Raw genomic sequence first — 125,137 nt, 5'->3', positions numbered from 1 at the left:
ATCTCTCTGCAATTGTTTTGTCTGTAGTTGTTTTGTCTCTCTGTAGTTGTTTTGTCTGTAGTTGTTTTGTCTGTAGTTGTTTTGTCTCTCTGTAGTTGTTTTGTCTGTAGTTGTTTTGTCTGTAGTTGTTTTGTCTCTCTGTAGTTGTATTCCATCTCTCTGCAGTTGTTTTGTCTGTAGTTGTTTTGTCTCTCTGTAGTTGTTTTGTCTGTAGTTGTTTTGTCTGCAGTTGTTTTGCATCTCTCTGTAGTTGTTTTGCATCTCTCTGTAGTTGTTTTGTCTCATTGTAGTTGTTTTGTCTCTCTGTAGTTGTTTTGTCTCTCTGTAGTTGTTTTGCATCTCTCTGTAGTCGTTTTGTCTGTAGTTGTTTTGTCTCATTGCAGTTGTTTTGCATCTCTCTGTAGTTGTTTTGTCCGTAGTTGTTTTGCATCTTTCTGCAGTTGTTTTGTCTGTAGTTATTTTGCATCTCTCTGCAGTTGTTTTGTCTCATTGTACTTGTTTTGTCTCATTGTACTTGTTTTTTCTGTAGTTGATTTGTCTCTTTGTAGTTGTTTTGTCTGTAGTTGTTTTGTCTGTAGTTATTTGCATCCCTTTGTAGTTGTTTTGTCTCTGTAGTTGTTTAGTCTGTAGTTGTTTAGCATCTCTTTGTAGTTGTTTTGCATCTCTTTGTAGTTGTTTTGTCTCTTTGTAGTTGTTTTGCATCTCTTTGTAGTTGTTTTGGTCTTTTTTATAGTCTTTCCATGTCTTTTGTGCATGTAGCCTATTAAGATATTATCACTCCTGTATAATTCTACTGATAATAATTAGATAAGAACCTACCTTATTTAATATTATTTATAAATATATAGTAATATTTTGAATATCTCAGTATTTTTACATTGTGGTATTACTACTTTACTTCAAGGGATCTACCACTGCAGCTCCTGTCTTTCCACAGTGGATATACGCAGGTGAATGAACATATACCTGTATAACACATAGTCTATGGCATTAATGATAGATGTCACTTAAGCCACTTTAGCCTTATGCCAATTACGCCAAATTAGAATAAGAATCACCTTGTTCTAAATGTACATACACTAGGGATCTGACTGTGGTTCGTTACTCTCAATGGACACAGAATAGACAGACAACTAAAACAAGGACAGCGAGCCGGACAAACATTTGACTGCTATGTACGATAAAGCATAAGTATGTATATAAAAACCGCGTGTATAGACATACACATCACATGCATACACATGTATAAATATATATAAATTATGACCCATGTGATTCTGATGGAACACTTTCCACCATAGCAAATAAACACAGTAAACATGAGGAAACGCCTACATTCAGCCCTGTTGCAACTTCTCACTTCCTCCTGTTGCAGGCTGTAGTCAAGTGTTGGTTGGGACACTGTGCCTCCCCGTGGCCGGTCAGCAGTGGTGCAGGAGTACTCACTCCAAAATTCACTGACACAGCAAATGGATAGAAAGTACAAAAAAAGAAGATGAACAGCAGTGCTGCTTGAAAGTGGAGGAGATATATGGGGCGGTGGCAGTGGTGGAGTGTCCGCAGCTGCACTGACTTTATTCAGTCTCAATTAAACAACCTACAAGCTCTACATTTCAGGAAGTCTTTGCAATGAGGGTACAAGTCATATACTTATGCTTCAACAATGATGAATTTAATGCAGGATCTTCCATGAATTCCTGTTGCTCACCAACTTTTGCGTTTGGCCACAAATAAGAGGAAGCGACATGTACAGAAAGTTATTCTACTCCGTCCTTCTTCACAGGATTATAGATGAGAGGGGGCCATTCATTGACATTAGTGCTGGACCGCAAGGCAGGGTTCATTATGCCAGGGCGTGGGGGGGCCTGTGACATAGCAAGAGCAGGTGTACAGCTCGCTGGAGAGACATCTACATTGGACAGGACTTCCCAATTGTCATCACTCCTAAGTGTGACAGTGGGACCCTCACTGGAGCTGCAGAACTCCCAGATCAGCCCTGGGAGGGGGGTCATTGAGCAAGCCTTCGGAAGGATGAAGTGCAAGTGAAGGCGTCTTTTAGATCTGCAGAACAGCTGGGTCGATACTGTGGTCATGGTAACAATGTTTTTTTTTTGTGTAACAACTATTAACTGAGAAATCCTGTAGAGTCGCTAACAGCCGGACGTGGCTAAGACTGATTATCTTGGGGCAGTACGGTGAAGGCATTCAAATGTCTTTTTTAACCACTAATACTGCTGAAATAACATCAAACCTCTGCAGCAGCATGAGAAGAGTCCTTACACAGAAAACAAAGCAGCAATGGGCTCCTTCCTTTTGGATTGACTTTGGTAATCCACTTGAATGGACTTTACTATGAGAGGAGCTGGTACAGGGGCCAGTAGGTAAGTCTTTAAAACACTCTTTTAATAAACTCCGGGTTCACTAACTACGTTGTGAGTGCTTTGTTTTATGTGTAGGGACTCTTCTCATGCTGCTGCAGAGGTTTACTGTTATTTTGAGCAGGATTAGTGAAGTTTTAATGCCTTCACCGTACTGCCCCGAGCTAATCACTGTTAGCCATGTCCGGCTGTTAGCGACTCTACCTGATTTCTCTGTTAATAGCTCATTCATTCATCTTCATTCAGCTTCAACCGCTTGTCCCTGTCAGGGTCGTGGGGGGCTGGAGCCGATCCCAGCTGACATCGGGCATGAGGGGGGGTCCACCCTGGAGAGGACGCCAGTCTATCGCAGGGCACATAGAGACGAACAGAGACAGACAACTATTCACACCTACAGGGCAATTTTGGAGTCATCAATGAACCTAACACCTGCACGTCTTTGGACTGCGGGAGGTTCTCCGGGAGAACCCAGAGAAAACCCACGCAGACACAGCTCATACACGAGAAATCTGTCTCCATGGCTTATTTGATGTATGTAAGTGCCGAAAAAGACCATGGAATGATTTTACACCGGAATTACACTTTAAAGCATATTCCTTTCATACTTATAACTAGAGGTCACTTTCTAGAAGAAAAGAAACAAAGAAACAACTACAATTATTTTTTCTTTTTTTGTTTTATTGCAACAACAACAGTGCCAAAAAGTGCACAGTTTGCCCATTTACAATGACATCAGATAAAAATGTGAGAAATATAAAAACATCAAAGCAATCAAATTTGACACAATAATGCTTAAACCTGAGGAGAAAATACTCTTCCACACTAGAGCCTCGTCTGTAAAAGGCGAAAAAGAAAAGAAAGCATCCCTCACATATGGTACATTTTCACTTCTTTCCCCTGACTGCATGTTCCAGTATATTAGCAAAGGTCAGGAGGACTAACTAGTTCTGCACAACAAGGCCCAGCTAGCACGAGGTTACAGGTTTTAAAGTCACTCTAGGCAGAAGCAGAATAAAGGAAACTGATAGTTACCAGACTTTAAAGCACTTATAAACAGTATGTAACATTTAATAAGAAGTTCACGTCCATATTACCAGATAAACAGTGAGAAAAATTCATGTTTAATGACAGTTTTCATTAATGTGGTTAGGAAACTTATAGTGAATACAAACAACCAGAATTTCTTCATAGCCATCTCCCAACGGAAATGATTAACACTACTAACACTCCAATTATTAATGTTTCAACAATGGACAGCTTTGTTAGTGAATTTGATAGTTTCATAGAGTTCAGTGTTGGACATCACAAGCCCTTAATTTAAGACGTGCAGTATGTGCTTGGACATCAAGAGCGTGTTGTTTCACAGCTGCACAGCATTTGCCAAGTGGATCTTTACAGGGATCGATCCAAATGAGTGGGGCACATGATCGGTTTGAGCGGCCTTTGATTCAAACGCTTAAAAGCTGGAGAACCATGAAAAGCAAGCTCACACAGAGAAGGGAGAAACCTCTGTTAGTGGGAGATTTGATCATCCTTTATGCTGCATAATGTACATTTGATTTACAGGATACTAAAACAAGAGTCAGGGCTCAGCGCTAACTTTTAAAAGCGGTTGCCGAGCTGGCAACAAGGCATACATTTTTGGTTTCCGAACTGAAAATACGGTTGCCATTTTTAGTCAGCTTATATTTTGAGTAATCACAAGACTATGAAATTGTACGTCAGCCTTACAGTGGAAACGTTACAGAAATTTCCATTCAGGTTCATCAGTTGCAGTCAAACAACGTTACTCCACCATTGTCTCTGTAACAAATGCCTGTGTGCAGTGAGTAAAATGCACTTACACACTTGTCTGGTTCCAGTTCTGACTTTAACAGCAATATTTAAAATATATTTAGTTTTGGGTGCACATTTTGCTGTTTGTCCCCATTACTTATAAGTTAAAAAGGCCAAGAATTGGTTGCCAGTTTTGGAAAATGGTTGATAATGGCAACCAGGAAACTGTGACTGTCTAGCCCTGGTTTGAGGTGTCACCTACTTTACTATTAAGAAAGTCAATAAGCTACACTTAACTCCAGCTACACACATCAAAATAATGTTTTCATAAACCCAGATGCTTTTTAATAGAGAAAAAATAACTGACGATTTAATAGTTGAGAAATAAATACTTGCATTTTCTGTAAAGATCCCTATGTCTGGATTCAAACTCTGTTGCCAAATGTACAAAACACAACCTCATTTCAAATACCATATATTCCAAAACATCATTGTGTCAGGAAAGGTCATGTAATGATTTTCCAGTTTGGAAACAAACCAGTCACGTGTAAATCTGGAACTATGACATGATCACAGTGAACACCGATATAAATCACATATATATTTATAGAAAACACAGCTCTCGTCTCTACTAATCTTCTACAAAGTAGTCAATACCAGCAGTTCACGACGAGGCAGACGATGTGTATCTCAAAGCACTAAAACTGCACCAAACGGACACAGAGCACAGAAAAGCTGATCACGTACACCACTAGCAACTGTATCAACTCCAACGCACGTAGAGACATTCGGTGCAGGTACATTCACGTTGGGAACAACAGCGGTGTCTTTGAGGGGAGTGCTGACTTATGCTTCTATGAGTGCCGGCTTGAGGCGAAGAAGTGTGATTGGTCCCTAATGAACTTATCTTTAGTATGTAGTTATTATAAAGTCACGCAAATCTAAACTCATACTACTGTGTGGAAGAAATGTTTTAGTGAGCAAACACATTCACACAGAACCAGTGAAGTAAACATTCACCGTAGGCCTTTTATCATTCAGCCGAGGACTGACGGGCAGGTATGAAACAGATGCAGCGAGAAAGCAGAAAGGCACGGCAGCCGCTTCACTGACATGAAAGGGTGTGAGCAACGGCAGGAGCATGTAGGACAAAGCACTAAGACACCATTTTCAACACAGAGAGGCGTTAAGTCCAAGACAGGTTGGATCATACTCTGGGCCAGCAGTGGTAGATCAGTCTGGGTCACCGTACATCACTAGTCATTACTTGTATTTCATACATCATTTAAGTTTTTTTGAATAGTATTGATTCAGAAAACGTGGTTATAAAACTCTAATGGCTGAGGGGTGTCAGAGTGAGTGTAACAGTTAACCGGCTTTAAAAAAAAATAAGTCACTGGATGTCACAACTGAAGTCAAAAAGCAGCAAAATGTTAGGCTTCCATGGCAGAACAACACACACCACCCCCACCGCACAGGAAACAGTTCATCACAACAATCAGAAAGATGGTGTGAAGCAATCTTGTAACACAACTTCAAAAGCGTCAAGATATCAGACATAACATCATCTTCTTACAACATGTTGCATTAAAGGGTAAGGCTGGGGATGTTCTATAGTTCTCCTTTTGTCAACAGATCCCATTAGAAGACCTAAACCAACAACGGACTGTGATTCTCCTTTCAAGTATTGTGTGTATCCACAGCCTGATACCTCTGTTCTCTGACATGTTCCTTCACTAACATGAGCACACACACAGCAGTTCATTTTGACCCAATCCCACACACGCCGTCCTGCTGCTGTAACTACTCACTGGAGAACCAGATGTGTATTAATGCGCCGCTGAAAATAGTCCAAGAAATGCACTATTTCCTCCTGTTTGAGTTATGTTTACTGTGCCCAGCTCTTTGTTTTTTTAGGGAATTACTGAGCCTTTTATACTAATGAAAAACAATGTTTGTGAGCAGTTTTTAAAGATTTACTGTTCATCATCAATAGGAGGCAGTGGGCAATGGGCTGAGTCGACAGAATAAAACATTGTTGGCTTTTGTTTACAGGGAAAAAAATAGAACAACTCCAGCCTTGTCTCTTAAATGTTTTATATGGAACCACAAGAACACCTGGTGTTCGCACGTATTAAGAAAGAAAACATTCAAAAAGATTTTTGCTGTAACTTGACTCGCAAAAGGTCAAAGGCCAGTCATTTTGTGATCTGTTTGAGATGAAAGGGTATTCATAATAAAAAAGAAAAAGTAAGACAAAAGGTGGTATCCTTGGTCAGAAGTATTCACCTGTACACCTGCCATAACGTAATAATCATTATCTGTGCCTTAATAACCAGCAACCACTAAATACAAGACACCGATCCTGTCGCAGCACAAAGATGATTCCTATCACAATATGGGGTTTCAACATTTATGGTTAAAGAATTGAAATTAGGGTTTGAGGCTCCAATCACACTGTATATACTGAACGGACATCCCATAATCCTCCACTGAACATAAATCTGAAGTTTAGAGAAAGAAAGTAATCTGCTTTTTTTTTTAAAGATTATTTTTTTGGGCAGTTTTCCAAGCCTTTATTGTATAGGACAGAAAGGCAATGGGGTGAGAGAGAGAGAGGGGGAGACATGCAGCAAAGGGCCGCAGGTCGGAATCGAACCCCCGGCCGCTGCCTCGAAGACCTTCAGCCTATTTACGGCTGCCCCGTAATCTGCTTTTTAAACATCGCTAGGCTGCAGCTTCTCCACGACCAACGCACAGCTTCTGCAGTTGAGTCAGAACAGCAACAACCACATTATGATTAGAGTCATTAGGAGCCTCAGGGACTCTGTTTAAATGGAGTGCAGCACGTGACTATGTCCAGAGCGTGAACAACTCATTAATATTAGGATTTGTTCCATTCCCAGGTGCTAATTTGACTGCGAAGCATATTTATCTCTCAATCACCTCATTAACCTTTGGTGTAATGGCACTTAAGCAGTCAACACCTGTGCATTCCTGCCAACAGAAATCCAGACTGGAGCAGGCTTTGGACACGGAGGTCGTTGGATCAAGCACTATGGTGTGGAGCTGCAAAGATCAATCCATTCATTTAAATGAAATTAATTAAATTGGTCAAAAAAATCCTATTCTCTGACTCCAGCTTCTTAAATGTGAATATTTCCTGGTTTATTTGCTCCTCTGTGACAGTTTACTGATTATCTTTGAGTTGTGGACAAAGTAGACATCTGAGGACGCCATTCTTGGGCTTTGGGAGAAACACAGATCACCATTTTTATCATGTTTCTGTCGTTTTACATGTTTCTGTCGTTTTACATGCCAAACAACTAATCCAGAAAATCATCGACATAGTAGCAGACAATGAAAAGAATCGTTCGTTGGAACCCTACTACGCTGTCAAAGAAGTATTCACCTCCCATTGAACCTTTTACACAGGTCATGTTTTACAACAATGATTCACATCCGAGGTAACCGCATGTTTTGATAATGATCAACAGAAAATGACTACGATGCTTTAGTGAAAACTAACCCACCTTTCTACACTTAATTAAAATTTTGTAAACTTGGATATGATGTCCAATGTAAAATGTAACTGTAATGTGAGTTGTAACAACATAATTCCATCAGTACCACCACGTTTCTTTCCCAATACAAATACTGTACAGAAATACTGTTTGCATTCAACAATACTACTTTTCTTAATCAAAGTTAAAGGTTGAATATGTAGAATCTTTATTAAAAACTACATTAAAACATATATATGTAGTCTGAATTAATATTTTAAACAGGGTTGTCTGTTGTTGCTACAGAAACAAGAATCATTTAGAGTGTAGAGCTAGCTAATGGATTCCACAGCACTCACAGAAAGACTTCAGCTGAAGACTGGCTAACGTTAAATACTGTTGTAAATTCATTGATTAGTCCAAATGAGTGGTTCCCCTGTTTGATTCATTACTGACATGGAGCAGGCTGATCTCTGACACACTCTGCAACCAACCTGGCAACCCAACTGCTGGAATTATTTTTTGTTGTTGTGACTACGATCTTGAGACACTAGATGGCGCTGTTCTGCTCATTCTCCATATTCAACCTTTAAGCTTCAGGCAGTGAAACTAAACCTTAAAAACTAAGCCCTGATATTAAAAGCCTACAAGGAAATACGAGCTACGATCCACTGATTAGCTTCTAATTTGAAACATCTCTTGAGGACGTTTTCAGTTTTATTGAAAGTAGTTTTACACAAACCAGCGAAGCAATATCTGAATTGATGAGTGAGAATAGTATTTCTGTGTTAGTGCACTGATGGAAGCAGTGCGATGAAAATGCACATTATCCTGAAAACTGATCGAGAGAACGAGTAAGCATGGAGTGTTGAGTTGGACTAGCTTTCGTTAGTTCAACGCCAACATATGCACTTAGATCCTTCTCAAATGACTTTCCCTTCTTGGCTCATTTCTTTCATGTAAGAAAATAAATACTATTATTTCTGGCTATTTGGTGCTTGTTTTCGATAAGGCCCCAGACTGCTGCCCATTTAACAGTCACTGTTGCCTAAGTGAGTGAGTGAAAGAAGGAGGCATCGTGTCTAGGGATGGGAATCGAGAACTGGTAGAAAATTGGAATCATATTCCTCCGAGCGTATCGATTCCTTTATCAATGCATGGTATGTTTTTCTGATAGTTTTGCATTGCAAAACAACGGCGTTGGAACGGCCCGAAGCCTAACTTCATTTCATGGAGAAAGATAACAATGGTGCAGCTTGTAATGTCTGTAAAATGATCATTTCCAGGGTGGAACCACCAGTTTAACATCTTTCTAGACAACATGGGTTCAAATTCCAGCGATGACATGTATTTGATTCTCTATGCATGTAGCAGCACACAAGTGTCACTGCTTCCCAACTGAGCAACAAGTCTGTTACTGAGGGTAGATACATCCTGTTAGAAGAACATTAGCACCATGCAGGCAGGCTTAGCAGATTCTTTCTTTGACAAGAAAACCAACCGCAAACATGCTCTCATTTCATCCACACTGTGTTCAGACTATTTTTCCAGACAGAAAACTGATCAGGAAACTAGGGCTGCTCCCAAATAGTTGACCAAGCAGTGGTCGACCAGAAAATCATTATCCGACCAAAGTTCCATTAGTCCTTTGCTCGCAGAAAAAAAACAACATTTGGAACCGTGTCTTGGTCGACTAAGAAAATCCTTGGTCGGGGCAGCCCTACAGGAAACGATAAAGAATCGAAGCAAGATGGCACTGGTATCAATAAAATCTTGTCAATCCCCACCCCTAGACATGTCACACAGGAGAAAAGACTACTGTAAATAAGACAGAGATTTATGTCCCCACCACCAGAATGATCAGCTCCAGCCCTGGCCATGTCTGTAAAAACGGTTTGGCTACACCACTGAAAGACGGATTAGAAGTTGCACTGAAGCCTTTTCTAGTGCAGTGTCATTGTTCTGAATCAAAAGGTGAATATGGGAGAATGTCAACATGATTACTTTGGACTTTTCTTATGGAGCGAATGCAACATTTCCGCTGCTTTTGTGGCGGTGCTACGACAGTCATAACACACAACTAGAAGTCATCACTAAGCAGTAGGCAGTGAAGGAGTTTACAGCACAGTGACCACAGTGAACAATGCCACTGTAGACACTAGAGACTACACACACAAAAACAACACATTTGAACAGTAACACCCTGTTGAGAATCTCTAGTATCAGTAGCTTCACTGGTTGTGGAGGTCTTGCTCCTTGAAGGCAGAGCTATAGATATACAGAGTAAGGCAAACTTGGTTTCAGGTCAATCCTTCGGAGCCATATTCACACCAAGTGTTCCACGGACATTACATCCTCTCATTTAAAAACATAGAGTAATCGCCATGGAGCTTTTAGTGCTAACATTGAGCAGACAGTTCCCCAAGCTATGTATGTCTATGGCTCTGCTCCATGGCAGCTGGACAGAGATAGACATCTTCTGGGAACCAACCGGTCTCAAGCAGCTTCGGCGAGCCAGGTTGTGATCTAGAGAAAGGCTTGTTATGGTAGGGATATGGACTGAAACCGGACAGATACCGTCAGAGCAGACAACACAAGGCCAGAGGGACGAGTGCCACCAACAGGAAGTAGGTAACTCTGTAGAGGTGGAGTGGTGAGAAGGTCACCATGGCGATGGACAAGGGGAGAGGGAGGCAGGATGTCAGAGGCAGGAGTTTACTGAAAGAGGAGAAACAAAAGTTGGACACAGCAGAAAAGAACCCCCTCGACTCTGACAGGATCCTGAAGCTAATAGGGTGTGTGTGTGTGTGTGTGTGTGTGTGATGTGCTCTTACCTGTTGCTGAGTTTTAAAGTGTTGCAGTTAATAAGCAGCATGTACACAAGAATTAGAGGCACAGTGAGTGGCCAACAAGGGTCAGGATCCAGCTGGGTAGAATACCTGCAGAGGATCACAACACACGCAGACATAATTGATAAACGTAATATGCCACTTGCTAGGAGAGTGTTGTGTTTCAGCTCTGTGCCCTTTACCTTTGATCAGTAGCTGTAAAAGAAATTGTAGACATCAACAACTGCTTTTTGACTAACCAACATATCCATAATGTCATTTGGAGTAGTGGCAGTTCCAATTTAAGATACCTACAGTTCATTTCTCACCAGTCAGAAGGTTAAAGGCTAATTCTTGATATGAACGAGTCATTTCTTACTAGTGTTAAAATTTATTGTACATATCTGTAACTTTTATCATTAACTTCTAGTTAAATACTGTATACCTACAGTTCAATTTTGACATGTTAGAATTCCAAGTCAGCATATCCATAAAGTCATTTTGACAAATTCTAACTAGGCTTGTGTCCGTGTCCTCACGTGTCCTTGTTGTGGCCGCACTGAACCACTACATGCGGTTTTAATAATGAATGGACGTGTGTTCAAAATATGCGGGTTGTGGACTGTGTTAGTCTAAGTCTAAGTTATGCGTTACGTGTTAAGTTTGCGTGTGTTTAAACAGATGGGTGAACACATATTGTTAAACCGCACCAAACGTTTCCCTTGCATTTCATTCATTCTCTCAATTATATAATCTTGATAGAATTCTGTTTTGCTGCGGTGAAATATTAATTAAAAAACCTAAAAGTTTAAGGCTTGTGCATAATGTCTGTTGAGAAAATATGTAATTTGCTTGTTTGCTTTTTTTAAAAGTACGACTTCTTACCGCCGTATGAGCTGTTCTCTTCCGGCTGCTTCTAGGAAGCGCACCCCCGTCCTGGGTGAGCTGTATGGTTTAGCTGCGTACGAGAATGGCGCAGGTGCGTCCTTACTAACTCAATTATCTCTATTTAAGCTTGTACTGTGAATGTAGTAGCATATGTCCATTCATGTATATTAACTGCACGGCCTGGTGTATTAAAAATTGTTGGAGGTACCTTTTTAACTCTGTATGATGCGTATTTGCTGAGTATAATGGTATGTACCTATTTGGGGTTGTATATCTACCAGATATAAGGAAAGTGTTTTATTTGCACCTGGGAATCTCTTTAGGGAGAAGCAATACTATGCTTTCCTGTACTCAGCTATGTTATGATATTTTGCCAACTTTTGTTACCTGAAGCCTTGGTGGTAGTAGAAGTTCTTTTGTACGGCCTATGTATGAATAGTATTTTTTTATTTTTTTACACTTTCTCATTAGTCCTGCACCAGATGCCCAACTACGCCTGGTGGTGGAAAAATAAATTGCACCATATATCATCATAATATCATTATTGCCTCTTCAGCCTTTTATGCCAATCCTTAAGACCTTGACACACTTCCCCTTTAACAGATATCTACAACTCCAGTCGACTCAAGTCCAGGGTGATGTATTTCCATGATGCAGCCATTCACATGAGTATTGAATTAAGTAGGAAAAAAAGGTATCAAATGAAGCACAGTGGTTGTTCTGTGTTTTGAACATGTAGAAATAAGCATTTTCCGTAACATATTCATAGCACTAATTAGCATTGTTAAATCTAAGGTGGTAATTGGCATACTTTCAAATAAACCCAGCCTTCTCAGCTGTGTAAGTGCTTCATCTCTCACATTCCTCCATTTTAATACTGTACCTTAGGTTGCGGATCCAGTGGATGAGTGAGGGTGCAATGAGCATGACAGGCAGTGTGAAGAGCGCAGAAAGGCAGAGGTGGAGCTGTAAGTCATCCCTCACCTCCTGCAGAGCACACTCAGACAGCAGGGGGGCGCCATTACATTCTTTAGACTTGCTCAGCGATTCAGCATCGACTGTGCCGTTCTCAGATTCTTTGGGATTCCGGGGTACCTTGAAACATGGTGGAAAACTTGTTTCGACAAGAATCTAATTGTAATATTGTAATAGATTTTTAACCCCGGCTCTGTGCTCACATCACTAGCAACCACAAGACCATCAAAGTGATCATCTGGTGCTGGTGGTGTGATTGGAGCGATGCAACCTGGAAATCTTACCAGATTCAACATGTGACTCAAAGATCTTTCGGTCATCTGTAGCCGCAGTACCTGAACATGCGATGACAAACAAAGGTAGATGGTGAAGAGTATGGGATGTACAGAGTCTAGTTTGTATTTAAGCTGATTTTATTATTGATGCTCTTCTGAAAATGAGTGCGAAGGGCTTCATATGTATTACCATGTGCTTGGACTCACCCTGTAAAGGTGGAGCAGAAAGGCAGCAAAGATTGACAGCGCCCCACAGGATATCCCACCCATAACAGTCAGACACAGACTGGTGAGGAGCTGGGTCCGCAGTCGTACAGTGCCACAGTCTCTGGAGACAGATGGTCTGCAGAGAAAAGAAGGTCAAACTTTAAAGTTAAATATTGTATGAGACACAAGAATGGATGCGTCAATAGATATTCAGAGCGCCTAAGGACTATCCAGTTGTAGTTTCAACTCACATTCCTCTATGTTCAAATGTCCAACCGTACCTGTGTAGTGGCGCTAAAATCAGAGAGATGAGTCTCATAATGAGACGGAGCAGTGTGCTGCCCCAGTATGCCACAGCTGCCCCAAAGATGTAAAGTAGAGGGGACAGGAGGTGGGACCATTCTTCAGCTGGTACCACATCCTCATGAAATGTCACATCAGGGGTGGTTTGTGAGAGGGTATCCATTGGGGGGAGGTAAAGGATTGACCAGACCTCTTGAAACCAACTATAACTGAGGGGATGGAGAGAAAGGAGCATAAGCAAGAAAAAAAACCTCATGTGGGGTTTGCAAATATGCAGGTATTTTCATAAAATATTCCAAAACATCATCCAAAAGTAGGGTTCAAAGGCTGTGTGAGATGCGATTAAAGCTCTAACCTGGCTAGTACGAGGGCTTTGATATGGCCAAAACCTTCTATCCCATAAAGGGGATTTCATATCTCGATAACGATGCACAGTGGAGATCAAAATTAGAGAACAAAGTATTCATTCTTGATTTATTCTGAAATACTGTTATTTTTCATTATTCAGAATATGAAAGAAGATCCACTGTGGCTATACTACTGCTGTACTACTGCTGTACTAGTATGTTTTTTTAAATAACCAAGGCACAATCAATCAAGAATTAATACTTTGTTCTCTAAATGCTCTTTTTTTGGCAGTTTTTTTTTATCTTTTATTACATAGAACAGACAGGAAATAGGGTGTGTGAGAGAGAGGGGGAGACAAGCAGGAAAGGGCCGCAGGTCGGAGTCAAACCTGAGGCTGCTGCCTCGAGGACCTTCGGCCTCTTTACATGGGACGACAGCTCTAACCACTCAGCCACCGGCCGCCCAAGAATTAATACTTTGTTCTCTAATTTTTATCTCCACTGTATATCAGAATATAGCATGTTTTATGACATTCAGTAAATAAATAGTCCATAGGAAATAACCACATGTTAAAGCTTATTTGTGTATACTCCTGTGTGAATTAAACACTTCATAAATGAAAGGTACTGAGTATTTTCTGATTTAATTGAGAACTTCAGTGCAAAATTAATATAACATGCAAGGATTAGAACATAAAGTGTCGGCCGAATGACGTAAATATTGCCGTCCATTTGTGACAAAAGTTGTATGATAGACATTTTTATATTGCTTTCACTATATCTTCCATCTTTCTATTGCCTTCTTCCATATCACCCAGTTTATCTCATGTTTGCTTATGTAATCGCATTGAACTGTGTGACAATGTCAAGTTTGATTATAAAAGCGAAAGTGCAATTTTCAAATGATATTCCCTTAGCTAGTTTAGATAACATTTTCTGAGGTCGACTAAACATGTTTTTTTTTGTCAATTCTGATGACGTAATTGTTTATCACAAAATCTCAATATGATTCCACTGAAAGACGACAAAATATCATGTTGAATTATCCGTCCAGCCCATGACTTAACTAAATGATCACACTTTAGTTCAACATTAGACCTTTGAAGCCCACCTCAGTAACATGTGCAGGGTGTAAACGGGCAGGTTGACTTTATGAGGCTGCAGGCCTTTGCCCACCACTTGGCTCATGTCTGCAGTTCCCCTTGACTTCAGGATGGAGGACAGCTGTCCCCCACAGGCCAGGAGAAGGGTTACAGCTGTGTACACTGGCACCATGGGACCACAGAACCTCAGTATCTGTCAGTGGAGAGAGCAAATCAGACCTGGGGGCTTTCTCCTCTTTGAATCGCTGTTTGTTCATGAAGAAAAACACATGTAAGACTGTATCCATCCATCCATCCATCCATCCATCTTCAACCGCTTGTCCCTATCGGGGTCTTGGGGGGCTGGAGCCGATCCCAGCTGACATCGGGCGTGAGGCGGGGTACACCGTGGACAGGGTGCTAGTCTATCACAGGGCAAAGACTGTTTTCATTGAAGCCAAACAAACAGAAAAGAAAAGAAAGAGGAAGGTTGTACCTGTCCCAGCACCTTGGGTAACGAAGTCCTCACTGACACCTGCAGTAAAAATCACAAGGTAAACACCATTCATTTCACATCATGTTTTAAACTCCTTATTGATGATGAAATCCATGTTTGTTGGGTGAACATCCTGATGACAATTCATCCCAAGGAGCAGTACCTTATATTGGCAGTTGGGGGCAGTGTGGAGCTGAAGGAGGACACCTGAGGTGTTGTCTGGACGACTTGTGTGGAGCATCCCTGAGATCTCAGTCACTGATGGCACACTGGCAGACAGATCACATCAAGTCATGAAAGAAACAGTGCAACAGACATGTAAACCTGCCAGAACAAGGCCACGAACATAGCTGACCTGGCTGTGGTTAAAGAGTCCTCTCGAAACCATGGTACATTTATTCTGTACACGTTGGGCAGTCTATCTGCAGACAGACGTACGATGATCATTATTTATATTTAACATGTGCACGTGTCTGCCTGTGTATCACAAGACTAACTCACCTTTATGTCCTTTGCACTGGCTTGCCACGTTAATTCTGAAAGCCTGATAGACCTAAAGACACAGAGGTGTTTAACAGTTAGTGCCACAGTAGGAACTGAGATACTGAGTCCAGCTAATGAAATAATAAAAAAGCTACCTGGTCAAAGTGTTGCAGCTTGATGGTGTGAAGAAGTCCAGAGGAGTTGACTGAAACATCGCTGACAGTCAAACCTGGAAAACCAACAGTTAATAAAAAGGAATGCGTCTTCTCTCCTCAGTTTAAGAGAATCAGCATCAAGAGTAACACTACTCACCGAAGGACAGAACATGTGGCGCTGGGACTGACACAGTCTGAGATTCTTGTCTCTGCCACTCACACTCCACCGTGAACTGTGGACCAGAAACGTCATTTTTATAAATTAACATCCGGCTAAAATGGAAATCTGACAAGCGTTCATTCGTTGGACTTCACACTTGGCTGGCTGTGTATTGCTTAAGATATGCAGTGTCAAGATATATGGGACATATTTGTTAGTAGTGTGTTAGTGTATCAAGAGGTTGCTAGCCATAAGGTTGTTGTTGTTGTTGTTTCCCGTAGCGAAGGAATTTTGAGAACAGAGAACACGTAGAGAACGAATCGGGAGCAAGTGGACGGGTAAAGCCTGACATCCGGGGCCTCATTTATAAAACGGTGTGTAGGATTCATGTCAAAGATGGCGTAGGGACAAAACATAGGATGTGCGTGCACATAAAAATATTGGAAGACAAAACGGCCGTAGAGTAGCAACATGATGCGGACACAGTTAATGCAGCGTCAGAAGGTCGGAACGTGGTCGAAATCAAAAAGAGATGAATGAAAGCATTTTAGCCTCACTCTTGCTCTTATAACAACCTGAGTTCAGTCACCTGTTTAAGGCCTGGTACAAAAAAAACATTCTAGTCTGTATGTTTAGGTCATATCTCCATGACAACACTGAGGGGGGTGATTTTTTTGTACCAGCCTAGTTTTTATTTTGTTGGAGGTTACATTTTATGAATAATTAGGACTTTGGCCTCTTTAGTGACAGCTAGCTGCTGACCCTCACTTCTCCTCAGAGGCTAGTTGTCAGGATAAGCATCATTAGCATGCTAACTCCGTCATCTCAACCTGGACTGTGGTCCTTCATGTGGTGGTTTGTTATGCTAATTACTTGCAATACAGCCTGCTGTCTATGACACATACACTAGATGCTAATCTGTAGCAGCGGGAGGATTCGGACCGTGAGCATCTATGTGTCTATGAGCATGGTACTGTGTTGAATATCAGTTTAAATCATAGATCATAAATGCTGGCTGCCTGCACTTTACTCGCAGAACCGGTGTGTTTCCCACTAGAGACACAGGAAAAAATTAATCCCACTCCCTTCTTTATTTAGTAGCATGTTCTGTTAGTTTAGCTCCCGGACGGTGGTGCTAATGTTGCTAATTCAGTATACGTCAGGTATACGTCAGGTATACGTCAGCAAGACGGACATATCTCCCTCCCCCCAACATCACATCAATGCCCTTTTTTGGTAAAAGGAAATGAGGCGGAGTTAAAATTTGACAAAATGGTTAGTCCCAGAGGTGAGTACGATTGGATCAAGTTGAGAGAACGGGCCCAGACGGAGAGGCTACAATATTTTTTATACAGTCTATGGACAGAACAGAGAAGCATCTCATTGTCATTATCAATGTACCTGTTTGCCATTGAGGTTGGAGGCGGAAACAACCAGATGAGAAACTGAAGACAAGTCGCTGAGACTCAGAATCAGGACCTGAGGAGGATAACACAGTTGTGAGCAACCAACCGCAGCTCACACTGGACTGAAACATGGAAGGTGTCTCTTCAGTGGACAATTACCTTGTAGGGTGGCAGAAGCTCAGATCCCATGGACAGATCCACTGCACGAACACTGGATAATTCAAACAGCACAAATGAGTGACTGGAACACATACATTATCTTCTATAATGTGACCACCAGAGACAGCACATTTTCTCTGTGACAACAAATCGCAGAAATAACCAACGTGTTGATTGAGGATACAGGTGGCGGGGAAAGAGATGATAAGACTCTATTATCATATTCTTACCATGAAGAACCACTCTTGTGCACGCAGCCATACACCCAGCTAGTCATCTCCTGTTTATCAACAAGAATAAATCAGAACTGAACTTTAAAAAAAGGACTATTTATTTTGGTTTCTGCTTTGCTTGTAAATCCTAAACAGCAAAATGGTAGCCTGATAATCAGACTGAACTGCTGTTACATTTTACAATGAATCACTGAACAAATTTAAGATTTGAGTGGCAATTAAGAAGTCTAACACTGGGATAGTGACACAAGCCTGCAATGGTTGTCACTCAAACCCAAAGGGATGACAAGAAACTCACCAGATTGCTGCTCCTGCAGTAGAAATGGCTGTAGGCTTTCCTGCGACTCGACAGGGCAAACAGAAAGTATTTGACCTGACCGTCCTGTAGACAGAGAGCAACAGTGAACACTTTATGCCTGTATATATAAATATATATAATTAATACATGTTTTATTATACTGATACAAAGTCTGGTACCTTTGGTGTGCTGAAAGCCAGTCGAAGTGTGTTAACTTCACTCCATGCTTCAGGAACATCTGGAAAAGGCAAAGAAAAAAAGGGACACAGATGAGTGTTTCTATATTAGAGTCACTCGTCAAAACTTCAGTCATTCACTTTGCTTTATAGAGTTAATGAAAACAAAAATATACAATAGAAAAATATGAAACACGTATAGAGATATGGCTGTAAAAGCATATATAATACACAAAATAAGAGACTCCTTGCACAATGTCTCTGTCTATTATTCATGGTTAAGTGTTTCTCTCAAACCTAAGATGGAGATGGAGTTGTCTTGAGTTTCTTCTAACATCCTGACAGGGTGTCTGATGAAGTGATGGTTGAGTACAGCCATTTTCTTCTCTGGGTTGACTGTGAACTAATAGGAACACACTTGTTAGCTGGGAAACTTATTTATTGATGAGGATTTATACTTATAGCAGAAAGATGTTGTGCCACTAGAGACTAGTGGGAAGTATTACATCTCTGATAACATCCCAAGCTATTTCTTCACATAACATTTTTCATGGTGAATTTAAACATTTAAACATATTTAAAACATGTGTATTAAGGTTTGTTGTTGTTTACCTGTCTGGTTTCAGGATCGATGAGGTCGAAGAATGCCCTGACAGTAGCAAGAACAAGCTCTTTGCACCTGGAAGACAAAGACAAACACACTGCATATTAATAATGTGCATACTATTTAAACATAGCTCTAAAGAACGGCATAGTCTAGCAGAACATAATGCCAAAACGTTTTACCAAACGATGGACAGGTGGTCGGTGGACACCCAAGTCCTGGGAACGGCAGTTGCCTTGACAAAAGCAAGAAGACATTGAAAGAAAATGTCAAGAGCATTGCAGTATCAAACACAATCTACAGAGCCCTTTAGCACCAGGAACTTTTAGTACTGTCTTCCTCGGTGCTAACAAGGCAGAAAAAACTACCTCTGGAGCAGACATAAAGTTTGGACCTGGTTCCTTCAGTGGAAGCGCAGGTAAAGTTCCTCAGCTCTTAAAAAAATCCTGGAAAAGGGGCTCAATGACAAAGTCAAGTGTCACTTAACCAATTCAAAAACAATACTCACCACCAGTGACAACTTATTGGGGTCTCCTGGGGGACAAGGTAAGGATGTCAGGCCAGAGCGAACCTGGTAGTCACGGTAACCACCCCCAACAGACAGAACTGTGACGTTCCTCAGCCTTTTCGCCTGGTTCACCCACTTCTGTCTCACCGCAGCGTAGAAATCTACACCGAGCAGGGACAAAGACGTTTCATATTATAGCCATGATCTTAAGAAAAGTTCTCCTTATTTGCTGAGTCATTGTCACGTTCAGGAATAAGGCCCTGTTCAGATCTGGCGCTAACATGCGTGTTTGGTGATCAGATCACAAGGGACAGCTCTAATTACGTCAGCTCAGAAAGCTGGCAGCAGAAAGCGGCCCCACGTGCGTGTTGAGTGGCCACTTATGATCTCACTTCCCCAGTCTATATGCAAATAAATACAAAGTAACGACATGGCTAATAGCAGAAGTTGTAGCCCTACATATTACTGAATTAACCTAAATACATACGCTTACTTATTACAGCACGTAGTAGGGTCTTGAATTTAGGTCGTACGGTCTAAATTTTTTAGAGCAGGTTCAAAGGTTTTATCTCGCACAGAACATGAATTCTCGCTATAGCACAAGATCACGCAAGAAATCCATCTTGTCAGGCTCCAAGTAATGAGCTACTGGTACTTGAGGGGGGAGCGGGGGCTGACGGCGACACGAGCAGCTACCAAAACAATGATGGCGGCTTCTAAAGAGGTTAGCTTAGATGCTGCAATAGCATCAGTTTTATCACTGGAGAGCATTTCTTCATTGATAGAATAGAACGTCACTGAAGGGTTTTCTCAATGGAAAAAGTTTGCTCTCAACGGCACTGAAGGGTTTTCTCAATGGAAAAAGTTTGCTCTCTTCTCCTGAGTGACTTCAGGAGGGTTTGATAGAGATGATTCATCCAATCACCTGCTAGGTTTGCTTTGTAAGCGCCTGCCTTTTTTAAAAGAGTTTCAAATGAGGCCTTCTCAGATGGTTCTGTGTAACAAACCGTCTGAAGAGTCAGGTTAATAAAGATTAGTGTCAGTTGTCATATGTATGTAGATTATCCTACAAGCTTACGGATAGGGTAGTAATTGTAGAGTAAGCAGTTATCGTGTTTGCTTGGAATGAGGACTTGTGGGCACATCTCGGCGCATGTGTTGATACGTTTGCCTTACCCAGCAGGTACGGGTCCAGGGCCAGCACTGGAGCCAAGTGAGGGGAGGCCTGGGTAATAATCAGGCTGACCAGATTGGTGTTGAAGCGAGGCAAAGTGAACAGCGCCCGAGCCACCACTCCTCCCATAGAGTGACCAACAAGCACCACACTCTGAGGGGGAGTCTTCAGGTGCTGACAAGCAGAGAAAAAGAGCCGGTTAAAAACCAAACCCACTTATTGGGTTTAGAGTTATACATTTATCAGAAAGTATAACTAAAATAAAAGTAGGGCAGGTTGACAGACATGCATATTTAATGACACTGGAATAATAACTATTTAAGCTGCAGTTGGTAACTTTTATGAAAAATAATCTCTTGTAGTAGATCTTAATAACAATCCCATTCCTCTGCCTCCACCTGGTGCTCCTAAAGGTATCGTCAAGTTCCCACAGCACCAAGGAAAACAACCAATCAGAGCCGAGCATTATCTGATGCAGCGTCTCTGAAAACACTTTGTGAGAAATAGGCCAAACAGTAACAGAATCTTGACTCATATTTGATCGACGCCGTCTAGTTTCACAGTTTGATCAGAGTTCAGAGCAGTCACTGACACTGGATCAGAGACTCCTCGGCTCTGATTAGTTGTTTTCCTTTGGGTGCGAAGGAATCTTGCAGATGCCACGAGGACACAGAGGGCACCAGATGGAAGCAGAGAAACATGATTCACTGATTATCTGTCATGTACTACTGTCAGTATAAAGTGAGTAAAGAGTTGGAGCAAATGTATCAAACTATTTTCTCAATTAAAGTTACAGACTTAAAGGTTGAATATGAAGAATGAGCAGGACACCTCCATCTAGTGTCTCAAGATCGTAGTCCCGACAACAAATAAGAATTCCAGCAGTCAGGTCGCTAGGTTGTGTCAAGTGATCAGACTGCTCCATGTCAGTAATGAATCATACAGGGTAACCACTCATTAGGACTAATCAATGAATTTGAGAACAGTATTTAACGTTAGCCAGTCTTCAACTGAAGTCTTTCTGAGTGCTGTGGAATCCATTAGCTAGCTCTCAACTCAAAATGATTCCTTGTTTCCGTAGCCTAACAACTGACAACCCTGTTTAAAATATTAATTCAGACTACATATATATGTTTTATATAGATCCTTTAACTCCACTTTTTGTAATTCTGGCAGTTAAGGGATTTGACTTTTCTATTCTACTGTTAGTAGTTTTCCGTGTCAACATCTTTTCACTGTGAGATGAACTAAAGATGAATCACATGCCTTAAAGTTTAAATGTAGAGGGTGATGAAATGTGATAGGTTTGATATGCATCCCTCACACTGAAATATTACTCCACCAGCAGTATTCGTCATCTAGAGTAAGTAACCCTGCCTGATGGGCGGATGATATTTGAGGCCTGACCTTGTAGAGCCTCAGGATAGCCTTAATGCTCTCATGCAGGAAGTGTGTCTGCCTGAGCAAACTGCCGCCGTAAAGGGCCACCAGCTCCTCATTGAAGTCCACGGTGAACACGTTGAAATGGAGACCTCCCTCTATGTTCTCCGCCTTCCTCAAGGCCACAGAGCCCAGGGAGCGAGCTTCATGCAGAGAGGAAGACATGTGTTGGCATCAAATAGTGTGATTAGGCTGGGTGGTGTTACTGACATCATGTGGGTCCATGCTAGTACTAGCTAATCACTAACATATGCTCAGCTTTAATGCAACTGCCAATTGATATGCTGCAATAATTATTAATGCACAAATTATTTTTTCAAATATTTTTAATTATTGATGGGGGGGGGCTGTAATTCTTGCTGTGTTTATATGATACAATATTGATGCATATGGTGTAACATTATGGGATATGTTTTGCTGAAAAGATTTTGATTAGAGTTAGCGATGCACCGATCCGATACCTGAATCGGATATCAGCTCCGATATTGACAAATTAGCTTGATTGGATAATTGGATTGTATAATTCCAGCACAAAATCATCCCATGGTCTTTTTCGGCACTTACATACATCAAATAAGCCATGGAGACAGACAACTATTAACGGCAATATCCGGTAGAGTCGCTAACAGACTGATTAGCTCGGGGCAGAACAGTGAAGGCATTCAAATGTCTTTTTTAACAACTAATACTGCTCAAAATAACACCAAACCTCTGCAGCAGCATGAGAAGAACACAGAAAACAAAGCACCAACAATGTAGTTAGTGAACCCAGAATTTATTAAAAGAGTGTTTTAAAGACTTACCTACTGGCCCCTGTACCAGCTCCTCCCTCATCAACCGCACCATATTGGACACTATTTTCCATGCCCCCAGAGTAAATTGGAAGAGGCAACCGATTCCTAAATATATCATCAATGGGCTCCTTCCTTTTGTATTGCATTTGCTAATCGACTTGAATGGACTTCACTATGAGAGGAGCTGGTACAGGGGCCAGTAGGTAAGTCTTTTGAGCAGTTTTAGTGGTAAAAAAAGATGTTTATTGCCTTCACTGTGCTGCCCCGAGCTTATCAGCGTTAGCCACATTCAATAGTTGATAACTGTTTCCATGGCTTATTTGATGAATATAAGTGCCGAAAAAGACCATGGGATGATTTTGCGCAGGAATAACACTTTAAGCTTATCAAAATACATCGGCTTTAAGAGTCTAAATGTAAGACAAGAAATGATGAAGAACAGAGAGCATGGACCATCATCACTAACACCACAGTCACAACAGCCAAATGTGTTTGTATTCAAATGAATAAAGTGCGGGTGTTCTCCTCCTACACACAACTGATAGCATTAACAGGTGCCAGCTTTATCTCAGAAAGGATTTGTATTATTGAGATCATAATGAGTTATTAGTCAGAAAAAAGACAAAGACAGAATAATTTCCAATTACAATGAAATGATATACAGAGTATACTTTTTTTTTTTATTGTCAACTCATGGAAAGACCAAACCCAACAATGTGTTAGTCGCCAATACAACTCCTACCTGTACCACTAAGACCCAAGCACATATGTTTCTACTGAAGACAGATATCTTTAAAAATGCAAATACATAGTGTGTCTTAATGTCATGTTCTGAAACAACCCCTGTAGTTTTAACAAACGTTACATAAACAGGAGTCAACACTGCATTTCTTGAGGAGTATTTTCAGCTGTGGATTAAGACAAATTAGGTGCTTTAGTGAGTATTTACAGCAGCAAGAAGGTGTATGTGGGATTGAGTCAAAATAAACTATAGCGTGTGTGCGCGCGTGTGTTTTCATGGTAATGAAGAAATGGTTTGGTGTAAAGCTCTGGGTATACATATCCTTAAAATTATAAAAGAACCTTATTATAACCAAAAATATAAAACAAAAATACTGAAGTAGCAAAATATTAATACATATTCTAATGTTTACATGTGAACTTCAGCACAACAAAAAGACTTGATTTCTGTGACATGATTAAGCTCTAACATCCACTGTCTTAAAAAAAATGAAAGCTATGTGCAGACTTGTGAAGGACGATCCAGTGTGCTTGCCAGTCAGCTAGACAGAGACTAATAAACAAATAGCATGAAGCCACGCTCCTGTCCTCAAACAACCTCAGCACATCCACTTACTGAAATAACTCACCTCCTCCCTCTAAACGCCTTTGCTGAGCAAAACTGTAACGCAAAACTTTCACTTTTTTTTTTTTTCTCCCTTTGCTTAATCCTACGTGTATTTTGTACACGTACCTTGTTTGTAGCTGCCTGCATTTCCAGGCAGGAAGAGCACAGGGGCACCGGTGAGTTTGAGCGCTCGGGTCTCCTGGGCGTAAAGACCCTCTCCATATAGGTAGAGCCCATACGCTGGGTACAGTCTGACCACACGACGAGGCAGAGCCACACGCTGTGAACCCAACATGTACCCACACAGACACGGATTAGGAGGTGAGGTCCCACAGTCACATCAATATCAGACAGTTCATTAACCTTTTGGCACATTTGTAAACACATCACGGAACAGCCTCACTATAAAGACACCACTTATCTCCAGTTTACAATGCTGCCCTTTCATCCCTTCAGGAGATTCAACAATTTTAACCTCAAAGAACAAATGTTCACAACTGGCCTCCTGTGACTCCAACGACTGTCGTCAAGACTCAATAGAGCACTAACGAAGTCCAAACCAACTTCGCACCAACAACTGTCACTCTAACGACGGTCGTTGGCACTTGGAGCACAAAGGGTTCCAGTGACATCATCGGCCTTGTGAGAGGTTCAATACCTGGATCTCCACACCAGTTAGTTGGACCAGTCCCAGCCTGGTCAGATGCGTACATGAACTGATGAAGCCTCTTGGATGAGAGGTGAAACGTCTTCCTAGACAAATAACCAAGCCCAGTTGCTTTTGACTGAAATTGCTTTGGGGATAACAATGACCTGGACAAATGAGAATATTCACAGGCCTCACTATAAAGCAAAGCAGTGTGTACATCTACTCCATTTTGAGAATTGATAAATTGTTTAAATTAAATGTTTTTACAAGACAATAAAATAAACTTTTATGGTATGAATTCTCCGTAAGTATTTGTTCATGTTTTATAAAGGGTTTAAGGCTATAAAACAATGATAGCGATCATATCACATCCATACAGGGTTAGTAGTATAAAACTGTTAATAATATATATTATATATAGTAATAATATATATATATATATATATAAATATATATATATATATATATAAATATATATATATATATATATATATATATAAATATATACCTGTATATAAATAGTGGAGATAAAAATATGAGAACAAGTTATTAATACTTGATTTATTCTGAAATAATGTTTTTTTGACTCAGCTGTGGCTATAGAACTACTGTGCTAGCATGTTATTTAAACAACCACGGCACTTCAACAAAAACCTTTATTTCGTTGAAAAAAAACAGTGAGCAAAATTAGAGAACACTTCCAGATCCCTCCCAGTTATTGGTATTAATCAGGCACCTGGTGATGGTTTAATTAGGGCGCACTCACACTGTCCATCCGTACCGTGCCCTAGCACCTTTCACGGCTAAAGTCTAGTTTGTTTGACCAGTGTGAGTGCAACCGTGCCGCGCCTAGGTGTACGCTTGCCATCCACGGCACGTTTGAGAGCGTACAAGCATGAGCGTGCGCACGTGTACGAGCACGAGGCCTACGGCGGTTCTGACGTCATTTTATGTGCGCCTGTTCGGACATAGAAAAAAGAAGGACGGACCATGCGCGGACACTTAAAACAATGAAAGGGGAATGGTTCACGTTGGTGTGATGCGGAGGTGGAGTACGTACCCTCAAGCACAGGGCACGGTACGAATGGAGAGTGTGTGCGCCCTTAATTGTTGGACACACCCCATTTACCTGCAGCTCTCCTGGTTACTTTGTAAGATGGAAGCTGCTCTAAAGAGACTGAAACCCTGAGACAGCAGGTTGTCCAGATGAAGGCCAAAGGGTGTTGCTGGAGTTGGTCTCCAGTTCAGTGCTGAACAGGACAAGGATCTGTCTCTGCACACAGTGTCTCACAGTTTAAGCCTTTTTGGAGTGAAAGCCCACTCTGCAGTGACCAGACCTCTCATCAGCAGAAAGAATAAAAAGGCCAGACTTGCCTTTACTGAGGAGTATGTTGTGTGGACGGAGGAGAACTGGTCCAGAGTGACTTCAGTGATGAGAGGACGTTCGGTTTATTTGGGTCTGATGGAAACATGATGTTGGGCGTAGGACTGGGGAAAGTCTGAACCCAAAGTGTGTAAAGAAGTCAGTTCCATTTGAGGAGGAAGGGTCATGGTTTGGGGTTGTTTTTCTGCAGCAGGAGTTGGGCCTCCTGTACAGCTACATGGCAGGGTGAATGAAAATGTTAATGTGAACCTCCTCCACAGAGCTGGGTCTGTTCCACGTTCCTGCCTGTTATAGGGAAGGTTTTCGTTGCCACCGTACTCTACGGGGGAAATTGTTGGGTCTATGTAAATCTTAAATAAGTCATAGAGTGTGGTCTTTACCTACTCTGTAAAGTGTCCTGAGATAACCTTTGTTATGATTTGGCACTATAAATAAAAATTGAATTGAAATTGAATTGAAGTGAGGTCTATGCCCATGCAGTGCTCTGCTCCAGCTGTGCTCCACTTCCTGACAGATGAACACACTGGTGAGTACAGAGCAGAGGAGGGAGACCCAGCTTCAGCTCCCACCTGACCTGTAGCCTGTGTCTCTGCTCTGCTGAGAGGATTCAAGGATCAGCAGCTGATTTATGCTAACATTACATGGCTCATTTTGGCTAACTCAAATCCCCAACAAACACACACCTCACCAGACAGGTGTGTGTGTGGGTGTGTTTATAGAAACCTTTGAGGAAATACATGAGCGACACAGCCCTTGCTACACCTGACGTTACTTCTTTTAGCAGGATTCAGGAAATAGCTCCAAAACTCGACAGGGTTCATTTACGTTGTCCGTTCAGGTGGAAAAACACAATTATATCAGTGTTGTTGAAATGGACGAAGATACATAATTAGCCTTTGTAAGACACAACGCAACACATGGTGATGCTATGCTGCTAGCTAATTTGTGGGCAACGTGCTGTGTGAGGTGTTGAGTGAATATTGACCTGGCTACTCACCCGGTATTCTGGGTATTCAAACATATAGGTCATGCTGCATCTGTTCTCCTCGAAGCCAGTCAGCAACTCTCGCAGGCCGACTGCCAGAAGCCCCAGAGCAACACCGTAAACGACCGCAGCGGCGACTTTCATGGCTCCAATCGGACCCTGGCTTTCAAATATTACAGGTGTTCATGCTCCATCTTTGAATTCTCATTCTGTGATCTCCTGTCCGCGTGAGACACCTCTAGCTGTCATGCTCACCGGCTGAGCCCCACATATCAGGAACCTCACACTATACACACGGGAGTGATTGGCAGGGTTTTCGGCCAATGGGAGGAGAGAGCTTGTGAAAGTAGACCAATAGGAGAGCAGAACGCGAGTGACATAGTTACATATCAGGAATTGCTAAATTTAGCTGCTTAATTTGTTTTCTTTAACACTGTTTTTCCATTTTATTGCATGTTTTACTTTTCTTGAAGGGTTGTATTGGATTTTCAAGGTCCTTAACTTATCTTTATTATAGTTTCTGTGTTTTTACTATAGGTTTGCATTTTTTCAATTATTAGAAATACATTTTATTTTTAATTCCTCAAATACTAAAAATAAATAGGAGTGCAGGCAGGTCCAATGGTATGTGCGATCATATATATATACACTATTTTATGTCTATGTGTGCAATCATCGTGTCTAAGAAGAAAACGTAAACACATAACATGTAGAAAATACTACAGGAAATCAGAAAAAGACTTGGACTTGAGTCAGCTCAAGTCACTGTAACACTGTGGCTAGCCAATGTTAGCTTTAATTTGAATAGAAATTAGGAAAGCCTTTTTTGATTAATAACGTTGTGGTCAGGCCGTCAGTATTTCACTGTTTGACAGTGACAGGGAGGGGATGTTTTGTCTGGTGATTTGCAAATAACACTTCATTAAGCTTCATGAGCCACTTTCTTTATTTTCTGAGCCCACTAGATGGTGTTCTATGTTCAACAAAGGGTTCAAAGCATACTGAATTTACTATTCGTTGAAGGTTGAAGATGTAGAATCTTAGTCTGAATTAATATATATTTTTAAATTTCACGGGTTTGACAATGACTTTCTGTCATGTTCTGCCAATAGCGTTGGGCATCGCGGGTTGCCAGGGTTGTCTGTTGTTTGGTGCAGATACTGTAGGCTGGCACCTATCTGTATATTCATTCACACCACACCACTGCCTGACAGCTGTCTTTGTGCAAACCTCAGTCTCTCCATCTGCCTTCAGCTTCACTGTCACTGCTGTGGAAGCTGCTGCTCTGCTCACGCCCATCAGGCTCCAGAAACAAGGAATAATTTAGAGTGGAGAGCTAGTTAATGGATTCCACACCACTTACCACTCAGAAAGACTTCCAGTTGAAGACTGCGACTACGATCTTGAGACAGTAGATGGTAGTGTTCCGCTTATTCTCCATATTCACCTTTAAGCCTTTTTCTCACAATTGACTACTTGATGAACACACTAATCATTTCAGCCATAACCAGTATTGTCCAGCCCCAGATATAGTCTCACACTTGCACAGCTAAATTTAGCAACATAAAGTTTTTGTTGAAGTGCCTTGGTTATTTATAAACAAACATGCTATTACAGCAGTGATATAGACACAGCTGATATTCTATCACATTATGAACATAAACAATTTCAGAATTAATCAAGTATTAATCAATTCTCTAATTTGTATCGCCACTGTATGTATATATATACTCTTATATATACTTATATACTTTTTGAAAGTTGTATACTACTAACCCTGTATGGATGTGATATGATTGCTATTATTGTTTTATGGCCCTAAACCCTTTATAATACAACAAATACTTACAGAGAATGCATACCATAGTAAAAACATTTTATTTAATCGATTTATCATTCTCAAAATATTCTCACAATTGACTACTTGATGAATTCACTAATCATTCAGCCATAACCAGTATTGCCCAGCCCCAGATATAGCCTCACACTTGTACAGTACATGTACTGTAACAAAGGTCAACTATGCCAGAAATGTAACACCTTATCAATTCTCAACCAGAGTTGGCTGCAGGAATTTAGAATAATGCAGGTGAGTTTCAGCCAAGCAGGGAAGTGCTATCTGCCATCTGTGAAAAACAGCTTTATCTAGTGGGGTCAGAAAATAAATAAAATGTTTGTTGAGGACTCATTTGTCCATCACTTGCCTTTTTTGTCTGACTCAACATAACCTGCAACTGAACTTGCCAAATAAAAAAATGACTTGTGATTTGTTTGAGACTTGGACAAAATTACTTGAGTCACACGTCTATTTGAAATTAACGGCACATTCTTCATTTTTCAAATCTTTAATAAAACAATCAGGGGTCTGCTGCAGCTGCATCAAGCTGCCTTAATCATTACAAACACATACGGTGCATATATATATATATATATATATAGCATTTACTTCAGAGTCAGGTCACTGCAACAGGTTGTGTGGGGAAAAACGAAAGACAACTTTTTTGTGTGGGAACAAATCTGCCACATCGTATGACATTATATAATGTGTAACATCTTTATACCACACAGTTGGTGAGAATCAGACAACACTAGTCTTTTCAAAAGTCAGGTGCAGCAAGCCCCGTCCATATGATGTCACATTATAGGTAAAAAAAAGGCTACACATTATTTCTGATTCATCTGGACACATTCGTAAATGTACAAACTTTCCAAAACAAGAGTTCACAAACCTACTGTTGTCAAGCTCGGATCACTTTTTTTTCATGGTGGTAAACCAAAATAAACCGTGTTGTACTGCAGACAGTTCTGGGCAGCATCTCTGAGGATTGATGGGTTGGCTCGTGTCTTGTGTGTTTCTTCCGTCTTCCAGTTGGAAGATGCGTCCTCTTTTCCTCTGTGGTTTATCGTGATGATCTAGCTCTGGGTTTTTTTGACTCAATTTAATGAAAGCAAATACTGAGGGGGATTTCATGTCTTTTGATTGGTTTTCAAGTGGCTCAACTGCCTCGAATCAAAACCACCTTAATCCAAAAGCTTGGAGTGCTCTATCCTTGTGATGGTCCAGTCTGGAGACACTCCCTTAGTGAACTCCCTTTGGAATCTGTTAAAAAGATCAGAACCAACACACCAAGTCACAAAAAGATTATTGTAATTTTAGATGCTCAAGTCATTACACTCCTGACCAGAAAGACTCACTCGTAGTTTGCAGTTAGGAGTCTCTTAGTTTCTGCTCCTCCCTCTTCACCAATGGCCACCTGGAAGACACGGGTTCCCTCCATGGTGTCGTTAGGAAGACGTGCACTCGTCAGATACCAGAAACGCATCAGAATGCTGACAAATTTTCTCCCTGGGAAGAAAGTACTGACACTGATTAACTTATCAATAACTGGATCAAGTGTCTAAGGACAGAGGGTGTTGTACAGATTGTAAAGTCCCTTGAGCCACATTTATGATTTGTAATATTGGGCAATATAATTAAAATTGACTTGATTTAAATCAAATCAAGTGTTCTCCCAAATAATAAAGATACACAAGGTAAGGTATAAGGATACAAAACCATAGTAGACAACAGAACATTGTGCTAAAATCTAAAAAGCATAAGGCAGGCTTTATCAGGGCACCACCAGGGTTCTCCAAGTTAAAGGTTGAATATGTAGAATCTTTATTAAAAGCTATGATTTAAAAAAAAAAATACACCCACGGGGTACTGAATGAAAATATTACTTTTCCATGAGAAAATATATATTTAGCCTCAATTACTATTTTAAAAAATTTGACAGGTTTGACAATGACTTTCTGTCACATTCTGTTTTCATTGTAGCAGCCGATAACATTCGGTGTTGCGGGTTGCCAGGGTTGCCTGTTGTGGCTCAGCTACTGTAGGCTGGGTGAATCTGTTATTTGTCCCAGCAGCTGAGTGACCGGAGACGGGCAAAAACGAGATTCAGTAGAGGCCAAGCATTCACTCCATGGACTGAGAGAAAGGAGTTCAACATCATTAACAAACACGCCCATATGGCTACGTTTCTCCTTGATCTGTAAGCTAACTTTCGATTGACTTTTGATTCAAACAGGCTCAAACAGACTCTGGTCTCCTGTATGCTACTGGGTCGGGTCTGGCCAACCTGGCAACCCGAGTGCTTTTAATTATTTTTGTTGTTGTTGCGACTATGATCTTGAGACACTAGATGGCAGCGTTCTGCTCGTTCTCCAAATTCAACCTTTAAATTTAAGACTTTTAAGACCTTTAAATATCACTTAGAATGGCCATACTAGCAAAAGTATGGAAGACATAATGGAAGAAAATGTCATCTTATTGAGCTATCTGCATTGAGACAGTCTTTCCAGAGAGAATCCGGATTTTTCCTCCACCCCTAACTTTCGTAAAACATCCAAGTCACACCAAACAGAGCAAACTGTAACGTTAACCACAAAAACATTTTACACATTTGACAATTTCTGACGTGCAGGTATTTAAAAGATAGAGAAAAGGGGGGTCCACACACTTCAGAAGGGCTTAAAACATCACTGGTCGGTGATTACATAAATATAGGTTCATGAGGGCATTACCTGATGTGTGGCCGCGATTTCTCTGTCTGTCTGTGCAGCCCAGCAAATAGTATTTATTGTGTGGATATATGTGTGCTTTTGTAAACTTTTTTTTAATTTTAAGGCCTTATTTAAAAAAAATTAAAGACAATGCTTTAAAAAAAATGTTTCAAGACCACCCCCTCCAGGACCCTGTTTATTCTGTATTAGGTCCACTGGTTCATACTGAAGATGTAAATCTGTGAAAGAGCCTCAGTCATTATTCAAAAGAGCTGGGCACTGTCATTTTTAACAAAGGTCCATAAAAGAAGAGTCCATGGTGTATTTGTTGGGAACTATTTCTATACTTTATAATACTATATGGGAGTATTTTCCGCAGCAAGATAGTGTACAGAGTGTGTGTGTGCTTGTGTGTGAACATGTTACCTAGGGCAACAGTGTGGCTCACTGATGTGTTTTTAATGGCTTTGGATACATACAGCACTTTTGTAAAATAATCAGTTCATTGTTGCTTTAGGTCTTGTCATGGGATTTGTGATTTTGATGCTGACCATTATCATCATAGTAGATTCCCACGTCTCCAGCTGTCGTGTACATGATCTCATCAGGATTTGCAGAGAGGGCTTTCTTGTAGCTTGATGGCATTAAGTTGCACTTTTCCTCCAGCTTTGCAATCAACTGCAAAGACATGAAAATGAGATAAAGCTTAACTTGAGCACAGAGATTACACCCGTTATATTATCAGATGGGAAAATACTACATGCCTTTCCTAAAACATGTCCTGATTCTATTATGTTTGGCAGTAAAACCATTAATTGATTATTTAATCAATATACAAATGTATTAAATTCTGATTTGTATGATGAGTTCATCTTTAGTTGTTTAGTTAGTCTTTAAACCTCCCTACGACAGTCACAACAAGTCACATCAGTTTATGAGCCATTTCCTTATATTAATTTTTAGAAGAGGTAACATTCAAGTATTTCTCAAGAAGTGGAGAGTATTGTCGAGTCCTCACAACTACACTATATCCAATTGTCCTGGAACCACTGGCCCTGTCTAGAATTAGATACACTCCATGTTGCTATTAGGCAGTCTTCAATGACTTTCAGAGCGGGGACAAACTGATTTTAAATTGTGATTGTCCAGACCGCAAATCTCCTCACTGTCTGAGGTTTTCCGACCTGAAGTTGGTGTCTAATCCATGGTCTGGGCTGAAACTCAAAGGGGCTAAAGCCATTTCATTCATTCATTGCGTATGGATGGTTGTGTTTTTGTAGGTGTATCGGCCAATGTGGGCTGCTGCGTTCGCCGACAGTTTTTCCCAGCATCATTTACAGACAGGCGAGATGAAAATCTCACAGTATATAGTATATAGTTGGAATGTCTATTTTAGAGCTGATCATCACTTTGTATTTTGCTAAACCAGATCTTTATCTTTATCTGATCTTGTATTGCAGTCCCACAACAGGTGGAGCAGAGTTCCACCAGCAGCATCACGATTTATACATTTACTGTCATCTCTCATGCCCACTTCATAGTGATGGGCAAATTAAGCTTCATGAAGCATGTTCTTTATTTTCTGAGCCAACTACATGGTTTATGAAGCCTCATGATGCTTTATTAGCCCATCACTACCATTTTATGTAACTGTGGTGTTGTGAAATATAATGCACTGAGTATTTTAAATGGCCTTGGATAGTTTTCTGTACAACAAATACATTTAATTCATGCCAGGTCATGCCGTGGCCAATACACAGCCTGCTTGATAATGCTTGGACTGCTCGATGATGCGACTAATGTTCCACATGATCTCATGCACAAAGGAAATGGAGGCAGGACTCAGAACTGCAGATAAAAAATGTATACTGGTAAAACAGTCCCAAAAAATGTAATATTTGGACAACCACTTTGTTTTCCATTTATGACATTTAATTTACTGTTAAGTTGTATGAAGGTACTAACTGCAAACAGGACGCACAGAAAGATGATGCAGATTGTGTAAAGAAGTATGGGCGCAGGCAAATGTAGTACGGTAGTGGGGATCGGCAGTTTGAGAAATGAAGTGATTTGACAGAATGGATAGTACAAGTTTGGACTATCCGGGTTCCCATACTCACGTCTTTAGCCACGAGCCCCTCCAAAGCTTCAAACTGACACTTGGACAACAGTCTGGAAACATGGGAGAAGGCCTGCGAGAGTGGACACAGAGTCCTCAACAACAACAACAACAACAACACACTTTACACAGTGTTACTTTGGGTTTTAGGTCATTAACGCTAAATGAATGTTCTAGTTGTCAGGTGTGGTAGGTAGCTCAACGTCACAACACTCAACAGCCTACTTTATTTAGCTGTTTTCGCGGGTTTACACACCTGCTTCGCTCCCTCCGTGAACTCTTCAATGTTGAACTCTTTATCAAAATAAGCTCTAATTAGAAAGTAGTATATTCTTGTGCGGAACCAGATAAAAGGGTTCGGGATGCCCAAAACCACCACCTTCTGGTTCTTGCTGTGCCCGCCGCGGTCGGAGCTGTACGGGCGGACCGCCGCTGCCACGGCCGCAGGCGATGAAGAAGGCAGCCGCGTTTTACCGGACCGGTTCAGGATGATACTGTCATTTAAATACAAACGCGTAAAGCTCAATTTAGTTGGAAACCTGTGACAACCTCTTAACACGGGCAGCGCCATTTTCCCCCCTCGGAAGCCTTCTTGTCCGTGTATTTGAATCTTCCGCGGAGGAACAAATAGGCAATATTTAAAAAACACACAGTAATAAGACAAAGTACTGCGAAGATGATATTTTTTTTGTTTCTATCAAACAAGCACATTTGTTTATAATTAATATGACATATTGGGCTTTTTTAACGGTCGAATCCACTTAGTCATTTTCGTTTCTACGGGGAACACTAACATTGTGACGCCCTTATGGTTCAGCAGATGTTTACTTTCAGCTGGTGAATTTCTAAAGCAAATCATGTGAAATGGAGCTGCAGGAAAAGGTACCTGTGCCAATATTTACAGAAGTTGATAAGGCCGTGTTTCTGCGGGAGGTTTATCCAGAGGTAAGCTACATTCTGGCGAGTGTTGTTGCTCACAGCTGCAGCTGCCATTCTCAGTGTTGCACGACCAACTGCTGTTGACTGCAATCATGTTGCTGTAAGAGCAAAAGTCACACTTAAAATGATTTCATTCATCTCTGTTTCATTTAGCCCACGGTCCGACCTCCTGACGCTGCATTAACTGTGTCCGCATCATGATGCCACTTTACGGCCGTTTTGTCTTTAGGAATGTCCACACTTTGACAACAAACAACTCTTTTTCCACCAAGACAACATCAACCTCTCATTGACTGTCTTCTTTTGTTTTCCTCTCTGTGTTTCACAGGATATCAGTAAGCATGGATATTAATTTGGGGCGTTTCATTGACTATGTATAGGCATGTATGGGCGTGACATTAAGAGGCAAAAGCTGCGCCACATTTAGAGTTGATTGTGATTTATAAAGGGAAACCGCCGTTGGACGTGTGTGCGCAGTTTTCTACATGTTTATGCGCGTGCACGTCCTATGTTTTGACGTGAATCCTATACACAGTTTTATAAATGAGGCCCCTGATCCCCTCCTTTAAAATGGACAGATATATTGACATGCCAAATCCAGTATCAGTTTGTTCAGTGTCTTATAAGAACTTCTCAGTTTTTTTGGTGTTGCTTGCCTGTGAAGTTGTGGAAAGTTGGGGTTGAGAGATACATTAAAGTGTAATTCCAGCATAAAATCATCCCATGGTCTTTTTCGGCACTTTCATATATGAAATAAGTCATCGAGACAGCTTTTCCCCCGTTTTATTAACAGAGAAATCCCAGAGAGTCCCTAACAGTCTGACGTGGCTAACAGTGATTAGCTCGGGGCAGTACGGTGAAGGCATTAAAACGTCTTTTTTAACCACTAATACTGTTTAAAATAACACCAAACCTCTGCAGCAGCATGAGAAGAGTCCCTACACAGAAAACAAAGCAGCAACAACGTAGTTAGTGAACCCAGAGTTTATTGAAGTGTTATGAAAGACTCACCAACTGGCCCCTATACCAGCTCCTCTCGTAGTAAAGTCGGGAGCGTACCTATGTGCCCTGTAACCCGGTCTGTTAAGCAAATAGGGTTATGTAGACCCTAACACTAACCCCGACCCTAACCAAATGCTAAATTAAGTCAGTGGAGGCATAGGCTAATGCGACGGGGGAATATCGGAGCCGAGGAACATGGGGATGACCCCGTAAAGTCCATTCAAGTGGATACCAAGGTCAATCCAAAAGGAAGGAGCCCATTGGTGCTTTGTTTTCTGTGTAGGGACTCTTCTCATGCTGCTGCAGAAGTTTGCTGTTATTTTGAGCAGTATTAGTGGTTAAAAAAGACGTTTGAATGCCTTCACCGTACTGCCCCGAGCTAATCAGCGTCAGTGCCACGTCCGGCTGTTAGCGACGGTTAGCAACTCTTCTGTATTTCTCTGTTAATAGTTTATATATGAAAAAAACTGTCTCAATGGCTTATTTGATGTATGTTATTGCCTAAAAAGACCAAGGGATAATTTTGCGCAGAATTGCACTTAAAGTTTACACTATATAGAATATTTTATATTCTTTCTGACGGGTATTTAAAAAATATTCAGCTGCTGCCCCCGTTCACAGCAGCTTCCCTGTCAGTACTCCTGGCTGCTTCTCCAAACTGGTGGCTTGCCAGCTGCCATCCACTGTAGGTAATACACTATGTAGAGGTGCCTTGTACAACCACACTTCAAAGTATATAAATCATCACTTTTATAAAACTCCTCCAGAGATACAGAAGACATTTAGCTGTTATAACAGCCTAATCAATCCTCCCCATGAGGAAATGATCTGCATGTGTTTAACTGATGAGTGCCCCTTTGAGTTATGTATAATGTCATGTATTATATTGGAACATGGGTACATTTGTTAAGTGTGTGTAGATGTGCATCTACAGCTAAATGATACAGATTTTTTTTTGTTTTCCAGCGCAGTCCAGCCGTGCTGAGAGGCGTGTGTCTCGGACCGTGCCTGGAGAAGTGGACAGTTGAATATCTTGGACAGAGAGGGGGAGACAAGGAAGTAAAGATTCACGTATCCACTGTGCCAAAGATGGACTTCCTTCACAAAAATTTTGTTTACAGGTTTGTCTATATGTATATATATGTATATATATATATATATACTGTATACATATATCTCACGCACGCACGCATAAATACTCCTAAGCTGCGTTTCATGAGTTGTTAAGCACGCCCTCCTCACTTCCCCTCAGCCCTTGGCATTACGTAAAAGCTCACGTCACACAGAGGGAAATTGTGCAGGGGGAGGAGCGGGGGATGAAATGGAACGCACTTCAGCCCAAACTATCATGGATCCACCAGCAGCTGTAGGTTTAACACTGTACTGCTACTTACTTATAATCAGAAATACCTTTAGATGAATCTCAATGAGATGAAGGTGTTTTCTACGGATGATTGCAATATGTCGGCACTTTGTAAACAGCTGCATCATCTTTGATTCACAAACTTCTGTTTGGGATCTGTATCATGATTATCATCATTAATATTGTAAGGATATATTGTAATATAACTTTTATTCCACGTTTACAGATAATGTTGAGAAGAAACCACACAAGTCAAGTTTCGATAGATAAACTAGGTAGACTAAATTTTTACTGCAACCTGTCATTTTTCAGTAAAGTATGAAGCAATTAATGATATTTTCTTCTGAAACTATCTGATAAACAGGTGAACACCCCACACGTTAGAATACAGACTTATAATAGGATGTTTATAGAAAACTGAAACTGAAAAGCATGGCATGTCAGATAGTGTTAATGATGATAAAGAGTTGCTTTATTTATGCGTATTGTTCTTCTCTAGTGGTGAGTAATCACAGAGTTTTACGTCCATTACTGCCACCTACCCATGGATGTATTCTCTTCTCCAAATGCATAACTGCAATGCATTGTGGGTGATATCCACCTCTTGAGTGACCATCGTTGTTCACTCGATCACTCAGCCCTCAGAGGGTCCCTCCACCAAGTTCACTTCAGTTTTTCAGACTATTGGAACGACACTTAAGATGGCATATGGAGTCTTCTGGTCACATACGGCCCAGAAGACGAGCTGGAACAGACCTTCTCTGCCGTCTGGGAAGAAATCAACAGGGTTTAACTGATTCATTGACTTTGTTTCTCTGCCCAGCACAGCAAGTGAGGCAGCAGCTGACACACAGACTGATCTGATCAGTCAGTGTAGATATGGTTCATATGTTTAAAACACATGAACAGAGAAAACTCAGGTGTGAGTCGATCCACAAAATGGCAACTTATCTGTTCTGTGAGATGAGCGAGCGACGGTCGTCACCACACTTCTTGTCTTGCTCTCTGTGGAGCAGTGCCGTATGTTGACAGGCGCCAGGCAGGGCTCTTTTAACTTTTAAACACTGCAGGGGGGGCTATACCGCCGTGAGCCCTGGAGGCTACACCACTGCTACCACAAGTGCTATGCAAAGACACCTGCACACATCTGTAAAGAAAATACTGACATTTTAAAATAGTGTTAAAATCTCGTCACATCTCGTTCTCGTGGACTCAACATCATGTATCGTCTCGTCACACCCCTTATTCTGAATGTATGGTATATAATATTGCACTGTCATAACAGTGATGGTGCTGTCGGTTTACCTTCTATCTTCCATCTTCAAAAGAGCACAATAAAAATGTGACACTGAATTTGAAACGGCACATTCTAATTCCTGCATCTAATATTGACTTACGGCATGTACCAAAATATCTGGTTTCGCCCCTAAAATTTTCAGTTGGGGGCCGCAGTGCTCCTAGTGAAAAAAGTGAGTCTGGAGCCCTGGCGTGTTGAACCACTATTGAAACGCAGCACTTGTCTGCAGAGTTCTCAGCTGCATCTCTTTATTCACAGGACTCTGCCATTCAATGAGTTTGTGAGAAGAGCATCGGAAAAAAAACACTCCGACTTCTTTCTGTGTGAGGTAAAGATTAAAAAATAAGGATACAATTTTTTTTTTTTTTATATATATGTCTTAAAGACACATATTTCTTGGTCTCATTAGGATGAAAGCTATTATCTTCGATCACTTGGGGAGGACGTACGAAAGGTACTGAGATTTGTTTTGTATTTATCTGGTAAAAATATCTTCAGTGTGACTCTGTGGAAGCACTCGATCAGGATCCAAATGTCTCTCCATAGGAACCCGCTGATCTGTGCAAACAGTTCCCAGACTTGGCAGAGGATTTCCACATGCCGCAGTTCTTTGAACCTGATCAGTTTTTCTCCAGTGTCTTCCGCATCAGCTCCTGTGGTCTGCAGCTGTGGACACACTACGACGTGAGCGTTCTGCATTTACTCCACTCATGTTTTCAGGTTATATTTGTCACACGTCCGTATCATTGAGTGAGGCACCTCATAGCGTGTGAGGTGCAGCTTTAGAGCCATCAAAGTGGTCGTGTTCTGATGCATTTTGTATGTGCTGTCCGAGGATACGGAATATAAATATTTTAGAGATTACTTTTAATGTTTCTCTATCACTTCTAAGATGCTTTCCTGAGTAAGCTCTCCCTGTTCACTCCTTCAGGTGATGGATAACCTGCTGGCTCAGGTGACGGGGAGGAAGAGAGTGGCTCTCTACAGCCCCCAGGATGCATTGCATCTCTACCTGTCAGGTAAGTGGCTGTGGAAAGAAGGAAGAAGTTTGTTTGAATGCTCAAAAAATACTGTATCAGCCTAGTCTTCTTTTATATCGGACCACGATATTGATGTCATGCGATTGGATGAATGTTTTTTTAATAATTTGGCACAATATTCTAGTACATCTTTTATTTTAATTGAACCCTGCAGGTGATAAATCAGAGGTCCTGGACATCGACTCCCCAGACCTGAATCAGTTTCCTGAGTTTGTGAAGGCAAAGAGATACGAGTGTGTGCTGGAGCCTGGAGATCTACTTTTTATCCCTGGTAAGGTCAACTGTCAACATTAACATTAAAGGGATAATTTATCTACTTTTGAAGTGTGTTTGTATGACTTACTTATCCAAAGGCAGTGTGTCTAACCCAGTTAGACACAGAAGCTCACTAATGTCCTGCTGTGGACGGGGGCAGCAGCTTAACAGATTTTAGACACCTGAAACCACAGGGACTGTATCAGCCTTTGTCACAGTTGGATCACAGTTCAGATATTATTCTAGGCTCCTCCCCCACACCCAAGCTTCTGTGACCTCACTGATGATGCCATAGTTCAGATGTGGTATCAAAGCTCCCCCCCCCCCCAACTGGTTTGGGGTTTTATGACCTCATCTGTGATGTCAAAGAACCTACAGTGTGGGGGGAGGAGCTTTGATACCACATTGGAACATGATATCATCAGTGCGGTCACAGAAGCTTGGGTGTGGGGGAGGAGCCTAGAATAATATCTGAACCGCGACATCATCAGTAATGTCAAACAACAAAGGATGCCTCACAGATGATGTCACAGTTCAGTCAGGTCTTTGAACATGGTATCTGAGACCTAAATGATCTGACTTCATCAATCAAAGTGAAAATGGGGTTGAAACTGATGATGACTGATGATGTCATCTTCAGTCATTTTTGATGTTGTATCAAAGCTCCCCCACTCCTAATCTTCTGTGTACTCACTGATGATGTCATAGTTCAGCTTTGGTATCAAAGCTCCTCCCCCACACCCAAGCTTCTGTGACCGCACTGATGATATCATGGTTCCAATGTGGTATCAAAGCTCCTCCCCCCACACTGTAGGTTCTTTGACATCACAGATGAGGTCATAAATCCCCAAACCAGAGGGCTTAAATAGAAGTGAAAAGCATCAAATCAACTGAGCTGTGTCTACACAGCTCCCTTAGATGGAGTCATGTGGGTCCTCCCCCACAGCTGACCTGAGTCACCCGACCCCCCCCAGAGTTCCCCGGCTGGTGGCGGGTGTTGGCCTGGAATCTTGATTCTGCAAAGCTTTCCTAGCCATTCCCAGCTTTCCCCCAAAGGAAAGCTTTGCCTGACTCGTAAGCTGTAGGTGAGGGACCACTTGATGTTGTTGGGTGTGGGTCCCTTACTGCATTCCATCTTCGTAGCTGCTCACACCATTCTAACATCCGTTCAAACTTAAAGCAGTGGTTGCATTAACAAAGAATGCTAACTCATCGGACTGCTGTCCCAAATCTTCATGGTTTGGTTTTCCACATAATCAAACCGTCAAAACCTAACACAAACACACACACACACACACACACACACACACACACACACACACACACACACACACATATATATATATATATATATATATATATATATATATATATAAAAATCTTCTCCTCGCCCTCCGTAGGTTGTTGACCCTCTCTCTAAGCTCGGGTCCTCAGAGGCCAGGGAGCTTGAGGGTTTTGCGCAGTATCATTGCTGTTCCGAGCACTGCACTTTTCTGGACCAAGATGTCCGAGGTTGTTCCGGGAGTCTGCTGTAACCACTCCTCCAGCTTGGGGGTCACTGCCCCTAGTGCTCCGATCACCACGGGCACCGATGTCACCTTTACCTTCCAGGCCCCTAATTATTTAAAAACTTTAACCTCCAATAAAATAAAAACAAGCATGGTCCTAAATGATTCACCCCCCTCAGTGTTGTCATGGAGATATGACCTAAACAAATAGACTAGAATGTTTTTGTTGTTCCAGGCCTTAAACAGGTTTAATGATGCTGTGAAAACAGACTGTTTAACATGGGGGTCAATAAGAAACTGCTCTATTGTGAAACCTGCCCCTAGTGGACACTCATGCCAGCTGAGAGACTTTACATAATCCAGTGCCTGTTTTTCCTTCCTTTTAGCCCTGTGGTTCCATAACACTCTGGCGCTGCAGTTCGGTGTGGGTGTGAATGTGTTCTGGCGCCATCTACCTGCTGACAGCTACGACAGAAAGGACCCATACGGTAACAAAGACCCAGTGGCTGCCACTCGAGCACTTCAGGCACTGGAGAGAGCGCTACACACTCTGGATGAGCTCCCAGCTGATTATCGGGACTTCTATGGGCGCCGAATGATACAACGCATCCAACAGAGGATGTGCTGTGACAATTTTTTGAGCAGAACTCCACAGGATAGCACTTTAGCCAGCAGTCAGTTCACCAAACCTGGATGAGAAATTAAGCATTAATAACAATAAAACATCCGTGTTGCACTAAAAGTTGACATAATACTTTTTTACAAGTCTTAGTGTTCTGTGATCGAAGATCTTTGTCACAAAGGACAATCATGAAGTTTGTGTCTTTTCTGATTTGATTATGGGTGTTCTGACTTAAAACTGTACTTACAGCAATGCTAATATTTGGTTACATGTCCCTTGGTCGTTTTCACTTCAGTTAAGCACTTTTGGTCACCATCTATTCCTCTTCACAGATTCAGTGCAGATCAACTACATTTGTCGGTTTTCACAGACTTAGGATGGGAACCTTTTTATCAATGCCAGCATGTTTTTCTGACAGTTCATTCCAAAAGAGTTACGTCAAACTCATGTGTTTACACTGCTGGAGACCATCAACAAGACAGAGTCACAGTGGAGAGAAAGAAACAGCCCAAAGAGTGGAGTTATAGGCTGAGCAGAGTTTTCCTTGACTAAAAAACTTTCATAAAAACAGAAACCTGAACAAATATTCTCTTTCTCAACTTTCTCAACTATTCTCAAACTTGTGATATCTTGAAGTATGAAGTATGAAGCTGCTCCATAGATAATGAATGGATTCATTGTTCTCTTTTCTCCCCAAATGAGCTGCTTTTTGGTGCTTCCTGGTTGACTCTTGACCATCCTGACCGGTCTTCTCTTAGCAGCAGGTGACAGTTTTCTCTCTGATTGTGACAAAAACAATTGTTCGCTCAGTTGTTCTGAGGACCTGCAGCTGCTCCAGGTGACTTCCCTCCACCTTCACCAATCGGGGCTTCATGGCAGAGTCGCCCGACGGAAGCCTCTTGGTCTCATCAGACCAGAGAATCTTAGAGAGGGAGTCCTTCGTGTGCTTTTTTTTGGCAAACTCTATGCATGCTTTCATGTGTCGTGCACTAAAGATAGGCCGCTCTGCCATAAAGCTCAGATTGGTGGGTTAATTTTATTCATTCATTTCTAGATCTTTCTCCCATCTCCCCACTGCGTCTCTGGAGCTCATCCACAGTGACCTTTGGGTTCTTCTTCACCTCTCTCACCAAGGCTCTTCTCCCCTGACTGCTCAGTTTGTCCGGACAGCCAGCTCTAGGAAGAGTTCTGGGGCCTGTTTCACAAAGCAGGTTCAAAAAACTCTGAGTTTAACCCGGAACTCTGAGTTGATCTACTCTGAGATAGGAAACTCTGAGGTTTCGGTTCCAGAACAGCTGATTTGCGTTAGGTTGATCAACTCAGAGTAGTTTGACCTGGAGTTAAGCGCGTGCACCACAAGTAAAAAAAGGCAGCATCAATGGAGCCCTGATTCGACGAGTCACCATGGCAACGGATAAGCGGAGGGCTACGTTTTTCACCCCACTAGAATTGGAAATATTAATGCACTCGTACGGTGAGTATGAGCATGTTTTTCGCCGTAAGTGTAACACCGCTGCAGCAGCAAAAGAGAGGGAGACGGCGTGGGAGAATATTGCTGCTCGTGTCAATGCGTAAGTTTAAATGTAGTCCTGTTGCAATCACAGTAATATCATGGAGGGAACTGCTTGAGTGGTAGTCTATTAATTTATTTCATTTAGGTGCAACCCCGCGGGGCAGAAACGCACTTGGCAGCAGCTTAAGATGAAATATAAAAACATTGTTCAAACAGGTAAGAACTCGGCATAATCTCATGGCGGTACCTAATTTTGATCATGTTTTACATTATAAAGTAAATAATCAGAATCAGAAAACCTTTAATGTCCCGCAGACGGGGAAATTCGTTTGTCACAGCAGCAACAGAATATTACAAGAAACATATTACAAAATAAGATAAGAAATAAAAAATAGAAATGGCTGTTTGACTGTACAGTTGTTTTATCCCCAACATAATGCTGATTTCACATACATAAATGTCTTCTCATCTATATCATGTTCTGTTAAATAACTAAGCATATTTAAACTAACACAGACTTCTACTCAGCCAACAGAAAGAAAGCCGACGCCCGTAAAAATTTAGGAAGGCCAGTGGCTGAGGGAATTCCTGGAGGAAGCTCATCCTCTGAGCTCACACCCCAAGACTCAAGTGCTTTTATAAAAAGTAATATGCCTAGACCTATATCTCTCTATCTATCTAACAAGCCTATTCATAAAAAAATATTTATTTCCCCCTCATGACTTTTTTTTTTTACTTTTGTTCCAACAGATTCTGATGGTGCTGTCTCCCTGGTGGAGCCCCCTCCCGCCACAACAAACTTTTTTGTTCATGTTTGAAATGTAAGGATGGATAAGGTTATGTATGTAAATGATGGACTGTGATGTGAAACGGTACCGCTCAAAAAGATAAATGTCTGGAAATGCAAGAACATCAATGCGCGGTCTGATAATTACCTCCCGACGAATATTTAATTCTCTGCGCAGTATTGCTGCACCTTCATCTACGGGATCATTATCAAAAGGACACGCCATAGTGGAAATAGTCGCCACCTAATATGACTTCTAATGTCTGATTTTTACAATGATTTTCTGAAAACCAGACGACAGAACTACGCTACGCCAAAACTCGCGTGCTGACTGAATGAATGAGGAAATCAAACACCGTGTGTGGCTGAAAGAGGGCGGAGACAGAGAGAAACTCGAGGTTTTCTGAGAAAAACCTGGTCCCGACCAGGTTAGTTTCAGAGAGCATGTTACCATGGTAACTGACCGGGAGGTTAAGTTACCTCTCTTTGTGAAACAGGCTAGAGTTACCCCTCTGTCTCTGGTTTGAGTTACCTCCCTTTGTGAAACGGAAAACTCAGAGTTTCCCTCATTTCAGGGTTAACATACTCAGAGTTTTCACTAAACCTGCTTTGTGAAACGGACCCCAGGTCGTCCTAAACTTCTTCCATGGAAGGATTATGGAGGCCACTGTGCCCTGTTCACACCAGCTTTATTTAGCTCGGTTGAATTGGACTTAATTTGCTACGGTTCGTTTGTGCAGGTGGGAATACAGCGATCGTACTCGGGTGTGCACCAGTAGTGGACCAAATGAGCAGACTGAGACCTGGTAGAAGAGGTGGTCTCGGTCCGCTTCCAAACGAACTCTGGTGCGGTTTGTTTGTGGTGAGAACGTCATTGGACCTGGGTCTGCACTTACCGCAGAAAGCACTGCATATTTTTGGACCAACCCAGCTCCTGTAGGCAGCTACGTGATTTACATAATGATCAAGTACCTCCCCTGTCACCACAACAAATACAACACCCCAGCATGAGTCACCACGGACAAACCTGGAGAAGTAATGTTATAACCGAGGACCAAAGCCAAAATCAACCCTCGCAGTTTTCTCTCCATTGTAACGTTACTTGTGGTGGGTGCGTTGTCTGCTGTAACTGTTTACATTCTCAATATTTGCAAACATTAAAGATCATTTTTTTGGCCGTTTTCCAAGCCTTTATTAGATAGGACAGAGAGAAAATGCAGTGAGAGAGAGGGGGAGACTCTAAGTACTCTTAAAGGACCCATTAAGTAATTTTTAAGGACGCTTGAAGTACTCTTTAAGGACACGTTGAGTACTCTTTAAGGACCCATTAAGTAATTTTTAAGGACGCGTTGAGTACTCTTTAAGGACCCATTAAGTAATTTTTAAGGACGCGTTGAGTACTCTAAGGACGCGTTAAGTACTCTTTAAGGACCCATTAAGTACTTTTTAAGGACCCGTTAAGTACTTTTTAAGGACGCGTTAAGTACTTTTGAAGGACCCATTAAGTACTCTTTAAGGACACGTTGAGTTCTTTTTAAGGACTCGTTAAGTACTCTTTAAGGACACGTTGAGTTCTTTTTAAGGACGCGTTAAGTACTCTTTAAGGACGCGTTAAGTACTCTTTAAGGACACGTTGAGTTCTTTTTAAGGACGCGTTAAGTACTCTTTAAGGACACGTTAAGTACTCTTTAAGGACGCGTTAAGTACTCTTTAAGGACGCGTTAAGTACTCTTTAAGGACACGTTGAGTACTCTAAGGACGCGTTAAGTACTCTTTAAGGACGCGTTAAGTACTCTTTAAGGACCCATTAAGTACTTTTTAAGGACCCATTAAGTAAAGTACTTTTTAAAGGACCCATTAAGTACTTTTTAAGGACGCGTTAAGTACTTTTTATGGACCCATTAAGTACTTTTTAAGGACCCATTAAGTACTTTTTAAGGACCCATTAAGTACTTTTTAAGGACACATTGAGTACTCTCTAAGGGCGGGTGAAGGATGCATTAAGGATGCATTAAGTACTCTTTAAGGATATTTGAACGATATTTTTGCTATTTAAAGCATCGTGACATTGCGGCAGGACGGCACTCTCACTGGGAGAAGCAGTTAGTGTCAAGTTTGTGAGGCGGTTACCTACTGAGCTGCCACTCTATGCATCACTTTTAAGTGTCCACCTCTCTTCCATGCTGTCTGTTATGCTGTTAAGGCTAGAGAAAGAGTAGTGCAGTGGGCTGCATGTCCACAGTTTGTTGATGTTTTAATAGCTTTTTGACTGATCTTATCTAAGGTATATTGTCATTGATATACCTATACTGTGTGCATACCAATGTTAACAGCGTATGCCAGTGTAATATTTTCCAAGTCCTACCTACCCTTCATCTTCAGTCTTGTTTAGCTGCAAGTTCAAAACCTATATTCGGGCAAAGGACATTTGACATTAAGGGTATATGGTTGTTTTTAAATAAGAAATGTCAATTTTACCTTGATGTCCATCTTCTCTTTTGATTATGGTAGATGTGAGTTACAGAGATGTGAGTGTTAATGTTTCCTATACTTTATATTCTCAAGTATTTATAGAAATAAGTAGTGTGCAGTATGTGGACAGAAATACTAGCAAAACACAACTAGACATATTTACAGCATTGCAAGACCTTGATATACAGTTAAAATGACATCAACGTAAATGAAGGAGGATCTTTCTCTCATCTCCCCACTGCATCTCTGGAGCTCATCCACAGTGACCTCTGGGTTCTTCTCCACCTCTCTCACCAAGGCTCTTGTTCCCCGATTGCTCAGTTTGTCCGGACGGCCAGCTCTAGGAAGAGTTCTTGTCCTCCTGAACTTCTTCCATGTAAGGATTATGGAGGTCACTGTGCTCTTAGGAACCTGAAGTGCAGCAGAAATTCTTTTGTAACCTCGACCTGGTCTGTGCCTTGCCACAATTGTGTCTCTGTGCTCTTCGGCTGCTCCTTCGACCTCCTGATTCTCATTTGCTCTGATGTGTACTGGGAGCTGTGTAATATAGACAGGTGTGTGTGCCTTTCCTAATCAAGTCCAATCAATTGAATTAAACACAGCTGGACTTGAATAAAGGTGTAGAACCATCTGAAGGATGATCAGAAGAAATGGACAGCACCTGAGTTAAAGAGTGTCACAGCAAAGGCTCTGAATACTTGGCTGCAAATTAACAAAGAGCGAGAAATGTAAAGGGGTCTGAATGCTTTCTGTACCCACTGTATTGTAATATTCTATAAGTACAATTGAAAATTGGTGTTATTCTTGTTTAACTTGGAGAGAATAAATCATGGAACAGGGGTGAACAATGTTAAATGGAAAAGATTTAAAACAACTAAAATGCACATGTGCAGATACCAATATGGTTTGAACGTTTATTGCACAAAGATTACAGTTCTTTATGTTTCCTTACAAACATGTTAAAGCTTTGTAAACAGTGAAGCAGCGTCTCCCCGGTGTGTTCAGTATTTCCTGCTAACACTGCTTTGAGTCCCCGTTGTCACATTTCTCCAGTAAGTCTTAGCAATGAGTGTGTGCACAAGAGCCAACCAGTGACTGACTATATGAAGCAAGAAAACAGCTTGGAGATATGAGTGTATCTCAGAACAAGGGCGGTTACGCGCTGTGAGTCAAGCTGGTCAACATTCAATAACCTGCGGCAGGCTGCTGTCTACGTAAAGGAACTACAAGTGAAAGCTGGTGACTTTTTGACTGTGATGATTATATTCTGTAAAAACGGAGCAACCCTTTTTTGTCTTCAAACAGGTCTTGATCACCCACATCCAAACATTTACATCTTTAAAAATAGTTTGGCTTTGGATGCAAATGAGGAAAAAATACACTTCATTTTGCTCTTTCATTCACAACACACACACACACAGCACTCATGTCTTCTCCGCAGGTTGACAGTCTTAACACTGTGATCTGTCTTTTCTTCAGTTTCTCGGTCCTCCACGTGAGAAAGAAAAAAACAGATGAGTGTTGTTAGGAGGCAGCAGGAAGAGGGCAGTGCAGCATTAAGTCTCGGTGCATAGAGTGCCGATCCGTCCCAGGACTCCATGTGGCCCGTCGTCCGCTCAAGCAGAGCAGTGCAGAGGTTCAACCAAAGTCATGAGGTACACAAACATCCACTCCCCTACTTCATGTACTTCCTGGGTGCGTGCACAACGCTATGAACAATTCTCAGACAGACAACAGACAAAGAAATGGCACATTGCTTGTTGGTGTTCTCTATTCTGTAAATATGATAACTATAACTTTTTTTTTCTTTTTCTCGAGGTTGCTACCGGGCGGATGAAAGGGAGACCCATAACGCAGGACCACTCTTTTCCAAGAGATGAGCCAGTTCTGGACACAGAGGAGGTGGGGTTGATGTGTGGGGGCGGTCCTATGGAGTCTGTGCCATGCCACGACTAGACTTCATCTTCTCCAGTCTTTTAGATAGGTGGTTGTTGTTCGACTCGAGTTCATCCACCTTGTCCAGTGCTGATCGCAGCTGTTGAGCCAAATGGGGAGAGAATACTCCAACAGTTAAAACAGAGCCTGTTTAAGGAGGCTTATCTTCGCAGCGCAGTTTGAAGAAAACAACTCTACCTCTCTCTGTAGTTTCCGTTTTTCAGCCTTTAGCTCGTCTTCCACTTTCTCTGCGTTCTCTGATGCAGACTTGTAGCGTGTCACCTGACCCTCAAGTCTGGTCACCTGGCAACCAAAAAAAAAAGCATCTCAGATGAGAATATTCAGGTTTTTAGGAAATCTACGATTGACAATTCTTCTCAGCTTACGTTTTGTTCCAGAGCGGTGACTTCTTGTTCCGCCTTCACAAGTTTGAACTTAAAGTCGCTTATCTGCCTGCTAGCATCTCCTGGGAAGATTTAGCAAAAAGAAAAATGAGTTGCAGGAGCTGATAAAACAGCAAACTGCAACTACTGTTCTGTTCTCATGTTTACTTACTCTGCAGTTCTATTACGTTCGGATCGTTGCCGTTTTCAACAATTTCACCTTCCAGGCTGGAACTGTTCTCAGTGCCATTCCTCTGTGTCTTCTGGTCCAGCTGGACCTTTAGTTTCTTTACCTGGAATTGGAACAGATCAACTGATAAGTGGCACACTCAACTCAAGCTGCAACTTACAATGCATTTCTTAAAGCTGTAGTCAGCAAGTCTGGCAGATAGAGTTGACTCAAATTTCCAATGTTTACAACTCTCACGCCCCTCCCCCTCTACCACTGACCTCCTCCGCTCTCTACGTGCACCAGATTCCTGAAAACGCACCCGTGTCTTCTCTCATCAATAAACAGCATGGAGTACACACTACATGGAGGTAGGGTGGCTAACTCACTCATAGATCGCAACTTCTAACGTCATTTAGCGTATGCCTAGCTTGAGGCATGTGTCTGTGATATAGTAACATTCAGGGGGGGGGGGGGGGGGGGGGTCTGTGGGTTGTGCAGAAACTGTGAACTGTGCTGAATTGACATGATGATACGGGTGCGTTGTATTGTTGTATTTTTGCAAAACAAACAACAAGCTCTAGGTGAACATAGAAGCCTGTTTTTTTTCTAAAACCGGATGATTTATGTTGTTCTATCGGAGCAGAGTGTCGGCTTCACTGCGACTTTACGCCCCTGTCACATTTGCGCTGAATGTGAAATAATCTACACATTACCCGGAGGAGCTGTATGTGAAACGCAAATGTCAGAATTAGATTAATTATCATACATTAAACAGACTACTCCCTGCCAGCTCCTCAGTACAAAGACAGCGTACTGTCCGATTAAACTGCTCTTTTAAAACACAGGCTCACTGTTCAGAGAATTGACAGCGAGCGAGCAGGCTTGTTGATGAGGTTTTTAATCATGCGGCTTGTGCGAAACCAAAAGAAAACATCCGAGAGTGGAAAGAAACGATCGTTTCCAAAAAGACGGCAGCGAGAAAGTCCAATTAGGACAGGTTCAGGAACTTCAGGAACTAAAGCAGCTGGTCACTGTAGTTTTTTAGCAATTGTCTCTCTCATCCCATTTCTTGTCTGTTCTATATAATAAAGGCTTGGAAAATAACTGCCAAAAAAATTATCTTTAAATACACATTTGGTTCTCTAGTGAGAGTTTACAGCAGTAGTGTGTATATGCAGGGATGACTCAAAATAAACTTCAGTGTGTTCATGTTAATGAAGGAACAGGTCACCCAGAGCAACAGTGAGACTCATTGATGTGATTTAATAGTTTTGAGACAACAATGGAGCTCTGTGGCACACAGGGAGAAGACATACACACAACTTCCTGTTTTGCACGATTTGTTGATAATAAGAAAAGGTAGAATACTGCCGTTTCCCCTGAACTCCTTTAAAAGACAGCAATATAGCAAGTACACCGCGTCTGGGAGTGGTACACTTGCTGTCCACGGCCCGTTTGGGAGAGGTGGGCTTTAAAGCACGTTTGCACATGTACGAGCACGAGCGTGCGCACGTGTACGAGCACGAGGCCTACGGCGGTTCTGACGTCATTTTCTGTGCGCCTGTTGGGACAAAAAAGAAGGACGGACCATGCGCGGACATTTAAAACAATGGTGGCGAAAGGTTCACGTTGGTGTGATGCAGAGGTGGAGTGTTTGCTGCAGATTTGGTCGATGAAAATATTCAAAAACAGTCGAAACTCTGAGGTCTATGTAAAGATTTGTAAACAAAGCGACGCATCGTGATGACGTCATCAATGCGTGTGACGTGTTACGGCGTGATGACGTATGGACAGCAAGAAGCATTCCCCGAGGCCCAGGTAGTGTGAGTACAAACAGGCCCGGGCCGCGGGGGGAGAAGGGATAAGTACCCTAAAGCACGGGGCACGGTACAGATGGACAGTGGGAGTGCGCCCTTACTGTTTACTGTCTCACAGTGTGACGTCAAACAGTTTTCCTCGATTTTCCTGTCCACACACGTCTGCTGAAACTGGACCATTCAGAAAAAGTTCACCCTGGACTTACAAAAACCTCTGGGTAACTGCGGTTACATGTGGATCAGGGCCAAACCGTGCAGAGAAAGACACTGTTTCAAAAATACCCATGTTCGGGTGGACGGCCCCTCAGATCACTGACCCACCTGCTCTATCATCTTTTCACGCTCATCCACCAGTTTCCTCAGGCGGATCTCTACAAGATAAAACACATGTTTTTAAAGACATCTGAGTTTTGGTCACATATCCTTAATTCAAATGGAACGTCATGCACCACAAAGCCATAATACGACACCATTTCAGACAACAATAATCGTAACTCCTACAGCCCATCTAAAAAAAAAAAAAAAAAGTTAACATACCAGGGGTGGGGGGAGCCAAGGAGATGTTGGGAGGGGGGGCTGGGTCAGGGTGGGAGGTTGATGCATGCAACAGAGCAGGCATCCATGGGGGGAGTGATGGAGCAGAGCGTGATGGGGATTGTTAGCATGCACATGACTGTGGAGAAGAGGGTCAATGCAAGAGCACACAGCTGGCAGGGATACATTCACACTATATGACCACACAGTAAGGCTTTGTGCTGACTGAAGGATGGTAGTATTTCCACCCACCATTACTTATTGCCAAAAGTTGACGCATTGCTCTTCATTTCATTACAAAAATGCATTTCAAATTGGTAACAGCAGGGTATTTATTGGGATTCCACTGTGGACGCACCACATTCATCTTTTACGTTAAGTGCAACAAAATGCAAACATACATTTATCAAATACATTTTCCATTCTTGTGGATGGAAATGGCTTCAAAGGGCAGTTGCATTAATCACAGAGAACAGAACAGGGTCTCAATATATTACCATCCACATTGCAGCTCGAACATGTAAAAGCTAGTTTCTAGAGTCTTAACAAGGATTACCAATCAACATACTGTATGTGGTTTTAATACACCTATATTTAATGAATATATCAATGAGTTCCTGCAGTTGTAGCATCAGAAAATGTTGTGTGATACACATGCAGAACCATATTATCCATGACACATAACAAGCAGCATGATAAATGTAGCCCATCCTGATCTCTGAGCTCAATTGTATTTAACCTGCAGATCAGTCTGGTAACGTGCGGCGGAGAAAATTTGGAGAAGGTTGACCAAGCGACCGAACCAATCAGCGTTGGTTTTGAGGCGGCTCGAAGTGTGATGCATCGAGAAGCAACTGTTCAGTGTAAACAACATGGCGGCTTCCGCGGATGAGTTGAGCGCAGCTATGGAGCAAACTGGTCACTAACTCTATTTTCTCTTGGAGCCTTCTGTGGAATATGGACCGGGCTCATGAAATTGGGACTTTGATCCGTAAATTCACGTTACACAAACGGCAAGTATCCTTTGCCGACATGTTGTTTACTTTGCCTCAACGCTCTGTTAGTAAGTCATACACTTCGTTGATCTGATTGGTTGATTTGGCCTGTTCACCAACATAGGTGGTGATAGACAGACGATTTATCCAATCAGCAACCAGTATTTTTCACCTCTTCCCAAAAGATCTCCAACCGAGAGTTCCCAGATGGATATGCAGAGCAAACGCGTATTATGGGAATCAATCCAACTGGCAGAGTCAGGTTATGATAAATGTGCATTAATAACAAAAACATGTTACCTGTAGGGCTGGGCAATATGACGATGTATATCACCAAACGGTAAGAAAATGTCATCGTATGAATTTTCCCATATCGTTTCTATGGTGACATTGAAAAACCAGCAGCTGAACTGCTTTCCGCCAGTATTTAGGTCATTTGGATGACGGTTTACACTCTGACCCTTAAACGTTGTTCATTTTGTACTGAAGTTCCTAAGAAAATACTCAGTACAGCAAACAGGAACAAAGAAATAAGCTTTACCGTGTTGTTTTTTAATACTATTTATTTATTGAGTTACCAGAAAACATGCTAAATTGTGATATACAGTATATTGTTGTGGAGATTTATGAAAGATTTCGGTCATTTTGCCCAGCCCTAGTTACCTGACATATTAAGTAAGATCTACTGTTACCAAGCAGTTTACATTCTCATCTCTCCACAAACTCATTTTTGCACATTTGACCTTGAAGAAAAAAGATTTTTGGATCTTCCACTGTTTATACAGATTTCATTTAAATAACATATAAACCTGCACCAGCATTCATTTGGTAAAGAATCAAAGTGCTGTGAGGTTCTGCACATATTTATTTTACCACTTTGTAAACGGCTAAGCAAAGACTAGTAGAGGGCAGATCCGATGATATATACTGTATATCTATACTATATAGCATCTAGAAGCTAAGACATCTTACACTCCTCTTTGCCCTTGCCTTTGCCTTTCTTGGTGCTCTTCTTCACATCTCTCCCTGTGTCTTGTGGCTCTTTAGTTCTAGCCACTTCTTCTGCACTTTTTGGTGATTCCAAATGTTTACCCTGCAACTCATACTTAATGGCATCTAATCCTTCCTCTACAGGTAGAGACATCGCCCGGCTAATGTCCTCTGCAACAACACCCAACTCCCCTACATTCAAAACCTTTCCTTCCTCTATAACGTGCCTGGGCTCATCTGTTACACCTACTTCTTCCTCAGGCATGTTTTTCTGCATTTCACACACATTTTCCAAACGTTGCCCCTTTACTGATGTGGCGTCCTCATGAGCAAAAGAGTTTTGGTTGTCCCGGGGCAAAGTATCTAGTGTATCTACCTGGTTACCCCTATCGCCCATACTCTTCTCCTCAATGATTTCGACTGGCTCGTCTTGTCTTTTTTCATTTGACTCTGTCTTACTTGAAATACCATTGTTGCTTTCATCTGAAACAACTTCCACTCCCTCCTCAACTTCCTCCTGTTTTGGATTTTCAGGGATACTTGCAGCTACAGCCGCCTCCAAGTCCATGTCATGAAAGTCAAAAGACTGTCCATCATCTACTTCGTCTTCTTCATCGCTCTCCTGCACGATGTGTTGAGATGAATCGTTATCTTCAGACTTGTCTATGCCGGGTTCATGCACCTGCTGTTTCTCGCTTTGCTGACTGTTTTTATGTTCTGGATCTTCTGCACAGGCTGATTCTTCAGTTCTGTGGTCCTGCTCGATAGAGGACTCACTTTCTGTAGCTTCCTTTGGAGGGTCTGATATATCGATCTCTTCTGATTCAGAGGACTCTTCAACTTTTGATTCCTCAATCTGATCTTCACACTGTAATGTCTGGCTTTCGCCATCATCCAATTGTTCTCCCTGTGCTGCACTCTCCAACAGACTCTGTACAGTGCCAAGTGCATCAGTGTGTTTTGTTATTGATGCACTGTCTGGCTCGACTGCACCCTCAGCTTCCCCCAAGCCTCCGTTCAGCTCCTCGTTTTCTGCTTTGTCTGCCTTTAGCTCTGAATCATCCCTGTCATGACTGGGAGAAACTATACTGGGAGATAAGGATCCTTGTTCAATCTCTGCTCCTGGCTGCTCGTCATCTTCAACCCTCTCCGTTGCCTCCTTGCGTTCTAAAACCATAATGGTGTCATCGCTGCCAACAACTGCAGACACCTCTGAGGTAGACAAGCTCTTGATAAGGTCAGTGAAGCCCTCAGTAGGAGGCAGGGACACAGACGTGTCACCATTGTTTGGAACTTGTGATTCAGCTTCAGTGTTTTCCTTAGCACTTGTTTCAAAGGTGTTTTTGGGGTTATTAGTTGTGCATTCAGATCCCCTCTCATCAACAGACCCAACTTCATCCTCTGCTTTTTCAACCCTTTCTGAGTCCTCAGTATGGATGACACTGTCATTAGTTGAGATGCCGGTTTCACTTTTAGAGTTATCTAGACTGGAAACACACTCTTTGTCAAGGTCATCAGTGCTCTCTGCACTTTTGGAGATGTCAATAAGATCAGAAGTACCGAGGTCGGTCTCTGGAACAGGACTTTTTAAAGATGCCACCTCTTCTACTTTCTCTGTTTCCAAAGTTTGCTTCTTGTTTTCCTCATCCTGTCTTGGATCTGTTCTAAGTTCCTTGAGAGTTTCAACATCAGAAGAGATTTCGGAGCTAGGTGCTACTGCCTCTACTGCCTCTACTTCTTGAGTTTCCAAACTTTGTGCCCTGTTCTGTTCATCTCTAACATGATCAGCCCTTACATCCTTGAGAGTTTCAATGTGAGAAAAGGTTTCAGTAGTTGTCATGGCTCCTTCTACATTATCCATTTCCAAAGTTTGTTCCTTGTCATGCTCATCTGTAACATGATCCGTTCTTGATTCTTCATGGCGAGAGACACTTTCAGTGGGTTCCACTGCTTCTACTCCGTCTACCCCCTCAGTTTCTTGCCTGTCCTGGTCATTTGTAACTTGATCCACACTCGATTCCTTGAGGGTTTCAGTGGCAGAACCATCAATTTCAGCATCTGTTGTTGGCTTGTTTTCTCTTGTAGTCATTTCAATTTCATTTTCTGGTTTGCCCTTTTCTTTATCTGTTCCATCTTTTTGTTGGCTCTTCTCCTCATGAGTTCCGCCTTTCTTTTTGCCTCTCCTCTTCCTTTTCTTCTTTTTCCCTGCAGAAGCAGCTCCCTGAGGCTGACATTTACTTGATGTTTCATCTGCCTCGTCGTTCTCTGCCTCGTCTGCGTTCTCAGGCTCTAGTTGAGGTTCTGTGTTTGAAACAGCTGGGACAGACTCGTCAGGGAAACTTTCTTTCATAACGTCTTGTGCAACTTTTTGCTGAAGACATGATTCTGTATTTCTCAAGTTACTCTCCTCAACATCTTCCTGTTTGTTTCCTTGCTCTTTAAAAAGGCTGCTACATGGCTCTCTTATGTCATCACTGTGTGTGTCAACACTGCTGCTTTTGGTTTCTGTCTGCCCTAAATCTCCCCCCTCCCGTGTTTCTGCTTCTGGAACACTTTCCTCAGAACTTGTTACAAGGCCTTGAAGCCCATGGCTGCAAATGATTAGATCTTTGGCTTCTGTGATTGATTCGTCATAAATGTCATTTAAGTCCTTGCTCAGGGCAAGTTCCTTAACATTGTATACTTGTGATGCAATCATCGTCTCTTCTTGTGATGCAATTTTCTTGTCTTCTTCTAAGCATGTCTGTTGTTCTTTTGTTGGCTGTTCTTCTCTAAATGTCTCGAGTGTGGACACACCATCAACATTACAGAGTGTATCAGAGCTCGAGTGACTCTCTTTGGCTTCCTCAAACATTTCTTGATGCTGCTCTGGATCCACGGCTTCCTCTTCGCTACTTCTCAACTGAGTCTCCTCTGTGTTGCCTGAGAGATCATGAAGAGTATATGATGATAGTGGGACACAAAGTGTTGACTTAAGACATGATTTTCAAAACGATAATCTTCATGAGGAAGTGCATCAGCAGAAGTCAAGGTAAGGCAGAACACCTGATTGATTCAGTGGCCAGGAGGAGAAGCACAGAGCCAAGATGACCAAGAGAGGCACAGGAAGAAGAAAGGCAGGAGGAACACCGCAGTCAAGTTCTTGATCCCCAGCGCATCAATGTGACAAGAAAAGAAGTATGAAGCTGGCGGCTCAATGGTTTACATTGCAGTATATATACAATAATGTTCCTTACACGTACCATTTGCTTCTAAAACAACTTTCAAATGCTTTGTACCATCAGCCCTGTAGAGACTCATCAGCATTTACACACCTACACCACCGGCATTAACAGTTATTAACAGGATAAATATGCAAAAGATGAAAAAGGTGCAAGAAAAAAAGCTAGAACATTAGTAATGAAGACAAAGCCAGGTGCAGCTGAGTTTGTGGAATCTTAAAAGATGCTTAAAAGATGAGGCTGGTGTTCCCCTGTATTTTTCTTGTCGACAAGAAATGACAAAATCAAACTAATTAAATAATCATTAGTCTGTCTCACTACTTGCTGAGTTTTCTAACCTGACTGTAGCACAAGCCCATTGGTTCCTTCTACAGATATATATTTTTTAGAAACTGGTATAAATAATATAAATTACAAAACATCACAATCAAAGTTATTTCTTTTAATAAAAGTCAGAATTTCCTTTCAGAGGAAAAAAGATACATCAATCTGACACACAATACATTTTAGTAGGATCAAGTCATTATTGATTTGAGTGTTTTCATGAAATTTGTTTACAATAAATATAGATTGCTGACAAAACAAGGTCCAGTTAGTAGTTTAGTTGTAACGCAATCCTCCAGTTGTTGAGATTATAGATGTTCATAGCTCCATTGAGAAATTTAAAGGACTTCTCATCAAAGTGGGCTCAACTACTACCAAGTGTTTGACCTTATGCTAAGATTTTCTTGTCATTCTCTGTTTCTAAGATGAAGAATGAAATCTCATTTTCAGGAAAAATACAGAATATCACCAGACCTTTCCTTTCTGGTAACTATAATCAGAGTTAAAGTTACACTTTCTCGTTCCTGGAGCACAACACTGGGAACTGAAGAATTCACTCCAAAATGACTCATTAGGGATTTAACAATCAGATATAAATTATGAAAAAATAAAATAATTACTTGTATATTTGTAGTCTCACTACTCAGTATTCATCTCTCTCTTTTTTCACCACTCTAAAGCATTTTGGAATGAAAGTCTTCAGAGAGTTTGATGCCAAGCCATGCAGGAAGAAGATGTATTCCACAGTGTGTTTTACCGAGCATGCTGTTGCCCTCTGTTGGGGAGGTCTGTGAATCCTTTGCCGGTGGGGAAGCTTGATCTGCACTGAGGGACCCATCAACTTCTGCCTCTCCAATCTCTCCATTGAGGTTTAGATCCGGTCCCAATACTATTCCATGTTTCTAGAGAAAAAGTCAAACATGAGCTCCACAGATTACACACTGAAAATGAGTAGCAATATAAATGCTGTATATTTGGTTTCAACCAGCACTGCTCCCAGTAGACCACACACACACCAAAACAATAACAATAAATAATGACAATAACTGCACTTTAATGTTCACCATCTAGGTTCACTTCAGTGTGGAATATTAATATTTCCCTCTATGCCTTGGTGTAAATTTAAAATATTTTAAAACATTGTATATATTGTTCCTGTTATTCTTATACAGTATTTCATATTTCTATATTTTTCTACAATATATTGTTTGTTATTGATGCTTCTTCTATGTTTAATATCCACTTTGCTGATGTAATAAGTAAATGTCCCCTTTGTGGGACTAATAAAGGAATATCTTATCTTAAACAGGTACAACTACAGCAGAATACCTTTGCACTCGTGATCACTATCTACATTTAATAAATCAGGATCCGGTTTGACTTTTCAAGCTTTAGTTACTATGGCAACAATATTCAAACCTTTATTTTCACACAGTAGCGTTTCAAATTAGCTTCTCAAAAGTAGACGCGTCAGATAAGCATTCCCACACTGACGGAGTACCTTCAGAATGTCTTTCAGCTTCACCACCTCTTCTCTGAGCTCGTCTCGCTCAATTCGGATTGCATCTGAGTATTCTTTCTGTCGCTCTAAGGCCTGAGCAGAGCCCCCGAGTGGCAGAGTGTGAAAGAAAGTGAAAAGAAAAGTGTACAAGAGGTGATAAGAGGTGAAAGTTAAAGCTGGCATTTAGTTTCATGCAAAGGAGATACTGAATTCCTGTCTGCAACAGTAAATGCTGAATGTGATCAGGTTAAAAAACCCGCGGACCAAGGCTCACAGGCCGTACCCCAATCTTTTTATCCTTCCACTCCACCGTCTCCTGCAGGTCAGATATTTCTCTAACAAAACCTTCCTGTTTGATATTCAGCTGACGGATGTCCTAAACAGCAGGGAAAGGAAATCAAGTGTGAGATGTAGGGAGAGAACGCAGAAAGAAAGACAGTGCATGCATATATACAGTGTGTGGAAAAAAAAAGAAAGCTGTGAATTGTACCCCAGCATGCAGCCTTTCTAAGTGACAAACTGATAAAAAAGTTGTTTTCTTAATATCCTCGTATAAAGGCTTCATTTCTGCGCCCCCACACTGGAGGACAAATACTTACATTTAGCAGGTCTTCACTTTGTTTAAGCGTCTCTTTCATTTCACTGAACTGGAACTGAAGCACAGTGTGGGCATGTTTCTCTCGTTCGTATTCCTGTGAGGAACAAGAGACAGCTTGACAACTAATAAGGCCCTTTGCTTTCATTAGGAACATCTATCTCATACAGGCAGAAACCTTACAGGAAGGCTACTTCCATCGCTGTCAAGTGTGAGTTCTTCACTTGGTCCCTTGCGAACTGTCATTCTGAGAACTTACTCTTGTGTGTTACAGTTCTCAGGCAGATGTACTGCACATGCAGCAGAAAAAATGTACACACAGCCGGTGCACCTTTAAATCTTACTGCCAAAGAGGAAACCACTGCATGTTTTAACAAATTCACATCATCATTTGAATTTAGGATGTTGGAAGTCTCTGCATGTTTATTCTCATTCGGATGTCTTTGTGACAAGCAGAACATCAATTCAGAAAACTGCAGGAAGAGTCTAGGTTTCCTTTATCCGGCTGTTAAGTCTGACGTGACACCCTTTCAAAATATGATTTCCGGGTCCAAACGCTCCTTTGAAACGAAACAGACAACGGACAAACATGTGAACAATTACGATCACCTCTTTCATCAGTTAGACATCTTTTTCACCCATAAGAAAGAGGTAAAATGACTGAATTACATTGTTTTTTGAAAAATCTGTTCAAACAACGGGGAACACGGCACTGCAGCGTTAATACGAGGCTCAGACCCGGAAATCCTATTTTGAAAGGGTGTTACATCACCTCTTAACAGCCGGATACAGTGTTAAAGCCAAGATCCATACATTCTGCGTGTTGTAAGCCTCTGCAGAGTGGACACCTGTGTGTCACTTGTGCTGGCAGTCTTTTAGCAGACTTTATCGGCACTCGCAGGAGAGCTATGATCTCACAAGCAATGACATTGATTTACATTTCTCAACAGCGGAGTGCTCTGAAACACAGTGAAATATTCTGTCACTCAATACAGATGGATACAAAAAATGATTTATTGAAAAACACTTCAGATAACAGATTTAAGCCATTTTCTGCTATTTCATATACTAACGTTAAAACAGAGAGTAGTATAGAATGAAGCCACATATCATTTCTTTTAAAAACTCTCACTGTCTGCTTGTACCTTGACTTTCTCCTCATAACCTCGGCGCGACTCAGACAGCTGTTCCTCCAGCTCCATGAGTGAGTCCTTGAGCGTGTCCACCTGGTACATCAGGTTGTTTTTCTCGTTATCCAGCTGGGCGTTGGACACCATGGCCTTACGGTACTTCTCCTCCACTTCTACTAGTGCATCCTAATGTCATGACATAAAGAGAATTTAAGAAGATAACAGGTGCTGGCTCAGATATAACAAGTCATATTTGCCTCTATCAAAAATGGGCAATCTATATGTTCAGAGTAACAGATGGACCCAGCTGGCAGAGAATACAGACACTGCAACAAAGTATATGGAAGTCAGTGTACGTATCTGTATTACAACTGTAAAACAAGGTAAGTGAAAAATCACAGGGTTCCTACACATTTTCCATTTCAAAATTCCAGAATTTTCAGTTAGTATTAAACATCTGAATAACAATTGTTAGATGCTTATTATGTAAATAAATGGTTTAAAATCCAACTTTTAAATGCTAAAAGAGTGAAATGAATAACTGTGAACCTGTAACTCTACAGACAGGAACAGTAGAGATGGATCATTAAATGAATAAGTGAACCTGTAACTCTACAGACAGGAACAGTAGAGATGGATCATTAAATGAATAACTGTGAACCTGTAACTCTACAGACAGGAACAGTAGAGATGGATAATTAAATTAATAACTGTGAACCTGTAACTCTACAGACAGGAACAGTAGAGATGGATCATTAAATGAATAAGTGAACCTGTAACTCTACAGACAGGAACAGTAGAGATGGATCATTAAATGAATAACTGTGAACCTGTAACTCTACAGACAGGAACAGTAGAGATGGATAATTAAATTAATAACTGTGAACCTGTAACTCTACAGACAGGAACAGTAGAGATGGATCATTAAATGAATAAGTGAACCTGTAACTCTACAGACAGGAACAGTAGAGATGGATCATTAAATGAATAAGTGAACCTGTAACTCTACAGACAGGAACAGTAGAGATGGATCATTAAATGAATAAGTGTGAACCTGTAACTCTACGGACAGGAACAGTAGAGATGGATCATTAAATGAATAAGTGAACCTGTAACTCTACAGACAGGAACAGTAGAGATGGATAATTAAATGAATAAGTGAACCTGTAACTCTACAGACAGGAACAGTAGAGATGGATCATTAAATGAATAAGTGAATCACAGGTCGGCTGTGTTGTGTTAGTAAACTTGTTTTGATTTGTATATATTAATATATTTATTTTAGAAGGTGAGATAATGGTCTGGAAACAACACAGACATTTTTCCAAACTCTTTTCCCTTTTTCCAAACTGATCCAGACCTGGAAATGACTCAAACTCAATTCCACATTTTTCCGTACTGCGTAGGAACCCTGGAAGTAGAAGCTTACACACAAACACTCAACAATGAAGAAAGGCATGCAACATGCAGATGCAACTTTGCCAGTTAGATCAACAGCTTAAGTTTATACACAAGTTAGAAAACATCTGGCCAAGGTGAGATTAATGAGAAATCATTTGCACTTGAGTCTTAAGGCCTGCAGTTAAACTACTGTCAATGTGTGTCAATATTTGGGTTTCACTTTCAATTGAATGGCCTTCAGTTATCAGACTGAGTTGGTTTGTTGATCTATAGAGGAAAAGGTTTGAGAATCCTAACTGTCCGCTGTGCCTTTGGGGGGATGTAGCAGTGAATTGGTTGCACATGTCGCTGTATATTTGACCCTCTGTAGTAGTAATGAGTCTAAAACAACCAGAGGTAGTTAGAGACACCAAACTTATTAGTTAACAGTGAGTCTGGAGTCGGGGTCTCGGGCTTATACCTTGACTTCTTTTAGGTTCTGCATGTACTTGGTTTCCACATCTTGAATCTGATCCTTCAGTTCATGAATCTCCTGGTGAAAAGTGCAGCAGCAGTGAGCAGAGCAGGGCAGTGTGACAGCACCAGAAAAGGTGATGCAGAGAGTTTGGTGGCCGCACAATGACAACAGCAACACAAGTGTTTGCAGAAAGAATGAAAATAGAATGACAGCACGGAAGAACATTTTTTTTTTAGATCATAAAAAAATGTCTGGCTGTTGCATTTTCTCCTCTCCACATATAACTACTGCGTGAGATCCAGTTTTTCAAGAATGGAAGACTTTTTTTTCTCTGGTGTTGTGGTTAGGGATGGGACCATATATGGTTTTATTTCAGAACAACAGACACATCAGTTGATGGTGGTGAATTTCCATTATCAAGAGAATGGTGAATATCCACATGAGTGACTTGAAAACCTCTAACTCGATTGATTTCCTGATTGAATTTGAATGGCCACAAGGGGGAGCCCTCACCTTTTCATTCAATCCAAAATCCTAAACCTGTCCCCATGGCCAAAGGCTCAGCTTGCCCATTGTATTCCCCACATCAAAGTGTACCCAGATGTGTGGAAATATTATTCAAAACTAGAGGAATGACAGGGAGATGGGGAGTCCACCTTAAGAACCTGTCGGAGGAAGGTGAGAGCGCACCTCCAATTTGAACTGTTTACTAAAAAAAGACGTGTCCCATCAATGGAGTACAAAAATGAGATATGTCATAGTGCTCTTTTAAGAGTTTAAGCACATTTTGAGGATTATCAGGATAATATCATGAATCATAAGTATTGTGTCCAGGATAAACGTGACATGAAATTTTCACATCGTTCCATGCCGACTTTAAAGACGCATGTCTGGGTAGAGAAAGGACTCGTCCACACTCAATCTGTCACTGCATGATACTGTGGTCCAGGCAGAAGCTTCTGTAATCAATGATTGTATGATCCAATAACTCTCTATGATACCTAACGAAAATCCACAACCCAAAAGGACAAGTCCTCTGTCCGTAGGAAGCTACATCTCATCAGCATTACCTTGATTTCTCGTATAGACGTCTCTGCATCTACAGTAAGAGCCGTCTCGCCACTTCCTCTCCGTGAGGAAGACCCGCCTAAGGAGGTTAGGGTTGCTGCTGTTAAGGCAGAACCTGCTCGAGATCCCTGAGGAAGAAGGAAAGTATTTTTTATACTCTTTGGCACAAAATTAAGTAAAAGATAAATCCGCTTATTATTCTTCATTAACTGATGCATTTACTTTATGCATCATCCACTCACCTTCTCAAGATAATCTTTGTCCTCCACCTGTAGAGACAAATAAAACAGAGTTAGAGCAAACAGAGGGTGATGTGGCAGCCGCAGGGCCACAGGGGACCAACTGGGTGAGTGAGGGAGGAAGGGAGGAAGCCCTAAAATCAATATCAAAGTATTCTAGTTTCTACTCACAAACATATTGAGAAAATACACAAGTTTATTTGGATATACAAAACCATGCAACATTTATTGCGGGCAGCATGAAAACGCTTTCATAAATTAAAAGACATGAGTCTGACACTCCATCCAACGCTAGAGAATGTGTTTAAAAAACACGTCAAACAACAAGCCATCCTCTATTTCCGCTCCCTGCCACAAACACACAAAAACAATCTTGTCACAAGATAAACTGGTACTGTAGTCTCCACAGTCAACACACAAATTAACCTCTGACACAAACACAGAACAATCAGCCCTCCATGTATGGTGAAGTGCAGGAAAAGGAAGGACGGGTGGCAAAAAAGCAACCAGGCAGGAACTCCGCTCACATCACAGCCCCGGCCTCCTGCCGGTGCAAAGAGACTCACATGAGAGAAGTCAGGAATAGTAACGTCGTCCAGGTCCCGGCGGAGGCCACTGCTACTGGCCGCACTCCTCAAAAAACTGGCAACAGAGCCGCAGTTGTCCTACATCGGCCACCAGGGGGCGAAAGAGAACAACAAAGACGCCAAAAACAGAGCCGGTCAGCACTTCAGGAAACATGCCAGTGAGGAATTAATAATAAGAAAAGCATATGAAGAATGTGATGAGTGCTTGAAAAGACTAAATTGTCATATTTACTCTTGAATCTAGTTTTGCTACATCCGGTCCATAATGGAGACTGCATTTCCCATTATAGGTCACTAAATATATATTACATGCTGTCTATAAAAAGAACGTAAGGGAGCAGAAATGGACCACATTTATCTGTCATGGGGAGGCCCTGTCTACAGCAGGCACCATGCAGTAACTTTTAAAAGACAAAAGGACACAATACAAAAAAAAGCGTTGCTGCAGGCTTGTGACAGATAGCTCCAGTCCAGATGGCCGCAGACTCTTCAGACTAGCATTTTATATATCAAGCATTAATGTGATTACTTTTGAACCTGGGAGAGTTGCAGGTGGTTATGTGCTCCCTGAGCTTTAATTGATGGCTCACTAATGTTAAAAACAGCTTGTCATGTCTGTGCAATACGGGTCTACCAGGAAATACCTGCTTCTAATCTGCACACAAAACAAATGATGTTTACACATTGTTTATTATCAAAGCTGAATCTACATAACAGCCAAAATAAACACAATCTAATTATCCCTCGAAATTTTCTAACAGTACATCCAAATGTTGTAGTGTAAGTGGCATGATGGCTGTTACTGTAAATTAAGTCATAGCCTTATATTGTGTGTTAGCAAAGCCTCATGGACAAGTGGGCATCTAAAGCCCAGAGTTGGTAGCAGGGTGTCTGGGGCAGTGAGGGCTCACCACTGGGCTGGCGCGGGCTGAACTGGCCCTGGAGGAGGCTCTGGAGCCGGAGCTGCGATAACTAGTGTACTCTAAAGGCTGTAGAGAAAACACACCATTACGTTTGAGTCTATGTGTGGAGTCAAACACAAGCATATGCATACTCACACTCATGAGACTAGTAGCAGATGCATGCGGGAGGGGACTGATGCCCCAATCACAATCCGCTTCATGCAAAATGTACATCTACATCCCATTTTAACAACTCACAGATAATCAAATCCAATTACATTAAAATCCAAAACTATCTCCCATGCAGCAGCAAAAAAACCCCACTCAAAATACGTAGAAGGTAGAATTACATTCACACTGAATTTCTAAGCATTCTCCTTGTAACTGTTAATATTATCAATCCAGCAAGACAAAACACTTTTCACACTGTCAAACCAACAATACCAAGAAAATCTTACATGAGAGCTGGAGCCAGTGACTCGCTGTGACCCACTGCACAGACTGTCTTCATATAAGGCGCTCTGCACCATCACATGTAACACACATATACAGTGTAAGCAGTATGCTTGTGTTTCAGAAGAGTAAACAGACAATGACATGCTTTTCTACTTTCTATGGTGTTAAACCACGGCCTGACTTAAGTGCCTGATGTGTGGCTCCATTAAAAGCTGAAATGACGGACATCGATGCTCAGTGAATTTAAGAAGTGATCAAGCTTTTCACCGGTAGCCCTCAACTTAAAGTGTAATCATCCTATGGTCCCAAGGAAGCAACAACAATGTAGTTATTAAGTCTTTAAAAACACTCTTATAATAAACTACGGGTTCACTAACTGGCCCCTGTACCAGCTCCTCTCATAGTAAAGTCCATTCAAGTGGATTACCAAAGTCAATCCAAAAGGAAGGAGTCCATTGGTGCTTTGTTTTCTGTGTAGGGACTCTTCTCATGCTACTGCAGAGGTTTGCTGTTATTTTCAGCAATATTAGTGGTTAAAAAAGACGTTTGAATGCCTTCACCGTACTGCCCCGAGCTAATCAGTGTTAGCCACGTTCGGCTGTTAGTTACACAAAAAAAACTGTTTCAATGGCTTATTTGATGTATGCGAGTGCCGAAAATTACCATGGGATGATTTTGCGCCTGAATTACACTTTAAAGCTGCTTCACATCAAATACGGATTTAGTTTGAAAAATGTCTATGCAAATGTATCAAAAATTGTTTTGTGGGTTCTTATGACTACTTGCACAGGCCTAAAAAAAGAAGAAGAAGAAATAGTCGGAGGGACTTAGATTTCAGCCTGCACGAATGTACTGAACATTTGACTGACTCAAACAACCAACCAACCAATGAACAAAAAAAAACATAAATGGAGGGCTATATGATTATATGATGTTTTTCTGCTTCAATTAGATATCATGGACGTTGTTGGGGGTCCAGCGACAGCAGTGCCGCTCCACCTACGCAGACCATGGAGTTTGGCTGTTAATTCTAGGATAGGTGTGCATACAAAAGAATTGCACATGTAGAGAAGAGCACAGCTTTATTATCCCCAACGCGGAATTTGTCTTGCAGACAGCTGTCATTTTCAACACACATTTTCCCTAGTCTTGCACCGCATTTTGGCAAAGCACTGGTGAGAAACAGCTTTTATTCATCAAATCATTTGTTAAACAATCTCAAGTGATCTTCAGAACAATGGTGTGAGTAATTACAGGTGTAATTCAACACTGCGTGGAAGTTAAAGTGGGTAAAAGGTAAGCTTGAAATGAATGGAACCAACCCTACGATAGAGCTGCTGGGTGATCTGGCTGAGTGACCTACAGAACTGCAACAGAGGATGAAGTTGGGAAATGTAACTGGACTTATTCTTGTCCCTCTCCACAGAGAGGTGGAAGGTCAGGTAGCAGCGCCAACATCTGATGTGTTTTTTCCTGCAAATGTTTACAGTATGTGTCCATAACATGTCTGTGTACAGACCTGGTAACCATTGAAAGCTGAACCTGGGTTTCTGGTCGAGGACAGACCATTGTAGCTGTACAAGTCAGAAGAAGCATAAGAGGCCTGAAGGGAGGAAAGAGGAAGAAAGAAGTGAGAGTAATGGGTCAAGAGATGAAGGGAGATGGAGATGAGAAAAAAAGCATAGAAAGTTCAGGAAGATCCTTTTTAAAAGGTCGCACAACTCTTCCCAAAAAGTGTAACGTGCACCTGAAATTCATCTCTGGAAGTTATGAGCTTGTTTTTAAAAAAATACAGACAACAAACAGGCAATCAGCATGCTGGCCAAACTGACAGCTAACAAAGATTGTTGTGACCCAGAATTTAAGACAAATAGATTGAATAAAATGTCAGTGCTCACTCCATGTGAAATACAGCACAGAGACTCCACAACCATGAGGAAGTCGTAGAAATTCAATACAGAAAAGAAAAGAATACATGCACCTACATGAATTCTTTAGTAAAACACAGGACGGCTTGATTAGAAAATGTTTAGCAGCGCACTACATGCATCCAGAACAATGATTCTCTTGTTGTAAGCAGTTGATAATCAAATTCATTTTGTTAATGAACACAACTAGACAGTAAGAGAAGTCTGGTCTAAAGGCCATTAGTGGTATGAGAGAAAAAAAGTCTCCAGTGCAGTGCCACCCACCGGCTGCAGGTCTAATCTGGAAGCACGAGACACCCGGGTGTCATCACTTAGTCTGGAGCTCTGAGGGTCAGGGAGCACAGGTGACAAGATTTAACCAACAATCCAAAATCACGCTAAGTACACCTGTCTGACACAGCTCTGTTTCAGCATCACCCAGATTCAACTCACTGACACATCACATGCTGTTACAGTATACTGATTCATAGCTGCTGGTTTGGAAACTTATGCTTTATGGAGGTGTACTTAAATAAATATGTCAGAGGTAGAAATAATGAGTTCAAATCAAAGAACTAGGTCATCAAGCCATGATAGATAAGCACAAGCCCCAGGAGGCTTTTTGAATTAAATGTTACTTTATGTGTGTTGACGAGCTTCTGTTCTTAGTTCTACAAGAGTGAATATTATTGTTTATTATGGTTTTGATCCAAGCAAGCTTTTTTCTCTGGCTTAATACTGACTTCTGTAGGCAAGTCTTATTCATACGTATTTTTTAAACCGTGTGTTTCTCTGCACGGTTTGGCCTTGATCCACATGTAACTGCAGTTGTGGGCTCCTGAAACAGGAGTTTTTTGTAACCGGAGTCCAGGGTGAACTTTTTTGAAAAGTCCAGTTTCAGCAGTCACATGTGGACAGGAAAACTGAGGAAAACTGTTAAACACTAAGTTGTTATCCAGTTGTTATTGCTGTCAGTTCACATGAAGGAATCTGCCCGGCCTCGGTTCACAATTGTTTCAGAGTTGTGATTGGCTAAAATTGCTTTCCTTTTAGGAGTGCTATTACCACCTACTGCTGGATGGACAGGAATTTTTTTTTGTTTGTGTGTATAAATTATTGTGCAGCAGTGGAGTGCAGAGATGGGAACTGGGAAGTGTTCAATCATCTTCAATTGATTAGTTTCTACTTAAGATTAAAACATTGATGAGAACCTTTTCCTCCCTGCATAGTAGCAACATGTGATATCCTGTTTCAACCTGGATCAACGCACCAACCAACCAACCAATCAGAGTTGCCAGTTTACTACATTTCATACCAGAACACATATCTTTCTGGCTTCACTTACTGCAGTTTGCCTCTAAACAATAAGATCATTTCTGCCTCCAAAGTATGTTTTCCAAAGCAAAAAATAACTCTCAGCTAGTGACGAGCTGGTATACTGGTTTTACTTTCCTGAATAATGAGAATTTTTCATATACGACCATAGCTAAAATAATTGCAAAATCTCTTTAAAATGTAGCAAAAAATGTCTTTTTGCGTCAACGGCAATCTGAAGTGTGAGAGAGACGGGCTCTGCTAAAACTACAAGCACTAGTTCATCATTTTTCAAACCCGCCTTTAGGGGGCGAAACTACTCACACTTCAGACCTATCACAGATCAGTGGGCAGGACTTCACTTGGTAAGTGGGCCGCAACCTGCAGAAACTATGTGCGTTACTTTGTAGAAACTAAACAAACATGGCGGAAGGTAGTCAGTATGATATGGAAGAAGGAGAGTTTCATATATAGCTATACAAGTCGCAATATAGCGACAAGCAGTTAACATCACTCCGAATCTTACTGCCTTTCCTTGACCTGATTGAACATCCTGGTACCATGCAATTACTTTTTGTTTATTTATTTTTTGTCCGGGGTAGGGGTTTTTTTGTACCAGTGGGAGTTGCCTGTGCAGCTGTGCTTTGAGGTGCATTGTGGTGCATTGTGGGAGGAGGAGTTTTCAATCCACAAGCACCATAAAGTCACTTTCTGCCTTATCTCTGCCATAAAAGGCACCAAATTAGAAATGTATGTTACATTTCGACTACAAACACGGCCCACCTTCAATACATATTAATGTTTCCATCGGTGAAGTATTCCTTTATAAGATACTGTGATACAAGTGTTTGGTTATACTGCCCAGCACTAGACAGTATCTGGTTCATCAAAGTGAAAGTTAAGCTTTATAATGTTGAGGATGAGAGGGGGACAACACGCACCGTTAGGTCGAGCCTGGAGGAGCGGGACACTCTGCTGTCATCACTGAGTCTTGAGCTCTGGCAGCATGACAAAGAGGAGGCTCATGAGCGACAGGTTGTCTAGATATTTGCAAGCACTCCCTCATTCTACAACAGCCCAAATGTCTGTGCAATCAGTTCAACACACAGCTACTGACCCTGCTGGATATTACACTGTAATCATCGTCATAGCCGTTCCTCTGTGAATAAAGAAGACGAGTGAGACGAGTGCAATTTCTGTGTGATACACAAAAGCTGAGCTTTTACATACATCTTTGTCTTTGTGCTTATGTTTCTTCTTTTTCTTTGACTTCTTATGTGAAGAGGAGTCCTTATATTAAGAGAGAAGAGGGAGAACAGTAAAGAGTGAACGATGATATCAGGACAATTATTTTCTTACCTCTGAACACTTGTATATACACACTAACAACATTATTGTTACTGTCATTATTAATAGAAAAATCCAAAGAACACACAACACTTACATGCACAACGGACTCTTTACAATAGCCAGACAAGAAAAGGCCACAATGGATTAACATGAAGTTATATGAAAAAACTAACTGATACAGCAAATACACTGATGTAGCCAAATATGTCCTGGGTCTTGCACGCCTATAACCATGATAAGTATGAAGAATTTTTCCACATTACAGAGCACGGAAGAAATGGCACTTAACATTTTGAGACATAACAGAGCCTAAAATAGTGTGGACTGTGTTTTAGTTGGAGCTCTTTAACACAGTGTTCTTTTTGTCAAAATCACATCTAACTCCAAAGTAGTCCATGTTCCTTCACAACAGCGAAAACAAGTACGTGACCGAACATGATCACCTGATAGGATCGCACGAAACTGAACAGACCGACAGTCCACATTCATCAGAGATGACCAAAAGTATCAAAAATGTATCATAACTATAAAAGTATAAACTGTTCATCTGGCAACAAACACACATTTTTGTACATCTATTTCTGTCAGGACACAAGTTGACATAATGCATTTCATTGCCCCTTACCCTAACCATAACAACTAAATGCCTAACTCCAACCTAAACCTAATTCAGACCTGAACCTTAAAACAAGGTCTTAAAGTGTAATTCCGGTGTTAAATCATCGCATGGTCTTTTTCAACACTTGTACTCATCAAATAAGCCATCCACACAGTTATTTTTCGTGTAACAACTATTAACAGAGATATCCGGTAGAATCGCTAACAGCCGGACGTGGCTAACACTGATTAGCTCGGGGCAGTACGGTGAAGGCATTCAAATGTCTTTTTTAACCACTAATACTGCTCAAAATAACAGCAAACCTCTGCAGCAGCATGAGAAAAGTCCCTACACAGAAAACAAAGCACCAATGGGCTCCTTCCTTTGGGATTGACTTTGGTAATCCACTTGAATGGACTTTACTATGAGAGGAGCTGGTACAGGGGCCAGTAGGTAAGTCTTTAAAACACTCTTTTAATAAACTCTGGGTTCACTAACTACGTTGTTGGTGCTTTGTTTTCTGTGTAGGGACTCTTCTCATGCTGCTGCAGAGGTTTGCTGTTATTTTGAGCAGTATTAGTGGTTAAAAAAGACGTTTTAATGCCTTCACCTTAATGCCCCGAGCTAATCAGTGCTAGCCATGTCCGGGCTGTTAGCGACTCCTCAGGACTTCTCTGTTAATAGTTGTTACACGAAATGGCTTATTTGATGTGTGCAAGTGTAAAAAAAGGCCATGGGATGATTTTACGCCGGAATTTAATTTTAACCCCCAAACAGGCCTTTAATAAAGTGAGGAACGGCAAAAATGTCCTCATTTCCGAAAAATATCCTCACTCCATTGGGAAAATTCTAGAGAGCACACAGAAGCAGTGTGAGGAAAAGAGCTGAAGCTGGGAGCAGGGAATCTATGCAAGCAAAAACATATCTATGTGTGAATGACAGTATATTCGCGCACAAGCATACAGTTTGAGCAGAAGCAGAATAACTGTGAATGCAAAAAGAAACTATTTGAGCACAAGAAGGAGCTATTTGAATGCGAGGGCAGAGTTTGATAACCTGACTCTGCCAGATGGATTGATTCTCATTATTCATATTTGCTCAGCATATTCATCTGGGAACTCTCAGTTGGAGATCTTTTGGGAAGAGTGGGATGCTGATTGGATAAATCATCTGTCTATCACCACCTAGAGTATGTTAGTGGTAGACAGCCCAACCCAACCAATCAGCTCAACGAAGCATATTACGTACTAACAAAGCGTCGAGGGAAAGCTCAGAAAGTAGAAAACATGTCGGTAAAGGATATTTGCCGTTGTGTAACGTGAATTTACAGATCAAAGGCACAATTTCAGGAGCTCGGTCCATATTCCAACAGAAGGCTCCAAGAGAAAATAGCTTTAGCGAGTGGCTTGCTCGATGCTGATTGGTTTGGTCGCTTGGGCAACCTTCTCCAAATTTTCTCTGCCGCACGTTACCAGACTGATCTGAGAGTAAAATACTATGAGTTTGAAGGACAGAATGACAAATCTGAACATGAAATCAGCAAATGATGCGCTCAAACCGAAAGACTAGGCTCTTGATTAAATACAATAAAATAACTCCATAAAGATAAAACAGATTGACTCTGTGCCTTGAGGAACCAGCTGTTAGTCAAACAACAATTCATTCACACAAAATATCAGTGCGTCTTTCCAAAATATCAACCCTTACCCCTCCACCATAAGCCCCAACTGCATCAAGATCCGACTGTGCAGAAGACACAATAACATTGTCACCGACAAGTGCCAACACGCTGACAGCACCTTGGTAAGTTACCGAGGACAGACACACTGCCTCCACATAACCAAAAGGTTCACAAGGTCCATCTCGATTGATCAAAAAGCAAAAGGGTATTCGATAATCGTTGAAGAAAGTCTTTGGATTTTGAATGCATGTGCAGTTTGAGTGATACTGACCCTGACACTGCCCCGGCTTCCCACTGACATGCGCTCATCGTCGTCTGACACCTGTGTGAGAGAGTGAGAGATTGAAAGGGATGGTTAGGGTTTGGAAAACTCAATCACTGTGTGATTTTACGACAACAATGACAGTCAACGGTGGATTATGACAGGACGTATCCTGCTGCGATGAGACTGTTTAATTAACGGTACAAAGAAACATAAAACATCACATCTCAAAATTTACTTCAGGACTGTGATGCATCGCATTGTTAAATATAAACTGGTAAACAAACAATGTTTTTGTATGTTAGGGTAGATAAAGCTACTAAAGTCCACAGAAAAACTATTGAGGGGTAAGGGTCATGTTCCCTGTACTACAGTATAGAGTACTGTACCTGTACATAGTAAACCCAGCATAGTTATCTCCTTTTCTTTTATTTAGCATAGGTTTCTATTTTTATGACCCCAATCACTTCTACGAATGGCCACCATCTAGGTGGTAGGTTAGATTATTGTAATGGCATTTTTACAGATAGAGAAAAAAATCAATCAAGACAACTGCAGCTTATCCAGAATGCCGCTGCCAGAGTCTTGACCAACACTAAGAAAATTGACCTGTCCTTAAATCCCTGCACTGGCTCCCTGTATGTGAAACACCCAGACTCCTCAGGTCTGCAGGGACACGTTTACTCCCTGTTCCCAGGCTCAGAACTAAAAAGGCTGACACAGCGTTCAGTTTTTATGCTCCACACCTGTGGCACAAGCTCCCTGAACTACTGACGTGTGCACAGACACAGTCAGCTCTTTGAAATCAGGCCTAAAAACACTTTTGTTTCCTGCAGCTTTTTCATAACCCACTACGTATGGAATATTAACTTCCTAATTCTAACCCTTTTATGTGCTTTTTAATAGTATTTTATTGTTTCAGTGAATTGGTTCTTCTACTCATGCATTTGTCTTATTGCTTATTATAATTTTTAATTACTGGCTATTTTATTGTCCTGCATTGTATGATTATTCTGCTGTTTTTACGATGTTATTCTTTTATCTATTTTATTGTTATTTCTTTTCTGTAAAGCCCTATGAATTGCTGCTTGTACAAATTGTGCTATATAAATAAATTTGCCCTGCCATCTGAGTATTTATGGGGTGTGCATATACATATACGGTATACAGTAATGTATCGACCTGAAGTCAACATCAGATACTGGGTTTCTCCCTGTGGTCTCCCAGGACATTTTCATGTATTCAATGAAACATTTTCCAAGTGGTGGAGGACAAGATTTGAGAGGAAAGGCACGAGGAGATGGAAACAGAGGGAGGGTTACAAACCGTGTGTATCCGTGAAGAACGTGAGTATCTCTCACTGTCCTCCTGGATGAAGGAGGGGAGGGGTGCAGATGGAGAAGAGAGGAGGTGAAGGGTGCAAAGGAGGAGAGAGATGTCAAAAGATCAACAAGACAGATGGATGAGGGAGGTAACTGTATAAAAATGTCTTTTAACTGAATACAGTGGTGACCACTCCAAGGACAAGTTGCATGTTTTCATTCCAACCAAAAAGTTTGCTTTAAAGTCACTGAAAATCTCTATGAGTTTTAATTTCATTTTAAATCATGATATGTGATATACTGCGATTGTTTAGTTTTTTAGTCATACATTCATCGAATACTATGACATTAAGAGTTGGGTATCATTTGTTTCTGTTTTTATACCGGGGCTAAAACCTTACTGTTGGCTGAATGGATATTTTTAAAATCTTCATCATTTTCAAATTCTTCTTCCGTTAAACATAAAAAATAACTAGATGATAGAATGGTACGGCTGGGGTTTCTCAGTTTACAAACTGCACCTTATTGCACCATGCCCACTCATTTACAGTTTGTCTGTTTGTTTACATAACTCACAGAGAAGGTAATATGTTGTCACACCGCTGACTTCAGGGAAGCAGGAAGAGTTGACCATTCTGTAGTGTCTCCGTCTTTCCGATTCATACAGTGGCCAAGGTGTCTAGAAAAGTGTAGCTGCAGGCTCCTGCTTAGCTCACGTTACACTGACTTGGTGTTTAGCTGCAGACTGGTGCACGTCCCTGTGTTGGAATTCTTTTAAATGAAATGGAGCCACACTTTTAAACCTTAAGCATTGACAGTGTTTGAGCTAGCTAGTAGACACGGTGGGATATCGTACCTGCTGCCAAGTGTAGAGTTAACTTGCGTCATGACTCTTGTGCAGTGATGCTACTGTTGCCTATAACATCTGTTTCGGCGCACCAGTATGGCATTTAAATGGCACAGAAATCTGCCTAGCCCTTTGGGCCGGTAGGTTATATAGGGGGTTCTGGTACCCAAATGATATTTGGTAGCAATGAACACATGTAGACACCACATAAAGTGAATTTAATGAAAAGCACCAGCATGCATCAGCTGCTTTTTGGTTCCTGCTTTAAACAAATCAACCTTACTTTACTTGATAGTGAAGTACACACTTGTTTACAGAATCAGGCATGCATGTTCTTAAAACCATCACTCTGATCCAGTAATCCAGACAACAAGCCACTGACACACCCATGTTACAAACACTGTTATCTCAAATGGCAACACACAGTAAGTGAGTTACTTTAGCAAACAACAAAACCAAAACACTGCAGTTAGTCAAATTACAAGTCACACATACACACACCATAAGTAATCTCATTGCTGCGTTTCCAACTCCGATGGTCTTGGACAATTCAAACTAAGTGACTTAAGTGGTAAATTCATCACAGTAAATCCCATGCAGTCTCACACCAGTGGGGCAGATGGTCATGCCGATTCAAAGCCAAACGGGCACCCTGCTCCTTTGAATAAGTGGATTATCATCAATGGCCAAGCTTTGATTCTGTATAATCCGTTATTTTCTATAAAGGCTTAACAGGAATTATCTGGAATTCAAAGGCAGACTCGGGACACTAAAAAGGCTTCCAACAGACGGCAATAAAAGCTTCAAAATATGCAAAGAAACACATGCATAGTATTTAGTAAATGTATTTTTAGTGTTGTCATCACAGAAACTGTACCATCCATTGTTCAATATCTCCCCATTTGCTGTCCGATCGGTCATCTAATTTGGTGTCCAGGCCATAATATTTCTAAGAAGAAACAGGATATGAGGGCAAGACAGAAACAGTTCAGAAAACAGAGCACAGGTAACAGACTTCCATTATCTCCAGAATAATTATATAATTATTTAAGTATGCACACGCCTAGGATACTTGCATAACCATGCTTAAATCAAATGATGGCCGAGGTGGAAATGAGCAAGGGGAGGCCTACCTTCTGCACCTGAAAGATCTACACACCAACACCGATGAGAGGTAGAGGAGACACATGTGAGGATAGCAAACATGAAAACAGGGAAGAAAAAAAAACAGGCTTAAAAAATGAGATGTGATAAAGACACGTAAACGGGAAATCTTTAAAAAACTTTGAGTCAGCTGCAGTGTGTGACAAATGAAGACAGACAACACGCAGAGAAAACGCAGGTTTGTGCTAATGAGAGGTGCTGAGGAATGTGAAGTGCCCTGCTACACATCAGGACCTTAGAACACACACTTCACTGGAGATTTACTGAGTACCTATGAGACAGGTTAGCACGCATTTTCCCATGGTTCCTTTAGGTTTTTTATTAGTGGCGGAAAGTAGTGCCAAGAAATACAGAACAAGAAGGAGGCTGCGAGCTGAGGTCACATTCAAATAATATGATTAACCCCAATATTGTTCTCATATTTGACACATTAAAAGAACCACTGCAGTGCCCGTCTGGGGAATGCCGCATTTGAAATACGCACTGAACTGAGACGTGGCCTCTTAAAGCGCTGCTTGCACCATTGATTGGATGAACAGTTCCGGAGATAAGTGAAGGACAGTCATAAATAACTAGGCCTACACAGACAGAGATTCCTTCCTTTATAAATATATAATGCTGCTAAAGCACCATCTATTGGTCAAAGGCATCGCATTTGTCATGGCCACTCAGACATCGTATACACACATATACACGGCCACCAAATGTAGCTGCTATAGCACAATGCGTTGAGGAAATATGGCAGTTTTTCTAATAAAAGCCCTGCCCGCAGCATTTGAGCAAACTTTCAGGGCCAGATTTAGCAAAACAGTATGGAACTAATCTGAAAAGGTAACTTTTAAAATGTGCCACAGCTCCTTTCACCGCATCTTTTTTCACCAGTGCAACAAACAAACTCACTGCTCATTTAAAAACAAATAAGAGCATTGCCTCTTTGAGCTTGTCCCAGTACCTCCGCCAAGCAAATCCAACACACACTGAAAACAAACCCCACCCTTACTGCTGCTAACCATCCCACCGTTTCTTAATCCAGATTTATGACCACTGTCTCCCTTGTATGCTTGCCCAATACATGGATTGGTTGCTTTTAATTCGGGCTTTGAGAAATCAACTCCCAGCTGACCTCACTTCAGGATCAACAGCACTTGTAGATTATCAAAGGAAGTGTGACCTTCTGCCCTCTTAATTTATAGGTTCAGACAAGATACAAGTCAACGTCCCCACACTGACGACCTCTGTACTTCAGCAGACTGCTGCAGCTTCTCTAGTCATGAATACAAAGTCATCCTCACTTTCAAGCAGGTGTCATTGAGTTGTAGAGGTCGACCTATTTCTAAAATATCTGAACATGAATGACACCAGTACAAGAATGCACCAATTTCACATTATTTCTGCATAAAAGATCCCCATTGTAGCACAGTTAGAGCATAGAAACATGCTGTTTGCCTTAATAGTTCACAGATGAATGCATCGCAACTTCCTGAGCTAGATGAGCTCTGACTTTTTAACTCTGTTTTGAACTTTGACATCTGCCTATAAAAGATGCCATTACTGACAATGGCAAAATGTGAGAATTAACATGTGCAAGAGTATAATGTGGCAAAAAAAGATCAATGAGTAATGCACAGCAGAGCAATCATCAACTGACTGGAGGGGTCTTGTCTGCTTACTTATCTCCAATTACATGTCTGGACAACTAATTAGTAGTTGAGCAGGGCACCACAGTTACACAATCAGCCCACATATTTTCACCTTTCTACTCAACTCACCGAGCTCCCCTTCCTGATTGGAGGGGTGCTTGGGCGCCCGCTGAGGGCAGCCCTAAGCCCCCTCCCTGCCAGCCGACGCCCGGCCGTCCTGCTGCCCTCAGGTTACCAGGAAAAATCGCATCCTTCAGCAGTCAGTAGGTAAAACCACGGCCAGCCATGTAGGGAGGATTACCTCAGGATGGAGCGCTGAGATTTGAGCTCAGATCAGACAGACACTTGGGCAAACACACGGTCCTGGTTTGCTGCTATACAGTCAATAATCCACACTCAAGTCCTGTCTTCGGTGTGTCAGTGTTGTGCGTGAAGCGACCCATCGTGAAGCGACCCATCGCTCATGTCAACAATGCAGTAACAACTACTACTCCACAGTAGGCTGGACCAGGGAAACACAACCTGCTAAGCTACTTTATTTCAGCTAAAGGGTTTAAGGGACACACAAACATGTGCACCACTCACACTCTGACCAGACTCAGCTTAACAATGACCCTTAATCCAGTGCGTATGACGGCTGTATGTGTGTGTGCACATTGAGACTGTTGTCGGGGCTCACCACCTGTGTTTTGATTGCTGAATAATTCCGTTCTGTTAGAATGCTGATTATCCCAGTATGCCGTAACGGAAAAAGGGTTTGCTATCATATAAAGTGGTAATTTTTTAAGGAAAGAGAGAATAGGGATGGGTGACAACATGGTTTATAGATGAAGTACAGTAGCCATTTCTTTCATTATTTTTGGTTGCATTCAGGCATTGTCAGCAATGCTGTTATATCCATGACTAGGATTTCTTATATCAGTATGTTTAAATATTGTGATGAAGTACCTCAATTTTTTTCTTGGTATTTAATCTAAAGGATTAGCCAAACATAGAGTATTTTTTCTGTTAACTCTCAAGCAATATATATCAATATCAAACAAGACATTACATATACTGTGATGTGGTGGTGGTGCAGAGGATTTATAATTTTTCCCTAACCCCAACAACAAAAAACACCTTTAGATTCAAGGCCACCAGGGTTACAAGTAATTGCAGTTTTAGGGGTTTTAACTTTAATCTCTGGAGACAGCCATAAGCAACCTTTAAGAGGTTAGTTTTGACAGGTGAGAGGTCTGTTTTTGGATTACCCCATGCTAAGAAAAGTGAGCTAGGAAAAGCACAACTCCCACTGGTCACAGGTGTCAAACCAAAGAAAGAAACTCGAGTAACACACCACTGACCTGCAGTCCAAATACACAACCCCATCACACTTCTGTTCTGCACCTGTTTCAATACGAATCAGAAGGAAGGGAAGGAGCCAGTCAGCCAGCTCCATGTGTAATGGCATTATGAACGGCCGTGGATGGTGATTATCTTAATTAAATTGCGTGAAAAAAACCCACCAGTTTGCTACAGTACAATCACACAGACCTGTATACACATCACACTGCTTGGTTATAACGCAATTCAGACAGACGTGTTTCCGTTCCCGGCTGAGACGGACAAACAACGCTGCAAGTGTTTCAGTGGAATTAATAAATTAGCAGCTAATGGTGATGCTAATGCACGGAACACTTGTTTTAAGCATAACACTGTTGATACAGAGCAGCTAGTGTTGGTAGCAGAGCAAAAGGTTAGTGTTGCTCCTCTGGCTGTCTGCTGCACACCCTGCCCCAGCGTGAGGAGAGAAAACCTAAAAGACAGCAAAACGTAGTGAAGACTCTCACACTGAGCTGAAATGGAAACGCTGTGCTGCAACACGTGTCTCTCGTTTAATCAAAACTGCAGTCGGCAAGTCTGGCAGGTTGAGTTGACTCAGTCAAATTTCGAATGTTTCCAATTCTCACACCCCTCCCCCACTACCACCGAGCGCCTCCGCTCTCTCCAGAGTGCTCCTCAGTGCGCGTGCACCAGATTCCTGTGAACGTGCCCGTGTCTTCTCTCATCAATAAACAGCATGGAGTACACGCTACATGGAGGTAGGCTGGCTAACTCACTCATAGATAGTAACTGCTAACGTCATTTAGCGTATGCCTAGCTTGAGGCATGTGCCTGTGATATTGTAACATGGTAGAGGGGGGAGGGGGGATCTGTGGCTTGTGCACGAATTGTGAACTGCGCTGAGTGGACACGATGATACGGGCGCTAATACCAGATTATTTATGATGTTCTATCGGAGCAGAGTGTCGGCTTCAGTGAATATGATCAAACAAATGTTGCTGACAGCACGTTTAAAGGCCTTTTTCTAAGGATTGTTTTAAAAAAAAACAACAAAAAAAAACATCCAAATATCAAAAATTAAAACTGAACACCTACCCAACTAACAAATATTCGAATAGTCGAATATTTGGGTCCTAGCTTCCACCTGTTTACGCACCTGGCCAAATAACTGAGCAGTCACAAAACTTTAAAAGGTGTGTAGTTGAGATCAAATGATTGTTAGTCTGGAACCTCAGTTTATTTTCTATTTTCAAGAACCAAAATAACTCTGACTGAGCAACGAAACATGTGCTATATTGCTGCGAGACAGACAAATGTAAACAGACAACAGCGTGCAGATATAAGCTGTGAACGTGTAGCATCAACATGAGTGGTCTTTGAATGAGTGTTCAAAGACACCTTTTTGCCATCAGAAGTAAAACATTACTTCAACAGAAGTTCCGCATAAGATGCTTCTGAAAATGGCTCAATGGCGCTCCTCTATAATAAGGTAGGATTACGGTAACTGTAGTGTCCTTGGCGCAAAGATGCCAAGCCAAAAATGATGTCATCAAGCATTTTACATAAATCGAGGTTACATAACATCATGGTTACATAACTTATTATATTAGATTCCTGCATTGTTGCCCTGTGAAAAATGATCTTGCGAGTGTGCGAGTTGTGCGCTGAGGAAAAAAAGCTGTAAAAATGTCAGGGGCAACTGACATTCCTGCCTTTTATCTACCTTAAAGGCGCCTAAAATCAGCAGCATGGAAGCATTTTGACATATCTACAAATTAACAGAGTTGTTATAGGAGCACAATTTGAAAAGTGACAGCAACGGTTCCAAGGCTATGAATATGTTCCACCATCTTTGAGATAGTCATCCAACCTATGAACGTGTCACAGATTATGTTGACGTGAATAAATAGTACGCTAGCTGTTACTACATGAAGTTGGCTAGGCTATTGTGTGTCTTTCCTTCAATATTGTTGAAAGTACACTGGAGATGAAAATTCTGAAATACTGTTATTTTTTACCGTTGAGAATTTGATATAATATCCACTGTGGCTATACCCCTGCTGTACTAGCATATTTGTTTCAAAATAACCAAGGCAATTCAATAAAATAACATTTGTTTTGTGGAAAAAAACCAGTGATCAAAATTAGAGAACAGTGTTCATTGTGTCAGAAGAGAAGATTTCAACAATGTTTTCTTCTCTAGGATTCAAAAATGAACAGGAAGTGTAGAGGCCACAGCTTTGAATGACTTCTGCACATCTGCGCCCACAGGACATCACTAGTTTCTCACACTGCTCTGCTTTGATCTTGGTCCATTCTGACTCAGTCTCTTCCACAGTTCACTAACTGGACTGGGTTTCTTACACTTTGTCTCTAAGGATTTTCCAGAGATTCTCTATGGGGTTTAGATCTGGACTCTGGGCTGGCCATTTCATTGTTTCAGTATTCGTAGCTTCAAGGAACTGCTTCACCTGTTTTACAGTGAGACAGGGGACATTGTCTTGTATGAAAATTGCAGCTGATTGGGAGACAATTGCAGTGAAGGTGTTGCATGTTGCTGAAGGAGGTTCACATAAACATTTGCATTCACCCTGCCATGGAGCTGTACAAGAGGCCCAACTCCTGCTGCAGAAAACATCCCCAAACCATGACACTTCCTCCTCCAAATGGAACTGACTTCTTTACACACTTTGGGTTCAGTCTCTCCCCAGTCTTACGCCATCCATCAGACCCAAATAAACTGAACATCCTCTCATCACTGACGTCACTCTGGACCAGTTCTCCTCTGTCCACACAATATGCTCCTCAGCAAAGGCAAGTCTAGCCTTTTTATTTTTTTCTGCTGATGAGGTTTGGTAAATGCAGAGTGGGCTTTCAGTCAGATAAATAGCGTGTGTCCAACGATTAAGTCAATTGTCACCAGGTGCCAGATTAACACCAATAACTGTGAGGTATCTGGAAGTGTTTTCTAATATAGCTCACTGCTTTTTTCACAAAATAAAGATTTTGTACCTTGGTTATTTAAACAAACATGCTAGTACAGCGGTGTTATAGCCACAGTGGATATTCTTGTTCTCTAATTTTGATCTCAAGTGTAAATTCCCTGATTAATAATTGTGAAAACTGTGACCTTGATATTAGAGTATGCCTTTTTTTTCATTTCCAGAGCTTCTTGCCATTTCAAGAACAGATCCAATTAAATCTGTGACTTGACAAGTTTCCAGTCTTGGAGTTTTTTTTTTTTCTATTTGGCCTGAGAAGCTGGAAACGGTTCAAACCCTACTTGAAAGAGTAAATCGTGAGCCTCTTTAAGAACTTTCATCGCCTGGCTTTGACGGACTGTGTGCTAACATCACAGTGCTGCAATGTAAAGAAAATGTTCACATTTAACATTTCATTTAACCTTTCTTTTGGTTATTTAATGTTTCCTTAACCAATGGAGCCTTATGGATAAGAGATAAGAATACCTGAGTTAATTACTTAATGTTCACTCATGTTATTTGTAAGAAACACTGCTTTAACACAAAACCACTTTAATCAGTGTGGGACAAGTAGCAGCACAAGTGACATCAAATAACCTATATCCCAGATAAGAAAGCTTCTATGTTTAGATGGCCTATAAAGTTCCCCTTCCACTCAAAAAAGTGTTTTTCTTCTGTTTCTGTCCTCTAAACTGTCTGACATTGAGTATAGTGATATATCTGAGCAATTGTTTTCACATTCCTCTCCTGAAGGAGGACATGTCTGTGCACTTCTCTGCAATTTGAAATTCAAACATCTCCCAGACAGATTTAGTTTGTATGTCACTAATCCAATAACCAATCACTGTCTGATATGTGAAACACTAGGGGTGGAATGGTTCACAAAATCCACTGTTCGGTTCATATCACGGTTTTGGGGTCACGGTGTTCGGTTACTTTTTAATCAGATATTCTTAAGGACATGTCATGCAATCATACAAAAACTGAATGAATAATCTTAAATTAAAGTGAAGTGAGACTTTGAAACAGTAGGAGAGACATTCCTGCATTTACTCGTTTATATATTTATTTGGCAAAAAGTTAAACTATTGTTTGCCTTCTAGGTAAGAATATAAACACTTATACATTATAAAATCTTTTTTTTTTTTTTAAATGAAGAAAAAAGGTTTTCCTTCACTAAAATACGCACAAACAGCAATCACTGAACTGACTGAAATAGGCTACATCAGGGCTATTCAATTAATTATGAATTGGGGCCGGTTGAAAAAAATTATCCAAAATGAGGGTTCTGGAAAAATAAAAGCATCACATTAATGGATATTGTAAAACACTACAGCAACATAGGAGCACATACATTGTCTTTATTTTATCAAAGTAAATATAAGTCATAGGCTTGTGCAACAAGCTTGTCAAAAACAATCCTTGTTATATGAACAATCCTGTAAACCAGAGGTTTTCACTCAATTATTGGATTAAAGTAAAGGTTGAGGCTCTTCGTCCTTTACTTGAGTATTTTATTTAAATGCTACTTTATTCTTCTACTCCTCTACAAATCAGTGGAAATATTCTACTTGTTACTTTACTGCATTTATCTAATTACTTCAATTACTAGTTACTTTACCAGGCTGACAAGCACATATGAAATATTAGTTTATTCATCAAAAACTGGGCTGACACAAATTAACTTAAAATAAATGCAGAGTAGCAGGATTTTTCTGAAAATGCCTGATCAACTTGTCCTCTTTACACTCAGATATGGTTGCAGAGTAAATACAGGCTTCACAGTGACAGAAACAAAAACTTCTCTGTCCATTATCTGGTGAACTGGCGTTTTTTTCTGTAACAACAGAGCAGAGCTTGGCAAGCTGTTGCCAAGAGGATTCAGAAACCCACGAAGAAGAGCGTAGCGGTAATGTGCGTAGCGTTGTGGCCGCGCGCCTACAGGGGGGCGCATGGAGCAAGTCTCCCAGCATAGCGGTATTTGACGCGCTGATACGGTAGCGCTGAGATAGTAGCGCTGAGATGGTAGCTATGAGACAGTAGTGCTGAGACGTAGCTATGAGACGGTAGCTATGAGACGGTAGCGCTGAGACGTTAGCGCTGAGACGTTAGCGCTGAGACGTTAGCGATGAGACGGTAGCGCTGAGACGGATACGAGAGATACTTCTACTCAAAGGGCCAGTTAATATTCCCCCGCAGGCTGGATCCAATTGAATAGCCCTGGGCTACATGTATCTCTGACAAAGATTGTATCCTATAAAGTAGAAACAGGAAAATGGCTGTTAAATGAAAATAATTTTACTTTCTTATTTTTATTGTCACATTACAGGCAAAGGACTTCAACATAAAGTAAAGAAAAAACTCAACCAGCACTAGACTTTCCTTGAAAATGAACAAAAAATACAATGTCCATAATATTTTCTTTCCCCGATTGTCACATTACTTTTTCCACTTGGAAATAAAGTGCAGTATCTGGTATATAATCATATAAATATGGCGCAAGGCTTACGCTACGCATGTCATAAACCAAACGGTAAACACGTGTCCGGAACCGTGACAAGCGTACCGAACGGGACAGATTTTTTTAATAAACCGTTCCACCCCATGAAATACTATTCAACACAACACCGCCAAATAAACGTGAAACCTTTATTAACAAGCTAACAAACAACAGAAACTAATAAAGGATGCTCAACCAAAGAGTCTCAACGTGAGTGTGAGTTCGAACATGAGCAGTGGTGGGAGGGGCGAGGCCGGATGCAGAATATCTCAATGAGGGAGAAAGAGGAGATGTTCTCCCAGCACCTTCTCTGCACTTTCTATGAACAATTAGACCGCTGGAAAATCCCCAGCAATTCTCCTCAGTGATGCAGTTACAGCAGCCTGTTTACACCTCTGACCCATGACCCCCTCCGGGATTTAAAAGTCCCAGCTTAAAGCGCTGTCGACAGGAAATGCTTTAGGTCTGAACTGTCAACAACAAAGCACCGACAAGACTGCTGAAATCCTCTTGTTATTTAGGGTAATGCATTCTCAAGCTATGTGACAACAGACCCACTCAGTCAGACTTGAATGTAATAATGTTGCATAAATATGTTAAGCTGGTTTGGTGTCGGTGTAATATAAAGTACCCATTAAGTCACATTAAGACATTTACTGATGGATGGACATGGATTAAACTCTCCTAGAAATGTTTCAAACCAACATATGCCACAAGCAGGGTTCACACTCTTTTCTAAAGATCCTTTTCAAGGACATTTCCAGGACATTTTTAAATGATGATCTTGTATGACAGACACAAGTGGAGGCATGCACTAATATGTTCCTCTCTGTGGAAGTCTGGTTTAGAAGACGTACAGTCTAGGACTATAACTTTTCTATGAAATAATCTCTTACATGCTTAGAAAAAATTACACACTTTATTAGTATAACCAAGTAACAATGCTGGTTTGGGCATCTCTCGCTTCAGCCATCTTCTCCTTCTTACTTTTTCTAACGTCTCTTTCTTTCAAAAATGAAAATAAGACTAAGTAAAAAAAGAGCTTTCAAAAGGATCTGGCACCTGCCTTACCAAAAAAATGAAATCAATTAGGTTTGCTTGATGCACACCACTTGTGGCAATGTATTTTAGCTAGAGTTGTTTCAATATCGATATTTCCTAAATTCACAGATTGAGTATGGGCGAGTACGAGTCTATGCACTGATCCGATGCCACATTGTTTACCCCAGAAAAAGACTTTAAAGCAGTTTCATGAGGATAAAACAGACTTCCTGAATGTATTAATTTTTGATGCAGTAGCAGGTACAGCATGCAAACATAACAGCTTGTTCAAGTACAATTTTTAATAAACATTACCATTTCTAATGTTAATATAGTCCTGAACATAACTTCAATGTTATCTGTTTTAAGGAGCTCCGATTGATAGATTAATAGTTTCTCGGAGAATGTTGAAATCATATTCCATGACACCACAAGGATTTTTAAGGACATGTTACTGTTTTGCCTAGGTTTTTGAGGACATGTGGGAACCTTGCACTAGGCCATACGACAGGAAGTGATGCCCTTTGCAATGAGCCATAAGACGTCTCTTGTATCACAGTTTTAAAGGTGAGAGTGTATGTGGCCTTGTACCTCTTTCTGCTGTCTCTCCAGCTCCTTCATGCGGATCTCTCTGGCCTCTGCCCTGGCTGCCCTCTTCGCTGCCAGCCTGGCCTCGGCCTGGGGGAGAAGATGAAGAAAGAAATAGAAACAGGGACAGAAAATAGAAAAAAAGTAGGTGAGACAGCTGCTAATTCAGCTGGGCTAAAGTGGCATACATCTACACATCTATAAATGCTGAACACACATGTGAGCAGGGGTCCAGTTCCTCCACAGATTTCTTTATAGACATGTGAAATTTGCGGTGAATTGTTGGGGAGTAAGCTTGCCATACATTTCACCAAACCTGAAAAATAAATAGGCCCTTTAACCAAAAGTGTGGAATGTACAGTTATACTGAAGTAGTGCTTCTAAAACTTGAGCATGTTAAATCAGTAAAAACAAACAGAGAACAGACTTTACACTGCAGAATGTCACAGTAGACTGGATTAGCAGTGTTATAAACAGAATATCAAGTGTCCTTTAATCTCTGAACAGATGTAGTGGACTTTATTTAGAAGTATACAATCTTGTGAGAATCTTGAGCCCCACGCGGACATGCAGTTACGACAATGTGCAAATGTGTGTATGTATTTAGATTTCTGTATTTGAAGGCATTCCCTTTGCTCCACTCAGCATTAAGGCAAGAGCAGGGCCTTTTCCTTAAAAGGACCTCTCTCAGAGCGTGTACTGAATGAGTGTGCGCTACAGACTTATGTGTGTGTGTGTGTGTAAGCATTTCCTTCCTCTAGCTTTGTGGTAGACACTGTGTGGTTGCAGTCTGTTCGCCTCTAGGCGGGGTCACTGTAATCCCTCCTACCATCGCACTAATGCATTTCCCCAGTGTCAGTCACCATGAGCAAGTATCAGGAAAACATAGACAAAGAAAAGAGTCGGCTTCAAAGGCGAGCATGTTGACACACAAAACACACTATTCAAAAACGAAAAGAAACCAAAAATGTATGATGTATAAATGTTTTCCTCTATCTGCAGGACACAAACCAGATGAATAAATATTCAACTCTTTGTACGTCTGTAAACTGAATATTTGTGCTGTTTGCAGTAATAATTTGGTTAAATGTCCTCTACTAGAATACACTAGAATTCTGGACGTGGCTGGCAGTTAGTCCATGCTTTCATCTTACACTTAAAACAGTAACAACACCCAGGTTATTGCACCTAAATCCCTGTAGAAACCGATAATGTAGTTACAATGTTTATATATATCCGCACTAAAACCCTATTCGTATCAGGAGCATTGTGCCAATCTACCCCATTAAAAAACAGCTCAAGTCCGTAAACAGGACAACATCCCTCACTAGCTTCCCCTTACCAACATTGCCACCTGTGTTGGTTACAAGATATTGCCAGACTAGAGATCCTGTCGTCAGGAAGTGAGACTCTGCAGGTCAATGTTTCAGTCCTGTAGGTACACAGTTTACAGTTCTTACCAAACACCAAATGGAACCATTAAAATGCATTCAATAATTTGAGGATGCTATTACAATATGCAAAAGTTACAGCCTTTGTATGCAAATTGCCTCTGAAATAATAACATAATACTCACAAAATACATCAAATTATTATATTACAGGCAAATATTTCTTGTGTTATGTGCTCAACATTGTATTATAAGTTTGTATGTGTGTCATGTTTGACTGGCAGTGCTGTCTGCTCTCCTTTCCTTGTGTGGTGACATTTTTCTGTGCTGCCCCGATTCATTACCACAAAGCATACACATGGTGCTACGTCACTGACCAATCATTGTCATCCAAACCCCATCAGGCAGCTCCAGGTGCAGCTGGTTTTATGATCACTGTAGCTACAATACCGTGTATGTGCCATAGCTTCCACAGTTCTATTCACTTTTTACTACATGTGTTGCTGCTGCTCTACCTAATCACAGAAAAACACCCAAATTTTCACAATGCAATATTGTGCCAGGCTGCATCACAGTGGGGTGTGATCACACTCACAGCACACCTGACCACACCCAGTTTTGATGATGGTTGTGTTCGTCGGTCAACAACAGACATGGACCTTTCAGCCTGTATGTCAGTGCAGAACTGTTTTTTTCTCTACACATAGTGTAAATGCCCTTTAAGTTATAGATCATTTCAATGGAATTCCATTGCTAGCCAACAGCCTGGGTCCTTGTTAACTTTGTGTCAGTTGATTTCATGCACAAACAGTGCAACAGGAAATAAACGGGGACACATTTAGAATATTCACGTTCAAAACTGTGAAATGGTCAGGACTCTGTGACAACACACCAAACCGGGTCAAATGCCGCTCGCCACAATAATTGATTGAACAGATAGGCTACAGGTATTATCTGGACGCACTTTGCCGCAAAAAGTTAAATCATCCTCAACTTTTAATTTGTCTGCACTTGGCCACAGAATCAAACAGCAATAGATATTGCATGGCGGCTACCTGCAGGCAGCACTTTGCCAGTGCATATTGTGTTTTTGGTGTTACGCAATGTCCATCTGCCAGAATCTGCTCCTATATTGTTTTAGCGGTGGAGAAACCGTCGACAGAGGCATAAAATGTTGGAACAGCAGGCTTGCTGCTGCATCAGTAGAGATGCGTTTTAGCCTACAGCAAGCTGTGTGTGTACTATGCACCTCCTTCTTGTGGATGTGTGTGAATGAGTAGCAGGACATTCCTAAAAAAGAGAGAATGTTGGGCCTCATTCAACAACCGTTCTTAAGAAGAAATTTCTGCTTAAAAGCCACTTTTCACAAAGATTCTTACATTCACCAGTGTTTTCTTAGTTGGGATTTGTTCTGAGGTGAAACTCTAAACACACTCAAGTGCACTCTTACACACATTTGAGTGCTGACATGTTTGTGCAAAACAGATGGTTATTGGATTTTCTTCAATTATACAGTTATATAATATTAAAGGATTTGAAGTACAATAGTATTTTTAGCCTGCTGAGGCCTTGGCTCACAGCAGGAAACCGGTGGATTCCTTCCTTCGGGTAGGGAATGAGTCCTTACCCCAAGTGAAGGAGTTCAAGTACCTCGGGACCATGTTCACGAGTGAGGGGACGATGGAGCGTGAGTTTGGCCGGAGAATTCGGAGCAGTGTAACGCAAAGCTCTCGATCTACCAGTCAATCTTCGTTCCTACCCTCACCTACGGTGATGAAAGCTGGGTCATGACCAAAAGAATGAGGTCGCGGGTACAAGCGGCCGAAATGGGTTTTCTCAGAAGGGTGGCTGGAGTCTCCCTTAGAGATAGGGTGAGAAGTTCGTCCTCCATTTGAGAGATCAGCGGTTCGATCCCCAGCTCCCCATGTCGAAGTGTCCTTGGGCAAGAACCCTGAATTGCTAGTGAGTAAATGTGGTGTGAATGGTTAGATTAGAGATTAGACGGTATGTAGATGTGCACTTCCATCAGTGTGAATGTCTGTGTGAATGGGTGAATGTGACAAGTAGTGTGAAAGCGCCTTGAGTAGTCAGAAGAATAGAAAGGCGCTATATAATTACAAGTCCATTTACCATTTACGTCCAGCTGGGAGGAGGCCTCGGGGAAGACCCAGGACTAGGTGGAGAGATTATATCTCCACACTGGCCCTGGGAACGCCTCAGGATCACCCAGTTAGAGCTGGTTAATGTGGCACGGGAATGGGAAGTTTGGGGTCCCCTGCTAGAGCTGCTGCCCCCGCGACCCGACCAAGCGGTTGAAGATGAGATGAGTATTTTTAGCATTTGTTTTTTTAATAATTTTTTAGCCTTAAATGGATAGTACAGCTGAAGAGAGTCAGGGAAAACAGGAGAGAGAGAAAGAGGACAGCTCTTTTGACGCTCACTTGCTGTAGAAGTACCTCCACTTCTGTACTGTTTAAATTTTTTTTTACATAATTGGAATTCACTGCTAGGCCCTCTGTAGGCTTTCATTTGGGCATTCGTGACTTGATTCCCTCAACTTTTCTTTCCCATTTCTACGCGTAGCTGTTTGCACACGACCCTGCGGTCTCATGCCCTTATATGGGGAATGGCAGGGCGTATACCTGCTAATTAGGATCCTCTAGCACTCGCTTTCAACCTAAGAGCATATGGGATTCATCATTATAACAGTGGTGCGAACAATTCTGCAATTTAGGAACAATGCATGAATCCAACATACAGTAGAAATCCTTTGAACATTTTTCAAGAACAAATTGAAGAAAAAACCTAGGAAGCTATTAGTGAATGAGGCCCATTGTCCGCAGTAGAAAACTAAAATAGTAATAGTGAAATAAAAAAAATTGTCTTTTCAACTAAAAGGTCACAAAAAGCTCTTGAGAGCAGTCTTCTGATCCACAGGAGAGATATTCCAGAAACAGTCCTTACTGATTGCTGTTCTCCCCTTGGCTCACTTATTGACTTAAATGACATTTCCTCTAAGTCAATTATTGCACATCGTCCTTGGGATTGTTAACGTTTATGCCCAAGGCTTTCAGACACCCACAAAACCTGTTGCTACCTGTGCTGATGCCTCTATACCTAAGCAAACCCCTCCAGGATCTCGCTCTTAAAAGACATTTTGACCCTTGTGGTGTCAGAGTCGCAGAGTCAGAGGAGTAACATGACATCAGTCTTTTGGCCTCCAGCTGCATGAATAAAGCACTTAAAAACCTCGAATATAATAGGACTCCCCCTGTGCGGGGACAATAGGCTACTGATGATTGTTTACTCTTAACTCGTAGTTAGGTACTGACTGGAATCAAACCAGAACTGTAATTATTTTTCATTTAAATTTAATTTCATCTTATTTAATTTACATGTATTTTATTTATTTATTTTCCATTATTTATTTATTTATTTTAAAAAAAAATTGTATTTCTGATCATTTAATTATATATTTCATTTTATTTAGTTATTTTACTTACTTATTTTAATGTTATGAATATCACAGCACTGGTAAATGTAACCACTTTTTTTTTCTTTTTCTCTTTTTTGTTTTTTTTCTTTCTCTCTTCTTGTCTAACTTTGTATTACATTTGCTGTCTGGTGGGTGGGATGGGGGGTTTGTTTCTGTGTTTTGTATTGTTTATGATTGAAAAACAATAAAATGTGTTTAAAAAAAAAAGAAAAACCTCGAATAACATGGCCACTGTTCTGAGGAGGATGCAGCGCTGGTTCTCACTTTACTCCACCAAACAGGCTCAGGGTTCAAGAGCGTTTACTCTTTTTCCCATTTGTCACTATTTCACATAAACTTATTGTTTCTTGACAAATGCAAGGCAAGAATAAATACATTTCAGACATTTTAGTCGATATAAATCAGTTGGGGTGAAAAAAGCTGTTTTTAATTTAAGTGTCAGATGGGTGGATACAATAGTGCCACATACAATGCAACACAACACAATAAGTGCCAAGACATGCAGACAATCATATCACATTGAATTAGACTTTCCTGTTAAGTTCAATTCACTTAGTGCTCTCTGAATTGACCGGATGTTGTAAACCCCACCCAACAGCAGCCAGCAGATTGAAACAGAGCTAAGGCTAGTCTATTACTAATCTACCCTGCTTGATGTTTGTTAAAACTGCCACATTATTAACAATATGGCTGACAAAATATGTAGAAGACAACACAGGCAATTTGTCTACACACACACAGCATTATTTTAAAGCCAGTGTAGAAACATAGGCTGTAGTATTATACAGTACGATAGCTGTGTAGATGTCCACTGCCATCAGTGTGAATGGGTGAATGTGACAAGTAGTGTGAAAGCGCCTTGAGTAGTCAGAAGAATAGAAAGGCGCTTTAGAAGTACTAGTCCATTTACCATTTACGTCCAGCTGGGAGGAGTAGTATTATACAGTACGATAGCTTGTCTAATGTTATATACTTAAGTCAATATATTTGGACCAGATTAAGTTATATCAAATATCTCATGTACTCTTGACACAGATAGACTAAAAAAACCCCCACCATATTATGTTGTATTGTCTAATGGGGAGCAAGTCAAGTCAGGCTGGAGAGGGAAAGTATTTAATGAGGCCAAGGTATCAATCTTACATACCTCATAATAAAAAGATATATTAGGTTTTGGATTGGACAACACATTATACAGTATATTACACCTGAGTTTGTTTGCTGAGTGCATAACAGGAATCCAGTCATGCTCACTGGTGCATGACTGCAGGTCCAGAAGTCCAGTATGACTGGCGCAAAATATTATGTAAAACCAGTCGAGTCTGAAAAGTGAGCGTTTACTTTTACTTTATTTCAAAAAGACTTCCTGCTTCCCATAAATCATGTACAAGGTTGTATTCTTGCCATTTAGCCTCAGTTTAATGTCTGTAATAAATGTCTGAGCGTAGCAGCCCTGCAAAACCTGAAACAGAGAGGTGCGGCTGCATAATTTACACATTACTGCGTTGCTTTTTCCTGGGTGGTGCTTAAAAGCTCACTCACAGAATCATTAAACACCAGTCTATTAAAAAAAAAGGTAGTCATGGAACTGCAGGACAGTGATCTGCAGTTCCATGACCGAGGTTATTATTCAACCATGTTCAAAATGATATACAACAGTAATTTGAGCAGTTTATGTTCTATATTTAAGAAGGAAAAATGTGAGAATCTATCAACAACAAACACAAGTGTTGAGTCAGCATTCTTCTGAGGTTAATCACTTACCTGACACCACCTGAACCTTCTTGATGTGTCAACCTCCACCTCAATTACTAAACAACTTAAAACAAACCCGACAAAAATACTGTCTACACATCATAAAGCTTCAAAAACTATTAATTGTAATATAAACAGCAAACTTGCAGATATCAAAATAAACTATGAAGTCAGTCACTGAGTGAGTGAAATCCTGGGTCATCGGAGTGTCCACACATGCGGTTCCTATGAGTGTATATTGTTATTGTAGCTGGCTCTAGTCAGAAAGATGCATCTAAATAGGCCAAAAGAAAGAATCCCACATCTTTACAGCTATTTATAATGACCTACATGGTCTCTGGTCCTATCAAAACTGTTCCAATTCAGCACAATTTCAATAGGGGAACTGTCCTCCTGAGAGCAAATGAGCTAGTTCATTGCAAAAATGGACACTGTAGCAAGATTGGGCATAACCTTTAAAAGGGTAAAATGCTGACAACAGAAATAAACCTAAGACTTTAAGGGAAAGCTATTTTCAAAAATATGGTGGAAAGATTTATTAGGTAAGACTCACAACTGTATCAAGGAAGAGCTGTTATGAAGACAAATTGACACAAATTTCCTTTAATATTAAAACAATTTGGACAACAAATGAATGCTGCTAAAATTCACTTCATATGATTTGCAAACATAAAATACAGTGTCATACTTGGATAAGGTTACTATATGAAGAACATAATACTGCATCTCACTGTGGCAGCAAAGTTGTTGTTTTTTTTGCCACTTGTAAATTTGATCTGCCGCTTTTAAATCCATGCGCCAAATGAAGGAATAACATTTAGATCGTACGAATGCAAAAAAAGGCATTCAATGTCAAATATATTTATTATATAAACTTTGATAAACAAAATGTTGAATGCATGGTCAATTGGCATGAAAAGAGTACTTACTCCTGGTTACAGTTACTGGTAAGCTAAAGCCCTGCTGTGTCTTTGGCTGCATTCTACAGCAGGTATGCTTGCTTTTTCTTCTTCTTCAGATGCACGTAAGTAGGCGGGGGTGGAGAGTCACTGTCAGTCAACAAAAATAAGGTTCTACGGCTAATAGCATGGCTTTTATACAGCTGTTGTTAAATTGTGTAGCTCTATGAAATCATACGCTAGCCTTACTAAAGTTGTCTTTCTGTTGAGTTTTCTGCCTCTCCGCCATAGTGGCAGAAGAACTGACAATTTTACACCCCACTGCCAAAAGTTCACCTGCATTTGGCGGGTGGTGGAAGCTAATTTCAGATCCCAATTTGAAATCTTCTAATTTTCTGTAAACAAAATATGATTTCACCAGGATCATTAGTCAGGTGCTTTAAATATATGAAAATGCTACACATTTCTAGCCCTATATTGTGTGTGTGACATACTGAGATGACCGTAAAGGACAGACCTATTGGCCTGCCTTTTGTCAACCTGATCCCTTGTGTCCACTGACAATCTAAAAGGGCATGCTGTCTTCAAGTGCCACGAGAACTAAATGCCAGCCTGGTATCACACTGTAGTGTCCAGTGAGCTGAATTCCCACGCCCTGAATGCCAGCCTTCAGCAACCAAAATGGACGGGTATTTTAATGACCATGAGCGCTGACAGGCTGGACAAAGAGAGCACACAGAAATAACTCTGATTCCTGACCAACTAGAGGATTGACTGCATTTAAAAAAACAGAGGCGGGACCATTACGTGGATTTACAAAGTTTGCTTGTTATCCAGTTGAAGGTTATGATGACTAACTGGAAAAAACGCTTGTTTCCTCTTTCCAAAACCTTATACACCTCCCAGATGTTGGTGAAAAGGGAGTGGCTGCTAAAACGCCCAGCTCACACTATAGCCACAGACATGAGTCAACTGAGCACACGTCTTTTCCTCACAGGGAGCAGAAATGGATAAATTAAACCTTTATTTGCTTGATAAAACATTTGCTCACAGAGAGAAGTACACCAACCCTGAAAAACCACTGTACGAAAACAAAGGTGATACTTTGACACAGTCTCATGACTTCTTTATTGACAGTCTTTGTGTTTATAACTACTACTGTGTTTATATTCATTTGGTAAATTATGACACTTTTAATGCAAATTGAGATAGCTTGAGGTGTCTGTGTTAAAACAAAAAAACAAAACTCATAAATATGTCAAGAAATGCCTTATTATCAAACTTAAAGGGAAATATTTAGATGTAGGTATTAACATTACATTAAACTGTCATATCTGGTTGGTTTTAATAATTGTTGATTTTTTTGACAGAGAAGCTGATAATGTTGAATGTCAAACTCAATGTTGTCAACTGTTTCACATGGTCTTTATTAGTGAACGTGAGTATATTCGGTTACTGTATCAGGGAGATGGGTCTGTTGATATGCTAGTCAGTAGCTGTAGTTGCAGTAGCAGCTCATCAGAGATACATTTAGAATGTGTGTAAAATAAAACCATGGACACAAATATATGTCCTACATTGCAAAACACAGAAGACAATAAACGGATCAACCTTTTACAGTAGCATACGTTCTCCTCTGTGTCAGGAAGAATCAAGATACAAGATTAGTTTATGATACCATCCAGTCATCAGTTAAAAGAAAAAAGGCTACTGGTAGGTGTGATAAGGCATCACCAAGGATTTGCCATTTTGTTGATAAACTACTGCACACTGGAGATCAACATTATTAATTCTTCACAATTTCCGCATTAGTCCACCGCAATCTTCAAGTTCAAAACTGCAGCTTGAGTTGGTCGCCAGACTTTTTGGACTGAAAGCCCACTCTGCAGTGAGCAAACCTCTCATCAGCAGAAAGAATAAAAAGGCTAGACTTGCCTTTGCTGAGGAGCATGTTGTGTGGACAGAGGAGAACTGGTCCAGAGTGACTTCGGTGATGAGAGGACGCTCAGTTTATTTGGGTCTGATGGAAACATTATGTTGGGCGTAGGACTGGGGAAAGACTGAACCCAAAGTGTGTAAAGGAGTCAGTTCCATTTGGAGGAGGAAGTGTCATGGTTCGGGGGATGTTTTTCTGCAGCAGGAGTTGGGCCTCTTGTACAGCTCCATGGCAGGGTGAATGCAAATGTTTATGTGAACCTCCTTCGGCAACATGCAACACCTCCACTGCAATTGTCTCCCAATCAGCTGCAATTTTCATAAAAGACAATGTCCCCTGTCACACTGTGAGATAGGTGAAGCAGTTCCTTGAAGCTAAGAATACTGAAACAATGAAATGCCCAGAATCCAGATCTTAGCCCCATAGAGAACCTCTGGAAAATCCTTAGAGACAAAGTAAAGTCTCAGAAACCCATTCCAGTTAGTGAACTGTGGAAAAGACTGAGTCAGAATGGACCAAGATCAAAACCAGAGCAGTGTGAGAAACTAGTGATGTCCTGTGGGCGCAGATGTGCTGAAGTCATTCAAAGCTGTGGCCTCTACACTTCCTGTTCATTTTTGAATCCTAGAGAAGAAAACATTATTGAAATCTTCTCTTCTGACACAATTAACACTTTTCTCTCATTTACTTACTTTTTTTTTCACAAAATAAAGTTTTTGTTGAAGTGCCTTGGTTATTTAAAACAACATGCTAGTACAGCAGTGGTATAGCCACAGCTGATATTCTATCAAATTCTGAACGATAAAAAAACAACAGTATTTCAGAATAAATCAAGTATTATTAATTTGTTCTCTAATAGTGATCTCCAGTGTATATATACACACATAGTCGCAAAGTTCATGTATGTTCAGTGTGGTTATGCAGAGATATTCCTATACCAGTTTTTCTTTCCTGATACCAGCTCCTATACATGACCTTAACCAGCTGTATACTACCAACCCTATGGATGTGATATATGATTGCTATTGTTGTTGTATCTGGGTCCGATAAAACCCTGTGTAGAACTTTAACAAATATATGAAGAGAATGACTGCTATGGACCTATATTTTATTATCTATTCACTATCAGTCATCATGGAACAAGAACATAAACTTTTTTAAAGTAAAAAAAATGGAGTTACTGACAAGGTATGTGATTGGTGCATAGACTCATGTGCTCGCCAATACCAGGACTTTAGGCAGTACTGGAGGCATTTCCAATACTGTTACTGGTGGCAGAACAACCAGTTATGTGTTCTAGGAGGCACTGCCAAATTGTTAAAACGCAACAAACAGAAGAGAATATTTTTATTGACTAAAATATATTGGAAATATTAATGAAAATATTCATATTAAATAATTTCTTCCTTATCCTTCCCAAAGTGATGGTCGTGCACTAGCCTCAGCTCGTCCTTTAGATGTTTTTTGCATTTGAATATTCAAGTGAAATGTTTGGATTGTTTTGTATGTATTGTGTATGGTCATATGCCATGTAATCACAATAAATGTGTTTAAATGCACCCCCCCTTTCCTCACACATTGTATGGATTACAAGATACAGGTATATTGTATATGCAGTGAGGAGGCAGCACAGTTTCTAGAAAAATCACTCACATCAATGCAGACTCATCCTAGAACTGCACCTTCATGAAACACCTTTAACTGCTGGTTACTCAAGGAAAATCTCCTCTCTGCCGCAACTCACACAGTGGTGCAACTAAACTTCCAGCTGCACCACAAAAAACACGGAACAGCTGTAGAGCTCTCAGCGCTGCAACGCAGTTTGGAATAAAACAAATAGTGCGCTTCAGAGATTTCTAAAAATACAAATCAAGGAAGGCAGCTGGGGTCGAACAGTGAAAACATGCGATGAAACCATCAAAACTGCATTACAGTGTCACGGAGACGGCTTCCCCTATACTTAACGATTTTCCTGAGATTCAAACATGGAAGTACCAACGAAGTGTTTCATGCCCAGCATATTCATGTTATTCCCAAACATTATATGGAATTATGGAAACTAGAAAATCCTCATCCTCTCAATAAGCTGTGGGTCGTCCAACAACAGGGCTGACATAGTGTATTTGACCATCACTTAAGATCTGTTGGTTGATGTTACCCACATGTTTTCAGTTGGTTGCACATGGTGGGGCCCTCCTTGTTTTTCCTTGAGAGAGTAATAGGAAGCTTCTTGTAGCCTGAAAAGGGTGCATCAGGCAGCGAGTTTATGTTGCAACTCTCACTGCAACTGAAGCATGATGGGAGTAAGCAATACCTCACAGAAAGTTACACAATGCAGCTCTGGGGTGCAGTGAATAACAGGAGATCAGTTGCTTGAAGGAATTTACAAGACATGTTTATTTCCAAGAGATGATTTATTTCTTCATGCTACGTTCATGGGGTCATACAATTTCAAACAAATACTGTTTACTTCTTGCCTCTGGGCAGTGACACCCAAGTAGGAGGTTACATGCCTTGCTCACAGACAGTGTTCGGCTACTGTAATGGGAGACTGATGGGCTGCTACTTCAGGGATCCCCTAATTTCACGCAGAAAGTTTGAGTCGTCACAGAGAGAAGGAGAAGGAGAAGAATTCCTTTTATTTATCCCACAAGGGAAATTAAATTTTTTCACTCCATTATTATTATTATACAGGTTACACACACACAGGCCTGAAATACACACACACATGCACAAACAGGACCTATATACATGCAATTAATGGAGAGATGTCAGAGCGAGGGGGCTGCCAATGGTTCAGCGCCCCGAGCAGTTGGGGGTTCGGTGCCTTGCTCAACAGCACCTCTGCAGTGCCCAGGAGATGAACTGGCACCTCTCCAACTGCCACCAGAACTCCAGTGATTATTAAATCTTAGTTCGCACACACACTGTCCATCCGTACCGTGCCCAAACAGGTTTCACAGCTAAAGTCTAGTTCGTTTGACCAGTGTGAGTGCAACCGTACCGCGTGTAGGAGCGGCACGGCCCTGACGTCATTTTATGTGTGCCTGTTTGGACATAGAAAAAAAAAAAAAAAAAAAAAGGACGGACCATGCACGGACATTTAAAACAATGGTGGCGAAAGGTTCATGTTGGTGTGATGCGGAGGTGGAGTGTTTACTGCCGATTTGGTCGATGAAAATATTCAAAAACAGTCGAACAAGATGCACCAAAAACTCTGAGGTCTATGGAAAGATTTGTAAACAAAGCGACGCACCGCGATGACGTCATCAATGCGTGTGACGTGTTACACCGTGATGACGTATAGGCAGTAAGAAGCATTCCCGCCAAAGCCCAGGTAGTGTCAGTACAAACGGGCCTGGGCCGCGGGGGGAGAGGGAGGGGGGACAAGTACCCTAAAGCACAGGGCACGGTACGGACGTACAGTGTGAGTGCGCCGAATGCAGTTATTACAAATTTTGGACAAAAGCAACCAGAATAATATAAAGGACCTTCGAATGCTGTTAATATTCTGTATATACAGTATGTGGTTGGTGGCAGGTGATGTATGTCCTATGGCATATAGACAAACATTTAAGAGGTTTTTCAAGTGTTTTTCTATCAAATCAAATATTAATCAATTTAAACAGGTTTTAATTGAATACATTAAAATCTTAGAAGATGACAATTGCAATAGATTTTTTGCGCACCCCTAATATAAATCATATTATATAAACAGCCTACATTTAAACCACGATAAAACACAACAAAACTAAAAATCCAAGGCTGTGAGTATTATCTTGCCACACTAAAAAATTAATTGTGTAAACTCATTTTTACTTAAGTGTCAAGTGTCAGTTTTAACATTATAGTAGCAGCCTCTGAAATGTGGCCAAGTTGAAAGACATTTTTAGAAATCCAAGTTTACACTAGCCTAAATCAATTCATCATTTGAGAGTGTCAAATCTTCAAAATCTTATATATATATATAGCAGTTCAAAAAACCTAAAAAATTATAAACTCGAGTTCCACTAGTGCTCTGGTCACACATCTTTCTCAAACATCTTTCTGTCAGGAATAGTTTGAAGTGTTTGCCTTACTTTGGCCCTACTTGCTGATGGCATCATTTCTGCTTGGTGAATCTGCTTTGTCATAAATCAATCAAATATAAGTGCATCCCCACCCTCAGTGTACCTGATTTCATGAATTGTATTATCTGCATTCTATCCTCAATGAGCCCCACCCCCCACTGTTCCTTAAACTTTGGAAGAAACTCAGCCGTGGTGAATAAACAGGAAGGAGTTTGTGATAACAATCTGCACTGGCTGTGCAAGTGATGATGTCATGAAGAGGAAGCCAACGCACGCATAGCCTCCACTTCCTTTTAAGGAGACATGAGTCAGACACGCCAAGCCCAACTGAAGCCAGTGGTATACACACATATCAGGAAACACACAAGTAATTGTTTGGCCCATTAACGTTTGTGTAAGTACTTCATGGCATAATGGCTGTGTACTGGACAATGTCAATGTGCTGCGGCCATATTCTGGGCGGCACAGCTGTTTGATTCACCTAAATGCAAGTTCAGGAAACTCAAAATGGCTTGTTTAGAAGTGAAGCATATTTACAAATCTGAATGAAATTGATTGCTTAGGTTGGACAGGGTACAAAATGTCACTATTCAGTGTGGATTTTAACTCTTGGCTCCCATTGTGTAAATATGTGTTGCTTGTCTCCAGTATTAAAGATTAACTTGGCTGTGGCTGCATGAAGGACTGTGGCTTTCTAGTGTGTTCCCCGATGACTGTAAGAATGAAAAGGGGATTTTGTGGTGGGCTTCCCCTTCCTTATTGCCCCAGACTAATCCACTCTAAATACTCAATTCTCTTCAACACTTCACTGAGCTTCTGCCTACCACCCAGCAGCAACCTGGCGACTTAATCCCCAGTTTAGACTGACTCTTTATACTCACGCACACAAAACAGACTATCAACAGAGTCCTGAAGAGTTGCTGTGGACTGAGCTGATGGAGAATTATGGTTTGTTGCGAATGACTGGGGTTACAGTGTTTCTCTTTCTAACTGCACTGCCATGAGCATCCGAATCTAACCGTTACGCTACACCCAGTACAGATTAGGATGCCCAGCTAACAGCGGGGCCTATAAGGATGAGGATCTGTTAGTTGGTTTTACCTGTTGTTACGACACAAATACAGATCCCAGAACATGTAATTTAGCCCTGATATTCATGTTTGTTTTCACTTATGACTGACTGTCAAACGATATAATAAAAGAAAGTTATGTAGGTATATATATAAAGATTCAAGCAGTAGTAAGCAACAATGTTGACCTGATAATGGTGCTGGATAAAAAGTCAAGGGCTTACCAGTTCAACAATTCATCCTCAGGGCAACATGACTTTCTATACCAAATGCCATGGCAGTCCATCCAATAGCTGTTGAGACATCTCACTAGAAATCCATAATAACTAGGGTTGTGACGGGAACCTCAGCTCACGAGACCATACACGATACATGATATTGAGTTCACTACAATGAGACGAGATTTTTACACTATTTTTAACTTTTAGTATTTCAGTACAGCGAGCTGTGATGGTGCTACAGTTGTTTTGGCATCGTGCTTGTGTTAGCTGCACTGTAGCATACGGTGCTCACACCCTAGCCTGGTGCCCACATGTTACGTGTTAGTGTTACGTTGCGGATGACACCATCTTCTTACACTGCTTACATATTGTTTGTGTCTTATCTGTCACTCTGTTGCCGTTTATGCACTTACATATTGATATCACGAGACAACTTTTCACCTTGACGAGAAATATCGTCACATTTTAATATCACAAGATCTCGTGGGATGATATCTAGTCAGACCTCTAAAAATAACACAATAAATATCCTATTTCTTTTAACGGACGGGTATAAGATCGGTAGTCTGTATCGGCCGATATGCAAGTATAGGTATCAGAATCAGTGAGGAGAAATGGTATCCGAATACCTCTAGTTTTGTATACTTGTGATCTGAACTCCAGCCAGATATAAATGCCACATCAGCAGCTCTGTGAGGCTTTGACACTGCCCGGTGCTTTGAGTGAAATGCTTACATCAGCATGCTAACATGTTCACAATGACAATGCTAAATGTTGATGTTTAGAAGGTATAATGTTCACCATCTTTGTGTAACATGTTAGTATTCTAACATTTGATAATTAGCATTAAACTCAAAGTTCAAAATCAAGTTAAACCATGGTTTAATGATTAAAAACCAAAAACTTAATCAAGGATTACAATTAAGAGCAATTTAACTAAAGGTCTCAACAGGAGAGCAGCTTTAATGACACTTCCTGATCATTACAGTAATTCCTTGAAAAAAGAAAAAAGACTGGTTCGCTATAACTCGGGCTGCAAAATAAATCTTAGTTTTTACTGTCACAATACCGACTTGCACAATAAAGCCATCATGAAAGACACTCAGAGTTTTTGGGTTAGTCGGGGTTAGAAACTGCACTATGTACATGTAACTCATTTTTTAAAGGATCCTTGTTCAATAAAAGAATTAAAAAACAACCAATTTGTTGTATTTTGGCAGTATACTGAAAGCAGAAGAGAGGCAGAAGTGAGTACACTTAATATCCGTTTTATTTAAGCCCTTTCACACTTAATATCTTTATCACACATTGTGTAGTTTTCTCATATCGTGCAGCCCTAGTTTTAACTTGGTATTATGTTTTTTATGAAGGACAAAAGTAGTGTTTCATGTTTTTTCCTTGTAATGCAATGTCACATAAGAAATGACTATTTATGACGTGATATTATTTGTGCTGAAATAGCATCTGATTGAGGCTGAAATCCCCCACATCACCTCTCTCTGTCAGCAGATTTGTAGTGCTACATTTACATGGTGTTACTCTGTTCCTGAGGGATGAGACCAGTGATGTGACTGGCTGGGAGTGCATTTATGAATCACCACACCATATGATCTACACTTCCCCGGAGCCTTTTGCACTTTACGCTGTTGCACATACATGACCCAAAACAGCAGGTGCACCTCTCGGTGCACTTCCCGATTAAAATAAGAGTTTCACTGACCCTCGCTCACATGTTAATTGAAACTACTTGCTGCTGTGTTCTTGTTTAGGGGGTGAACCTCATTTAAAATGAAGTTATGTGTCTCAACTATGCTTGGCTGTGCATCATGGCTATGTAGTAATGACCTAGGCCAGGTCGGGTTTGAGAGGTGAATTTGTGTTACACCTTCTGAGGCTGCTCCATTATCAACAACGCATGATTGTGCATTTCTGACATTTACATTCCATAGACCCCTATCTTATATATGTTATAAGCAGGTCTGTGTGAGAGAAGATAACCCTGACTGTGATCTACTATTTATCAAAAAGATACCAACACTCGTTTTGACTTTACAAGAAGACATTTAGGAATATAACACTTCAACTGTTAGTCAATATTTATCAAGGGTGCTGTCGAGGTAAATTTAACAGCACACATAAGCCAAGCACGTGTTCACAAACAAACTCAGCTAGATTTACACTATGACACATAAGGCTGGATGTGATCTTTGGGTGTAACTCAAACCGGGGCTGAATCTTTACCAGAAGCTGTCAAGAAAGTGCATTTGCCTCAGGCCAGATTAGGACTGTAATCATAACTGTGATCAATATCTGACTGAGGGGAAATGCTGGTACTGTAGGGAACACAGAGATAAATGGTGATGGTCAAGAGCCAAAGGGCCTTAAGATCATTATATTCTAACTATTAAATATGTCTGGTATTTTTTTCATTTTATGTATTTATATTTTTTATTCTGGGAACTTATCGTTTACCCACTAATCTGTTCTTGGGTCAATGTCAGCTTCCCACCTAGCAACAATCATTTCCAGTGATAGGACTGTCCTCCTGGAAATATAATGTGTACACCAGATACGCTTCTCTTTGACACAGTATGTTAGTGGTTGCAAGCTAAGCAAGGCAAACCGTTTACTTTTTGCTAGCATGTGGGCTAACCATCATAGTTCAACTGTTTGTATACAGCAGGTTTAATGCTTATTACTTCTCTCAGCTATAGACATGTGGTTTACAGGAGAGCCCCCACACCCACAGGAGCTAGAAAAAGCTTACTCCTTATCTACTGTACATTTGGTAACTAATCTGATGGGTTTGCTCCATTAAATTTTTCCATACACTACATAAATGATCTACACTCAAACCAAAACAATATTTTTCAGGTATTCTTACAGTTTGACCTCATTGTTAGAATTAAATGTAACTGTGCGGAGGTTTGCGGTACAATTGCCCAGCTTTCATGATAAAAACACATTCACCCATGTAAATATGAAGACCTTAGGAGAAAAGATTTGAACATAGGCAGTACAAGGTTCAATACATGTGTCTATAAAGACACTTTCAAACTGCACAAATGTAGATGTTTTGGGCTTATGTACAGAAGGACATAAACAAGCTGAAATCCCCTACAGCAAGATTTAGCATGTGGGGATTGAATTAATCCTTTTTTACCAAATTGTCCTCTTGTCCATAGAGCTTTGTGATGAACTCGTTGATAAATCACCCAAGCTCAAAGCTGCAGTTGGCCTGCTCAGCAGGGTGAATACCACAGCTGACAGGGTACAGCATGAACACATGTGTTTCCTCATACCAAAAGATAAGCAAACAAGCAATGGAAGTGATTGCCTAGGAGAAAAACATGCTGAGTATGTACTTTTGTGACCTAAAGAGCCCATTGCTTCTTGTCTTGCTTATATTAAAGATTCAAGCAGTAGTAAGTAACAATGTTGACCTGATAATGGTGCTGGATAAAAAGTCAAGGGCTTACCAGTTCAACAATTCATCCTCAGGGCAACATGACTTTCTATACCAAATGTCATGGCAGTCCATCCAATAGCTGTTGAGACATCTCACTAGAAATTTACAAATGTTGACTTCATGGTGGTAGAGCTGGGTGATGAATCCATTTGACCAGTTCATTCAAATTTATGGTTTAGGACGATGTTTATAAATGAAAATCTATTGTCACTTTTATTTGAATAATTATGTTTTGGAATCCCCTGAGCTCCCGTAGTCCAGAGTAACATAGTCTTGGTGATGTGTCAGGGTTGCACTTATTAATATCCCAATAGGGAAACTCTTGGTTGCTTTTGTTAATCATTTGTATTGTCTTTACAGTTTGTTCTTAAGAAATAAAAAAAAAATGGTGTGAAAATGTTTTTTTTTCTAAATTTTCAAAATGCTGTGACCTGGCTCTTCATGTGTAAATCACTTCTGAGACAAATATTTAAGGTATCCGGCTGTTAAGTCTGACGTGACACCCTTTCAGAATACGATTTCCGTGTCCAAACGCTCCGTTGAGTATGCTAACTTCATGCTACAAATGAATGTTTACAACTGTTGAACACAGGTGGGGAACCAGCTCCCTGAGGTACAGAACTACTAATGCTCTGGTATTCTGTGCTGACATTCTTTCCTACTGTGTGGTCTTCTTCCATGTGGCCCACAGTATTGACAGTTCCTCTGAATGCTATTATTCTAAAGGGGAGAAGAGAAATGTACAGTCACATACTACTGATGGACCACTTCCACAACTTATAACAGCAACTCTCCAACCCTCTGTTCTATACAAACTTTCTACAACAGTGCCGAACAATTCCATGCAGCAATGGCTGTTTTCATGCTGTTGAGATGGCCAGTTGGTGAGCCCCATCTCTCCTCCTCCATCCCCATCCCCCATCAACCCCAACCCCACCCCCACCCATAGACCCAATCTAAAACTGGGGTGCAGCAACAGCTGATCTTTCAGGAACGTCTATTTTTAAAACTCTTTTGCAGAACGGGCCAACTCATCAGGTCTGACATACCGTCCTGTCAGAGGACTGCCAGTGAGGGACTTGACCCCTCTGCTACTTAAAGGCACAGACGTTCTCTGTGCTGCACAGATGTGACAGAACACTGGCCACAATTACTGCTTTATTGTTGGTGATGTGCCTCGCTACCACAAGAAACAGATGATTCATTCATCAAAGAGAACCTCCTGTTTGGATATTGTTTATCTGCTGCTGACTAAATCTGCATGAACTCTGTCAAACTCCTCATCTCCTCAAACCTCATGGAACATTTCTGCTACTGCAAATACACAACAAGAAGCCACGGGAATGTGCAACCTCAGACACACTACTGCAGTGTAAATAGCCAGCTAAGCAGTTTAGAGAAGATAACACACAGCTAAACCTTGGTAGGCTTGGGCACTTTTTACTTCAGACATTTACAGCTAAAAAGTGATGACAATAGAGTGTGTGTAAATGTCAGTTAACAGTGACATGCAAATTTGCTGAAACATCCGGGTTGGGTTAGCAAAGACTCAACTTCCTCCCAACTGAAGAAAGCTTGCCAAAGCTGCCCTGAATAAGGGCGATGGCCATGATGGCGAAGTTCAGGGTTTTATGCTCACGCCTTCACTGGAGGAAAAACTCAAATGCTGCTGGGTAGCAGGATCTAGGGCTGCACGACATGAGGAAATGATCCAACTGTCTTTATTTTGACTGGTATTTCAATTGCAATAAGAATCACAATAGTGATCGTTTTTGCATTGTTAGTCTCATTTTCATTAAAACAAATATTAAAAAGATCATGGTATGATTTTTGCAAGGATCTGTACTGTTTGTTAAGTTTTCAGAATAGAATTTGTTATTTTGGACGCATATTTTTTTCTTTAACAAATTTTGTGATCCATGTTTCATTCATTTATGTTCATTGCTCTATATTTCCTAAATATAAATTATATCAATTTCAAAGATATGCACTACGGTGCTTTGAAACAGTACGTATCAGGCTTTGGTTTGTTTTCAGTGGAGGGTTGGCATTTAGCTTTGATATTAAACCCAAATATTGATTTTCTGCCTGTGTTTCACACCGCAAGGGCTCCAGCGCAGACAAGAGTGTAGGGTATCACACTTCAAAAAGGCTGACTGAAGTCTTGAAGACACTAGGCATTATTCCTACCACAAAACATTCATTTATCCTACACTAGACCCATCATAATAAAGAGATTAGAAAGCTTGAAACAGTGTCACAACATGACTTCAGCACCTGTTAGAAACAACCGTGTGTAAGTGCTGCCAACTTCAGTCCTGCATTGTTGAGAAGTTGCCCAACGACTCCAGCAGGTTAGCACATGAAAGGCTTATTCCTTACAGTACAGTAAACCATTTTAATCAGCTGCAAGTAACAAACAAAACACAAGAGCTGCCCTGCACTGTATCGCATGCAGTCTGGAGCATAGAGAGATCTTTCTACAATGACCACCATAACTTTTAATGATAATATGTAATCATTTTTATGTCTGAGTTCATACAATAAAGTCATGTTTTGACAACATTGCCATATTGTGTGTTGGGCTGATGCAGTTCACCATTAGATCAGCCAACAGCAGCCCTGTCTTGAAGTACAGCCATCACACTAAGAAGATAACCGTCCTTGCACCTATCAAAACCTGCAGTCACATGTTACTTAAGCTTGCACCCTTTATAATTTATCTATTTCTTTGTTATGCTTGTGTTAACTGGATACTCCTTTATTTACCATGCAGGTGTTTTTGCATATTTCAGCATATATACTTTGTTGTTTTAAAGCAATCTTTTTCATTTGTGTTATGTCATCGTACCATGGACGTGCACAGGAAAATCTTCTTCTTCATCAGCTTGTGGATTAAATGGTTATAGGTGCAAACTCACAGGTCTTAGATTAAATAGACCAATCATATAAGAGTTTTTAATACACACCCTACCTGCAGTTATGTTACCAGGCAACACTACCTAATTAGACTTGCTGTTATCAAGCGTGTTTCAAGTCTCTACAAGTTCATTTTCATACTGTGCTGAAAGGAAATTAGGATATATGCTTAAAAGTTGGCGATACAAAGTCTCCAAATGATAGGAAATGAAGGCACTGATGACATGTAGAGTTTGACTGCGTAGAGTGGTAGGCTGTTTCCGTCCATGGAGACTAAATTCAGTATAACTGGATATGAAAGGGTAGGGCTGGCCGATGATTTGATGTTATTGTTTATCATCTTTCAAATGAATGGTACTGTGATGAAATCACACTGTATATCTGGATATTGTGAGTCACACTTGATAAGAACAAGCACATACACACTTCTTTTCTCTGAAATTCTGATGTGAAATATTTTCAGTTTATATTTCGTACTAAAGTTGTTCATAAAGAGAAAACACCATTTTTTTCATTTATTGTTTATTTATCTCACACAGGGTAGTTTTTAATCATGATGTCATTATTTATATATTGAATTACCAGAGAACATGCTATATCGTGATAATAAACAGTTATCAAGATATGAAATTATCTACATCAGGATGTATGATTGTGGCCATGCTGTTCGGACCTATGACGACTGGTAGTTCACCTGGTGGAGTGGGGGTGCAGGAAGTCTGTGTCCTTACAACAGCAGCCGTGGGTTCGAATACGACCCATAGCTTTTAAGCCCCGTGTCTCCCCCTGTACTGTGTATCTCAAACCATGTCTATCATAAAGACCAAAAGCCTAAAAAAATGACATGAAAGTTGAAAACTGAATATCAGCATCTGTCAAGAGGAAAACCCGGCCCTGACCTATGTGCTGTTTCACTCATTTCAGCGCTGACAGGAAAGCTTTACTCAACGGTTAACACGTCCTCCACTCACCTCTCTCGCTATGAGATTTAGGGCATCGTCCTCTGCCGTCGACCTCTCCTTCTTGGTGGATCTTTTCCGTCCTGCGCCCTGAGTGCCCATGTTTTCTCGAGCACGTACCCACGCGCTGTGGATGAAGTCACACTTGTGGTCCAGAGAGCGCACGGAATAATCCAAACAGAGCCGCGATAGAGCTAGCGAGTGCGCCTCATGTGTCGCTAAAACTTAAAATGAAAGGCGCAGACGTGAAACAGTCGCGTTGACGGTGCGGGCCATTGTCAGACATCCGTTTTACACTTCCTCCTGTGTTTCTGGAGCGACGCGGCGGAGGCTCGCGACCAAGTCTGCTTCAAACTGTGACGGGCGGCATCTGCCCCACGTGCGCTTCTGATGCGTTCACGAGCAGATACGGTGACTGTGGTTTCTGTCTGTCACTTTAAACCGTGTCCTCGTACCTGTTGGGTATTCTGTGAACCCAGAACAAAAACACCGACATTTAAAAAAAGAAACAATAACTCGAGCTAAACTGCCATTTTTTAACAATAGTTGAAATAGTGTCGTGTTTATGTAGCATAAGCGGCAGTGTGACTCCTGACTGGTCCACAGCAAGAGCCTCGACCCCGTCACACCGACAAACTTCAGAGCCTGTGCTCAAATCAAGATGCCTTCACGTGATGTCGGATTTATGGGCTACAATAGAAACGCTGGTTGTTTTAGCAATTAACCACACTGGCAAAGCAAAAATTGCATATGGCACCCCAATGACCTTTATCAATGCTACTAATAGGTCATTGCATGATTGATTAAACGTCCTCTGCACTTCATCTCACATTACTTTTGTTGCATAGCTTATCTTGGATTTCCTCTACATATGTTGGTGAGGACATTCATTGGTGGCTCACTGTAGAGGATAATGGGTTTTTGTGCTGTGTTTGGGTGATTTGTACAGAAGGGGAGTCTAGAAAAAGTGTCTTCGCATGAACCCGATATCAGTAGGTCGGGTACCAAGCCAAAGCTTTAAAGCACTACAAGCGCCTCTACATGTTCTCTCTACAGTCTTAAAACGCCAACATCCATTTTACAGCAACAAAAAAGATCAGTAAATTTGTTTCGTAAATAAGGACAAACTTAAAAAAAAAAAACACACTTACAACCCCGTCCAGGGGTTGGATTTCAGCCAGAGACCGCAGCTCCTGCATGGGCAGCCACTCTCTCACACACACCCTCTGCTATTTTGGATGATCAGCGAACTCTAAAAACAGTGCTGCGTTTCTTAAAGAGGTAGACAATACCTCCGCCTAGATTGGCACACTGTCGACCCCATGCTCTGGCTGTAATGGTCCGGTATAGTGTGTCTGGGAGAGTCAGTGGTGACTTCACTAGACACCTTTTAGATCTTGTGGCATCACTAAAACTATCATTTGAAATAAGCTTTGTGAAATGTTTATATTCTACATCAATGTCTTATTTATTCATTCAGAATTTCCAGATGAAGTAGCCTGCTATATATGCCAATTTTACAACTTTAACATACAACTATTTTATTAATACAGCAGCTTTTATTTTAAATGTAGGCTGAATTACACATGTTGCTTAAAATAATCCTGTTTGTGATCATTGCCCTATTGATAACAGTTTATCCCATCACTTTGTGAGAAGCATCTAAGATCTAAACCTCATAGAGAATCTCTGGAAAATCCTTGGAGACAAAGTAATGTCTATGAAACCCACTCCAGTTAGTGAACTGTGGAAGAGACTGAGTCAGAATGCACCAAGATCAAAGCAGAGCAGTGTGAGAAACTAGTGATGTCCTGTGGGCGCAAATGTGCAGAAGTCATTCAAAGCTGTGGCCTCTACACTTCCTGTTCATTTTTGAATCCTAGAGATGAAAACATTGTTGAAATCTTCTCCTCTGACACAATGGTTACTGTTCTCTAATGTTGATCACTGTCTTTACACTAAATAAAGGTTTTTGTTGAAGTGCCTTGGTTATTTAAAAAAACAAAAACATGATAGCACAGCAGTGGTATTGCCACAGCTGATATTCTATACAAAATAACAATATTTTAGAATTAATCAAGTATTAATCATTTGTTCTCTAATAGTGATCTCCAATGTAAGTAGTAGGCCTTTCTCATAATCCATGGACAAAGCACTTGCCATACAGCCCTTTAGGACATCCCTCATATTTCCTAATACTAAAGTGGTTTCCAAACCATACTTCAATATCTGATTCATTTTAACATTTTATTGATTATGATTGACAGACACTGCCTATATGAGTACAGGTACAAATCATAGTTTGTATTATTATTATTATGCTGTAGTTTTTGTTTTTTGCAAATAACTTTTCTGAATGCCAATTGTTTTTATTTTGAAAGTCTAAATGAAATGTGACGATATTTCACAAAATAATTTCGGATAGATTTATAACAGATACATGCTGATAGACTGAGCCCAATACTTTATTGGCACCACTAGGCTGAAATGATGCAATGGCGCCCTCTTGTGTTGATACAGTGGCATGCAAGGAGCTACACAGAAAGAGAGGAGGCCCACTGTCGTCTGTGATATATGAACACAAAGAAACCGAAGTTGACCATACAACATACTTAACAACACATGCTGTTACAGGAAACTCATATTAAAAGCACGCTATCTGAAGTTACAAAGATATGAGCTTGTTTTGCTGTATTAAATGTTTGAACTGCATGAATACATCAATGCACTACAAAGAAACTGAGCACAGCTTCTGTTTGTATCTGACACGTAGCACTTACAACAGGGAAACAGCCCCAAACTGTGACAAAAGGCCATGATTTAATACCCTGTTTTGCATACCTCCATTTACACTTCGACCTGTGTGAGGTCTAATGAGCACACACAGTCGAGAGTGCATGTGACTAACCTAACGAGTTTTATGGCTCAGTAGTGGGTGTGTACAAGGAAGTGAAATTATGTTGTTGGCCTTTTACAAGTCAAGACTGGACTTTGATTTTACTTTTCTTTTCTGTAAAACAAGAAGAACAACAAAGAAGACATGTTAGCTCTTCTATACAGTTTGGAGTAGCTGCTGCTTCTTAGTGGGAAAGAGGCTGACTACTACCATTTGTGTTTTTTCACTCTTTTGGAGCTAAGGGAACTTCTGATGGGGGAAAAGCTCCAGAGGGTGCCGGGAGGCGCCCAGCTCAACGATGACTGTTTTAGTAGACCAGTGCGGACCCTCAGGGTTAAGATGGTACTTCTGGGAAGCTCTGGTGTGGGAAAGTCCAGCCTGGCACTACGATTTGGCAAGGATGAGTTCAGGAGTACATCACCTACTGTAGGCTGTGAGTCCATGACACTCTGCTTCTGATAGCAATGTTTACACATCAGAGTGAAACGAATTAAAGTATGAAAAAATAGATACAAATATTGCGTTTCTGTCTTGCAGCCTGTGATTACCAAATGGGTTGACAATGAGTAATGTCTCAAGTCAACTTGCATGTTTTCACAACACATTTTTTTGCTTTTTGTGTGTCTTTTCCGCCATTTAATCTCTAATGATTTATATTGTGACAAGTATACAGTAAAAAATGACAAAGCCTGCAAATGGAGGAGGTCTTAATAGATGGGTCAAACAAAACACAGGACTTTTGCAAACCAATGTACGTAACTGAGATAACAAACTTATCGTTACCCAAACCATGATCTTTTCCTACACCTCATTAAATAGTGTTGTTGCCTAAACACAGTTTAGTCGGACATCACAAGTTCAAAACTGACCAATTGGGAATGAGAGCAGTGCATTAAATGACTTGCAAAAAGCTTCAAATGCAACAAGATGACATTTGAAATATCCTTGAAAGTGGTATGCTTTTCATAAGCCTTTCCTTGAGAGATCACAGTGTGTCTCCCTGAGAGTTAGATAAGAAAATCTACACAACTCTCATGTCTAGATAAATGAAGAATGAAGACAGTTAGCTTAGCTTAGCAGAAAGACAGGGGGTGCTGGAAACAGCTAGTGTGGCTCAGTCTGATGGAAAAAAAAACACCTTTTTTACCAATTGACAAAATCTGTGGTTAGTGTAAAAACAACAAGTTATGGTCTAACAGGTAGTCATGTACTGGACTGTTTCTTGGCCAAACAATTGTCATCCCAACTTATCACACTGCTGTTTTGTCAAGACCCTTGGCATCACTTGTCATTGCTCTGGGTAGTCCTGCGCGTGTTGCTCCACTACAGTTACTGTTTTAAAGCTGAGGAACATGTGGTTAACTTTGTGAATACACTCAAAAGTACGTGGTTAGGTTTAGGCAAACCAAAACACCTGGTTAGAGCTAGGAAAAGATCATAGGTGGGTTTAAAACAAGTGCATTTGTAACATTACTAAAGTGACACATGGTACAGACGGGACATGAACAGGACATAAACATAAACCTCCTGGGTGAAAGTAAGGTGTTACCCAACCACTCCCAAAACCTGCCTCCGTACACAGAATTAAGTGCTCTAAATTGTAGAGCACTCCACATCACCATGGATGGGTTTACAGCTGAAAGGCCAGCGCGTTCGACAAACGGCTCGGGCCTTGACAAAATGGCCGTATGACATGTATTGGCAGGGAGCAGTGACTTCCTGTAGAAACCACAACTTGTCATTTTTACAACTCAGTTTTTGTAGGCTACAGATTAAACAAATAAGATATCACACGTTACCTAGTGAACTTAACTGGTGCTTGTAGGCATATTTAAAGAGCCAGATTAGCTGTTCCACTTGTTTTCAGTCTAAGCTTGTCTATGTAGTGAATAAACTTCCCATAATTGTTCAGTTCTTTACTAAGCTACCTGCTATAGCTTAATAAACTCCCCACTGGAAAGGATTCAGTACTACGGATACAACTCGTGTCACTTTACAAACTTTTATTGCACTCTCATAAGCATCCACACACTAGGTAGCCTGACTGCTACCGCTACACTGGCCTGTCAGCTTTGAAATTAGTGACGTTAAGGAGTTGGATTACTACGTTAGTTAGGTTGTAAACCTGCAACAAACACAAACACAGAACCCAGAATTAACTAATGAAATTATACAATGATGTGATATCAATTCTTGATTTGAATTACTAGCAATGCTAGTTAATAGTCATTCACCGGCAAGGCGTACCAGCCCTGACCATCAATTGAATGAAAATGAAACCTAAAGGCGAACCGCCAGCACACTGTGACTAACTAAGCATACACAGACACCAGGAATAATAATAAAACAACCCGTAACCTGGCATGATTATAACATATATGAAATATAACAGAAACTATGCCTGCATTCAGTATAAGGTGGTAAAATGTACACATTTGTTTCCTCAAATAGCCCAGAACATAATCATAACATCTATCATATACAGTATATACGGTATACAAACAATAGTCTTGCCTGCAGGAAAGTTCTACAGTAATGTTTAACTTACATGTTTATCATAGTTTGATAGTTAATTGCTTAGTTTGGCATGCAACTGCCACTTATATCTGCAATTTTATACACATGTTCTGATCTACTGATTCTCACAAACATTCTTTCACTAGCTAAATTGCAAATTGATTGATTGAGCCAGGACCATCTCTAAAGACTCAGTAGTGACAATTAAATCCCTTCTGGTGTCATTGTGCTGTTTGGCCCCTCAGGTGCCTACTTGACCCGGCTGGTGCATTTGAGTGATGTCACTCTTCGCTTCGAGATATGGGACACGGCAGGGCAGGAAAAATACCACAGTGTCACCCCACTTTACTACAGAGGAGCCCACGCTGCACTCTTGGTCTACGATATCAGCAAAAAGGTAAAAGTAACACACACCTGACCATGGAAATGACTCATCTTATCTGGGCTGGAACTTATGTTATTGTTATACACTGGAGATCAAAATTAGATATAAATTATATGGAAGTGTAGAGGCCACAGCTTTGAATGACTTCAGCACATCTGCACCCACAGGACATCACTAGTTTCTCACAATGCTCTGGTTTTGATCTTGGTCCATTCTTCTTCAGTCTCTTCCACAGTTCACTAACTGGACTGGGTTTCTTAGACTTTACTTTGTCTCTAAGGATTTTCCAGAGATTCTCTATGAGGTTTAGATCTGGACTGGTTTCAGTATTCTTAGCTTCAAGGAACTGCTTCACCTGTTTTACAGTGAGACAGGGGACATTGTCTTGTATGAAAATTGCAGCTGATTGGGAGACAATTGCAGTGGAGGTGTTGCATGTTGCCGAAGGAGGTTCACATAAACATTTGCATTCACCCTGCCATGGAGCTGTACAAGAGGCCCAACTCCTGCTGCAGAAAACATCCCCAAACCATGACACTTCCTCCTCCAAATGGAACTGACTTCTTTACACACTTTGGGTTCAGTCTTTCCCCAGTCCTACGCCCAACATAATGTTTCCATCAGACCCAAATAAACTGAACATCCTCTCATCACTGAAGTCACTCTGGACCAGTTCTCCTCTGTCCACACAACATTTTTATTCTTTCTGCTGATGAGAGGTTTGGTCACTGCAGAGTGGGCTTTCAGTCCAAAAAGTCTTAAGCGACGAGACACTGTGTGCAGAGACAGATCCTTGTCCTTTTCAGCACTGAACTGGAGACCAACTCCAGCTGCAGTGTTGAACTGATTTACCATTGAGAGTCTTCTCATAATTCTGTCCTCTCATGCAATTGTTTTACATGGACGATCGGCCTTTTTCAGGGACTTCAATGAATCTGTGTCCTTGTAAAGCTTCAATATTCCTGATATTCACAGACTGTGAACGCCCAACCTCTCTCTGATTGCTGAGAGGGTCAACCCTTTGGCCTTCATCTGGACAACCTGCTGTCTCAGGGTTTCAGTCTCCTTAGAGCAGCTGACATCTTACAAAGTAACCAGGAGAGCTGCCAGATAAATAGGGTGTGTCCAACAATGAAGTCAATTGTCCCCAGGTGCAGATTAACAGCAATAACTGGGAGATAACTGGAAGTCTTCTCTAATATTGCTCACTTATTTAAACAGCGGTATAGCCACAGTGGATATTCTATCAAATTATGAACAATAAAAGATAACAGTATTTCAGAATAAATCAAGTATTAATACTTTAATAATAATATATTTTAATTTCCAGTTTATATCATTGTGTATGTTTGTGTCACTATAGGAAACATTTATCAGAGCTCAAGTGTGGCTTAAAGAGCTTGAAAAACAGTACATCCCAGGTACTACTGTCATATGGCTGGTCGGCAACAAGGGAGATCTGGCACAGGATCGACAGGTCTCAGTGCAGGTACACACACACACACACACACACACACACACACACACACACACACACACACACACACACACACACACACACACACATTTCACAGCAGTGTCCCATTTAATGCATGTTTCAGTATATGATATTCAAGTTCTGGTTTCTCTGTCATCATACAGGAAGGACAGAGCCTGGCCAATGACAGGGGCTTATTGTTTACAGAGACATCAGCCCTGTCAGGGGATCGAGTCTGCCAGCTGCTGCTAGCTGTAGGTAAGTATGGGTTTTGAAGGAAACACAATTAAAAACATTTTTTTTATATACTTTTATTGCCTGAACTCAGCCTCCCAGGCTTTCGCTGCATTCCAAATTGCATACTTTTTCTACTTCAGCTGCCTTACAGAGTACATACAGCTGCATAGAGTATGCATACAGCTGGGACATACTACTTCATCATAAGCTTGCAACTTGATCTTTGACCCTCTAGCTCATATATGTGTCACAGGCTTCTATCAATGAGCTATCTTCAAGCTGTCATCTGTCTGTGGCTCGGCCGATGTATCTTCCACTACGCAGAGGAATGTGGGTCAGAGTAATGAGAAAAGTATGTTAGCTTGCATACTGCAATAATGTGACCGGATGCAGTAGGACATCCTGGTATTTTTGGCATGCTGCATTTGACATTTTATGTATTGGGACGTACTAAATATTTTTCTGGCATACTTAATAGTATGGAAGTATGGGTATTGAAATGCACCCTGTGTTTTGCCCCGGCAAGTTCCATCAATCAGATGCTTTAAAATATACTAGAAGATGAAGATTATGGCTGTTGTTAGGGTGAGCTAATCTTACTAAAGAAAGCTGGATTCATGCAGTCTGAAAAGACTGCCTGACAGACTAGTCACTGGGAACAAAGGTCCAACGGACAAAGAAATGCCACTGTCTACCATGTTATTATGAATGCCACAATGGGCAACACACACCCTACATAATTAAGTGGTTAGGTAGATGTTTGAGGTAAAGCATTGCCCTAGAGTAGCAAGGGTCAGGATAACCCATTGGTCATGGGATAAGACCAGAGCAAGAAAAGCATTCATTATATTGCCTACATCCACCACTGGAGAGCAGTAGATACAAACATGAGGAGCAAATACCCTTTATCTGTAAGCTATACATGATTATTGGCAGTATAAAAACAAAAATATTGTGTAAGTATAGGTCTGAGGTGCCAGTTTTCTTTTGCAACTTTAACTCTTGGCCTCTAAGATGTCTGCATGTACTACTGTGAGTGTGATGTCTTTGGTAACACAGCTCTGATTCAGCCCACAGAGTGTGCGAGTGTGTTGGAGCCCAGCAGGGAGGTCTGTCAGAGTGGAAGGACACACCACATGTGGATCTGCATCATAGAGACACATCCAATCCTTTTGCATCTTGTTGCAAAGTTGGACCCTAACCTCACTGACTGTCAATTGCATTGCTGCTTGTCCTGGTTTCTGTCTTCATCATTTTAAAGCTGCACTGGGTAACACATAAGCCGATGGTATACATCAAAACATTTCTGGATCTGTGGTTCTATTCGAGTTTGAGTCTACTAAAGCATGGCACAAATAGCATTTATTCTGCAATATAAGTTCTCCCACCCTCTAATTTGACCCATAGGAGCGTTTCCTTAATTTATTCCCCTACCAGTGGCAGCAGATCAACACGTCCACATGACTAAAACGGTCACTGTTTTAAACATGTGGTTAACGCTAGTGATGTCCAAATGAAGCTTCATGAAGCATTAGTTGTATTTGTTGAGTCCACTAGATGGAGCTCTTGGTTTAAAGAAAAGGGCTCAATGAATGGTGATTCAGTGTGTTTTCAACCCTTTGTTGAACAGAGAGCTCTATCTAGTGGACTTCAATGTGACATAAACAGCAGCTTCCTGGGCGAAAGTCCTGTATTTGTTTGACCCATCAGGTTGATTTGATTTTCCACAGTGGGTTCAGGATCAACCCCCTCAGTCTCTACTTCAGATTTTGGATTGATACCCATTACCTTCATTCTGTGTCTCCTGTCTGTGATTGAACTTAGCCGAGATCCCCCAAGCAGAGTTCAGTTAAATGTACTTTCTGAGAGAAATCCTGTCAAAGATGATACATATAATAATTAAAACAATTTCAGCAGTCAAAATTTTGAAAAGTATTCCCACTGTGCAATATGCTGCATTCTGCTGGGGTTGAGTAGTAAAATATTTAGTTTGAGCCTGGGTGGGTGAGTCGCAGAAGTGCTGTAAGTGATACAAGCATTTGCCTAATTTGCATAACTTTAATTGTAAATAAAAAATTCAAAAATGTCTGTGGTTAACTGAACCAGTGAGATTATTGCTTTTAAAGAAATAACATTTAATGCTTTGGAAAATACTTGTATTTGCTTTCTGTCCGAGAATGAGATGAAATATTTAACATCCATTGCTTTTGTCTGCACATTAAGTAAGGTGCTGGAGACAGGATATGTTAATCTAGACTGACTCCACATCTCTGATTTGATCAGTGATTCAAACAGAATATATTAAGTGATACCACGGTGCGTTTCCACTATAGTCGAATACCCTGCAGGAGGCGGGTCTATCTCGCCGAAACGCCCCTAAGTTGCATGTGAGTCACTGGAGCGGCTGTTTAAGCGGCTGTTTGTTGGCCCTGTGGGAGAGCAGGGACTTTTTTTCCTCCCCAGAGAGAAGCCTGGTTGCTGATTGGATGTAACTCTCAGCAGGATGTGACGCGTGGTAGAACAGACGCCACAACAACACGGCGAAGTAGAGTAGACACTTTGATCCAGGGGTGTAGTAGAACGCAGCGCAGAAAATGCTCTGTGCACGCACATCTTTGCACGGGCCTGTTAAAATAAGTGCTGCAGCGACCGGGTTAGATTCTGATCTGCGGCCCTTTGCTTCATGCTCCCTCTTGCTCTCTCTCTCTCTCTCTCTCTCTCTCTCTCTCTCTCTCTCTCTCTCTCTCTCTCTCTCTCTCTCTCTCTCTCCCATTTTCACCATAGACTGTCTATGATTTTCACACACCTTATTGCAGGCAGGAAGCAAGTCTGTCTGTCAGCACACTTTTACAGCGACTGGAATTTTTAAGGCGGAATGTTTTCTTTTACTTGTACTTAAGTCTAAATTGAGAATCATACGGGCTGCCTTAAATCAAACTTCAATTATTCTGTATTTCTCACTTGGAGGAAGAACAGTGTGCCAATTTATCAAACCTCCCATTTCACCGAGACAGCTCTTGTAAAGGTCTTCAATAACATCCACTTAAACACAGACAATGGCAAAATTTCTCAGTATTATTGGATTCCAGTGCTGCATTTGACACAGTTGATCACAACATATTACTAGCTGGCTGGGACTATTTGGCACAATATTAAAATGGTTTGAGTTCTACTTGAATGACAGGGACTACTTTGTGTTTGTATTTACACATCTGAGTGGGCAAAAATTACATGTGGAGTTCCCCAAGGCTCCAGTCTGGGGCCTCTTCTGTTTAATATCTACATGCTGCCAATGGCTCAGCTCATGCAAAACAACAACATATGTTACTAGAGCTACAAACATACAAAAACAGGCTCTAACATTTTGGACACATCTTAATTCAAGTGCAAAAGATACACTTCCACTCATAGCACTAAAAAGCCAAGAGCTGAACCCTGAAACCAGCCCCCTCAGTCAGCTGATGGTGAAGCTGATCAACCAGGCTCCCATCAGCACTGTTTCAACACAACAGAATCAAAGTCATTATGAACCAGTCAAAAGATTGGTATTTGGAACATTGGACAGATGTAACTAAAAAAGTAGACTCAATTGTTGTCTGACTCTAAACAGCAGACTGTCAGCAGAGACAGGAAGACACAGACAGACATGGCTGCCCAGAGAGGAGTGTGGATGTGGTCACTGTTTGACGGGGGAGGGAGAGACGGAGATGCACTTCCTCCTTCACTGTGAGAAGTTCTCCTCACCGAGAGACTTCCACTACAGGGAAACAGTGAAGAGCCTTCCACACTTTGAAATGATGAGCCAAGAGGAGAAAGTGTCTGTTCTCCTGGGTGAAGGGACAGCAGTGGCCCTTGCAGCTCAGTATGTCTCTGTCTGCCACCACCATGGCCACCATGAATACAGCATCTGATCAGCTCCTGTTCCTCTCAACTCACCATTTTGACTTCATGTATTCTGCATTGTTTGTTGTGAAATGTTTCTTGATTTAAATTGAATACTATTTTTATGTACCAATGAATTATATTTTTTTGATATACATTTTTTGTGTTACTACATAAATATATGTTATGCTTTGGCAATACTGTTAATATAACATTCATGACAATAAAGCCAATTGAATTTAATTGAATTGAAATTGAATTGAGAGAAATGTTTCAATGAAAGACTGCTTATCTCATTTATTTTCCATGTTTATTGTTTACTGATATACTATCACTATTATCATGACCACTTATATTTTATTATTGTTTATTATTGTTTTACACACACCTACACAGAAAAATGCATGTACGCACACACACACCACACACCACTTGGCTCCAAATGTTGACTTTTGACTGCTGAGTGGTTTAAAATGCAGCTGAGATCTTAGATGATAATTGGCAGTGAAATGAAAGCTTTTGTTGTGCTGATTGAAACCAAGCTCCTGTAAGGCCCGAGGGTCTGCTGGTGCTCGTTTGGTTTGGATGCCTCACTGAAACAAAGAAACATCTCAAACTGAGCTGAGGAAATGCAGGGAAGTGATTTGGTTGTCATTAGGAATGTATAAATCATGTGAAGAAAAACAGTCAGTACTGTTGTTTCAGATGTTGCAGCTGTTGTGCAAACCCCTTGAGTGATCTAAGACAAGGATAAACAACTGAAAACTGGAGTATGAAGCCCTGCAGAGTTATCTGAAGGATGAAGAATGAAATTAACTAATGCCTCATTCTTGATTCAATTTAAAGTTTTTTAAAGTTATGAAATGCTATAGACATTTTCAACGGAATTCTATTGCTAGGCAACAGCCTTGTTCCTTGGTAACTTCCTGTCAGCTGATGTAATTTACATACACTGCAACAGGAAATAAACCTGTGGGCTGCACTACGAAGCTGGATTAGTGGGTTAGCGAGGTATGTTGCTCTCAAAGCCTGGGTCAGCTGTGACACGAAAGTCGCTCTCTTCTGGTGTGGCTGTATCACCATGGTAACTGATGCTTCTGGGAGGAGGGAGGAGGTTATCAGCTCAGACTTAGAGCTAAGCTAAGAGCAGCTTCCTTGACTTCCTTTATGAGAGATACAGGTTCTCATCAGAGGGTCTTCGCTGTTTGATCGTTCTTGTTGGACCTTATGTTTGCACTGCAATACAAAGAAGCTGTGCACTTAGTGTTGTACAGTGTGTCTGTTTCACTGCGGGTCTTTGCCACAGGTACATATTTGCATGCTAGTGGTCATGCAGAAAATCGGAGCAAAAATATGGTGTGCCGTGCTATCTGCAGGGTTGTAGCTGAGCTCAACTCATTGCTCAATATGTTTGTAAACTGTCAGGAAATTGTCTTTGAGGTAAAAGAAAATGTCTGTCTCTGTAAGACAGTGATAGAGCGGAGGCAGCGCATCAATCTTGTAATCCTGCGCGTGATGTGCGTTAATGTGTTGTTAATAAAATCCAATTCTCATGTCACATGGAAAACGTATTCAATAAAGATTATGGAATTATGGCCACTGTGGTGTATTACACCTTTGCATTCCCTGAAATATAAAATAGGCAAGTTGGATGTTTTTGCATTTTAAAATCATCATCACTCTATTAAGATTATGGAGATCAATTCTGCATTTGTCATAGTTATTTTCAGACAATAGGCAAAATCTTTTCACTTACAGATCTGCAATTTTTTGGCCACTATGCCTTTATTACAATGATTATAATGATCTGCTCCTCTTGAGTGAAATATGCGGCCCTTGATCTTTCTAAAGGGGGAGTCAAATGATGCGATACACTCCCTTTTTTATGAGAATGCACATTGAAACTACAGCGGAGAACCTGGCTTGACAATTTAACTCTTAATTGAGCTTCGTGGTACTGTTTAACTCTGATTTCGAGTTTCCTATTTGTTCTTCCATGTTATCCAAAGAAACCCTGGGTATCTTCAGTAAGCTTCGTAGCATATTGAAAAGGTCCATACTGAGGAAACACATAACACAAGTAACACAAGAAGGAAGTAACTTATGTATTAATTAATGTGGTTTTCTGATTTCAAGGACCAGTGTGTAGCATTAAATGACGGTGATGTTGCTTCCTTTCCAACCATGTAGAGAACCTACAGGGTAGAGACCCTATGGTGGCCTTCCAGTGCCGGACTTTGAAGCAAGTTTGACAAAGTGGCCAAACCGTGGAATTACAACTTCTGGGTCCATCATGTGATGCCATTGGGCCCAAAAAGACTTATCCCATATAATTATTGTGAAATATAGGTATATCGACATTCCAGTAATAAAAAGCCCTTATTGAAATCATTTTGCCCTAAAAGTTGTAAAATGAACTAATGTTAATGAGTTATCTTCCTTTTTTTCATGTAAATGAGCAAGAGACCAAGTGGTTAGGAGATGGGGAAATCTAGTGCTTTTGCTCTATTGCCCCACAGATCTGGGCCATTTTATACCCAGAAGTCAAATGTTTTGGCTTCGTCTGCCACTGAGCAACTTTCAAAGAAATGAATCTCTCCCACCGCCCCCAACGCTGGATCCAACTCTCTTTATACATCCATAAAGAGGACACAATGGTTCTTAGTTTCAGGTGGTTATACACTAATTAAAATATATTATTAATGATTCCATTTCTGCCAGTTCTACACACTGGTCCTTGGGTATGTATACAAGTGGAAGCTGGTCCATCTACATCCAGATTTAGATTTTCCCCACACACGACTGTTAAGCTAAAAAACAATTTGTGGCATAAACATTGAGAGATGATGTCAATACTATCACACTTTGGGCTGTTACCAGTAAATTAAATAGGTGCCATTCATGTGTATGGGAAGTCAGTGGGTTCAGTCAGAGATGGAATAATACTCATTAGCTAAGCGTCCAAATTTGTAAAAGCCTGAAGAACATTCATGGCTTTTATAAAAGGGTTAAGAATGGGTTGCCATGCCTCTTATCTTACCACATCACACTACAGTGCGACGCTGCATCACAGCTGAATGTATGCTTTTCCTCCCACTACACCGGTGTTAAGTTTCTCTTCAAACTAGGTGATTCAAACATTTCATGTAGTTCATTTAATTTGCATATAAATCCAGTACATCACATTTTCATTGATTTAGTTTCTATCAACACATTTTAAAAGTAAGTTTCTTACTTTTGACCTTCTTGAAAATACTTGCAATCTTAAAACATCATCATATTTAGGTAAATAAATTACTTTACATCATGTTGACAGAAAATAACTCCTACCTGTATGTTTACATTTTTTTTTTTTTACGTCCTTAATGAAACCAAATGTGAACATTGAAAAATGAGAACACAATGGATCATCCACAGCAGTTTTACTGTGTAATCCAAACACTGCTGTCACTGTCAGATGTTGGCCTGTAAACTCTGGCCGTGAGGAAAACCAGATGCTCATTTCTCCTCGCAACTTTTCGGCCGAACCTCCCCACGGGCCTGATCCCTCTGCCTGTATACCAGGAGGCATCGATGTCTGGATCTGGACCACACAGACCATCAATATGAAAAGAAGAGACGACATGTATAACTCTCATGAAAAGGCATTGTTACACCAGTCAACCATGGTAGTCCTTATAGGACCAAATATTTAACCCCTGAAACCTGATGTAACAATTATAGCGTGTTATTAATAATTAAATTACAATTTGACCTACTCCTATTATGCTGACAAGAAGCATATTAATTATTTCTTTACAGCCACAGAAGGATTAGTTTAAGGGGCCAGTTCACCCAAATTACAAAAACAAACAAAGAAACAAATAAAATGGTATCTAACCACGCAAATGTGTGTGGCAATCACAGTTTTGAAAACACAAGGTAGAGCTATCCCTATTCTTGTTTTTAAAAAAAATGAAATAATAAACAATGCATTATGAAATGAGTAATCTTTTGAACAAATCCAAGAACACATTGTATCATAACCATCTGAACAAGTACATTTTTCAAACCTGGGTCATTAATATGGACTGATATTTCATTTTTATTTATATTATTTGATTTATTTAATTTAACAATTTCTAATTTGTTTCTTGTCATTTTGGTTTAATGTCAGCATTTAAAAAAATCATTAGCAATGCAATTTTCCTTAATGGCTGTTTTAATACATAAATAAATCGGTAATTGTGTAACGGATATACTGGCTTTGCTCTGTTTTTCTTGACAAACAAAGACATTGTGATTATATAGTAACTGTATATGTATACTGTACTTTGGTAAATGAAAACTTCTGGAACTTAATAGAAATGATAATAAACCCTAGTAATGTGACAATTTCATCATCACAAGACAAGCTTTGAAATGTTTTGGATATTGTTACAGTTTTGTGGTTATATTGCTCCTTTTTGTCTGTATGTGTTGATAGTATTATTGTTTTTTTAGAATATTTTATTAATGCTGACTTTGAACACTTTGGGTCTCCATATGTTTGGGTCCCTCACCTCTGGCAATCAAGGACCGGTCTCGAGATCCACTCAGAGCTTGACTCAGCAACAGTAAGACAGCACAGATCACTGCACACACCCTCATTGCAGCTGGACCTGCAGCGAAACAACAGACACAAGATCAGTCACATCTGAACCCACAACAGTGTCAAACGTCAGTTTGCAGCTGATATGGAGGACAATCAGAGGTGACACAAATGAATGTCATTCAGTGGAGAATGTCGTACATTTCAACCAATGTGTCAACAACAGCAAATCGCTTGAACTTGTAGATTTTTTTGTCACATGTGGTCTGCGCCTTTCTCCTTAATCTCAACAGACTGTTTGAATTGACTCTCTGGCTCCACAGTGGCATCACTTCTGACGCAAACAATATATTTCTTTTTACCAGATTTTGCAACTCACAATAATACAAAACAAACATGAAGAATTACCTTTGGGAAGATTTCTTGTCGGATAGTTGAGCTGCAAAACCAAACTTCACTGGCTGCTTCACTATCTGTCAGTACAACCCACAGGAGCTGTGCAGGTACAGGAGTGATGGAACCTGAGCAAATCCTTCTCTCCCTCTATAGGTGTGAAAGGACAGCCTGTAAATCCCAATGACTGGACACAAGCAATCACTGTGGTGAGACTAAAAGACAAAGGAATGTGTTGTCTCTGAGTGAGCGCTCACCTGCTCGATGAGGTGGATGCACTTCTGACGTTGTGGTATCTCACTTTATCAGCTGTTCCACCATCTCTTTATATTTCAGCAGGAGGGGCAGATATGTGCTGATATGCTGATGTCACTCACCTCTCAAGAACAATACACCATACATGATATTTCCTTAAGGAGCTGTGTGGCTTTGACCGGAAAATGTTGCTGTTAGATGCTGTAACAAAGTCAACCTTTACATATGTGGGATTTTCATAACTACACTTACTGTACTTCACTTCTCACAGTCATCTGTCAGTCAAACACTATCTGAGTTAATAATAACATCATTTTTTTTTATAGTGAATCGTCTGTTAATGCAGTTTACACTTCTGTAGATGGTGCTCTTGTCCTTTCAGTAAAGGTGGCCACAGGGTCCCAGTTATAATCTGAGCTATGTGGGGGTCTCTAAGTGTCAATGACTCTGCCTTTTTTTATGTCTTGAGTTAATTTGACTATTTCCTGCTTGACCTGTGACATTACATGGACAGATCCACCTGAAGGAGCAGGGAGAGGTGACGACTGTCGGTACCACTGCACCTGCCATATAGGTATAGGCTTTTGACAATTGGGACAGTGTAACCCCTCGTCAGATGGGCTGTTCAAACATCTAA

General features: G+C 40.9%; 5 protein-coding genes across 15 annotated transcripts; 2 read left to right on the top strand and 3 right to left on the bottom strand.

The window, feature by feature from the left end:
• Nucleotides 1–3,099: 3,099 nt before the first annotated feature.
• Nucleotides 3,100–27,240, bottom strand: pgap1 (post-GPI attachment to proteins inositol deacylase 1). Its single transcript, XM_083921717.1, has 26 exons — nucleotides 27,027–27,240; nucleotides 24,123–24,276; nucleotides 21,822–21,997; nucleotides 20,417–20,588; nucleotides 19,241–19,401; nucleotides 18,915–18,967; nucleotides 18,741–18,807; nucleotides 18,426–18,531; nucleotides 18,132–18,190; nucleotides 17,953–18,036; nucleotides 17,652–17,701; nucleotides 17,422–17,473; nucleotides 17,258–17,335; nucleotides 15,854–15,929; nucleotides 15,697–15,770; nucleotides 15,560–15,611; nucleotides 15,414–15,480; nucleotides 15,222–15,327; nucleotides 15,059–15,097; nucleotides 14,592–14,776; nucleotides 13,112–13,342; nucleotides 12,831–12,966; nucleotides 12,633–12,683; nucleotides 12,257–12,468; nucleotides 10,492–10,596; nucleotides 3,100–10,375 (listed from the first exon to the last, which is right to left on the bottom strand). Exons 1-26 carry the CDS (start codon nucleotides 27,156–27,158, stop codon nucleotides 10,237–10,239), a joined length of 2,817 nt encoding a protein of 938 aa, XP_083777843.1. The 5' UTR covers nucleotides 27,159–27,240; the 3' UTR covers nucleotides 3,100–10,236.
• A 2,162-nt stretch (nucleotides 27,241–29,402) lies between these two features.
• On the bottom strand, nucleotides 29,403–34,255 carry maip1 (matrix AAA peptidase interacting protein 1). The gene is made up of 5 exons (XM_083922234.1): nucleotides 33,938–34,255; nucleotides 33,683–33,754; nucleotides 32,114–32,240; nucleotides 30,210–30,360; nucleotides 29,403–30,114 (listed from the first exon to the last, which is right to left on the bottom strand). The coding sequence occupies exons 1-5, from the start codon at nucleotides 34,250–34,252 to the stop codon at nucleotides 30,036–30,038; spliced, it is 744 nt and encodes a 247-aa protein (XP_083778360.1). The 5' UTR covers nucleotides 34,253–34,255; the 3' UTR covers nucleotides 29,403–30,035.
• A 236-nt stretch (nucleotides 34,256–34,491) lies between these two features.
• On the top strand, nucleotides 34,492–41,782 carry tyw5 (tRNA-yW synthesizing protein 5; the record flags this gene model as incomplete). Its single annotated transcript, XM_083922070.1, has 8 exons — nucleotides 34,492–34,626; nucleotides 36,589–36,743; nucleotides 38,541–38,610; nucleotides 38,692–38,736; nucleotides 38,829–38,966; nucleotides 39,214–39,301; nucleotides 39,477–39,593; nucleotides 41,472–41,782. Exons 1-8 carry the CDS (start codon nucleotides 34,546–34,548, stop codon nucleotides 41,780–41,782), a joined length of 1,005 nt encoding a protein of 334 aa, XP_083778196.1. The 5' UTR covers nucleotides 34,492–34,545.
• A 5,605-nt stretch (nucleotides 41,783–47,387) lies between these two features.
• lrrfip1a (leucine rich repeat (in FLII) interacting protein 1a) lies at nucleotides 47,388–108,498 on the bottom strand. Of its 9 annotated transcripts, XM_083921541.1 has the most exons (28): nucleotides 107,901–108,498; nucleotides 85,708–85,794; nucleotides 75,601–75,618; nucleotides 75,345–75,416; nucleotides 73,625–73,666; nucleotides 72,308–72,358; nucleotides 72,063–72,098; nucleotides 69,638–69,697; nucleotides 69,525–69,566; nucleotides 69,349–69,405; nucleotides 67,379–67,438; nucleotides 66,706–66,789; nucleotides 65,189–65,251; nucleotides 64,740–64,817; nucleotides 63,808–63,906; nucleotides 63,245–63,271; nucleotides 63,005–63,130; nucleotides 61,938–62,009; nucleotides 60,092–60,262; nucleotides 58,951–59,043; nucleotides 58,635–58,727; nucleotides 58,352–58,444; nucleotides 57,608–57,752; nucleotides 51,108–51,157; nucleotides 48,970–49,090; nucleotides 48,801–48,880; nucleotides 48,613–48,717; nucleotides 47,388–48,514 (listed from the first exon to the last, which is right to left on the bottom strand). In XM_083921541.1, exons 1-28 carry the CDS (start codon nucleotides 107,988–107,990, stop codon nucleotides 48,407–48,409), a joined length of 2,223 nt encoding a protein of 740 aa, XP_083777667.1. In that variant the 5' UTR covers nucleotides 107,991–108,498; the 3' UTR covers nucleotides 47,388–48,406. The 9 variants fall into 9 exon arrangements, with proteins under 9 accessions (XP_083777667.1, XP_083777660.1, XP_083777662.1 ...); XM_083921534.1 differs by lacking the exons at nucleotides 47,388–48,514; nucleotides 48,613–48,717; nucleotides 48,801–48,880; nucleotides 48,970–49,090; nucleotides 51,108–51,157 and adding an exon at nucleotides 51,413–56,227; XM_083921536.1 differs by lacking the exons at nucleotides 47,388–48,514; nucleotides 48,613–48,717; nucleotides 48,801–48,880; ... (1 more) ...; nucleotides 51,108–51,157; nucleotides 61,938–62,009 and adding an exon at nucleotides 51,413–56,227.
• Nucleotides 108,499–110,895: 2,397 nt separating this feature from the next.
• Nucleotides 110,896–119,390, top strand: LOC310952642 (ras-related protein Rab-17-like). 3 transcript variants are annotated; one of them, XR_014593372.1, is made up of 5 exons: nucleotides 110,896–111,217; nucleotides 113,547–113,698; nucleotides 115,050–115,175; nucleotides 115,328–115,752; nucleotides 116,471–116,576. XR_014593372.1 is itself a non-coding variant. In XM_083921306.1 (5 exons), the coding sequence occupies exons 1-5, from the start codon at nucleotides 111,037–111,039 to the stop codon at nucleotides 116,657–116,659; spliced, it is 738 nt and encodes a 245-aa protein (XP_083777432.1). In that variant the 5' UTR covers nucleotides 110,896–111,036; the 3' UTR covers nucleotides 116,660–119,390. The 3 variants fall into 3 exon arrangements, 2 of the variants coding, with proteins under 2 accessions (XP_083777432.1, XP_083777433.1); XM_083921306.1 differs by having other exon boundaries at nucleotides 115,328–115,417; nucleotides 116,471–119,390; XM_083921307.1 differs by having other exon boundaries at nucleotides 115,328–115,421; nucleotides 116,471–119,390.
• The last annotated feature ends 5,747 nt before the right edge of the window (nucleotides 119,391–125,137 follow it).

The sequence above is a fragment of the Echiichthys vipera genome, assembly GCF_963691815.1.
Source record: "Echiichthys vipera genome assembly, chromosome: 10".
Lineage (NCBI taxonomy): Eukaryota > Metazoa > Chordata > Actinopteri > Perciformes > Trachinidae > Echiichthys > Echiichthys vipera.
Note: the sequence above shows the minus strand (reverse complement) of the source record. Positions and strands in the feature narration are given on the sequence as shown.

What these genes read in the sequence shown, in the direction of transcription:
- pgap1 (XM_083921717.1), bottom strand. Translation starts at nt 27,158, where the DNA reads ATGAAAGTCGCCGCTGCGGTCGTTTACGGTGTTGCTCTGGGGCTTCTG. An exon ending in TGGCTTTCAGCACACCAAAG is followed by an intron (nt 18,037 to 18,131) that starts GTACCAGACTTT and finishes CTCTGTCTACAG; the next exon opens with GACGGTCAGGTCAAATACTT. An exon ending in CCCCCAACTGCCAATATAAG is followed by an intron (nt 15,098 to 15,221) that starts GTACTGCTCCTT and finishes TTTTTACTGCAG; the next exon opens with GTGTCAGTGAGGACTTCGTT.
- maip1 (XM_083922234.1), bottom strand. Translation starts at nt 34,252, where the DNA reads ATGGCGCTGCCCGTGTTAAGAGGTTGTCACAGGTTTCCAACTAAATTG. An exon ending in AGGGGCTCGTGGCTAAAGAC is followed by an intron (nt 32,241 to 33,682) that starts GTGAGTATGGGA and finishes ATGTCTTTGCAG; the next exon opens with TTGATTGCAAAGCTGGAGGA. An exon ending in CTCCTAACTGCAAACTACGA is followed by an intron (nt 30,115 to 30,209) that starts GTGAGTCTTTCT and finishes TCTTTTTAACAG; the next exon opens with ATTCCAAAGGGAGTTCACTA.
- lrrfip1a (XM_083921534.1), bottom strand. Translation starts at nt 107,990, where the DNA reads ATGGGCACTCAGGGCGCAGGACGGAAAAGATCCACCAAGAAGGAGAGG. An exon ending in ACAGTGTAATATCCAGCAGG is followed by an intron (nt 69,406 to 69,524) that starts GTCAGTAGCTGT and finishes TCATGCTGCCAG; the next exon opens with AGCTCAAGACTCAGTGATGA. An exon ending in AGAACCTAAAAGAAGTCAAG is followed by an intron (nt 60,263 to 61,937) that starts GTATAAGCCCGA and finishes TCATGACATTAG; the next exon opens with GATGCACTAGTAGAAGTGGA.
- LOC310952642 (XM_083921306.1), top strand. Translation starts at nt 111,037, where the DNA reads ATGGGGGAAAAGCTCCAGAGGGTGCCGGGAGGCGCCCAGCTCAACGAT. An exon ending in TACATCACCTACTGTAGGCT is followed by an intron (nt 111,218 to 113,546) that starts GTGAGTCCATGA and finishes TTGGCCCCTCAG; the next exon opens with GTGCCTACTTGACCCGGCTG. An exon ending in TCTGCCAGCTGCTGCTAGCT is followed by an intron (nt 115,418 to 116,470) that starts GTAGGTAAGTAT and finishes GCTCTGATTCAG; the next exon opens with CCCACAGAGTGTGCGAGTGT.